The following is a 143,647-nucleotide window of genomic DNA, read 5'->3' on the forward strand; positions in this document are numbered from 1 at the left end:
AAGAATCTGGAACAACTACTATGAATATTATAGTTTTTCACATGGGCCATTTATCTGTCTAGGTTCTTATCACTGTGCTGATCACTGTCATATCTAGGCTACCATTCTCTCCTCCCTAACTTTGTGCTGGTTATTCTCTAAGTTATTGACTACGTATCATAAAGTGTCTTGCATTTATGGACCAAAGTCTCAGCAGCTATAAATGAATGAAGCTACCTTGATCTCCACCAGTTGAGGATCTGGCCCTATGTTTTTTAAGGATGTTTATATTTTAGAGGAGTTGCAAGCTGAACAAGCCAAAGTAACTATATCAAGTGTTTCTTATGTTTACAGACTGGATGGGTCAGGCAGTGTTTGTAATGAGATACAGATGCTTTCATGTGGAGGCTGCGGGTACAAAAGTAGGTACTATGTGGTGGCTATTTTGTGGGTCTGAGTTGATGAGCTTCAGCCTAGTCTCAGGCAGACAAGTGTCTATGCCACAAAATCCACCTCTGCTACTGGCATTGATTAGTGCCCTTGTTAGCACTCTTAGGGGAAAGGCCAATGAGTGAATGTGCTGTGAAGACTGAACGAAGCTCTTACCTTTAGATGTGATACTTCTATAGTTAGGCTAAGGCACAAAGGCAGGACAGGGAAGACTTGCATTACTGCTGTATCTGTTCCCTGGGTAAGCATTCTCCAAGACTTTCAGCCAGCACCATTAGGAGCATTAAAATTCACATGGAAAAAAATGTTTAATAATCTATTTCAGTCTCCAGCAAAATCCTTAAGTTGGAAAACCAACACCACTGGTTTCTCCATAATATTACGCACATCTGTATGTTCATCAACCTGAATAAACATGTCATGTCCATAAACTGGCTCTTGATTCTCCTTCTCTAAATGCATAAGTTTCCAGAGATGTGCAGAGAATTCATCCCATGCAACCAGGCTGCTTAGCTGTCCCCTGGGGGCAAGTTGATAGTTGTAATACATCAATTAGTCACTAATACCTGGTAGAGTACTGTCAAGGGGAAGCTTGCAGATGGATTCCCTCGCAGCCTTAAAAGCTACAGGACTTAAAGTCTCTTCAAAATATCAGGCAGGCAGTTATAAAGATGGATGCTTTCCTGGTACTATTGGAAATGACATTTTTACGGTTCAAAGTGGAATTCAATTCTATTTTAATAGTACTTTTTCATTAGGTCACTTAGGTTGTTTCAAGTCATCTGTCCTGGATAAAGCTTGCACAGAAGAGAAGGCTGGTCACCTTGTTTGTTTGTAAAGTGTTACCCAACTGTGCTTGTCCTGCATATTCAAAGCAGGCTGTCTGATAGGTATGTGCAGCCCTACATCCCATTTGCCATCTCCTACAGGGACCTGTCCGCAAGAAGAAACCCACTGATGAGATGCAGAAGTCACTGCTCCCCCAGAGGGAAGCAGGACCACAGGTGTGACGTGTCTAGGCGCAATCAGCTGCCCATGGCGAGCAAGACTCCATCTCTAAAGGGCAGAAGCAGGAATTGCCACGTTCTGACCCTGACTCTCCCATTCACTTGCTGTGCGGCCTTGGACAAGTCTCCCAGGCCCAGACTTCCAAGCGTGGCCTGCGGTTCTGACGGCCGCCGCTGAGGTGCGCCCAGCTTCAAAGGGCAGCGCAGGGCGCCATGGGATTGGATGGCCGTGGGTTTCCCCCGTACCTGTGGGGGCCTCTCCCTGGTTGGTCTGGGAGTTCCAGGGTCACCCCCTCCAACAGGGGACGGCTCTTCCAGCCACTATGAACGCAATGGGAGGGATTCTCCCCGGCCCCCCTGTCCCTAGGCTCTTTCCTGCTCTGCCCCCTCCCCTTCTGTGTGCGTTGTCCTCCCTTCCCACCCCATCCCTGGCTTCAGTGCCTGCCCTTCTAGCCCCTGCCCCTGCTTCCTCCTGGCTGCAGAGGGCGCTCTGACCGCGGACAGGGGGCTCTAGAGTCTCACGCAGCCCTCGGCCGGGGCGTCAACGTCACTTCCTCCGTCGGCCGGATGCGACTTGAGAAAGCCGGAAGTCAAGCAGGGGCTGGCCGCTTGTATTGCCTACGTAGAGCGGATGGCGGCGGAGGGGGCTGGAGTCCCGCGCGGAGGGGTGAGGGGCCGGACAGCGCTTCCTAGGGGCGAGAGATCGAGAAGGCCGCTGGCGGGGGGGCAGAGGGGAGGGCTGGGCAGATAGGGGAGGGGAGGCGTCGCGCCTGGAGAGGGCGGATATCGCTGGGGATGGAGGCTGCTGTGGGTCAGGGGCTGTGTCAGGGGAATGAGTGGGATGGTGAGGGGGTAGGGTAGATATGGGGTAGAGTATGGGGGTAGGTTGGAGGGCATGGGTCGGGGGGTGTGGAGGGAGACGGTGGAACTGTCTCTCTAATACCCTGGTTCAAGACATTGTGCCCTCCAGCCATGGAGTCAAACCTCCCTTTTTAAAATAAAATCAAATTATTGACGTTTGACGTTCTAGGCCTCTTCTTCCAGCTCCGACGAAGAATCGGCGCCCACTGCAGCTGAGGAGCTGGCTGCCCAGAAGAGGGAGGAGAGGTTGAGGAAGTTCAGAGAGCTCCATATGAAAAGGGTAATACAGCCTGGGCTGCCAAATGGCCATGACGGTAGACCAGTCGTGCTCATAGCCGGGTTTTGTTTGCAGTTTAGGGTACATGAGCCACAGGCTTCTTTTTGCAGCAATTATCTGAAGGTACCTTTAAAACCAAAAATGTAACAGGTCCTTAAAGTTCTAAATTAAAACCGGGGGTGGGATCCTAATCATCCCCATGCAAAATTCCACAAACAAGAATAAATTCTAACATTTAATTCCTCTGAATTCTCACCTGGAAAATCATATACTGGGGGAGACAATAAGGTTTTTCTCAGGGTAGACAAAAATGCTTTTATCGGAGAACCTAAAACAGTTTTACAAAATGTTCTGAACGTTCCTTTTCTGTGTGCCAAGAAGGTCAATGGGACACTTATCTTGTCACTCTCTGTTACACAAAATTCATGGGGGGGGGGGGATGAAAGTAATGTCAAACTCCTCTAAAGTAACTGCATTAATTTAAATATCTTTAAATACCTTGTTTCAGAGTAGCAGCCATGTTAGTCTGTATTCGCAAAAAGAAAAGGAGTACTTGTGGCACCTTAGAGACTAACAAATTTATTTGAGCATAAACTTTTGTGAGCTACAGCTCACTTCAACGGATGCATCTGATGAAGTGAGCTGTAGCTCACGAAAGCTTATGCTCAAATAAATTTGTTAGTCTCTAAGGTGCCACAAGTACTCCTTTTCTTTTTAAATACCTTGTAACTGATACTTGCAATGCCTCATAACCCAAGCCTGACCCCAGATGTACAGTACCTTCCCTCTTAACTTGTGTAAATTTGATTTTAAACATTAACTTTATTTAAAAAAATTAATCTGTTTTTAATAACTGATGCATTTGTGGGGGGCAGGGGAATATGAGAACCTGCTGCTGCAAGTGGGTGGACTCAATTATTTAATCGGCTTCTTCTGCTTTCTAACTTTTATGATTGTATATTGCCATTTTCTGTGAGTTCAGTGACAAACTTTTTTTCCTAGAATGAAGCTCGCAAGCTAAATCACCAGGAAGTTGTGGAAGAAGATAAAAGACTTAAGTTGCCGGCAAACTGGGAAGCAAAAAAGGCTCGACTGGAATGGGAACTGAAGGTTGAGGAAAAGAAGAAGGTATAACACGTGTAAACGTTGATTGCAATCATAACCTTCCATTTTAGGACACTATCCTGCAAAGATTTTAACACTATGTGCTGTGAATAGTCGCATTGACTTCAGTACAACTACAAGTAGTGCATTACGTTAAGCATGAGCATAAATCTCTGCAGGATCCGGAGTTTAGTACCTCTGGGTAGGGACTGTGTCGTCTTGGATGTGTGTACAGTGCCTACCACAACAGGACTCTGATCTGAAATCAGGGCTTTTGAGAGCTACTGATATTGATATAGGTGTGTATAAAAAATTTTTTAAATCATCAAGGATCAGATTGGGATCCTTGGTGAGATTGTCTGATATCAAATTTACAGTGTAAATAAAATTAGAAAAATATCTGTAATCTACTAAACTTGTTTAATTGTCTCCTGCTTTTTTGTTATGTTTTAAAATCTTAAGAATTGCTTGTATTTATATAGGAATGTGCTGCTAAAGGAGAAGATTATGACCGGGTGAAGTTGTTAGAAATCAGTGCTGAGGATGCAGAAAGATGGGAAAGGAAAAAGAAGAGAAAAAATCCGGATCTAGGATTTTCAGGTAAGCAGTTTAATTTTATTTATTTTTTTCAGGGCTTGGATAGCGGGATACAAATTTTTAATCTTTTTCTTTTTCATATGTTTTCACTAAAACTTGAGCCACACAGAAAAGGTCTTCTGTTAATTGCAGTCCATTTTATTCTAAAGATTATGCAGCTGCTCAGTTGCGCCAGTATCAGAGGTTAACCAAGCAGATCAAACCTGACATGGAAAAATATGAAAAGCTAAGAGAAGAAAAGTAAGTTTCTCTTTTTGGCAGACCCATGTTCTTTTTTTTTTTTTTTTTTAATGACATTACCTGTAAATATGAATTGTTTTGATGAACTAGTGTCTAAAATGGCTGAAAATTCTTTTCAATTCATGTAATTCAAACATATTTCATCTTATCTGTTCTTTTATGTGCATTGCAATACAAATGATCTTCTGTCAAGGTCCCATAACAGTCATATCCTGGGTGATGCTGTAGATGTGTAACTTGTACTATGCTAGTTCATGTTCTCTATCATGTCCCAGTTCTATTTTGATAAAACAGTTGTTACGTACAAAAAATTAGTAATTTGACAAATCAAAGTTTGTTTTTCTACTGTTTACCTCTTTCTCATTCAGCGGAGAAGAATTGTATCCAACAGCAAACAGTCTTCTTCATGGAACTCATGTACCATGTAAAGAAGGGGTTGATAGAATGGTTACAGATCTTGAAAAACAGTAAGTAATAAAATGGTCCTAATTATCTCAAACCATTGCATTCATAACACGTGGTGCTTTTACTATTTTGTTTGCTGTTGTGTGAGCATAACTTGTGGTGTCTGGTAACTTCTGCATAAAGACGTGTATTTAAGTATACAGTCAGTATAGCCTGCTCTATTTATGAATCTGTACACTAGTCTCTCTCTCCAGGATTTTTATGCAATTCTGTATGTATTGGGCATCTATTGTGCAGCAACACATTCTTCCATGCCTATTTTATTTTACGTGTTGATTTTCATTAGGCACAAAAGAAAGTATTTTGAAGCAAAATCCTGGCACCAGTCCGTAGCGATTTAGAAAATATCCGTGATGTCCAACGATCATGTTTTAGAAGACTAAAAAGATAATGGAATGCCTTGGTGTATTTATCCTAACGTACATTTGTTCAATCATAATTAGTAGTCTTGCTTTAACTGTTCATGATGAATATAATGGGCATGGTCACTGGACATCAGATTCCAATAAAATGTAATGAAAATGTGTTTTCTCATCATAATGGGAACAAAAAATAGTGCTATTCCCCATCAACTTTTCTTCTCCTGTCATCTCTTAAGCATAGAAAAAAGCAGTATCCCCACTTATTTCCTTTAAAACTAGAGCAACTTTAATATTTTCTGACCAAGTACCTAAAAGTCATCTGAAGATACCCTCTAAAATAGGAAAAATGTTTTTTCACTTAATTATCCATTTTCTTGTGAGATTGACTGAAGTGTAGGCACTCTCCTCTTCATTTCACTTTAAGAACTACAATTTAAGCCTTAAATTTTTTCTGAGTACTTATGCTTTGATTTCACATTTTGTGTGGGTATATAGCTTTCCAAGTGTAAAAATTCAAGGATAGGATATTCATGGCCCAATTCTGTTAGGTGCTTTAATGCCATCAACAATAGGAGTTGAGGGTGTTCAACATCCTGCAGGATTAAGACCCAAAGGGGAAAAATTACATTTACAGGCGTAAGCAACATCTAACCCCTGTTCTGCTATTAACCGGCAGTTTCCAGTGGGAGCAAAACAGGCAAGTAATACAAATACCAATCATTTTCACAGAGGAAATACATCCAGCGGTGTATGTAATTTCCACTTAGTTTTAATAGCGATGACTTTTAATGTAGATATAGGAGTTATTCATTCTAAGAACTAAAAGTTGTTTATATATCAGGGGTCTGAAAATGTTAATGTAATTCTCTTACAGAATTGAAAAACGTGAAAAATACAGTCGGCGACGTGCTTATAATGATGATGCGGATATTGATTACATTAATGAGAGAAATGCCAAATTCAATAAGAAGGCAGAAAGGTTCTATGGGAAATATACAGCAGAAATTAAACAGAACTTGGAGAGAGGAACAGCTGTCTAAACTTTCACATCCCAAGAGAGGCACAGTTCTACAAAGAAATTGTTCAGTATAAGCTTAGCATATTTTGCAGAAAGGCCTAAGAACTGTATCAACATGCTAATTGTGCAAGTATAAACTTTGCTAGAGACTTTTAATATTAAAATGACAACTTGTGGAAGAGACTTTTTTTTAAAATCCAATAGTGGCTATTGCATAAATGCTTGAATGATAGCAGCTATCATAGCTGTACATAGCTTGCCCTTCCAGAGGTGGCTGGTTTGTGTCAATTTAGCAAACCTCAAAGGGGTTGTTACTCAGATCATACCCTGCAGTTCCAGAAATGCAGTTTTTGTTTTGATTGATTTTGTAAGTGGTTGTGACCATTAAAAAAAGGTGAACTAAACAGAACTCCATGCCTGACATTTTTGGTGTTTCTTCCATGCTAGTGTGTGGGATCCTTCAAGGTCAAACTTAGCCCACAGTTTCTTTTTTTTTTTTTTTTTTTGGGGGGGGGGGGGGAGAAGGGCAGGAGAGAGTAAAAAATCAGATTGAGATATCCTTAGTATGTAGCAAATATGTAACCTTGGATTTTGCTAGTCTTTTATGCAATAATTAAAATTGAGATGTTCCCAGTTTTCTTATGTCACATTGGGCAAGTTTCTTTTGCAAATTTCCCTTTGTATAAGGGCAAAAATAATACTGCCTCCCTTAAGCTTATTAGAATTGTATCTCCTCCCCTACCATGCTAGGATTAAAATGAGCAGGTGCTGTGTATATAAAAAAAGCTCTTCAGCTAGACATAAACCTATACCAGCTCTGCAGGCTGCCAAAGCAGCAAGACTTCACATCCTCATGGGGGAGGTGGCTGTTTCTTTTGACTTGTTGGCTCAACAGAAGCAGAACTTGTCTAATTCCCCTTGGAAAGGGTTTGATGACAGGAGGGGAGGGTGGCTCTGGAGGTAAGACCATGTGTGCTCTGCAACAAGATTTTGGAAATGTATGCTACTTGACATAGTGGCTGTTTCAGGCAGAAAACTCATTTTTAAGTTTGTATTGTATGAAAGCAATTGTACAGTAATACTTTTGTTTCAACCATACTGCAGGTTTAACCATTAGTTCAGGCCTGTCTCAGATGGTCTAAACTGAGATACTGCTGATTTACACTCACTGTTGTGTGGAACTGGACTTTGTTTCCACAAGCTGCATCATTGCTCCACTGTGGCTGTATAGTAGCATGTTTATAACAATCAGCCCACCCTGAAAACCCTTTTTTCCGCCTTTTGTTTCTTTTCACCATTCTAGAGTGGTTGTCAAAAGCTGCTGACCAGTAAGTTTCCACATGAGAAGGAAGAACCCTTAAAACTTGATGGTGATAGAATGTACACCTAGACACCAGGAGCCTCTGTTTAAGTGTTGCTCTTGAGGTCTCATCGCTTCTTTCGGCAGCGAGAGCAGGCCCTGGGTACATCTACACCATGCTGCAGCATGGCCATGAGCCAAATTCAGACAGCCAGTTGCTTTTGATTGCACTCCAAAAGGTTTACTTATTGCTGGATTTTTTTGTTTCTCTCATGTTTGGACCTTGACAAAAAACAGACTACCCCTGGTCTAAGGGGTGTGACTAGCAGTGTTCCCCAAACTGCTGCACTAAATCACTCTGCACGAACAATGGAGGTATGAATTTAAAGGTCCCTTTAAGTTCACATCTTGAGTGCTCACAGGGGGAATTACAGTTCAGCACTTTAGTGAGCAGAGTGTGGCTTAACAGCTGTATGAAGAACACTGCTCACCAGTACTATGCTGAAATCCCCCTGTGGACACTAAAGATGTGAACTTTAAAAGTTGCCCCTGTGCAAACAATACAGAAATGGTTACAGTGCAGCACTTTGGGGAGCACTACTATTCACACCCCTTTAGCTAGTGCTACAGTGTGGCCTAAACATGCTTTTTTTTTATTATTATTATTATTATTATTAAATGAAATGACTAGTTTTGCCTTCAGAGCAGTAGGTAGGCTGAACACCAAATGAACCTGCTTTTTGCCATTCACCTTACTACTTCACTTGTTTTAAAAAGCCAGACTGGAGGCCAAAAGGAATCATCACCTAGTCTAACCTAGAAAATATTACAGCCTATATTAAGTTGCAATACTTTAAAGCAATGACTGATTTTGCCATTGTTCTACATTATGAATTGTTTTTATTTCTGTGGCTTCCACTGGTGGGAGGTACAATAGAGCTGCTCCTCCTACACCATATGCAGAAGTTAAGTGTTCTTTCTTCTGGCTACTCATTGTAGAATGTGAGTGAAGGCATCTTGTTTTGTTCCAAGATATTTCTTCCCCCAACCAAGACAACAGCAGTGGGATATTTCTCCTTGTAGACCACTAGTCTTTCCATAGCCTAAGCATTGGTCAGCCAAGGGAAAAGCAACAGACTACAGCTTGTTTGCACTGCCTAGATAAAGCAACAGCTACTATTAGGGTAGGAAAAGATTACATGTTAAACTTTAAAAAAAATAAAATTCTACACTGCAGTTATTCAGTACAAGTTTTATTGTGCAAACCATTTACATGAATTCCAGTTTAGTAAGTCTCCCCCACCAAAACAATCCCAGTAAATGTTATGAAATACCCATAAGCTCTAGGAAACATTACTTAATCACGCACTTATCTTCAAGCAGTGGAAACTGAGAACTGCTGAGGGCATAAGGTGAAGTTACTGTACGCTTTATACATCAATGCTTCAAGTGTCAAGCTGGCATGTGTAGATCACTGGTATAGGACCAGGACTGGAAACAAATTAGGATAATGTAAACTTCCTCTCAACTATCCTCACTGCTTTGAAGTCCAGGGGATCTGAGCAAGTTTTATGATTACCATTTTAGATTTTAGTGGTGGTGATTTAGTTCAAGGCTTGTTTTAAATACATCACCAACAAGAAGAACTGCGCTGAATTTAAGTGTCAGAATTTAAGAAGACCAAATAGAAAGCAACATATAGTAGAACTCTGTTTCCTTAAGATTAGCATGCATGACTGAGCCATAATTGAGCAAGGATTCCTGCATGGCAATCATACAATCCTAATGCAAACATCTGCACATAGGTTTAAGAAAGCCTATTTCAGAGAATCTCTCAGATTAGGAAAGGCATTTAACATTTTCAACTTGAAATCAAGTTGCTCCAACATCTGAAGTCTATTGTTAGCATCTGATTGTTTCATATTTGCTCTTTAGTACTTCACCATTCACTTACAGCTAAATGTGCCAATTTACACCTACAGGCTCAGACTAGAAGCCAAGAGGACAACTTCACAGTTCAACTGAATTATTACATAGGGCCTTAAAGAACTTGCTACCATAGTTCAACCATTTGAAACAAGTACAAAACAGGTTTTAAACAAATCAATGCATTACAAATGTTCAGACCAGGGGCTGTTAAAGTAACACTGAGAAAAAGTTACCCACCTGTAATTTCTACTCCATTATAGTGACACACAAAAGTATTTACAAATATATACCTAAGATTCCCACTTGTAGTTTCTGGGCCATTGTGCTGTGTTTTCATATCTGGAAAAGAAATCTAACAGGTCAGAATTAACATCTTTAAATACTTATTTACAAAAATACTCAACCTGATAAGTAAGTAATGCATAATGCCAATAGTTCACAGAACAGTAAGTGAAAGGTGCTAGCATGCTCAGAAGGATGTACTTTTAGGAGAAAAGTTAAAAAATAAGCTGTTTTCCTCCTTCATAGGAGCCCATTGCCCAAAAGGATTTCTCTTTGTATCTTCTTTTCCCCAAGGATACTGCTGTCTCTTTAACAGAGACTTGCTGGTTTCTGGAGTACTGGCTTTGCCATTGTGTCCTGGAAAAAGAATTTACTTTTTTTAAAGAATGAAATATGAGAAGTGTCCACAATTTTTACCTACAGCTTTAAAAAAAAAAAACCACCACACTATCTGTAGTTTATGAAAGCCAGATTTTTTAGAATGAATCCAGGAATACTGGAATCAGTACACACAGGTAAAGAAATTAGAAATAAAAAGCTTCACTGAAAGCTTGCATTTTTAATTTTAAATTGCCATAGCACAACTTTGTATTTATGAAGATGAGAATGATCCTTGCTACATAATCCAGATTTAAAGAAGCCAAACTTGCTTTTCATTAACTTCTGATTACTTGAGTGACCAGCTGCTACACATTGGAAGATCCACAACACTACAGCTCACAAATCTATTGCTTATTTCTAAGTGCTCTTGCCTCCAGAGAGCCTAAACTCAGTAACTATATATCCCTACACTGCACATTTCTCTTGAATCAATTAACTATATTATACATGGAGGGCTATTAAAGAGAGCAGTAAATTGAACCCAATTTAATTCCAAAGTTAGGAAGAATATACTACAAATGTGAAAGAATAAGTTGGAAATCAATATTTCCTATCTTAGAAATGTACACTTACATTAGGGCTGAAAGATAAGCCTTTCACTGCAGGAGATCTCTCAGTTCCACTTTTGGTTAAGTCTTCTGTTAGTCTTCTGGATTGCTACAGGAGAAGGTGCACAGTTTAAACAGGTTCTCACATTCTATGTGAATTAAGGAAACTCACTAGAGTATGTGAATATTCTAGTGTAAGTTTTGTCTCAACTATTTAGATCAATAGTGGCTTTAAACTGTAAAGCATAGAATGAGTTTAATACTGATCTGTATGTGCAAACTGACAATTATATTGACAGAAATACTAAACATTTCCCAACGTACAACCTTATATCCATGCCCATGTTTTAGCTTTAACTAGGGAATTTATTGTAAGCATGGACTTCATAAAGTGAAATGGAACGTTACAGCAAGTTGTATATAAACTCTGCATATCCACCCTGCAGAGCTTTGGAGAAGGACAATAAACTTATCTGCAAATGATGCAGGCCTCTTCTTCTGTAATCTCTCAACATCTGGAATATATTACATATATTATGAAAGGGACACCTGTGCCATTTATTTAGTTGTCCAAGAAACCCTTACTAAGTTTACTTTCTTTAATTTTGAAATACAAGTTTGGTATAAGCTATTGCTACGTAGTTACTATTGTCGGTGTCCATCTGACCAGATGTAACAAACATTAAACAGCTTTCTAGTGCAAAACTAATTTGATAACCTGATTAAGTTCTCTCTTTTCCCTCCCCTAATTCACAGAAGCTAGAGCCCACAAGTTCCTTAATTACCACCAGATTTTCTTCATCAATGTCTGGAGACCATATTCATGATTTCTATAAGACAGAAATACAGCATGTAAAATGCATTTGGGGTCCGGGCATGGAATTTCTGGGAACAATTTGATGCATATGAAAAGACTATATGACAGTTATCAAGCACAGAGTTTAATCTTTACAAAAGCCTATTAAATAGGCTATGGCAAATAAGAGCCTAATTGTTTTCGGGCAAAAAACACATCAGCCAACGTAACTGGCACTTCCCTATCAGGCTTGGAAATTCTCTCTCCTTCCTAACATACCACTAGTGAAAAGTCTGTAGGCAAACCAGGAGAGCAACCAACTAAGATTCCAAGGTACTCTTCCAGCTTTAGCAGATCGACAAAGGTTTTTGGCATTTTGATAAGTTTAAAAACTTGGATGTTTTGTTTCATAGTAAAATTAGTATACAAAAATTTAAAGATACTTCGCAATGAGAAATTAAGGCTAGCACAGCTTTTCATGCATCAGTAGTGTAGTTCTGAAAAAAGTTTACCTTTAAAATCAAGATTACTCCCGTTCATAATTACCTCAGTGGACTCAGCAGAATCTTCACTTCTGCATTTTCCACCATTTGTCTCTTTGGATAGGCTGCAAACTCTCAAGCTAGCTGGCAAGACTATGTTATCTGTTCCCAGGGCTTTTGCAGCATTAGCCTTTGCGATTTCTAAGAGTTCCCTCTTCTCTACATAAAAAAGAAGAAACATCTTCTGTATGGGTAATCATGGCATACTGACTAATCCAAAAATATAAACACTGAGTCCAGTGCAAAGTGAGTATACCTTGGAAAAACTATGTTCCCAAACTAGTTTAAATTTATGGAGATACCACCCACTTTAAATTGTAGTTTATAAAAATGGCAATTCCAAAATGAACATAAAACAGGGGTAAGCAATCCAAATCAGATTTCAGTTGAAGTTCTAGGACAGAACTACACCCCCAAGTTTTAAAATTCTCTATAAATCTAGCAATAGGAAAAGTCTACAAATAAGTCAGTCTTGAGTTCTGTTCCTTCCCACCCATGTTCCAAAGCAGATATGCTGCTACTCGCAGAATGCAAATACCTTTTTCACTTAAGCGCAGAGGTGTTCCGCTTCGAGATCTTGTTCGTGATCTGCTTCTCCAACTTCTGTAAGCCTCAGGATATATGGTTCTCCCAAATCCATAGTATCTTCGTCCTCTTGATCGTGATCTGCTTCTTGAAAAAGCTCTTCTATAATATGGTCTTCCATGAGACCGGGACCTGCTGCGTGATCTATACCTTGGAGGAGAACGGTAGTATCTCCTGTAGGTTCTAGGATGGTACCTTCCTCTGTATTGAAGGCTGCGTGATCTTGACCGACTTCTGGAATACGATCTTGAGTATCTTCTACACCTTCTGGAAACATTTCTTCTAGCTCGTGATCTTGATCTGCTTCGAGACCTGCTCCAACTCCTTGAGGAAGCTGAAGTACTTGAACTGCGTGAACTAGATTGTGAACTACAAGATGATCTGCCCTGACTAGTTTTGGACTTGGAGCGAGAATCTCTCTCTTTTGGTGAGCTTAGAGTTAAATCATCCATGTAATTTGTCATATCCTCTGTCTTTTTGTTTGCCTGCCATTTTTCTGTGAGTGTGCCTTTGGAGATTGTATCTGTTTTGACTGATGTTCTAGAACATCCAGTCTCGGTTCCTGTTCAGAAAAAAAACTGATTTAAGATTTATTCTTTGCCAACACAAACCAAGGCCAACTTGAAACTTGTGTCCACTATATTCACAAAACTTAGAATAACTACAAGTGAAAAGTTCAAGGCTATTTTGCAGTTTTACCTTCTGCCCTAGACAGTTTAATCTACTGCTTCAGCTTTCTCCCTTTAGTTAATTTCTTCCTGGCTTTATCACACATACTTCTCATAAATTAATAGTTTCAGAATGCGGCCAAAGTCTCTCTCAAAAGCATACTGCTAATATGCAGATATATTTGCACATGCAGACAGTTACATGGCATTAAGGTTAATGAAGTGCAGATTTTCATTGTATGACTTGTACAGATGTTCCAACAAACTATTTTCAGTTTACAGGGGACCATTTTAAATTAAAGAAAAGCATTTCTGTTGCAAAATAGCCATTTCCTCTGAAAGAAAGTAGACTACAGTGAATTGTACTGCCATGAATGTAATGCCCGTGAACAGATCAATTTGTATGCAAATACCAGAAATTTTATAGTATTTGTAATTTTAAAATACTAAATATGAATGGCTAAGATGGCTGCCATTATATACCAGCAGCCATTTTAGTTCTACAGGTTTCAGAGTAGCAGCTGTGTTAGTGTGTATCCGCAAAAAGGAAAGGAGTACTTGTGGCACCTTAGAGACTAACAAATTTATTTGAGCATAAGCTTTCGTGAGCTACAGCTCACTTCATCGGATGCATGTAGTGGAAAATACAGTGGGGAGATTTATATACACAGAGAATGTGAAACAATGGGTGTTATCATACACACTGTAAGGAGAGTGATCACTTAAGATGAGCTAATACCAGCAAGGGGGGGAACCTTTTGTAGTGATAATCAAGGTGGGCCATTTCCAGCAGTTGACAAGAACTTGGGGGTGGGGGGGATAAACATGGGGAAATAGATTTACTTTGTGTAATGACCCATCCACTCCCAGTCTCTATTCATCTCTAGAGTTATTAAAATGGTACTGCATTCTAGGGAATAAATACTTCTCTATCTCCACCTTTCACATCCCCTCTTGGCTTTGCTATGACTGTGCCACCGTCTTCCGATTAAAGGAACTCCATTCAAGCCTGGCATTTGTATATAGTGTTCACTGAATACATAAATTATCCAACAAATCTTCAGATTTTCTCAAACACACTACTGATAAGCATGAAACCTTTAATGTCAATTACATTTATTTCCTTTACTATTAATATAGAGATGAAAAATTCAGTTGCCATATCCCACCTTATCTTTAAATAAATGCCAAGCTCACAAGTCCCAGAACAGCGCACACCTAAAACAGGAAGCCGAGCAATGACAGCTAAGCTCACTGTGCTGTCTACAGAGAACAGCATATCTTCAAGTACCAACAAATCTTCAGCATTGTGCAAAACACAGGCTCAGTCCACCTGCCAGGAAAGCTGACCTACTCCACTGCCAGACTTGGGTGCATCCATTGGCAGGGAGCAAGGTACCAGCGCTGTCCCTAACTGGGCACAGTCACTGTCGGTGAAACGACGGACGCTGGGGCGCAGAGAACAAAGGCATTAGGGACCCAGAAACAAGCCTAGCTAACTGCGAGATGAAAGGAGAGGATTTCCTGAAGACGTGGTCCATAGGCACTTACCGTTGGGGGCCGCGGGACTCCCCTGCTGCTCCTGGCTCCCGTGGGACACCACCTGGGGGCTCCTGCAAGAGACGCGAGCGTCAGCCAACACACGAACAACCGCCGCCCCCCCCCGCGACCCGGCGCGAGCCGACCCCTCCTTCCCCCGCCACACCCCCCCCCCGACCCGGCGCGAGCCGACCCCTCCTTCCCCCGCCACCCCCCCCCCCCGACCCGGCGCGAGCCGACCCCTCCTTCCCCCGCCACCCCCCCCCCCCCGACCCGGCGCGAGCCGACCCCTCCTTCCCCCGCCACACCCCCTCCCCCCCCGACCCGGCGCGAGCCGACCCCTCCTTCCCCCGCCACACCCCCTCCCCCCCCGACCCGGCCCGAGCCGACCCCTCCTTCCCCCGCCACACCCCCTCCCCCCCCGACCCGGCCCGAGCCGACCCCTCCTTCCCCCGCCACACCCCCTCCCCCCCCGACCCGGCCCGAGCCGACCCCTCCTTCCCCCGCCACACCCCCTCCCCCCCCCGACCCGGCCCGAGCCGACCCCTCCTTCCCCCGCCACACCCCCTCCCCCCCCCCCGACCCGGCCCGAGCCGACCCCTCCTTCCCCCGCCACACCCCCCCCCCCCCCGACCCGGCCCGAGCCGACCCCTCCTTCCCCCGCCACACCCCCTCCCACCCCGACCAGGCCCGAGCCGACCCCTCCTTCCCCCGCCACACCCCCTCCCCCCCCCCCCCACCCGGCCCGAGCCGACCCCTCCTTCCCCCGCCACACCCCCTCCCCCCCCCCCCGACCCGGCCCGAGCCGACCCCTCCTTCCCCCGCCACACCCCCCCCCCCCCCCGACCCGGCCCGAGCCGACCCCTCCTTCCCCCGTCACCACCCCCCCCCCCCGACCCGAGCCGACCCCTCCTTCCCCCGCCACCCCCCGCCCCGACCCGGCGCGAGCCGACCCCTCCTTCCCCCGCCACACCCCCCCCCCCGACCCGGCGCGAGCCGACCCCTCCTTCCCCCGCCCCACCCCCCCCCCCCCACCCGGCGCGAGCCGACCCCTCCTTCCCCCGCCACAACCCCCCCCCCCCCGACCAGGCGCGAGCCGACCCCTCCTTCCCCCGTCACCCATCCCCGAACCGACCCCCCGGGGCGAGCCGACCCCCCCCCCCCCCCGGGGCGAGCCGACCCCTCCTTCCCCCGCCACCACCACACCCGCCGTCCCCCATCACCACACCCCGGCACGAAAATCCCTTAGAGCCCCCTCCCCACAACATCCCGAGCCGCCCCCCCCCCCGACAACGCACCGGCTCCAGTTGGCCGGGTCTCCCGCACACGGACCCTGGGCCTGTGGCGGCGCCTGGGGGGACAGCCCTGTTCCATGGGTCACCGCCATAGTGGGGGGCAGAGAGGTCGCCGGACCGGCACAGCAGCCACCGAGCCGCCTCCCCCACACCGAGAGCTGGGCACCCGAACTGCTGTTAGCGCCGCGGCCTCCCCTCGCGGGGGGGGGGGGGCAGGAGCACAAGCCCGATCCGCTTGCGGCCGCTTCTCAACTCGGACAGAGCGCGAGCGAGCCGCTCGGGACCACCCAGCGCGCACGCGCGCCAGCTCCAACCGCAACTACCAGACTAAGCCCCACCGACAACGTTCGAGAGCCGCCGCCACCCGGTTATGCAACCTGGAGAGTAGCGCGCACGCGCGGGCGGGACGAGACCTTTCTCCCCCACCCCGGCCAGAAGAACCTGAAGCGCATGCGCCAACTAGAAACGCCCGCGCATTGGAAGGGCGGCCCCCCCGACCCTTCTACCATACCCTGGGGGCGCATGCGCAAGAAACATCTTCCCTTCTCGTTGCTAGTTTTTACAGCGCATGCGCGGGGTGGAGGGCGACGCAGCGTCTGTAGTTCCCGTTCCTCCTGCCGCTGAGTTTGTGATGGTCACACGCCTGAGAAGGGCTGGCGGGTGCGCATGCGCGGTGTGATAGACGGCGATCCGTGAGCCGTGACGTCTTTCTAGGCTCTCCTCCATCCGGGTCCCTAGGCCTCAGGTTGTTTGTTCGCTGCGTTGCGGGGGGCGGCGGCGGGTCTCCGCCGAGGGAGGAAAGAGCGCGCGCGCTGCCCGCCGCTAAGCCAACGGCTGCACCTTCTTCCTGCCCGCGCGCTGGGGTAAGTGGGGCCCGCGGGCAGCCCCATAGACACCCCTGCCCCCGGGGCTGGGCTGCGGCCATGGCTGGGCGGGCAGCCAGGGTGCTGATTGGGGGGTGCCCACAGGCTGCTTCCTCTCCATTGGCTGCCGGCCATTGACCGCTTGGGGGGAGAAGCCACTGGCCATTGTCAGTAGCCATTGGCTGCCCCAGGGGCCACGCTGCTGGCCATTGGCTCCCTGGGGGTTGTGCGTCACTGGCCTTCTCATCCTATTGGCTACCAGAGGGGCGCTGGCCATTGGTCATCCCCATGCAGCTAATGGTTGGCACACCAAGGTGGGTGGGGGGCCATATTATGTCCCCAGGCCCTGGCCTAGTGTACTGTCATCCATTGGCTGCATCAGGAGCTAGGCTGAGGGACCCTGGGTCTGCCTGGGGCAGCTGTCTGACACTGGCATGATTCTCTGCATTAACTGGGGGAGGCGGGGGGAGGATTGCCATTGTGGCTCACGGCTTTGAGGCCGTGAGGGCCGAGGCCCTGCCACCTCTCCCCAGCTGTGCAGGGGAAGGTGAGGAGAGCCAGCAGGCCCTACCACAGCTGCAGAAGGATGGTGAGAGCATTGTCTACGCACAGCCCCGCCGCAGTTCCTAAAGCGATGGGTATCCACAGGATGCAGAAAGCTCCATGCTGCAGCCCATGCTTGGGAGGCATGTGTTTCCTGGGCAGTGAACAAAGGAAGCTGAAGCCCACTCATCACTCGGAAAAACATCGCTTGTCACTGATAATCTAAAGTAATTGCTGATGATCTTCCCATCCAGTATCTAAGAATGTGTGGCAAGCCATGCTTCACTATCTGGGTGTGTCAGATCCCCTGTCTCCTATCAAGAAAAGGAGTACTTGTGGCACCTTAGAGACTAACCAATTTATTTGAGCATGAGCTTTGGTGAGCTCATGCTCAAATAAATTGGTTAGTTTCTAAGGTGCCACAAGTACTCCTTTTCTTTTTGCGAATACAGACTAACACGGCTGTTACTCTGAAACCTGTCTTCTATCAGTGCATGTGTGTATTAATAGATCTTCTGTCAATGGATAAGGACCAGGGATCCATGCTGTCAGCTGTCTCTGATACTGTTGATTGTTAGGTTTTGTTAACCTGACTGCAAACCCTTGAGGGAGTAGACTGGTCTGCCTGATAGTGGTTTCATTCTTATCCCTCAGAAAGACCCTAGAGAGCAATTTTGGGCAATTGCTCTTTTGCCCTGAAGAGTTGCATTTTGTCTCCTGCCTTGTTCAGCTGTGCATAGGCCCATTGCCGTGGTTAGTGAGAAGACAGTTTTTGACATGCTGATGATTTCTAGCTTTTTTAACAATCTTCATAATTTTTATAGCAACTCCATGTCACCTTGCACTTGTTTCATAGAAGTGTGAGAAGATGCTGTTTGTGGAGGGAAAAATAAAAATTGCTTCATCTTCTGGTTTTTCAGAGAGCTGAAAAATGTCTGGATTTCTTGAGACCATGAGATGCTCAGAGTGTGTTGACTGGGGAGAAAAGCGTAATACCATTGCATCAGTTGCTGCTGGTGTGCTGGTGTGTATAAATAACCATTTTTATATTTTATATGTGCTGTTGGCCTGTATGCAACAAGTCAGTACTGCACTGAAAATCACTGCTTAGGACACAAAAGGAACAACCTGCTAGGGCACATTGTGAATTTATTACACACTGGCAGCTCATATTGGATATTGTGTGGTTGTCTTCAAAGTAAGTTATCCTGAAGAGGATTCGTTTACTTAAGAAAATGGTCTGCAGGACCAAATAATGTTACAGTCCTGTGCGGATCAATGCTAAAATTCAGTTTGGTCTAATCTACATATGTAAGACCATTTTATATCACCATCAGACAATATAAAACACAATTTTTCGGTAGTTCTTGGTACTGTAGAAAGCTGATCAGTTAGCACATTTATGCCATATCACAATTTGCCTGGTCTTCAGTCACTCCCGTGTCACACTTCATCCTTTATTCTACCCCATGCAAGGAACTTCTGGTGCACCACAAAGCTAGTTTACAGCAGGGCTTTAAGTGAATTACAATGACATTCTTTAAAAGTATAGACTAGCTGATATATCAGATTACTCCACGTTTTTAAGAGGTTGTTGTAAAATGATCTTTCTATTGAAATTGTAAGCATGTGCTACTTCAGTTTTTTTAGTTTCTTCCAGTTTAGTGCTGCATGTATAACAAGACGATCCCCACTGACTTTAATGAAAACTAAATTGGCCCCATATCGTTTTCATATAGGGTACTAATGTTAATTTTTGCTAGACAACGTTGTAATGATATTGCACTTAATCATGTCTGTATTTTAAGTTGTTGTATTTTAAATAGTTTTTTACAGGCTGGTGGATTATCATAGATGCAGCTGTTAAATATCCTCAGATGGAAGACTTCAACCATTCATACCATGCTTGTGGAGTTATAGCCACTATTGCATTCCTAATGTAGGTGTGATTTCTTTACCAGTACAACCAACATACTTTATAGAACTTAGAATCACAGAATATCAGGGTTGGAAGGGACCTCAAGAGGTCATCTAGTCCAACCTCCTGCTCAAAGCAGGACCAATCCCCAATTTTTTCCCCAGATCCCTAAATAGCCCCCTCAGAGATTGAACTCACAACCCTGGGTTTAGCAGGCCAATGCTCAAACCACTGAGCTATCCCTTCCCCCCCCGAAAGGAAAGTTAATTTTTTTTTTTTAAGTGCAGACTTTTATTCTAAACTGCCACAGTCCTATTTTATAGTCATAGGCCTATGTTCAGCCGTTAAATGAACATTATTTCTGCTGTGTTGAAGGGTGAGAGGTTGTTATGGACTACAGTGGGGTATTTTATAGCCATTTCAAGAGAGTTAAGTCACAAATCAGCATTGAGAACTACACAGATATAAATTTACACATAGGAAGACCCCCATATTCACATGGGACCCTGTTGACCTCTTTTTAAATTGTATGGCTGTTTTTAATTGTGTAGATTTAATTATTCGTCATATTTTGAAAAATGCTTTAATTTTTTTTTTTCAAATTTGAGCTGCTAAATTAATTATCCCTCCTTTTCAGAGCAACAGTTGGAGAAAATATTTATAGAGTAATAAGATGTCACCATTTTTGTACATGAAAATAGAAGAAATTACTCGGAAGTGTGAATTTCCTGTATAGTTTCACCTGTATTTGTCAATTGGATTCTGTTTTATTCATGCAGGATCAATGCAGTATCCAATGGACAAGTCCGTGGTGACAGTTACAGTGAAGGCTGTCTTGGGCAAACAGGTAAAAATGTTATAAATGGTATTATAAATAGAGCTATAGCTGCATAGTCTGTCCTACAGTACAATGCATTGATGTAGTTTAATTTATAATGTGAATATAAAAGTGTGACATTTGTATGTTTCCTGTTGTGCTACTGCTAAGCATTTTTACCAGGTGTAAACTTCAGTGAACTTATTTTTTCAGATGTGTGAGAACAACTAGCCTTTTTACACGATCCTGTTAAATCAGACCTCTTGGTTTCCACAACTGGTTTTGCCTGTCACTCACATAATTGTATCTTTACCACACAATTTGCAAGAATGGTAATAGTGTTTGGTTTCATTCTTCTGCCAGCTGATACAATCCAATAATCATTTATAACCAAACAGTAATTATTTTGGTTCTTGTGTACAAGTTAATAATTGGCTATTCTCTTTTCCAAATGGTCACTGTCTAACTCTGACTCCTGCCACCTAGGACTTTAGTGCAAGTTTACGTGGCATCCAAATTAAAATACTCTCGATGCCATAAACAGCTCTTCTAATGTTCTGTATATAGATTGTGAGTGAATTTCACCCATTGTAGAGGATAAGCACAAGGCCCTGACACCACTGACCAAATATTTCCTGTGGAAGGGAGCACAGCACAGCACTCATATGGCCTCAGTGTGATTCCATTGCTAGTCTGCAGGGAGAATATCATTACATCGCCAATCCTGGGTAACTAGGATCTCTCTGTCACAAACCCTGTTCAGTCAGGTTGTACACTGGTGGGAGTATCTTGCTATTAGAGTTTAGTTTAGAGATGAGATTTTTATGGATAATGTTAATAGCTCTTTGAAATGTCATTGGTAATAATTTATGCTATCTCATGCATGAGAGCAGATTAAATTGTTGCCTGCGATCTCTCCTTTAATATGGATTTAAGATGTATATTGTACACAATACTAGTCCCAGTCTTGAAAGATGTGGTATATTGTATAAAGTGTTTTGAAACAAGAGCAGATTGAAAGTGACATAATATATATATGTGTATTTTTAAGGTGCCCGCATCTGGCTGTTCATTGGTTTTATGATGGCTTTTGGATCTCTGATTGCTTCCATGTGGATCCTCTTTGGAGGCTATGTTGTTAAAGGTAAGATACAATACAGATCTTATCATCATCCTGTTTTGATGGTTTACTGTAATAATGTTTTAAATGGATATTGAATGAATGAGTGAGTGACTACTTTCTGGATCAGCTCCAAGAAGGTCTATTTTTTAAATATTTTTGGTGCCCTAATCAGACTAATTGGAACAGGCCCCATCCCATACTATCTGTACTTTATCCTCTTTCTGGCTTCTCTTTTCCTGTCCTCCTCCTTACCATCCATTTTTCTTTCAGTATTTATCCTGTTCTGTTTTTTCTCTTTTCTAAATTCCTTTTTCCTCCAGCAACTCTATTTCTCTTCCTTTTTCACTCAGCTTTTTCCCAATGGTAATATTTTAGGAGATAACCTTTTCAAAGAGTCAGTTCCAATTTTTTTTTTAAAGTGTATGTTACTGTTAATCTGTCTTCTGTGTCATTAAGCCTTCAGTCAGCCTTTGTATAACTACAAAGGAAGTTATACTGGTGTATCATGCTGGTATAACTCCCTGTGTGGACTCTCTTATTTCGGTGTAAGACTTGCTTTTTCCAGTATAGCTTAAACCACTTCCAGAGTGACATAAATGAAACTAGAAAAAGGCACTCTTATGCCAGAATAGGTGTGTCCACACATGAAGTTATATCGGTATAACTGTGGTCGTTCTAAATTTACACTTTATTTGATATAACTTCTCATGTAGAGAAGCCTGGAGAAACCTGAGGGAACTGGAAAATCATACTGTTTGGGTCTTATATGGAAAAAAGATCATTATATAAAATATAAACAAATAAAACCATGAGCCAGTTCCAGGCAGGAATAGCAGAGGTGAGGGTAATTCCAAACTTCAGCATCACAGTAGTTATAGAGTAACAACAGGTGAGTGATATTCTGTTAAAAGTGAACCTTTACATTCTCTTCTCTGGTATTAGTCACCCATCTGTTCCATGAAGCATTTAGGCTGGGATTTCCGAAGGAGCCTAGGGGAGTTAGCTAATCAACTTCCTTAAGCATGTTTGAAAACTCAGCCTTAAGCTATAAGACCATTTCTAACTCTTTTGGTTCTGTTGTGTATTTCTGTATATTGTACTGACTTATTCCTCTAAGGTACTTGAGGCAGGGACAGTGTTATTTGTTCAGCACAGTGCCATTTTTGTATGCCACTGTATACATTTAAGGTGTTATATAGTCAGTTGATGATAGTCCCATGGGATCATTCCATTTGTGATACATGTTTTGGTCTAGAAAGTGAGGTACATCTGAGCTGGTAAACTAAATGTTTTTTCTGAACAAAAGGCTATTGTATATCTTGTGTGAAGTTTCCAGTGGGTTGGACCTTATGCTTTCTCTTCTGTTGCACGCAACTGACAGATGGTGGGTGGAGGTTCATCATGTTAGCAAAGACAGAAATGGATATACTGAGACAAACTTCCATCTAATGTCATGAGATAATAGCAAACCTGCCTAAATGAAACTGCAATGACAACAATGCCCTAAAGACCACACTGTGCACAGTTGGCTTGGATATGGAATCCTGTTCATCCTACTGCTATTAAAGTTATACAATATTTTCTACACCGTGTTTTTTTTCAACTATTTTGCCGGGTATTTGCAATGTTAACTGCAGCATTATAATTTTGCAGTCCTTATTAATTTTCCCCCAAGTAGATTTCTTTTCCTGTTAGTTTGCATCATCTAGTGTGTATTAGTGTTCAGTTCTGATTAGTGCTTTCCTATCAAACTCCACTGGTTCTTTAAAGTTATTTGACAAAACCTAATCCAAGTCTCTCCAAACATGCTTTTCCTACACTGAACTGATACTCTTTGTGAACATGATACTGGAGTTGAGTGTATCTGAAATATCAGAGGGAAACAGGATTTTTTTGAGAAAATAGAGTTCTGAAAACATAATGGAAATTCTCTTTTCCTTTGTCAGAAAAACCACTAGTGTATCCAGGAATAGCTGTTTTTTTCCAGAATGCATTTATCTTTTTTGGGTAAGCCTGTTTTCCTTTGTTTATCCTTCTAAACGAGTGGTTTTCAAACTGTGTGGTACGTGAGAACAATCCTGTAATGGTGGACAACACATTCTATTTAGCAACCTAATCGATTTATAATCTTTCAATTAAAACTGCAGCTACATTGGTATACATTTCCGTTCTGTTGTGTGACTCAGAATCAGAGGTTTTCAAACCAGGGTGCATAGGAACGTTTGGGAGGGTGAGCGCTGATGCCATCCCCATGCAGTGGGAGTGGAGGTGGCACTCCCTTCCCGAGCCTGCCGCCACTCTCCCCCCTGAAAGTTCCTCTGCATCCCGCAGTTTGAAAATCTAGAAGCTGTTGCTAAATGGAGGGCAGAAATCGGGGGCGGGGAGGAGAGAGTGACGTGACCCCATATGCACCCCATCCCTCACATGCCGCCTATCTCACATGGAGGTATTCAGTAAACTACATTATTTGGAAAGGGGCATGCAGCCTAAAAAGTTTGAAAACCACTGCTCTAAACTAAATCTAGTTAGTTTTAATGGCTGACATTGAACATTAGATGTAAAATTCATCTATTCATGATTCCCTGTTACTGTTATTTCTAAGACAACCTCCACCCTCAAATCTTTTAATGATACACATGTGGACAAACCTCCAGTGAAGTCAGGGATCTGCCCATATGGATCTGCTTGGAGGATCAGAATCAAAATTTACTGACGATAGAAGTCTTTTATCTGACATTTTATCTCCCAAAACCGGGAAATCTGAGCCTGCTTCCTTTGAAGTTGATGGCCCTTGTATTCTTTACAATAAGCTTATGTGTTTATTCCTGTTTGTTTTATTTTTAAACAGAGGGCTGGTCTTTAAATTTGGCCGAACTGAAGACTTGTGGCAGTGAATGTGTCTGCAGAAGTGAGTCAAGCTCTGATTTTTTTACTGCACACACCTGTGTTTTGAGTTTTTTTTGTAATAATTTTGTAAATTCTAGCTCTTGAATTATTTCTGAGGATAAAAACTAAAATCATGAGTCAATAAAATTTCCATTTTCTGTTCTGTTTAAAATAACTTTTTTTAGTCTTCTTAGATGTGGATTTTGTGTTCTATTGTATTTGACTGAAATGTAAAACTAATAGGAAAAGTGTAACAATGGAAGACACTCTTGTGGTATGTTTGCTACAAATAAATAATATAGAGGAATAATGGGTGTATTTAACCAAGTGTTCTGCACTGTATCTGAGGTCTAAAACTGCAATTAAAAGTACTCTTAAACAATTTTAATACTTATTTATTACAATATGGTATACCTGTATCTGATACTGAACAATATAAACATATCCTGGATTTCAGAACCTGTGTGGCACTTTTTCACAATGTATATTACACTGCCTTGTTGTTTTTATATGAAAATACTGGACTAGTCATACTGAGACTGTTCAAAAATTTACAATAAAAATAGTTATTGCTGTTAAGAGTTCATAGAGATGCACATTATTCTAGCAGCAGTACTTTCTGTGCTGTTATAGTTAATATTGATACTTGCTTTTTAAGTCCTCGTGTTAAACAGAAGCTGGACCAATAAGTGTGGGTGGGTCAAGGTCACTTCTGAAAAATCAGAATGTCTTTGGGATAGGGAAAGAAGAGTGAGTGAGTGACTCCATATCCAGGTGGTTAGGACAGGCACCTTGGACTGGAGAGACCTAAGTTTAAGTCCCTGTTCCTATGACTGTTTATTTATAAAAAGTGCAACAGTTCCAACAGGAGAGACTTGCCCCAGGATATCGCTATCCAGGGGCTTGGCCAGGGCATTCTCCTTATAAGTGGGAGAGACGAGTTCAAATCCCTGCTCCACCTAAGGGGGAAATGAACCTGCATCTCTGACATTCCAGGTTAGTCTCCTAATACTTGGGCAAGTTATAGGGGAGGCAGCTACCACCTCCTCAAATTTTCTTTTGGCCAAAACTATTTATTTGGCAAATTTGTGCCAAATTCACAAATAGTTGCAGGGCTACAAACTGCATTTTTTTGGCAAATAAACTATTTGTCTGAAATTTTGCCTAGCACTATTAAATGATGCATAACTAGTCCATGAAACACAATATAAGATGCAATTTACAATGCAAGGAAGTAGAGTAAAATGCCTAATAGTACTCTCAAACACAATAGCTCTTCAAACAGCCCAAGCACATCCTTCAGGGGGAGGTTTGTCAAGCAGCAGGGAACCCATTATGTGACCCAATTCTTGCTTTATGGTCCCCTTAGGTTGTGGAGGTGTTTCTGAATCCTTCTGGTGCCCTCATATGTTGTTTAAGGCTCCACCATCCCTGTCTACCCTCAGCTACTTTTTGGGTTTTTTTTCTGTTAGGTAGCATAAATTCTCCCTTTTAAGTATTGTTTGATCAAGGGATTCTAGTGGTTGGTCCTATGACATGATCCTCCAGCTGCCCAGGGGCAGGCCTGCAGTGGCAAATGCTGTGGCTTGATTTTTACCACCTATACCAGATACTTCCATCTTTCTTTCTGTATAATTCTGGGATAACAGGTTGTTGAACTTTGTGATGAATCTCGGCATTTGTTATAAATTCATTCTATTTAATACCTAGTATTTCCTGAGTCACAAAGGCATTTAGACACCTGCCTATAGCTCTGGTGGTTTTCTAGCTTTCACATATATATGTGAAGTTGAAAATAACATTTCAGTTGAATATTCACATTGTTGGATCTTTAATCATAAATTTTTTTGATGACAATCTTGTTTAAATTGGTAAATGTACATGCTGCCTTGCCAGTTTGAGTCTTCGTTCCTTCTGGATATATGCATGATACTGTCAAGGTATGTGAACTGACTCACCTCTTGTATTCCTTTGCCTTCTAATGTAATGCCTGAGTTCGGAGTCTTTTGCAGCTCAACTGACATGCAGTATCATCAGCAAAATCGAATTCTTCTAGTGTACTGCTATAGACAGGCATCACGTGGTATAATACTTTTTCCTCATAATTACAATGCCAAACAGAGGGGAGAGAATGCATTCTTGTTTAACATGAGTGTTTGTTAAACCATTCACTCAAGTCTGCATTTACTTCAACTGGCCAGACCGTACCTTGACATAAAGCCTTGATGATGTTATTTTTGTTGGCATACCATTACACTTCACAATGTTCCAGGGTCAATCAGGATGGAGGCCGTCAAATGCTTTGGGCTATTAGTATTCATGTATTCTTAATCCACTATCCTTAAACCAAACAGAATCAATGCCCTAAGGAATAACTGAGAAATATTGATCTAGTGCAGTATGAGGTTGAAGAGGAGGGAGGCTGGAAGAAACAGGCAACACTAACAGGCTTTCAAGGAAAGAAACTGCCACGTTTTTCTGTATGGTGCAAAAGGAAGCCTTAACAGTTCTCCATCCACTAACAAAGTTGTGCTCAGTTAAGTTACTCCATGTAGGGCATGTTGAATAAGTGTATATAGTTCTCTCCCCTAACTCTACTGTACAAAGACTGTTAATTTGTCACTAAGCTAACTTCTCATGGCAGTTCCTCAATACCTTCTATGGCTCCTAATATCTATTAGAAGCACTGATAGAATTAAGTGCCCTGTCTGTAGAGGACAAAGTCTGTTAACCTTAATTCCCTCAGAGATGAGAAACACCTATAAAGGGATTTAGTTTATAATCCAAATGTAATCAAGAATAAAGATTATCATTGAAATGGTGAACTAATATATTTATCTTGTAAAAAAATAACTGCTCAATCTTATACTCTAAGGGCTCTTTAAAAGCTTTGGTTATTGAACAATTAAAGACAACAGGCCAAGTTTTAAAGTTCATGTAGCTGCAGTAAGGATGAATTTGGCCACTTTGTATTTTCCACAGTTCCTAAATTCTCCTCTTCAGTTGTGTGAGCTCTGTTTTCTCTCCTGTCCACCAGAAGCATATACATATGGGGGAACTAGCTGAGCCCTCTGCATAAATCAGGACAGGGCAGTCTGAAGTAGTTTTGGCTTGAATGTGCCTTTAGCTGGGGTTGTGCAAAATACTTTGAGGGCTAGGCTGCAAATTTTGCCTATTTGCCCCCACTTACTGCTGTGGCTCCTGTGCAGTACAGAACTAGCTTAAGTGATTCCTCCCAGGACTTACTGCATAGCAGAAGCCACTTAAGAAACGGCTCCTCTTTCTTTCAAGCGTCCCCTGCAGATTCCCTGGGAAGGAGCTGGAGAATTCTGCCTCCAACTGATGAACCATTTCTGTGGTCCTGGGACAGTCAATACTGACTGGGGCATAGCTGTAAGTAGAATGCAGCCCGTAGCTCTCTGGCTATGCTTTCTCTACTCCTGGAACAGTGGACCACATGTAGAACTTTTATTCCATAACTACTCAGGGCTCAAGTGATAATGCATGTGGATATACGAGCAGCCCTTTTCCTTTCAGTGTTTAAAGTTAGGACTATTGATTGAGCAATGGTGAAAGACATCTGAAAAATCTGGGTTAGGGTAAGATGTGAAGTAACGTTTTAAAAAGTGTCCCTTTAAAAAAAAAAATTAATACTGACTGCACTAGGTACAACACACTGCTGGAAAATTAAAAACAGATTGCACTTAAACTGGACTCTTGCAATGCTGTTAGTAGGAGGGAAATAAGTAGAAGTATAACTGAGATGAGGCAACTATAGTGGTTATAATCTATACATACTCTATGTTGTTCTCATACTAAGCTTCCTGGACTCAAGTAATTGCATAGACTCAGCTACTATCTGTTTTGATGGGAGTTCTGTGAACATTTGATAGAATAAGGAGAGCCCTGCAAATCTACATGCAGAGATGTGGTTGTATTGTTTACCATCTTTGCAGATTGTGGCTCGGATACAGATCCAAATTTTTGTAGCCGTGCCGGGCTCTAGAAATAAGCAGGTCAGTGATCATCTCATGACTCAGAAACAGAACAATAGCACTTCCTGTACCAGAAACTCTTTCATTACTGCCAATGAAGTCATGAGAAGAGTTAGCCACTAAATAACACTCCATTTCCCTTTAGACCTAATGGATCAAGGACAGTATAGGTTTCTTGTTGTATCAAAGAATATCATCTGTTATGGCAGATTATTGCCAGTTTGCTTTATTTTCAAGCAAGTGTACTGGTTAAAGACAACCAATACTTACAATTTCTTAATGTAGGCAATTGAAAAGCTGGGAGTGAGACAAACAGTCCGAAATGAAGGAGAAACTCTGACCCAGATGCTCAAAAGGTATCTAGTTGCGTAACTCATTGAAATCCAGGGTGGGCACATGCCTAAACACCTTTTGAGGATCTGGAACTCCATGATTAAGGCCTCAATCCTACAAGGAGCTCCATGTGGGTACAGGAATCTTCTTTCTCAGAGTCCATTACAGCATTAGGGCTAACTATATACTAAGACCCTGATCCTGAGTTCCATGCAGGCAGGCCCTTGTGGTGACCTTTTGAAGTCTATGCAGAATTGGGGCTTTAAATGCCATCAGATGGCAATACTGATAAGCATTACTTTTAACTGTTGTATATACAACAACATTTTCAGACCAACTGATTTTTTCATATTGACTGTGTCCCTTTAAAATACAAAATAAAGTTTGTTCATTAATATTCACTCCCACAGCACCAGGTTTTTTACATTGTTTCTTTAAACAAGTGTTTAAAGGTGAAACACTATTTCAATATTAAGATTTAAATAACATTAAACCAGGATAAAGCCATTTAGAAACTGGTTTATAATTAATTAACCCTGTGACCAATACTGTCTGTGTTACACATTATGGGCCCTATGCTTCAAGCCCCTTAGTCACATAATTAGCCCCATTCAGGTCAATAGGATTACTTGTGTGAGTACCACTAACATGAGCAAGAGGCACTTCAGTCAATTCAGTACAGTAAAGAGTGCTGCTCAGATATCCAGTGTGGACCTGACCCTTTGAAGAGCTGAATACTTAACTCCCAGGTACTCCCCACTTCTCAGGATTGAGAACTCTGGGTCAGCTACTGCAACGCTTGCACAAGTAATGCCATTGACTTCAGGGGGACTGCTCACATGAGTAAGAGTTGCAGGCTTAAGCCTTTTATTTTCAATTCCACTTCACACTTTAGTTTCTTACCCTTTGAACTTTCAGAGCAGCTGGCCTAAACCAAAACAGCTACAGATTTCCTTTAACCAACTAATTTAGGGTTTGATCCTACAAGGTGCTGAGCACACTGGCCCCAATCCAGCAAAGCACTCAAGCATCTCCTTAACAGGAGCCTCAGTGGGATTACTTATGCTTAAAAATATACACATGCTGAAGTGTTTTGCTGGATCAGAACCAGCATGCTCAGCACCTCAGAATCAAGCCCTTAATGTTCATGATTATTTTTTGACTTTCAAAATAGGAGTTTCAAATATTTTCCTTCATTAAAATCTGAAAGCATCTTAAAAGGATAAGCTATCAAAGCTGGATGGATCTATTGTATGTAATTCACGAAAGAAGATGTTGAAGGCAAGACTTTATCAAGGCAGAAAAGCTGAATGAACTATTTTATCTGTGACTTTACATACTGTATCATTTAAGAAGAATTGAAAGCAGCCTATTGCAATGATGTTTCTTCATTTCGAAATTCAGGAGTCATATTTAACCTTTTCTTCTCCCTCCCAATTAATTTTCTATAGCAGAGGATAGGAAATGTTTTCCTCATCTTGGTCTAATCTTCTGTAATTTGGGTCCGGTCCCTCTGTTCAAAATCCATAAGCCAAATGGGGAAACTGTGAATGCAGAAATATTTCTGTAACATATCATCTTACTCAAAAAAAAAAAAAAATCAAAAGCTATATAAAACAATGTTAAACCGTATTCTAGCCGGCTGTCTTTAGCATCCAGATTCAGGAAAGCAGTTTTATTCCAGACAGCATTTAAGCACATGCTTAAAGTTGGTCATATGTTTAGGTGCTGTCCTGAATAGGGATTCATTTAAGCATATGCTTAAGAGCTTTTCTTATTTAATGCCAAACGCATATAAGAGCTGATCCTGCTCTCACTGAACTCTGTGGGAGTTCTGCACATAAGCAAAGGTTAGGATTTTCAAAGCCACCTAGGCTATTTGGACACCCAGTTTCCTTAGGAACTTCAAAATTCTATCCAAAGTTGGTATATATTTATACTGTCCAGTCTCAAAATGGTTAATCTATTTAGACCAGGACATTCGAGAACTATCATGAAATATGGTTAATCTTTGTATTATTTTAGCACCTAGAAATCCATACCAAGATCAGGGCTTCATGGTGGCATGGGTTGTGTACACACACACACACACACACACACACAAAATTAAATTGAAACTTACCTCCCAATAAGCTTGGTCATCAAAGTACTTTGATGCAGGCAGTGTCTTCCATAGTTTGAAAGTTAAAATGAAACCTGTGTTTAAAAATGAGATGTGGATGGAAGGAGCTGTTTGTAAATATTATATTTATTAGCCACATACCACAATATAATGCAGAGCTAAATATGAAATCAGAATCACAGCCATGCCCCCCACAAATCTTTCCTGTGTGGAAATCTTTCTGCAGGGGTGAATGTCAAATAAAAATAATACCACTTGTCTTATTTTTAAACGCTTTTGAACCCTTTTATGGTGCTAATTACTAGACTCTAAAATATACTGGCAAAATAGAATGATCTGGATTGTCCTCCAGCCTTGCTGCTGTCTCTAATATGGATAATGGGCCTAACCAAAACCTTGGGTTGAAAACCAACCCACAAACTTTGGAGATACTCAGGTCTGGATTTGAATATGGGGTTCATGTGCATCTCTATACATGACATACCTGGTTTAGAATAATTTGATACACAATTCCAAACAATCTAGAAAAGATTTCCTAATCCTGTAAAAATTATTGTAAAACGTTCCCCAAATATTTTTCGCTCTTTAGCACATGGAGGTGAGGCAATGTACCTCACAAGCAATATATTTGATTCTAAATCCATCATGCAGCATTGTGGTTCAGCCAGCAGATGCTTTAGAATTGACATAATTTGGGGAGAAAACCATGTTTCCAGAAAAGCCAGCTATTATTTTCTCTCTGGACTTCCAGAATTACCTGGACCCTTCCCCAGCCTTCAGTCATCTTCAAACAGTGAACACATGCGATCCAAAGCAAAGCATGTAAAAAATGTCTTAGGTCCCGATCCTGCATGCTGATTAGTCTGGGCCAACCCTATAAATGGTGAGCCCCTTTGAATTTCAGGCGTCCTCCATGGGGGCAAAAGATTCTGCCTGCAGGAGTGAGGCCTTAATTATTAAAAATTAACACTTATGTTTTAAAGCCAAGTGAACAGCCTGCCAGATTTTCCGGATAAACTAAATGATCATTAACTTTTCATACGAAAAAGCTACCCAGACACATTAAGCAAACAGGCTTATGAGCACTGTTAACTTGAGATTTCAGATGTAAACACCCAGCTCATTAAATGATTGGATCAACGCAGAATGTTTGTTTATTTTTGCTGTTTATTTTTTTCTGTATCTTTCAGTCAGATGAAGTAGATACTTAAAAGTCTGCTTGATGAGCCCAAACTCTTAATTACATTTGAGCAAGCACAGGGGTTACATATTCATTATAGGCTGAAACATTCATTTTAGAGAACAGTATTGCAGTTTCTTTCACTGAACTGAAGCAGGAGCAAATAGCGGTATAAAATATTGCAACTGCCATAATCCCACCAGAGAGAGAGAATCCAAGATCTAGAACCAGATGACTAGATCCTCAACTGGTGTAAAATCTACCATTGTCTTCAGGGGAGCTATGCTGATTTACAGCAGCTGAGGATCTTACCCAGTGAGTGGAAAACAGTCTCAATATATTTTTACTGTCACTAAAAAGATGTCCATCCTGTCCTTTCTCCTATTGGAAACCTGGAGGCTGCTGGTGAAGCATCAGTTAAAAATAACTTTGTCAAGCACAGGAATGATGCTATTGTTTTGGCCCTGCTGAACATACCCTTTTCTCCAGTTCTGCAACTGAAAGAAGTCTCATCACTCAGTATTACCTACAGCTTTTCCAACAGTAGCAAGTCATCTACCTACAGGTATATTTTTAGTGCATGAATCACCAGAGTATCTAGGTGCCAAGAGATGCAATAAGCCAGTGAACACTGATGTGACACCTGATGTAATATAATCGCATACCCACCTACTCTTAAAGATCAGAACGAATCTATTGCAAAGAGCTTTCCCATACTGACCTGTAATGAAACCTGTTCCCAAACCTATACCAGTGGTCAACATGAAAGAGCCAACTTCAATCAAGGCTAGATAACCCAGTCTGAAAATGAAAAATGCGTACATTAGAGTGCAGAATTTGACCCATGTACAGCCCCAATCCTATAATCTGATCTACCCACACAGCGTCCTAATGAAGTCAGTGGACTCTGAAGGAATAAAGGTCTGTCTGACTGGATCAATTGTGGATCTGATATAAAAAAGAGCTACTGGGACATTTAGTCCTTCCCTCACTCCCCCTGCTAGTGCAAAATGGTCCATCAAGTACATTCTCCAGGACTCTGTCCTGTCTAGTTTTACCCATGAATTGGTACACTCTCCTCTGATGTGGGTCTACTACGCTGCAGTCAGAGCCTGATCCTGAGAGGTGTTGAGCACCCACATATATGTATTACCTCTTTAAAAAATAGTTTGCCTGTTACTGCCAGTTTTAATATGTAAGATTCCCTGACACATGCAGTGTCAATCAAAAGTCACCATTTGGAAGGATCCACATCACCTGAACCCTCAGACCTCTTCAGTGGCTTCCTGTCTTTGTCATCAATTCAAAGCTGCTCATGGCTCACCTTCAGATCCCGGTTCAGTTTCACTCCCACTTAATCTCTGCTCTCATTTCCGCCATCTCACATGGCTGCTCCCGCAATGCTGTCTACGTCACCCCCCTAGCAATCCAGCACTAAAAATTAATTTTTGAGGGCCTGATCCAAAGCCCACTGAAGTCAATGAGAGCCTTTCCATTGACTTTAAAGGGCTTTGGATCTGATTCTTGATTGTTATTAAGGGGATTAATCTGCAGTGGCCATGCAAAGCTATCTGCGTGCTAGAACTCAGTTTTAGAACACACGTGCAGTACAATATATTAATGATTAGCTGACCACGATACTTATTTAAAAGGATCAACCTACGTTGATAAACTGGCCCGCTTGATTATTATGAAGAGAATGACATTGACTATCGCTCCAAGCAATCCAGGCAACCCAAACGTGTAATGGACGCCACAGGTGTCATGAATCTTGAGCACCGAATTCAAATATGTCTGGGGAGGGAAACATTTAATAAATACAGAGATGAACATATTTACTGAGCAGAAGAGTTCTTCAGGCATGCATCCCAAAATAGAATGCAAGTCTCCTCACCCTCAGTCCCACATACCAGGCAACAGAACCCAGAAGTCTTGGCTGTAAACTCTCTACATGTGCTATTTCTTAGTATTTAAAACCTCTCACAGATATGTATGACAGGGTTTTGGACATTACCTGTAAACAGTGAGATCCCAGTACAGCGACCATGCTGGCAAGCAGACCCAAAATCATGGCAATCCAAGGATGTGGAATAACGGGAGCAGAGAAACCAAGAGCAACCCCTCCTGCTAGTGCTGCATGGTGGATGTGGATCTGTGGATTAACGTCACCGAAGTCAATTCACACACGCAGTGATTGGGCACCCATTGGATTAAATTCACCCTGCTGCAGCACCACACCTACGTACCACTTAAGCCTATTTTGAGGGCTTAAGTGGGATCTAATTGGAGCATAACTGGACCTCTACATAGGGGGTGAATTTCACCCTTGCAGCACTATAGCCAGTTAACATCTTCAAAACTATTTGCTCGGGGACAAGAGATCATCATCCCGTTGAGGTGCGAGTGTCGTTTTAGCTTATTAGCCATTTTACTTTCAATGTATTGCTAAAGAGATTAACGAAAATCTAGGTCTCTCTTCAAAGCGACCTTTGCTCTCCTCTTACCATCCTGATTTTTCCATTCCTGCTGCTCAAGGATGACAGGGCAAAAGCAGCCACAGCACTCACTGTGATGGCATAGTAAGTGTTGCAGATGGCGTTCCTCTTTTCCATCACATCCACGATTAGCACAGAGTTGAAGCTTGGCCAGAACATCCACAGAAAGAGCGTGCCTTGTAGACAAAGAGAAGCAGTCATCATTAGAATGCTTGCAAATCCAGTGGGTCCATCCCGTGCTGTTTCTGCTGGCAGGTTCTAAATCACCCAGAGTGCATCCATTGCAATGCCCACATTGTGAACAAGCTGATGGGACTGCATCATTCTGACAGCCCCTAACGGTCACTACATTTGGAGCCTCCTCAGCAGTCCTGCACTGCACATCTCAACAGTAACCATGGTATAAACATGCACCCAGAAGGGTGACTTAGCTGGGAAGGGCCTGATCCTTCAAAGAGCCAAGAGCCTCCTGAGAAGAGCTGAGGGCCCTCAATGCAGGAGATGCTCATCATCTTTCATGGTCAGGTCCTTAAGCATCAGCTTTGCAATACCTGTGCTCCCTGGAAACACAGATTAAAATCTCAATGGGCACAATTCTGCCTTTCATCCCTAAGAAATATTTTTGTGCAGCAGGCAATTTACTGTGCGTGGTCCTTTCAGATGAGACCTTTAAAACCAACACCCTGTCTGCTTTGCCTGGGCATTAGGGGCCTGGTTTCTGAAGTACACAGTAACCACAACTACAGTGGGAGCATTCAGCACCTCTGAACATGAGGCCCGAAAGGGTCCAGGGCCTTTGCTGAAACAGCAGGGATTTGCACTGATGTCCTTGGCCAAAATCTCCCACGTCCTCTTACTGTTGTATCGCGTGCTGGTCACACAGCTGATGTGGTACTGACCAAAATAAAAAACATGGCTATGTTCAGAATGTCTTCCATCTAGGGGTATCAAAACACCAGCACAACTGATACTAGCTGGCTCCTTTCCTGACAGATTCAGCAGAAATGCTGAGAACTACCTGAACCATGGAGCGTGAACTCCCCTCTCACCCCAGTGGTGGTTCTTCCAGGGTAGCACAGGGAAGCTTGCACTTCTGGTGTCATGCTTTGCCTGCTTGGTGGATAAATGGGGTTTCTGTCTTGTTTTAAATAAAAGGACTTTTTTTTTTTTTTTTTTAATATTCCACCACTCTAGTAAGTGGATCTAGTAGAACAATTAACATTCCTGTTAAACAGTTGGGCCATATCCTGTAAAAAGTCCAGGGCCACATAGACTTTTCAGTAAATAGTGAGGCTAGACGTTGGGTCCTTCTGCTCCAATAAACTACTCCTGCGAGAATTCTGTGCTGGTGCGCAATGCAGAATTTGCACAGAGTTAATGTTTCCCACAGAATTTTATTTTTTTCCCTGCAGAATTTTTGATTTCCCCCAGCACTCCTGCTGACGCCTGGCATGGGCAGCTGGGGCTCCCACTGTCAGCGGGAGCATGATTATATTGTGCCATTTTGACAAAATATGCTGAATGTTGCAGAATTTTCAAATATTGTGTGCAACATTTTTAAATTTTAGTGCAGAATTCCCCCAGGAGTAAATAACACAGGCCCCAATCACCAGCAAATAGGGTTCTTACCCTCTTGGGCCAGCCACCAGAGGATAACACAACCTCTCTCATATACACATGCGGATCTGAATCCATCCAGCAGAGAGCAGCAGGTGCATTCACACTAGTTTATATACTGATCATTTCAGGGCACAGCTTTGCTCCCAGGAGTTTTGTATCTATGCTGGACTATTTAGGGATATAGGCTGTATTAAAGATAAGCTATGAGTTATCTTCTCTTCCCCCACCTCTGCTGCAGAGGGGACACCGAGGCAGACTCGATAATTAATGTTCTACTGTGTGCTTGAATTGCATAGACTTAATTCCACATGCTATTCACCTCATAGCAAAACTTCAAGTGCTCTCATTAAAATGAATAACTAAAACACGCAGGTTTCCAGGGTGCAGTATGTCACTATAAAAACACACTGGTTAGTCTCTGCTCCCAGCAACACTGACAGCGGTCACCTTTGCATGAGCTTGGGTCTCCAGTGCTTAGGCTCTTTCAAGTCCCTAGATGCTTCTGCTGCTCACTTTAGGCCCTACTGCCTGTTGAATGTCTGGTGCACACAGAGGATTTCAGGCACAGTGACCTTGATATGCTCTGAAAAACTAACAGGCTTCCCAACAAAGTGATGATATCTGGGCAGATCATGTTCCAAGCTGATTCTTTTCCATAAGCGCTGTATAATTTCCATTTGGCATATCCCTGCGGAAACTGACATAAGCTGCACTTATCACTGAGTTCATCCCTACTGAGACCTCCTTGTCTATTCTACTCTGTATAGTCAGGACATATTTCTTTCATTTTCTTTAGCACGGCTGTCAGTTGCAGGATGACTTTTTGCCCTTAATCTTGAGCCCTGGAACCTTCCCCTTGTACAAGCAGCAAGGCAGATGATGGTTGCAGTTTGTTAGTCTGTGCTTTGAGCACATCCCTAAAAACACATCTGGGACGCTGTCAATCACCCACTGGTAACTAACATTTGGAGTCAAGTGGATGCCTTATTTTATCTCACATCCCAGTACTCTATTTCTCTGAGACGACAGGTGCTGGGGCACTTACAATCTGCTGCAGCCTGCATGCAGAAGACTGGCAAGATTATCTCTGAAGTGAAGTCAGCAGAGACTAGGCAACAGTATCACCCTTATGCCCACGAAATAACTAGAGTCTTGCTCAAAGGTTGCTGTTGGATATTCTGCGTCCAAAAGGTGCCAAGTTCCCCCGTCCCAACTATTTATCCCCTCTCCTCCTCCTCTCATTCCCTCCCTCCTCCCATTTGTATCTTTCCCCCTTTTCTGTTCTCCAGGCAACAGTAAATATTGTAAATGTTTAAAGGGATCTTACGCGCTCAAGGCTACCCTCTCTGTTCTCCCCATGCCACCCTAGGTGGCAATACTCATAATTTACCTGTGGAACTCACAACTGCAGGAGATTGGTTAATATTTCTACAGTGCTTTGAAAACAAAGTGCTGTATTATTACAGAAGCAAACCACATGTGTGTGAAATTCACCCTGGTGCAGCATACAACCTACAATGTTTATGTCCCAGTTAAGCTCTATTTTGAAATCTTAAGTGAAACTTATGTGGTGTACAGGTCTTGTGCAGGGTTGAATTTCATTCATATATGAATAAGAATCATATCTGCAGATACACTGACAAGGATAAAGATTATCAGTCTTCAAGCTTCAGGGTAAAAATTAACCACCAGCTGGGGCTCAGGAAGAAACAAACATCCTTTTCCAGCACGGCACAATGTTGTACAATAGGAAGTTTTACATCTTCCTCAGAAGGATCTAGCACTGGTCACTGTCATAGCCAAGACACAGGACTAGAGGTCCCACTAGTATTCCCCACTATGGCACTTCATGGTCTATGGCAGAAGTGGGGCTGGAAAGAAGGATCCAGATTGCGAATCCCTTATTCCCACTGGCAAAGTAGTTACTTGCGAGAGTAATCCCAGTAACTGCAATGAGGCTATTCTTATGAATTAAAGTGTTCATAATCTGGCCCTGAATTTCTGAGGGGACCCAGGCACTGGGTAGGTTTGGACACATTATGAAATTGCTGGTTTGGTTATTCATTTGTGAGCGTCTGCACTGCCTCTGTGTTGCTTTCAGGAATTATTCATGAAGACATAATTACTTTAGATAGCGAGCACTTGGGGGTAGCGAGCTGGCACTAAAATTATAATGAAGACTTAACAGTGTCTTGATGAGTTAGATTAAAATACCAATTGCTTTGAATTATACAGCAGAGCAAGAGCTCTGGGAACTCAGCAAGATGAGCATTTAATTTTTCCTTTTTTACATTGGGTGAAGGCTGCCAGGTTTCATTAGACATGTGCCAGTGAGCCCTGGTGAGGTTCCAGCAAACACCCAGAATCAGCCCCTCCCACTGACAGCAGATCTTGGGACGTACAGCCAAAAGTAGCAAGGCGAGCGAGCGCTATAACCAACGCCATCTACTAGGATGAGAGAGGACATTCGGCATAGATCATTCACTCCATTCGGGCCGAACATAGCTCCTCATAAAGGACTCGAGCGCTCACATGCCACAGTGATAGGTTAGATAAGTATTCACTTGATTTTAGCCACAGAAATCCATGCCTCTATTTCGATGTCATTTCTTTTAAATATTACATTAATTCAGTGCTGGCACAAAGTGCCAAATTGACAGACCTGGGAACTTACATTATCTCTGGAGACAAGGGCCTAGCACAGATCATGGCAGTACCAGTTTTGTAATATAAATCAAAATAATATGGAAACAAATATCATTTCTTTAAAAAAAGAAAAAAAGACTTGGAATGTCCATGCCACAGCCTATCCTTACCCTGAGTGTTTTGCATGTGATATGTATCTTTTTCCCCCACCCTTTATCTGCTTGTTCTCTTTTGATTCTTGTCTTTGTAAGCGTTTATACAGCACCTAGGACAATGCGGCCTTGATCCTGCTTGGGGCCTCTGGGCCCTACAGCAATACAAATATTAATAATGACACTGCCCCTGCCAATATGGTTAAATCAGTGCAAAGGGGCCACCTGTAGCAGTGAGAGAACTGTTTACCTACCTTGGCCGTCCTGCTGCGTCTGTCAAGAAGGGACACTGCAGTGGTGGTTTACATGAGGAGCTGAGACTCACCCACTCATTACCATCGGACGGTAACAACTTTTAGTCACTGGGCTGTATTTGACCCTTCAGCTTTGCAGTAAAAGGTTCTATGCCCCATTCCCAGTCCCCAAAGTCATTCATCCCACTGCCCACCATAGACTGAGATGTTGAAGTAAATGCCTTACCCAGCATTGAAAACAAATCAGATATCAGATTCGATGTTTCCTTTTCAATCCTTTTACTCAGTGAAGGATGGTACAGCCACCAGGAGACTGCCAAGCCAAAGTAGGTTCCAAATATGTGAACGTGCATCAAGCTTGTGTGTTCCTCAATCTGCAGGCAACAAAGAGATTCCATTCCTGGATGTCATATCCATTCAGGATGTCATTGGGTCCCCTTGATGTATGCAGAGACTTGTAGCTCAGTTACTTATATAGTGTCCTTCTTAGGCACCCTCTCCTATATAATGTTCATGAGCACTCGGTGCACACGCTACTTTTTGCGGCTCAGAAAGAGACAGGGTCCCTGCTCCAAGGAACCTGCAGTCTAATTCAGACAAATAAAATACACTGGTACCAGTTCTAGTGCAAGGAGATGTGTAGATACCTTCAGGCTGGAGAAATGCTTCCCAGAAGAAGTTGGTTTGAAGGAAGAAGGGCCTGGTGGATGGAGTGTAGAAGGCTGCTCCAAGCATGGTGGGCAGCATGAATGAGGGAGCAAAGGGGACAATTCATTATTATGATTGCTATTATTTATTCAATGGGTGAAGGAACCAAAGGGAGGGCTAGGCAGGAACTTACAGTGGGAGTAAGAAGGGGCCACGTGTAAGTTGGGGCAGAGCCTTGAAGGTGAGGACAAGAAGAGGGGAGGGATAGCTCAGTGGTTTGAGCACTGGCCTGCTAAACCCAGGGTTGTGAGTTCAATCCTTGAGGGGGCCATTTAGGGATATGGGGCAAAAATTGGGGATTGGTCCTGCTTTGAGCAGGGGGTTGGACTAGATGACCTCCTGAGGTCCCTTCCAACCCTGATATTCTATGATTCTAAGTTTTAACTTAATGCAAAAGGAAAGAAGCCACTGAAGAGACTGGAAGAAGATGTGATCAGAGCAGCAGGAAAGGAAGCAGTAGCATATTGGCTGGGATAGAGAGGAGAAGAGGTGAGGTGCAGCAGGCCAGAGAGAAGGTGCTGTAAACAGAGTGACACAAGTAGAATCCCCAGCCACGTAGCCCTTCCATGTGCAAAACTCCCATTCATTTCAGTGGCAGCTACATGCATGCAATAAACTGCCGGATCAGGCCCAGAGCGAACCAGCTTAGATCTGACTATCAGTATATCGTCAATATCAGACCAGCAAACAGGGAACGTTTCCAAAGGAAAACAAAGGTTTGTTTAAAACCTCTAAAGCCTTTTCCCGCATATACGGAAATGTGGTTACCTACCTTCAGGAATCTGACATTGATCCATCTGTTCGTACTGAAAGCTGCCACCTCCACCATCGCCATCCAAATCAACTGAATAGGGTTAGCCTTGCCCAGAAGAGCTCCAGCTGAGATTAGAACAGCAGTTACACTTATAGTGGCCTTTAATACACTTCAAAAAAAAGGGGGGGGGGAAAAGGTTAATTGTGAAACTAATTGAATCTAAAAATAAAAGAGTCATTAGTAGTCAGCACTGGTCCAGACATTCATTATGGAATTTTCATGCTTGTGAGGTAGATATCCATTTCACAGTTGGGTGAACCAAGACACAGAGATTTAAGGGCAACATTTTCAAAAGTGGCCTCCCATTTGGGGTGCCAACATGAGATACTTTGGGCCCCAATTTTCAAAAGTACAAAGCACACATAACTCTGAAGTCAACAGAAGTCGCAGGTGCTCAGCACTATTGACCACCAACCCCAAGGTGCCTCAAGCTGAGCTGAGATGCCCTAAATTAGAAGTCACTTTTGGAAAATGTGGCCTTAGTAGCTTGTTGAAAGCCACAGAGGGAGCTAATGTCAGAGCTAGGATTGGAGCTCTGGAATTTCTGGCTCCCCATCCTGAGACCCAACCACTAGATCAAACCGGTCTCGCTGCACAAGGCATTCTGAGGTTCCTACAGTCCTCACACAGAATGATTCCTTTCCCTTTCTCCACTTCTCAAAAGGCTGTCCACCATTTTTTCCTCCTTGCAGTTTTTAATCGAGGAAACAAGGGATGTTAATGACTCAGACACACTGTAATTTATAGATGTGTTCTGGGCTGTTCTTGACCTTTACAATATTCTGGAATTTCAATTAGCTGCTTCTCCTGCCTATTGATGAGAAAGAACATGCTGAAAATCCTAAAAATTGTCCCTGCGAAGGTAAAGATTTTGTCTTACTTCTGATAGGAAATAGATCTAAGAGCATATTACTCTGCAGCTGCAGACAGTTTTCTTGTGTGTGCAGCATGCACAGCTGGGACAGGAGAATTTTATTTAAGGAAACATAGTGCTTCTGAAAGGTTCTGGCCTGAGAGCTGTGGAGATCAGACTCTGTCTATCAATCCAGTTGCTCTCACATCGCCCTGCCAATGTATCTTAACCCTGACCAGAAGAGGTCACCTGTAGGGGCAAAGCGGAGTTCTGTCTCTGTGGCCTTGGTCTCTCTTTTCTTCACCCTAATTAGCTTGAATTTCTAAATGAAAAAAAAAGTAATTTCAGACCAAAAACCTGGAATTTTAAAATGTTGATGATTTAGGAAAAAAAAAATCCAACATTTTTTAAGTCAGAAAATTCATCCAACTTAAAGCTCTTTGCAAAATAGGGCTGTTTTTGACAAATCGGCATTTTTCACACACAAAAACCCCCAAAATTGTTGAAAAATTCCCCACCAGCCTAGCGCTTCAGGGTTCCTTATCTTGTGAGCCAATCCCCTGAGCCCATCCACATGAGTCTTGTGATGACACCTTTTGGCCAACTTTCTGCAAGATCTTCCAGCCGGTCATAGCCCGCAAAATCCCACTTTAGTTAGCATCTGTCAGAAACTCTTGCTGTACTGCCACACAGTAAAAAGAAAAGGAGGACTTGTGGCACCTTAGAGACTAACCAATTTATTTGAGCATAAGCATAAGCTGTAGCTCACGAAAGCTTATGCTCAAATAAATTGGTTAGTCTCTAAGGTGCCATAAGTACTCCTTTTCTTTTTGCGAATACAGACTAACACGGCTGTTACTCTGAAACCTGCCACACAGTAGTTATTGCTACATATCTAATGATGGGGCAGTAATTTACTCAGCAAAGCCGAAAATCAAGAGGAAGGCATTGAGCAAATGAGAACAGTTAGGAAAGGTCTCAGCTGTTTGTTGCGCTGCTCCCAAGGCCTTCACATTTTTAGAGACACATAACAAAATCATTAGGGCCATAAATGATAGAACAAGAAATTAATATATGACAAGAACGCCTAAAGGCATTTAAAAAGCAGAATGAAGGTGGTGATTTACCTCTGATGTCCTAACAACTGCAGCAGCAGCAGAAGGAAAACATTTATGCTTGCCTCTTCTACAGCACATTCCATCCTAAGACCTCAAAGCATTTTACAAACATTCATGAATTAAACCCCCCAACTGAGTAGATGGGGAAACTGAGGCGCAGGGGGGTAAATGACTTGCTCGGGATCACACAGAACGGTTGGGGCAGAAATGGGGATGAACCACAAATCTCCTGACTCCCAATTGGGTGACTCAGGCACGAAACCTTTCCTTTCCCGTCTAGGAAAGAGGGAAGGAGGAAGAGAGGGAGCTACCTGTAGTTCCATGGTTATACTACCCAATCAGTACCCGTTAGTAACTGATATTTTGCTTGTATCCTGGCCATGTGTTGTGACTGCCAATGGAGTCTTCTTACACTTAAAAGTAGATGAGATGTTGGAACTGTAAATGCCTTTGTGTAAACAGCAGTAGTATTCTGTCACGGAGCAGTGCTCTGGAATATTCCCTATGAAGCCAGCCAGGACTCTGGGGGAGCCTCCTCTCTCTGAGTATATGGTCTCCAGGGCAAGAAGCTTACATAGCTCCGACCTTCCTGGGTCGGACCTCAGAGCATTCAGCATCCCCTGCCCCACCACGTGCTTCCCGCAGTGAGTCCGCCTGGGCGAGGCTCCTAGGGAAGCCAGAGGGCCCTGCCCCCCAACTCCAGTCAGATGTGACTCTCAGTCAGCCGGTAAGATAGAAAGTTTATTAGTTAACAGGAAGACAGCGTAGGGCAGAACTTGTTAGCACAGAAGTCAGTGACTTTCAGCCAAGTCCATCTTGGGGGGAGGGGAGACCAGAGCCAGGGCTCTGGTCCTCCCCCTGAGCCCCAAGCCAGCAGAGACTGACTCGCTTCCAGCTGCCTGGCCTCTGCCCGGCCCATTGCTCCTTCTCCAGCCTTTGTCTCACTTCCCGGGCCAAGAGTCACCCGGTCACATCCCCCTCCTGGGTCTCAGGTTACAAAGGGGCGACCATAGCATCCATGGAGGCAGCTGGAGCAGCCCCCACAAAAGTCACACATGCTTATTCCCACTACCTAGACATTGGTGCAATACACAGGGAAACTGAGGCACACACAGCATTCATTGAAAACAGTAAGACTCAAATACAACATAACAAGAAAAAATCCCCGCTTCGTCACATATCCCATAATTCAATCAATGTTTGATAACTAGCTAATGGATGAAGGGTTTTCTTTTGTTTGGGGGAGGGTGAGGAAAAGGTAGAGGATATCCATCAAGAAAAGAGCAGAGGTCATGAATTCTATGACCATTAACAACATATGTAGCTACAAGTTACAACAGTGATATACAGTTAGTAAACACCATGTCTCATGATATAAGCTGATCTCCTCAAGGAACTGGAAGGATTATTTCCCTTGAATGAACAATGTGCAGTATGATGATATTGGCCACTGCTAGAGGTATGACAGTGGAGTATAGGACAAGCTGTGTGATTGCTTATGGGTGGGACAGGAAGTAGGATATCAGGCCAGATGGACCAGTGGATTTGATGCAATCACTCTGTGCTTCAGTTCCCCATACATAAAATGGGGATACGGCCACACCTCTCTACCTCACAGGGGTGTGTGAGGGTAAAGACTCTGAGGCACTCACGTACTATGGTAATGGGGCCATAGAAGGAAAGTAATTAGATCAATAGATGGCAAAATTCAGTTAAAATTACAAAGCCAACAATGCAATAACAAAAAGTCCTGCCAGTGCAACTGCGCTGCTGGGTAAATATACCAAAAAACAGGAAAAGTTACCTTAGCCCTAGCATTCAGAAATGCTACATTAAGAGTAAATGATCCATTCTAGGATGTATGAATTACCTGTGCAAGCTGATTTTCACTTTTCCTGCCGAGGAAGCAAACAAAAATCCTTCCACGAGCACAGCCCACTGAACTCCAAGTGTGGCAATTAGCAGGTTGAATCCAGTGCTGCTAAATCCATATCTTTTGAAGGAGGCCAGGAGGAAGCCAAATCCAAAAATCACCAGGACGTTGACATCTTGAAATGCTGCATGGCAAAGGAACCAAGAAATCAGTCAAGTTATCAGTGCAGACCAGACTCCAGGTTAACATCACAGCAGTGATCAATAAACCTGCTGAAAATTAATAACTGTCTCAGAGTAATCCTCATACATTCTGGTGGAAAAGGAGGGTGGTGCAAGACCATGCTGGACTGAAGGGTGGAGGAGAGACCATAAAGTTGGGACAGGAAAGGAGATATAACAACAGTGCATTTCAAGAGCACTATTTATCAGGGGGCAAAGCCTTTTATATTAATCCATACTGCCCCCCACCCTCTGTGAGGGAGGACTTATTATCCTAATTTCCAAGATGAGGTGAGGCACAAGAAGGTTTAGTGTCTAGCCCAAGATCAGAAGAGCTGGGAACAGAGGTTGGGCAGTAGTACAGTCTAGACAATGAGGCACTGGACTGGGACTCTGGAGTTCTGGGTTTTACTCCTGACTCTGTCTTTGACCTGCTGTGTGACCTTAGGCTTCCACTTCCCCACTCTGTGCCCCTGTTTCCCCTCCCATCTTCTCTCTGTCTTCTCTATTTAGATTGCAAACTAAGTGTTACAAAAATGTGAAGATGTTTATAAGCACAATGAAAGACAGAGGCAGTAATATGTTTATGAGAGCACTGGCGATTGCTTTAAAATGATCCCTTGCAGTCAGTCAGTAAAAACAAAAGACCCCATTCTGTTCTCCGTTACACCAAACCAAAATCAGCAGGATTGGCACAGAAGTAACGGAGAACCAATTTGGGCCGAGATCTGTAGAGAGTCTTGTCTTGCTTCATTTTGAAAACACTGACACCCTCCTTTTCAAAGTGGGCCACTAGCCCTATTTTCACCGTTACAGGAGGAGTGCTGTATTTGAGATAATATTCAGCTAAGCAGAACTGCTCTCTACGGCAACTCTGTCTGCTAAGAAATGTTTCTTTGGAACAGAGTCCCCTTATCAAGGCACAGGCGGTGTCTCTGCTCCTTGTTGATTTTAAGCCCCACCTTATACATTCACACACCAACTACGCACACCCAGCCTCCTACGTCTTGCCTGAAACATCTCAAGCCTGTTTTATGATGTACAAATTCAAAGCGACTATTAAAAGGGGCCAAACGTATTATGCCATAGAGTTTGTAATATACTGGTGAAATGTCCTCACAAAAAGATCTGAAACCCTTGATTCTGCGGACACTTACACACAAGTAGTTTCATCAAAGCCCCTGGGACTACTCCCAATGCATCGAGTTACTCAGACACATAAATGTTTGCTGCATCAGGCCTTAAATTGCTCTTTCCCAAGGCCGGTAGCCCCAGCATGTGTGTTAATAGGTATATTCTTATGTCAATGTGCAGGTTTCTACGCTTCATAGCAAGGATTAAAGCAAATGATTGTGCGGGGGCAGGGAGGGGAATGCAAGTTTGTGGCTTTTGAGTAATTCACATACAAAATATTAAATGAACCCAACTCAGTGCATGACCATGTGCAAGTCACATCCCCTTTCTGCACTTCAGTTTTTCCCCCATCTGTAAAATGGGAGTAAGAGACTTACCTACCTACCTTACAAGGAAGTCATGAGGATTAATTGGTTAATATTTGCATAGCACTTTAGACAGGTTACACGCGGTATATGTTTTATCATAAGTGCTAATATATATCTTCAGTAAATGTAGAAAACACATTTCTCAGATGCAGGATTGTGTACAAAAGATTCAGTACTTACAACATAGAAGCAAAGTTTGGTACCATAAGACAATCACCAGCATATTATTAAATAAGAAAAAAGGCTACTTTTGCCCGCCAGTACACATTTGATGATAAATATAAGGCCTAATACAGAGCCCCCTATTTAATAGTTTCACCTAGGAAGGGGCTAGGGTGGCCAGATAGCAAGTGTAAAAAATTGGGATGGGGGTGGGGGGTAATAGGTGCCTATATAAGAAAAAGCCCCCAAAATCAGGATTGTCCCTATAAAATCGGGACATCTGGTCACCCTAGAAGGGGCAGAAACCAAGACCCAGCTCAGAACAGCTCAAGATCCTTGGGGAAGGTTGGATCCAGGTTCTGAACTTCACGGCTCAGACTCGCCCTAATGTTATCCATTCCCACTAGCTGTCACACTCTTTCAGTCCTTAAGCTTGATTCTTTGTGGCCCTGCACATTGTGCATTCACTTGCACCAGGCTTTCATCCATCCTGATTATTTTGTATTATCACAGTTCCAAGATCCCCAGTCTTGGACCTGAACCCATTGTGCTAGGCACTGTACTAACACAGAACAAGATGGTCTTTCCCCCACAAAGAGCTTACAATGTACATATAAAATGAGAGACAACAGGTGGATACAGACCAGTGAGGGAGCACAAGAACACAATTTAGTAGTATTTGACACCTCCTTTGGCCTGGTGCAAATGACTGCAGAAGGTGCAAGGCAACAGAGTATGTAAAGGGAAGTATTTGCAGTTACAGCTGTCAGAAGTACAGCCCTGTTCAAAACAAGCTCAAATGTAACCCAATAAAAGCACACACTGAACCCTACCTTTAACAACAGGCTTGCAAACTTACCAGGATAGATTTCAAGGTCTTCTGATGTGCTTTGACTTTCCTTTGAAAAGCAAAACCAAAATATGGGGATAAACGCAATTTCCAAAAAGAGTATGAGCCCAGGGAGACCACGTCGGAGACTGGGAGGATAGTCAGAACCCATTGTACGTTAGCTCTAGCGTTAAAAACACACATGAATATTTTTCTTCTATAAAAACGTTCCACCAACCTCAAACCAACAGAAGGTGGGAGGTGAGGAGGGAATAAAAGCTTTGATGTGATAAGAAAGCCCAAGAGGCGTTAGCAAGGAATAGCTCCTTATCTAAGGCAGGTCAGGAGTGCAAGCCCGCAGCAACGAACATCGGTTGACTCAAGTAGATCTGTGACGTGCAAGAGTATGTACATTTAAATGGTAAAATTCTGATGTGTCAGAGCCATCTTCACCAGCTACCCCGACTGCTGGTGGGCCTTATCGGTTAGCTGGGTTATAATTAAAGACAGGCATGAACTGGAACATGGGAGTTTTGCCATTGATTTCAATGGCGCCAGGATGTCACCGTGAATCTGAACCCCTCCCCATATTGAGGAAGGAAGTATTCTGATCCAGGGGCCTAATTCGTGAGTCAGTTAGGGTTGCTTTGTGCCAATATCCCAGCAAACAGCCTCCTTAAAAGCTGGTGGATCTAGCCAGCGTATGGGAATCTCTGGAGGTGTAGAGCTCTTATACCATCCCCCTCTCCTGGCCTGTACAGAGTGTGGCTGTGGAAATGGGGACATGCCTGGAGCATCTCTAAGCCCTGGTGATCCCCAGTTGCTGGGAGCCCTTTGGCAGAGCTAGCATCATTACAGAGACACATGGCTGCCCTAAATCTATGCCAGGAACTGGGCCAGCCCCAAACTACCCCTGACACGGCCTAGGGCTCCTTGGGTGCAGCTGAGAATCTGACCTCGGATCTAGATCCAAACCGCAGATGCAAACACTATGGATCTTTTGGAAATTCAGATTCAGTCTGGATCCATCTCTAGTTGTGGATTAGCTTAAATATGACTGGAGGCAGGAGTGTTTAATGCCCTGCAGGATTGGGCCTGTTGTAGTCTCAGAAAAAAGAGGCCTCTAGCTCCCTTTTTGTCCCTAGAAGCAGAGAGTGGTCATTAAAGGCATATTGGCAGGGCAGTGTGTGGGAAGATTCCCCTGATGTTGTTTATGAAGTACCCTCTCTGGGGATAGATACATTAAGGACTTCAGGGCTCGACTGCTAAATTCACACATACAAAGGTTTAAATGAAACTTTACAAAAATTAGACCATTAAAAAATACAGTTAGGAAAGGATGAAATGCACCCTGCATTCACAGGGGATATAAAGTCCTATCCTGGGAAAAACATGGCCTAATACAGAAGTTCTCAGTCTTTGTTATGATTATTATTTTATTACCATTGTGCCTAGGCGCCCCTGTCACGGACCAGGACCTCACTGGGCAAGGCACAGTACAAACAGAACAAAAAGAGGGTTGCTTCCCCCAAATGCTTACAACCCGAGTAATATTTTTCATAATGCAACTGCTTTTCCATAGTGGGACCACCTCAGAGCCCCTGCATTCCCATCTAACTGGGACCCCCTTCACTTTCAGCAATATATCAAGGAAAAGTGGCCCCAGGTGGAGAACACCAGGGTTAGCAGACAGCACTTAATGCAATCTAGAGCATTCCAAAAGCAACATACTATTGTGCTCTCTCTCTGCCCGCTACAGTTTAGCTCAGATAAGCAGAATGATGAAGATTGCCAGACTCCAGATGTCGATGTTCAGTCTCTGCTCCCGAAACACCACTCCTGATTGATGCGTTTCCCAGCTGGCTGAAAGGCAGGACATTTCACGACCAGCTGGCTAACTGTAAAATAAATGCTTATGCTTTGTGATCTGATTCCATCCAGGGACTTGCTTACTGCCTTCCCTGGACCAACAAGCCACTGTTAGTATTGGAAAGAGGAATACTTTAGAAATGAGGGTCATTACTGCCGATTTTAGAAATAAAATTTCTATATGCTCTTGACGGACTTTAAATATCTTCCTTTTCACAAAGGAGCACTGTACCTTGCTTGCTTAAAGACTGTTTGGGTGTGATGGAAGGACAAATTGATTAGTCTGTAATCGGAACATGCTTTTCTCATCTTTCAGTAACCTGCACCTTATTATGCACAACTAGTCCAAGAGCCAATAGTAATAATGCACCGTGAAATAACGACTTCCGAAGATGCGTCCACTGACTGTCATCCATCCTAAACGATCCCACCACTGGTTTACAAACTGCTTAACAATCTAGTGGCATACATACGCAAATCAGTTCTCCCACCACTAAAATGCAGCCACTTCTAGGGAGAAACATGGCAACTGTTGAACAGAGCACAGCAATGTTACACAAGAGCTTAGGGTGGGAAGCAAAGAACAATACTAGTAGTCAATGGTGCTACAGGGGAATGTAAGGAGACTTAAGATGATAATTATCCAAGCTGGAGTTTGGCTGAGCTAACACCCATTATGCTGGGGGTTGGGTGAAACCATGTTGAAGCTGGTGAGCAGCAACAATTAATTAATTAAGCTCCCATGTGGAATAGTTGAAACAATAGGATGACCTGCAAGGCCAGTGAGGAACGTGAATGATCTGAGTGGAAGTTTTTCCACTGGGGACTGGACATTGTTTGCTAGAGAGGTTTGAGAGTGAGAGTGGCAGAGGCACCACAGAAAGCAGCAGGGACGCACTTGTAGCAGACCCTGAGATAAAGCTAAGAGAGATCTTTGAGGTTAAGTGCTTGCTGAAAAGGGGCTTGGAACTGTGAGCAAAGAAATGGTCCCCTGTTGTTTGATTCTTACCAGGATCAGGAAAATAAGATTTAGTGTACAGTCTTTGCAAATAATCAGGAAGTGCATCAAAAAATAGCTAACTCTGTCATCAATTTCTTCTCCCAACAGAAACAACCTGCAAGACCCCTAACATTGGCTAACTGCTCAGGTCAAACAGGGTAGCACCATTATGTACTGAGTGCCACCAGCGCGCTCAGTACCGTACAAGGAGGTGGACGAGATGGACCCTGCCTCAAGGAGTTTACAATCAAAGTTAAACAGACAATGCATCTTAGCCACATAATTAAGATGATCAGACTAGGACCTTATTGTACAAATCCAGAACAAAAAACATGGTCCCTGCCACAAAGACCTTACAATTTAATTAATAATTGACCCAATTCATTGAGACGTAGCTATCAGAGAAACGAGACTTTAACAGGAACTGAGAGCACTCAGAACCTTGCAAGATCAGACTCGATGCTACACATGATGTGCTGAAAGAGCCTGAAAAGCAGCACAAAAATGGCATCTGCAAAGTTTCTGAGAAGATCACCTTTGAATAGCATCTCCAAAGGGCAGTGGTAGTGTGCAACTTGAGGCTATTTCGGAGGTGTGTAAAGTCCTTCTTTGGTGAAATTGGGGCAGGTGATGCATACCTATGCCCAAGAGACAGAAGCAGTGTATATGAATGGCGAGAAAGCCACCTACTGGCAAAGAAAAAAAAATACCAGGCAGGCACGTGTACCTTATAAATTCTAGGAAATAGCAGGGTAGAGCACCGCCTGACCCACAAAGGAATTCAGACAAATTCACTGACATCCACAAATCCTCCCAAAGCGCTCCCCTCGGCCACCTTTAGCAGGACAGAGGATCCATGCTCACTCTAGACCCACCAAAACAGAACGGGAGCAGAAGTGGCAGCAGGGAGAGACAAGAGAAGAAAGGACGAAGAAGACACTCACAAAAACAAACAGTGAAGAGAAAAAGATGGGGGGGGGGGGGAGGTCAAATCAGGAAAGAAAAGCATCTAGAATGTAAAAGCGAGGAACAGGAAGGGAGAGATGGGCCGGGGGGAGGGAGGGCAACACTCTGAATGTGGGATTTAAGACGGATCTGGCTATCCCGAGACAATGTTCCCAGCTCAGAGGGGAAGGAGGTTACAGTCTCTCTGCAGACCGAGCTCACGCTGCCTGCTGCGGATCGCGGTCACGGAGTTTGGGACAGGCTGCCGGGGAAGGTGAAGCTCTGCGCGTCCCTCTCTTGCGAGGAGGTGAAAGTCAGCCTGCCCGGGCGCTCCGGGACCCGTCTCCCTCAGCCCCAGGTCGGCGGCGGAGAGGCGGCATTTCAGAGCGTCGCCCCAAAGGCGCTCCCGATTGGTGTCCCCCCCTTCTCCTCCATCCATCCGCCCGCAGCGGACTGGCCCGCCCCCGGCCGGCTGCAGCGCCAGGCTGCCGCCCCCCCAGGCCCTGGGGAAGGGGTCCTGCAGGGCGGGCGAGCTGACGGCGGTGACCGCCCTCCCCTCAGCAGGCTCCCCGGAGCGACGCTAACGCCCGGCTGGCGGGGCCCCCTAGGGGCGCAGGCGCAGCTCGCACCGAGCTCCGCAGCCCTCTACCTAGCGGCGGGCCGGGCTCCTCCTGCCGACCTCCCATTGGCCAGCCAATTGCCTCCCTTTCACGGCTCGTCCTATAGGCCAACAAGCCAAGGGAGGTAACCTCTGATTGGCCAGGCCCTGGTCCCCGTCCCTTTTTGATTGGCCTATTATAGGCCACGGTCTTCTCTCTGGTCGGACTCTTGGACAGGGCGGGATGCGCCCCCTTCCCTGTTCAGGGATTGGGCGGCTCAGCTGCCATTCTCCAGTGATTTCTCTTCTCGCTGATTGGTCAAGCTGTCCGTCAGTCACTGTAGAGGCAGGGCTATGCGGCGTCCTGGGCTGCTGCGTTATGAGAGAGACGGAGCGGGACAAAGGACCTTGTGTCCTCTTACTTTTGGACACTGGGATTGCGCTCTCGCGTTCCTGATAGCCTATTGGTCAGTGAGGCTGTCAATCAAAACGTGGGGGGTGGGACTCTGTCAGTCAAAGATAGAATAAGCCCTCTTTTTGTCCGTTTCTGAATGGTAAAGTCCCGCCCACTCTTGTTTGTCTCTCTGATTGGTCAACCTTGCTATCACTCATAATGTGGGGCGCGTGCCTGGTGCGAACGCCCGGGTGGGTGGGGTGAGAACAAAATCCCTTCAAGTAATTGGAGGCTGTGCTGTCAATTCACCTTTCTTTCCCTCTTCGAGACGTCACTCAGAGTGTGGGGCGGGCCTGTGACCTGAACGTCGTGGAAGGGGCGGGACAAACCTTTTGATTGGCTTTGTGGCCCGTCCGTCCGACCCTCACTGTCGTTGATTGGTTTGACCTCCCGTCGATCTCATTCTGTCAGCCTCGGATTGGGTGTCGTCCGCCGAGGCGGGGCGGGGGCGCGGCGTCTGCGCGCGGGGACGCGGCGGGGAGGGACGGACCTGAAATTATTTTTATTTCTTTGTTTCCAAGGGGAGGGGGGAAGAGAAAAGCGGAAAAAAAAAAAAATCTGCCCGGCCTCGACTGGTGGCGCCGTGAGCCGGGCGGGTGCGAGCCAGCGCGGGGCCGGGAGGATGAAGCGGCGGAGCGCGGACTGCAGCAAACTCCGGCGGCCGCTAAAGCGGAACCGCATCACCGAGGGCATCTACGGCAGGTACCGGCCGGGCCCCCGCCGCCCTGCCTCGGCCGGCCCCTCGTCCCCTCCCCCTGCCGCGGGTCCTCCTACCCCGCCGTCCCTCCCCGCCCCCTCCCGCCGGGCGCCGGCTCCGCTCCGGCTGGCCCCTGCGCTGGCCCCGGCAGGACCCTTCCCCGGCCCGGCTGCCTCCGGCCCCAGCGCCGCTCGCTCGCTCCCCCTCCCCCGCCTCGGGCTCCCCATTCCCGGCCTGTCAGTGGCCGCCCCTCCCCCCGGCAGCTCGCTCCCCACCCGCCCACCCAGCGAGGGACGCGGCCTGTCAGGGCGCAGCACCCCCCCCCCCCCCCGCAGCCCGGCTCGCGGCGCCTCGCGCCCCCCTCCCCGGCCTCACCGCGGGCAGCGGGGTCCCGGCCGGCTCGGCAACCGCCGCTAGGCCGCACGCTGGGCCCGGGCGGGTCGGCTTCCCGGGGCCGAGCCCGAACGGCGCCGCCTCGCGCCCCAGCGCTGAGCCCTCCTGCCCCGTGTTTCCTGCGAGCCCCCCATCGCCTCCCTTCAGCCTCCCCACAGCCCACCATCGCCTCCCTTCAGCCTCCTCCCAGCCCTCCCCCACCACCTTCTCCTAGCCCCCGCTACTGCCTTCAGCCTCCCAGCCCCCCATCGCCGCCCTTCAGCCTCCTCCCAGTCCCCCTCCACTACCTTCCTTCAACCCCCTCCCCCCCCCACTGCCTCCTCCCTTCAGCCTCCTCCCAGTCCCCCATCCCCTCCCTTCAGCCTCTTCCCATCCCCTCCCTTCAGCCTCTTCCCATCCCCTCCCTTCAGCCTCCTCCCAGCCCCCCCACTGCCTCCTCCCAGCCATCCCCTCCCTTCAGCCTCCTCCCAGTCCCCCTCCCCTACCTTCCTTCAGCCCCCCACTGCCTCCTCCCAGCCATCGCCTCCCTTCAGCCCCCGTCTCCTCCCAGCCCTCCTCCATCGCCTCCCTTCAGCCCCCCCACCACCTCCTCCCAGCCATCATCTCCTCCCTTCAGCCTCCTCCGCCATCACCTCCCTTCAGCCTCCTCCCAGCCCTTTCCCATCACCTCCCTTCAGCCCCCAGTCTTCTCCCAGCCCTCCCCCATCGCCTCCCTTCAGCCCCCCCACTCCCCCAACTGCCTCCTCCCCCATCGCCTCTCTTCAGCCTCCTCCCACTCCTCCCCCATCACCTCCCTTCAGCCCCGCCACTGCCTCCTCCCAGCCCTCCCCCATCACCTCCCTTTAGGCCCACCCCCAGGTCTTCTCCCAGCCCTCCCCTATCACCTCCCTTTAGGCCCTCCCTGCCTCCTTTCAGGTGCAACCATCCTTCCCCCCCCCCCCGCCTTCTCCCAGCCCTCCCCTATCACCTCCCTTTAGGCCCTCCCCGCCTCCTTTCAGGTGCAACCATGCTTCCCCCCCCCCCCTCCCAGCCCTCCCCCATCGTCTCCCTCCAGCCCCCCCCCCCAGCCCTCCCCCATCGTCTCCCTCCAGGCCACCCTCACCTCCTTTCAGGAGCTCCCATACTTCCTCTCCCCCCTACTGCCTCCTCCCAGCCCTCCCCCATCGTCTCCCTTTAGCCCCGCCCCGCCTCCTTTCAGGGGCTCCCATACTTCTTCTCTCCCCCCATCTTCTCCCAGCCCTCCCCCATTGCCTCTCTTCAGGGCTGCGCCCCCACCCCTTCTCCCAGCCCTCCCCCATCACCTCCCTGCAGGGGTTCCCATACTTAGCCTCCTCCCAGCTCCCACACATGCACATTGTCTCCTCATGCCCATCTCCTTCACACATTGTCTCCTCTCAGAGCCACACTCCTCCCTTCAGGACCCCACTCTCTACTCAATTGTCCCCTTGCCTCTCATAACTCCCCCCCCACCCCCACACATAGACCCTTCTTAGAGCACCCCCAGTGCCTCCTCTCAGACATTCCCTTCCCCTCGCATTGCCTCGTCTTCCTGCTCAGGGCCTGACCCCCTTTCCCTTCCTCAACAACTGCCCGAGACCTTTACCCTCCCCTGCCCTTATTACAGACTTAGTTGGGATGCTGTTTTGTTTCTATGTAGTGGTTTTCCCCCACCCTATCCTTTTTGTATAAACCGGGGTGAGGGTGATTGGGGTGGGTGGGAGCTGCTGGCTAGGGTCCTGTTGGTGCTAATTGAAGGAAGCAACTGGGGGAAGGGGATTTGTTCAGAGTTTTTGCACTCCTTTCCCCCATATTTATCCTTCTGGACCATTACATCTGTGGTTCTCAAACTTTTGTACTGGTGAACCCTTTCACATAGCAAGCCTCTGAGTGTGACTCCCCCTTATAAATTAAACACATTTTTATATATTTAACACCATTATAAATGCTGGAGGCAAAGCGGGGTTTGGAGTGGAGGCTGACAGTTCGCAACCCCCCATGTAATAACCTCATGACCCCCTGAGGGGTCCTGCCCCCCAGTTTGAGAACACCTGCATTACATGGTGTAGTGAGGGGTTTAGTATAATGTGCATATTTCGGGGGGCTGTCCGGGTCAAAACTAACAATTGGGTAGAGTTGTCCACGTACCTCAAACAGAGCAGAATAATGTGACTTCAAGAGGTGTAATGTTGTAGATAACTTTCCATAGTGGTTTGACAGCATGAATTTGCATGAGTGGCATTGTGGATGCAAGTTTTGGCGGACGGCAGCATCTAACACGTTAGCAAGGTTAAGGAGTTATTGTTTTTCTGTAGGGTATAAAACCTCGGCTAGACAGAAGTGAAATTGACATATCACTTACTATGATGATCTTAGACTCAGAGAAGTTTATAGGACTTAGAAAGAAGCATTTTGAAGAGTAAATTGGCTTACTTTAATCTGAATTAGTGCAAATTGTTTTCTTTAAAGGGACTGTCAATTTAAAAACATAATTCTATATAAAATCTTATAAGAAACACCTAAGTTTAGTGTACCTGAAAAAGGTGAGAGGAATACTTGTTTCTTTTTCAGTTTATTTATTTTGTGCTTTTGACAAGCTTTTATAGTCAGTTTCACTGTTTCTCCTGTTTGTGTGGGGATTTTTTAACAACAGAGGAGATGGACATTTTTAAAATATAAGAAGGTATGATTGGGTAAATAAAAAAAAAAATGGTAGCAGCCTCAGGTGCAGTCCATGAAACTGACTTAACTCATTTTAAAAATTTTTTACTAGATTACAAGTTCATGTGTCCCTTTTAAACTCGTAGAGTTTTTTGGTGATAAACATGAGTCATACATTAAAACTAGAGTAAGAAAATCTCAGATCGAGAGACCTGTTGACGGTGCTTTACTGTAAACAGTAACATATTTTGGCTTGTGTTCATTAGTGTGTGTGTGTGCTAGAAATATGATTTTTACAGAGAGAAAGGTGAATAGGTAGAATGGGTTTCCCCTTGAGGTAGAGTCAAGTACTACCAATATATTTGGGCAAAAACTGAATGACCATAGAATTTGGTTAGAGTATTAGATATTTTGGTGCTTGGGAGTAACTGATGGACACTCTCTCTTTTGAGGGTGAGGGGATTGTCAGGAGGTATTTTTTGCACATGATACTTCCCCCTTCCTCCCTGGTAAGGGTGTATTTGCCCTCCTTTGTCATAACCCTAATATACTAAAGAGCTGTGTCTGCACAGAACTTTTTTATTAACATTTTTATTAAAATTGTGGAGCTGCACCACTAGTAGAAAAGATTGGAACGTTTTTCATATGAAGTCATGTGTCATTACTGCTCAGAGTAAATCTAGATGACTTGGTGGTAAAAAAATGCCAGCAGCTGCCAGCACCTTGTCCACGTTAGAACTTCTGGCTGTGGAGCTGAAACAGTGAGAAACTCTAAGAAACAAGACTTGCTAGACAAATAAAGGTAGATAATTTGGTCAAGAACAGTTCTGAATATGCTTGCATTCCGTATAATGGCATGAGTCTTAACTTGTTAAACAAATAGCACTAGTTTTATTTTAAACTTTAACTTTAAATAATAATTCATTTGTAAAGATGGAAATTACAAGAATATCTGTACTACTTAGATGGCAAAAGGCACCTGACTTTTATGTGGTGTGAAATAACTGCATGGAACTGAGGTGTTCCATATATGATACACATCAAAAAACCATAGAACGTCTTTTTGAACAGCTGTTTTGTAAAAACATGTTTTAATCTTAAGAGTATTTTAAAGAGCACAGTTAATTTAAGTTATACTTTATTTGCATATTAAACTTGGTAGCTTCCTTAAGTGGACAAGACACTGTCAACTAAAGCCCTAAACAATTAGGAGAAAACAACATTTTTGAGCTAGTGAGAGAGGGATGTCAAATTCAGGTACACAGCAATTATACAGTTCTTGACTAAGAGAGAAAATGATCGTCTTGAAACACTTATTGTTGAAAATCATGAGCTGTGATAATATCTCATTTCTATTTATAGTTCAGTTGCAGTCTGTATGTGCAGTAGGTTGAAGATCTGAGCAAATGTGCATAATATCAACATTAGCTTTACAAAAGGGAACCAATTCAAAGTGAACTCTGATATCATGAAATTCCCACAGAGTTTTGCTTCACTTCAATATGCAAATTGTGATTATTCTGGTTATAGTGACCCTCTGCTTAAAAGAAAGTTGTTCTGTGAGAAATAGCGTCACTATAAAAAGGTTCCTTTGTATTTCTATATTTGGCTGATATCTGAAATCCCTTATCTATAAATCTTATGTACAAATAATATACTGGCACTTGTTTGCTAGTTTAAGAATTTCTTAAACAAATTTTTCAGAAAAATATAGATTTGTCACTGCTTACTTCATTGGATTCTTTTGATCCATTCTCTGTTTAGTCTCTTGTTCATGTCAAATTGACTGAAAATCTAAGGACAATGTTAAATGTAGTAGAATAACAAAATACTTTATTAATTGTTTCAGAGTGTCTATTCTTGAGCAAAATACCATTTGGAAGTTACAAAGTAATTTCATCTTCTGTTTATAGATAATATTTAGGGAGCACCGTCTATTGGAAAATAGTTTATATATAGGCAGACCCTTCTAGAATCCTACGATCAGTTGCTTTTAAACAGAGAATCAACATTATATACCTTCTCTTACATCGGAACAGATTTGGGGGGCAGGGAGGTGGGATGGAATATTGGGTGGGTGGTTGCTTTTTTAAAAGAATCATACACAACTATGCTAGCTGTAGGTGTATCTCCAATACAGAGGATCACATTTCTTGTAATAATTGTTTCTCGTGGAATTCTTTGTTTTACACTTAGTGGTTTCATTTCATATTTCAGACAGCTTCAAAGTACTATTCCAGGAAGAATAGTAGGCTAAGCTAGTGTGGAGGATTTGCTGCTTTGGTAACCTAATCAGCAAGAAGTGCTTTATATGGAATGTTCTTTCCTTTTTCCTCATCCCTTCTCTTGTCTCCCTTCCCTCTTACCATTTTCACTCATAGTTCAGTATATCCTGATATTATGTAAGTAGTCTCTGATGTGACTTGACAGAGTTCTTAAACTTTCAAGATTGGTAAGCAATATCTGTGACCCGCCTAAAAAATGGCAATAATCATTTTATAATATCCGGATGATAACTTAATAGGTTTTAGAGTAGCAGCCGTGTTAGTCTGTATCCGCAAGAAGAAAAGGAGGACTTGTGGCACCTTAGAGACTAACAAATTTATTTGAGCGTAAGCTTTCGTGAGCTACAGCTCACTTCATCGGATGCATGCATGCATTTGTTAGTCTCTAAGGTGCCACAAGTACCCCTTTTCTTAATAGGTTTTGTGTTTGGTGAAATGGAGCCCCCAAAGCTGATAGGTGAAACAAACAGACCATTGAATACATCCTGACTCTATTGAAAACAAAAAACCTCCATAACGCAATGTTGTCTCCTCGATTTTGTACAGCAACCAAGTGTCATTTATAAGACTCCTGCTCACCTAAGTGCTCAAAGCAGCGATTTTGGTAACGTGAAGTTTACCCTTGTATGCAAAGAGAACATACTCACACAAAGGAAGAAGAGGGGCCATTCTTGTTCAAAAGGCAAATTGTTGCTTTTAATCTATGTATGACTATGTCTACACCATTTCAGCAACCCAAGATTTTGCAAAATTAATGAATTTAGTAATTGTTGCATACTACGAATATTTCTCCATTTGGCTCCTGTTCATGGTTTAACCTCTCTGAGCTCATTGGCAAGACCCCTTACTGTGTTCACACTTAAGTTCCCCTTAAAGACACACTTCTGCCCTGCTGCCTATGCAGAATCTAATTGACTTTTATTAAGAATCTCTATTTGTTTCTCCCCTTCCACTAACCACTGTCTGTATCTGGTAGACTGAGTTCTTTGAGACAGGACTCTGTCTTCTTGGTGGTTTGGAATGTGCCTTACACTATTATTAATATTTTAATTTGTTATACCAGTGGCATCTGAAGGCTCCCAACCAGGGTCAGGATCCCTTGGTGCTAGACATTACCAAAAACAAACAATGATAGCCTATGGTTATTCTTGGATTTGGCGGCTGAACACTAATAATAATATCTAATTGTTAAATATCTGGGATGAAATTGGAGAAGAGAAAACTAAAATTAAGTAATGGTCAAATGGAAAGGACTGTAAGCTAGTTTTGAGGAGATGGGTACAATGGTCCCTATGTTTGTTTTTATAAAGATATTCAGATAAACCCAACCTTTATTATAACACTCAGACAGGTATTAGATTTCAATATGAAATTTAATCTGGAATGCATTTGAATTTTTGTTAAAAATTTAACATGAAATTATACTATTTATCCTTCCAAATTTCTGAAGAGGACATGGTGGTTAGTACTTAAACTTCCTGAAATTTAGGCACGTATAAGGTACTCATTGGAAGCTGTATAGTTTAGTGAGTACATGCTAGACAGTTGGAACAATTAAAATTTGGTGATTCTCTCATCTCTCTGCAGTGACTGTTTCTCAGTTTTACAGATGTTGTGGAGCCCCACGATCAATATATTTTCGGCAACAGAAAAGGAATTTATTTCTGCATAAATACCTTGTAGAACAGACCCTCAGAATTGTCTAATCGTAATTTACATGTGAAAATGTGAACTTCCTGTCTCATTGACTGAATACTATGTTTGCACACTAACACTTGTGCAATATTCTTTTACTTAACTAATTAGTTTAAATGTTTAAGGCCTTTAAAATATGGAATTAGTGATGTGTAACTGTACTGCATACAGTGCTTTTTCTATTGTTCATTCCATACATTAAATCAGCTATTTGTGCCTCAGGCCTTCAAGAAAGGGCCATTAAACTCTCAGTCTTTGAGCTGGTCTCCTCTTGTTTTTTTCCCTCTCTGCAATTTTCAGCAGTTGCTCTCCTGCTTCTTCCTTTCTACTGTCCTTTCTTTTCCTTTTTTTCCCCATTTACTCTGGTTCTTCATGTCCGATTTGAAGCTACTTCGGGCCATGATTAAGTGCTGTGTAGCATGGTATGCTGGCACAGTTGCTGGCAGCTTTGTGCTTGTGTACTGCAACGGAAGCTTCAGATGCCAATGGTGCAATCTCACAGTTTAAAATGATCATTGCTTCTGAAGTATTGTGATAATCTGGACAGGCTAAAACTCTATCAGTACTATGTGCAAATGTGATAGTTCTGTGCTGTATTGCAGGATTTACTGTACATTTGAAAAGAACTTCACTACAATTTAAGCATACTGTGTTCCCCTAAATCTTCTGGTCAACTTTCTAGAGAAGCACTTGCTCTTTTATTTTTCTATGAAATACAGTCAAAAGTCTGCATTTCCATTTTTTAATTACCTATTCCCTATTTCACAATCTTTCTTGAATGGATCAGGTCTTTTACCCTTTGTACCGCACATATATTAAAATCTTCTTTATTAATCAAAGTACTCATTGCAATTTGACACTAACTCTTTTTACCTCTCAAGTTTTTTTTCCTGTTAGCTTGCTGTTTCTTGGTTTTTAGTAGTCCTCCCAAGCCTCATTCTTTCTTGATCTGTTTAAAATCTTTCAGCTTTATTGCTGATACTGCTCATTATATCCCTACTTAATCATGTTGATGCTTGATGCCAGTTTTATAGCTGGTTAAGATTTGAGATGAATTCCAAATGTACTCTACAACTGGTTTAACTTCCTCTTCAGCTGACTTTCCTTATATATCGTGGAATTCCAAACAACTTTCCCTAAAGCATTTTGTATACATTCAGTGTTGGCTTTTTTTAATACCATATATTGCCCTCAATCACAGGCTTTTCCCTGGGCTGCCAGCCACAAGAATGTTTAGGAGGATGTGTATATGTCTGAAATCTTCAAGTGGGTAGTGAGAGCGCCACATGTGAAGAGGGGACAATATGTGCCTCTGATTGTCCAATACTTTTGTGCTGCTTTTCTTGGTGGTATGATCACTTTTTGATAAAATATTCACTATATTCTGTGTTCTGCCTAACTTCTAATTTGGCTTATATCCAAGTGTTAAGCCTTTGACTATGCTGGCAGCTCAATAAACTGTAAGGAAAAATGGTACGTTCTAACTCAAGGAATATGGTCTCATTTTAGGCTTTTTTTAATACATAAAGATTCTTCCCAATGATGATTTAATCTGGCACTTTTTAATAATCATCCTTTAACAGGAAAAACATTTCCTGCTCACCCTTCTCAAACTGCCCTGGAGGTCTGTAACAAGCCAACAGGACTACCTTTTTTGACCTTAACTTAAATCCAGATCTCAAATACAATTGGGCTTAAATTTAAATGTTCTACTATGTCATCCCCAATATTACAGGTAATATTGTTTCCCTCTGCATATGTGTCTCATTCTGCACACATTACAGTTCCTCTACCTGCTTTACTTTTACCTGTTCTGTACTTTGATATTTTCAGCTAAGTTATTTTGTGGGTCTGAGTGTGTCTATTTTTCCAATAATATCATACTCATTGCTGAATGCGTGCCTCCAGTTCAGCCATCGTATAACATTTGCTTCCAGAATTTCTGTAAAAGAGATGTAATTTTCCATTTCATCTTCCCTTACTCTCATTCTTCTTATACACAGATTTTCTCCATCTGATGCACTGATTTAGTACCAGAGCAGATCCCTCTCTGGATTCTTCAAATATCTCTTCCGTATTGTAAAACATTTTCCTTACAGATTGCCATATTAGCCTCATTCTGTTTACTTCATGCCATTTATATGTATTCTGTCCTGTATTCTTGTTTACCTGCTGTTCTCCTTATACGCATCTTGTCCCTCCCCATTCTGTATCCCTTCTCTCACCAAATCACCTTTGCACATATAAAGCGTCTTTTTCATCTGAGAATCTCCATTCATATTTTCTAACTATGCAAAGTATTTTGGCTAGACTCGGCTAGACAGGCTTGAGATCTTGCTGACTGACTCTGTGATCTCTGTAGTAATTCTGCATAGGTGCTGCACTTCACCTCTCTGAAGCCTACCTCTGCATTTGGCACTTTGCCAGTTTCAAGATGCCTTCCAGTCCATTGTGATGTGTGAGTCAGACTGCAAAATGAAACATGCCATCAATTCTGGTAAGATTCACTTTGCCGCCTTGGGGACTCACAGATCATGAAGGAATAGAGTGGACCAGTGTAGCTTGCTATTGCTTTGGATTTTGTGTGCACTGCAGATTGTAATATAGTTCTCACCAATTATTTTGGACATTTTTTTACCTTGCAGCACCCACACAATGCAGTGGTGTAGAATAGTCAGGAGAAAATGAAGAATGAGCAAATAAGGGAGCAGCTCTGGCACTTAGGTTAATTCTTCTGAATTTTTTCCTTTCGAAAATCTAAAGGGAGAGAGACAATTAATGTGGGGTTTGGAGTAAAACTGCATGTTCATTGTATGAGTATACTAGTAATCAACCTTTTTATTGGGTTTGCTATACTGGATCAAGTCACTGGTCCTTTATGGTCAACACTTCCATCTTTTGTCTTTACCCCCTCCGGCCTTCCATTGTATAATTAGACCGTATGTCACTTTTATAGGGAAAGCCCTGCTCTTGTCAGTTCGTGGGCAGATCGCTGATTTCAGCTTTTTGTACGATGTAACAGACCAGAAAATTGAATATCTAAAATGCAGGGTAATTATCGACAACCAATTTGAGCATGAGAGTTCTTAATATAGAAGAGAAAAACCAACTTGGGGAATTAAAATGGGTGCAGGGTGATGCATTTGAGTCTAAGGTTAGAGAGCATTTTTCTGTGTGATAAATATCTGTAAGCGAGGATACTGACACAGCAGCTATCAAATTGGAGAGACGTGTGGATGTGCTTAGAAAGATCAATGAATATGAGAGGGTCATAGATAATAAATGGCTGATGCTAGACACCAAAGGAATACCAGCTGTTTGACTTGCAGGATGTGCATATTGGAGGTGAGGCACAGTAGGGATAGTGACTAAAACAGTGAGAAAATGTAAAGAAGAATAGTGTCCAGAAAATATCAGAGCTTGAAGAGTACAAACGTTAAGGCAGTAGAGGGAAATAGTACAAAGCCAAGGAAAGGAAAAGAGCAATTGAGAAATATTGTTAATAACACCATAATGGAATAGTATTTTTGCATTTTTGTCATAAAGCTAACAGAATTGTGATTCGCCTACCAGAACAAGAGGTCATAGCATATTTTTTTCTAATATAGCTTAATTTTACATGTACATCCATGGCTATTTGAGACATTTAAAGTATACGGGCACACCAGCATAGGGGAGAGCACTGTTTGTCTACTTAGCCCCTCTGATTTGGGTGATAAAAACTGTTAAGTAGACAATACAATTTGTCAGGAATAGCAAACATAGGTACACCATATCTGGGTGGAACAAGGGCATGCAAGGGTTCAGGTACTCTCTTTTTACTCCTAAGGATCACTACCATCTGGCCTACTAACTGGAAGAAATCACCAGTGTCAAAAACAGGATTAATTTTCTGTCACTCTTTAAAACCCCCAGGTAGGATCATCAGAATGTGCATGTATGCCTCTAATGTATATTGTGTGTGTGTCATGCATATTTAGAATATATTGTACAATGATACTTCTGCTTTCAAAGGCAGGTATTTCTTGAGGCCCATACAAGTGTATAGCATCCCCTTTTTAAAAGAATAACCCTTTTGCATTCCAGTCTTATTTGATGAAGCTCTTAATTATCTTGAGTCCCTTGGAACAACAATATACATCTGAAAAAACAGACTTTTTAATATTGGTGTGAGCAACCTTATTGTATATGTTACATTGTTAAGAGATCCTCTTAAAAAGATGGGGAAAGTCAGCATGACTTTCAAGAGTTAAATGAGTTTTAATGGCTGTAGTCCAAAGCTCTGCATCAGAAAGAGTTTTAACTCAGAGACACTAAATAATTAGTAGATTTGCATTACATTTGGCAAAACTAATTTGTTAGAGAACATGTCCATTATTATGGACTTCAGCTGCTGAAAAGTGCGCACTGTTTCAAATGTCTTTTGTTTCCCAAACAGTGCTATGATGGGGCAGTCAGGTACATTTGGATTGGCAATGGATATTTTTGTATGTCATTCTCTTTCTTGACTGAAAAATTAAAGTATCTAGGAATGGAATTCTCAAATAACACACCTAACCTGAGCAATTACGCTTGTGTCCACCCTGCACGTTCAGGTCACCCCCCACCCCCCCTTAGCCTAACCCCAAGTGCAGTGCATGCCTTCCACAGCTGTTTTTTCCAGCCTAGTAGCTATAATAGCATCTGCATGAGGGTTCCTGGCTGTTGGATCTGCTTAAGTGCAAATCCAGTGATGTATTCAGAACTGCCATGGATGGTATCTGCTTCCCTGGCACATAAAGTTTAGAGGTTCTACTACAAAACCACAACACCTGTCTCCCCTCATACCTGAGTATTGCAGAGGTTCTGTGTCATGGAGGGTCTTTGTACAGGTCCTGTGTCAAAGGCTGAATTTAACCCCAAAAGAATACAACATAGTGTACAGCCAAAACCCACCTTACCAGATACTTTTTTAAAAGAAAAAAGTTGAAGTTATGAGATTTTTTACAGTCATGCTGCTGCTCTGCTATCCTCTGAGGGTATTATTTGAGTGCAATGCTATTAGCAATGCTGCAGTCACCTAAGAAATGTTAATCTCCTAGGTTAATGCCCTAGCATTTCTGATTACTTTATTAGGATCATTTTATAGTTGTATTTAAAATGTATGGAAATATTTTCATTCTGTTGTGTAAACACTTCAACCATAGATACAGGAAAATGTTTTTGAAATTGCTTTTAAAATATTGTTTTTACAGTAAAAAGTTGCATTGCAAATTGACTTAGTCCAGGGATAGACAATGTTTCGGGTCATGAAGCTTCTTACCTCATTGCCTATTAGATTTCTTATATATCTTGTTTATAAATCTCTTGTTAATTCATTTGAATGGGACTAGTCGCAGTGAGTAAGAGTTGCAGAACTGGGCCTTTAGTAGGTAATCCAATAACATATTAGGTGAGAAGGGAATATCCACAGTTCCTCTGCTCTCCAAGGACAGTGGAGTGAAACAGAAAAGACCATGAGGATTCAAAAATGTCACTTTCGCATCCCACATAGTAATTTGATTTAACCATATGAACCCAACCATTACAAGAAATTAAGGTGGAGGAAGTATGGTGTTTTCCTAGTCTTAAATCTTGGAATCTGACCTAATTGTAGAGGTAAATTGTATGATGCATCACAGGAATGCACAATGTACCTATCCATGCCTGACACCTTTCACTTTAGCTCAGAAGTGGGCAAACTTTTGGGCCTGAGGGCCACATCTGGACATGGAAATTGTATGGCAGGCCATACATGCTCACAAAATTAACAATTCAGAGATATTCAAATAAAACATATGTAATAAAGATACATTTTAGTGGAAATAAACATAAAACCTTACTTACTATTATAAATATACCTTCATAACAATGTATTACAATAATTAAACCAAATTAGCCCCCTTTCCACACTTGGATGTTTCAGAGTGTGAGGTCCGTTTGGGTTACGCAGCTGGAGTAACATGCATGCCCTCACGCCCATCACGCAGGTCCTGAACACGCGGGAGTGCCAGGTGGAGCGGGGCAAGCCCCCAACCCTGCTTCCCGGCGAGAGCGCCGGAGCAGGGCAATGGAGCTCGAGGGCCAGATTAAAAGGTCTGATGGGTTGGATGTGGCCCACGGGCTGCAGTTTGCCCACCCCTGCTTTAACTCAGATGGACCCCATGGTGTACAAAGGGAATATTCCTCTTTTAACTTGCACTAACTTACTACTGGAGTATCTTCACGCTCATTCATAGTGCAGAGAATCCATCTCTTCATTCATATAAAAGGGGATGAATTACGTAATGTATTTCTTTGTATAGTACCAGCTGACTACTAGGCACTTTACAGACAAGTGTGCGTGTATGGGTGTGGGAATCTGATTACTGCATACCTGTGTGCAAGCTTGCATTTCCTACTGACACCACTATAATCACTTCCAAAATACTTTAGCATTTTTGTTGTGGTTAGTAGATTAAAAAGAAAGTGCCACTCTTCCTCCACACCACAGTCATTCCATGGCTGCATACATCTGAAACTTCAGCGTTGCTATTTAAAGAATTACTGAAATGGTTACAGGTTGTAGGTTTCTGAGATGCACAGAGGGTTGTCTTGTTTAAAATCGTTGCTAATAGAGGCTCTCCAGGGCATCATCATCTTTGATGTACATAGCAAAAAGATGGGCAATGGCTCAGTAATTAGCCCAGTAAAAACTGTAGGTGGTGCACTTGTGGCACCTTAGAGACTAACAAATTTATTTGAGCATAAACTTTCGTGAGCTACAGCTCACTTCATCGGACACATGCATCCGATGAAGTGAGCTGTAGCGCTCAAAAGCTTATGCTCAAATAAATTTGTTAGTCTCTAAGGTGCCACAAGTATTCCTTTTTTTTTTTTTTTTGGCGGATACAGACTAACATGGCTGCTACTCTGAAACCTGTAGATGGTGCCTTGCTCTAGAAAAGAATAGTTCTCAGAGACTTGGTAAGCAATAATGGCTTCTCTTTCTGTGATGATTTGCTTCATCACCCTGAGATAAGAACATTGTTGAATTTTAATGAAATGGAATGAAGTGATCTACCTGATAAGCAACAAGCTCAGTAATTTCCACCACTAGCTCTTCAGGGCTAACCGGTATTCAGTTGCTTGTAACCCACTGCTTATGTGTAAATTTGTTCTTCACAGAAGCGTTCTTCTCTATCTTTTATCAAGACTTATGTAACTTCCCAGATAATATGAATGACTATGCACAGTACAGAAACTTGAGACAGACAGTCCTACACAACATCGCACGTGTGTTAATTCTTGGCTGTTTCTCAGTAGACATCCCAGGGCAAAGTCCCATTGAGCTTGCTGACAGTGTGATACAGAGAAAGTGACTGCTTGAGGATATCATGGTAGAGCAGCTCTCTGTTTGTATAAATATACATAAAATAAATAATTTTTTTAAACAACTTATTATACAAGTTAACATAATGCAGTAAGAGGTCATATTTTGAGGTAATGAAGCAAGATAATGGAGCTCTGATTTTCATTGCCTCTGGTACTCTTCACCTTTCCTTCTGCCAGCTTCATTGATGTAGCAGAACATATTAATTAATGTGGTAACACTTGTAAGAATGACCTAAATAAGCACTTGAGAGACCACTCAGTGTTTGTCTCAATATTTTGAGACCTGTATTGTCCAGTGGTTAAAGTGTTGGACTGAGAGTCAGGAAATATGGTTTCTTTTTCTGGCTCTTTCAAAGCCTGTGTGATTGTGCCTCCATATTCCCATTTTTTAAATGGACATCTTTACTGTAAAGAGTATTATGAAAAACAATACTTTGGCAGTTTGAAATTGCAACAGAATTCCTTATTGGTTGCCTGTCTTTAATTTGTATGATGCCATGTGAGTTCTAAGTTGTTAACATTGTAACCGTGTGTGCACACATGAGAGAAAGAGAGGACCAAACTTCTGCAGCACTTTCTTGGGGAAAACACAGAAAACTACATGTCCTTTGCAAGCAAATATGAGAGAGAGAAATAGAAAAAATGTGGAGCCTTTCAGCCATGACAACATTCATTTGAATGATAACCAGCTGCGTACAGAACTTCACTTTTATTAAAAAAAAAAATGATAGAGTGGTAAAGAGAGAGGTTGGCCTAAAGCATTTTGTAACAGCAATAAAAGTTTCCTTTTCCATCACTTTGTAAAAACAAAAATTCAAAAGCATTTTTTGTAATTTTAAAGATTCCATTAGCCCAGGCCAGCTTGTGTTTGAACAAACCTCTATTTTGTGTTATAGGTGATCAGTCTCATTACAGGAAAACCATTATAAGAAAAAAGCATATGGTACATTTCTTTTGATCAGAACAAAATGTTCTCTTGTTGGCATCCCACTCTTCACCAGAAGTGTTGAAATTAATATCAGTTGTCTTTTTTCTTTACAGTACGTTTCTGTACCTGAAATTCCTGGTGGTGTGGGCACTAGTATTGCTGGCAGACTTTGTCCTGGAGTTCAGATTTGAATATCTGTGGCCCTTTTGGCTTTTCATCCGGAGCGTTTACGATTCGTTCAGATACCAGGGTTTGGTAAGTATAAAAGAAACTGATTTTTCTGGTTCTGATAGCAAATACCCTGTAACAGTGGAGGAGTTCTAGGTCTCATAGCAATGGAAAAGTTCCATGAACCCTCATACAACCAACTCAGCATGTGTTTACTGATCATTGCTCTTGAGAGAAACAGTGGTCTAGCAGGGAGGGCACTAGCATAAGACTTCAGAGACCTGGGTTCAAGTTCCTTCTTTGCCACAGACTTTGTATTTTGCCTTGGGCAAATCATTTAGCCTCTCTGTGCCTCAGTTTCCCATCGGTACAATGGGAATAATAGTGCTTTCCTACCACACAGGGGTGTTGCGAGTATAAATGCATTATAAAGATGGTGAGGCCCTCCGGTACCATGGCAATGGGGCCATGTAAGTACCAAAAAAATAAACTGTTGTTATCCTCTTGTCTTTTAAGAAGCTCAGTCTATTGGGAATAGCTTTTAGGTCCTGGTAGTAGATTGAAAGTTAGCTTTGTGTTAAAATGATATTTAGATTGAATGTGTGGCTAGTCTTTTGTTTTGTACTTTCTGTGTGTGTCTGTCTGTCTGTCTCTCTCCTCCCTATCCACTACTTGAAAAGTCGCAGGCCTTGTAATTGTGCTGCAATGCCTCAAGTTGATTCCTTTGTTATAGGAAACTGGCAGCCCTTTAAAAATTGAAAATAAATAGTGAAATCTAAATTCTGTGTTTAAATAATCTGTGATGTTCCTTACATGTGTAAGGAACGTGGTGTTTAAAAATATGGGCTAGGGTTTTACAAGATGCCTTAGGGAGTTAAGTGCCCAGCTCTAATGAATTCCAATGAAATTTGGGCTCTAACTCCCTGGGAAATCCCAGTCATGGCTCCTAACTTGACACTGTCCCTTTAAGTTAAATTGGCTCAAAATCCACATTTTACTTTACTTGACCTTCCCTAACAGGAAAAGGATAACAATATGTAGGATTTTAATCACAATTATTAAAAATAAGTAATAGCCATCCACTAATATTAACTCATAGTTGAAAGTAAGGGAAATAATTATAAAGTATAATTTGTTTTTATGTGAACAAAAGTTATAAAGGTTGGTGGGTTTTTTTACTGAGGATTATATATTTTAAAAGTAGCTGAAAACTATTCTTTTAATGCAAATTGTTACTCAACACTGGTTAATCTTTATCTCAAAAACCTTAGGAGTATATTTCACCTTTTTAAATGCCCACAGCACCTGTTAAAGGGGCAGTTATGCCCATGGGAAGAGAATATATTCCTTTAAATTATAATTTGGTATTTATAAATCACTTAATGGCTTTAACATTTTTATTTCCCAAAGTGCTAACAAGGGTTTTTGCTGGTTCATGTGAGAAACAAAATCTTGCTGGCCTTTCAGTTGTAGTCAAATAACTGCACACCTCAACTATAATGAGGCATGAAGTCAAAAGCCAAGTGTCTCCAGCACCTCAGAATAGGAATGATCTCTCAATTCTGAGCTCCAGAACCTGGGAAGCATCATACCATATTAGACTAGTGGTCCATCTAGGCCAGTGTCCTATCTAGCAGTGGAAACAAGGAAAGTTTTTTCAGAATTGCTGTCAGTGATTTAGCTTATATGCTGAAGCATCAAGATTTATATCCTTATATATTTTTATCCCATTAATATAATCTGGATGTTCTCATCCGTTTACATACCTAATCCTTTTTTGTAAGTGTGGTATCACAAAATGGCACTGTTGACATCAAGAGGATAATATAGTAAAGCCAAGGCCTGTCAACAGCACAGTTGAAGTCCTACTTGCAGCTGTGTTCACACACACTGATTTTGTTTGAAGACCTGCTGGCAGAGTGGATCGGACGTACACAGTTCTGAGTTGTGTGCTGTTTGTCACATAAATTTATCAGTTAGAACCTTCATTAGCCAATCAGATTGCTCTGTCCCACGTTATAAATAGTAGTAACCTTTTAATGTTGAAATAACCCGGATGTCATCTACGCTGTACTTCATATTTAGCATATAAAGCAGTAGTTTTCTCTGGATTATAATTGAACCATTAAGATGCTTTCTTTTTTCCCTTTTCTCAGGCCTTTTCAGTATTTTTTGTTTGTGTAGCATTCACATCAAATATAATATGTCTGCTCTTCATACCAATACAATGGCTATTTTTTGCTGCCAGCACGTATGTATGGGTACAGTATGTCTGGCACACAGGTAGGTCAACATTCTTTTAGTTACAACTTATTAGTTAAATATAAATCTTACCATTGCATTGCAAAATTCAGAAATATAGTTTCTGTGATTTATTAAACTTATTTTTTCAGCTAGAGTTGTGCCTTCCATTTATTTCACAGATCTGTTTTGTGTCCCTTTTTTATGGGAATGAATTAATTTAGTTTCAAAATAACCTTAACCCAGTGACTTGTGTTTGAGATTTCTTTGTATGCACTTTTTTTTGTAAATAGTAAGACACCTTAACTAGTGGCATGAAAAGTGTATCTAGAGGAGTCCCCAGAACAGCAAAAGCTAGCTCTGAATGCCTGACCTTGCTGCATAACTGTTTTAACTCAAGAAATTTGGAGCACTAATAAAAAACAAACAAACTGGAGTTTAGTGAAACAATACTAGCACTGTTCTTGCTATTTGGATTAGAGCTGTTTAACTGAGAGATTAATGATGAAGCAAATGTTGGTTGTTTCCCCCCCTTCACTGGTAAAAATAAAATGCTTACCAGAACATGCTGTGTACCTTTTTATTTAAAAGATTACTTTAGCTAGCATCATGGATATTTGCAGGTTAAAGCACTTGTCACAATAACTATTTTTATTGCAAGGGCAGTGTTGCTGACTCCAAGCGATTAAAAAAGAGTCAGACTGCAAAAAATCATGATTGGTTTAAAAATCCTCTGAATATTTTAAAAATACATTTTGGGGGGATTTATTTGGCTTCTAAGCCTTTAGGGTGCACTCTAAAGTTTTCAAAATTTTCTCTACAACCATGAGGGCTAGAAACTTTTTTTAATGAAAGAGGAGATTCTCACCTAATTACATACAGTACCTCAAAAAGCTGGGGCTTTAAGAAAAACACCAAATAGCACAAGATGTCAGAAAATCACAAGAGTTAGCAACACTGCAGTGATCATTTCTCAGCCCACCGGTGGAGGCAGCATCTTGCCAACAATTTTAATCATTTGTAATAATAGCATGTGGGAGCCCAGTGGAAGAAACTGAGAACCAGTTGCTGCCCATTTTTAATTATGTTTTAAACAATCCTAAAATAACTCTAGGATTTAAAAAATATTTAAAATGATTGCCCAAAGTTTTTCTCGTTAAATGATGTCCCTTTTCAGGAAGATGGTTGCCTCTGCCAGTAGACTTGGGAACCCTAAAGCAGTAACTTAAAGGATAGCGTGAGCTTTCCCTATTGAGATCATTTAAAATGTTCCAAGAGTTGCATGGAATTAATTCATAAAACACTTGCAAAGTCAATAGCGGTTCTGTGGTTAAATCCAAATTCTTACTGGTGATTGCTGAGTCAGACTGTCCATCAAATATTGCTGTATTCAGCATGTCTGGATAACCCTAAAGTAGTGGCTCTTCCCTGTGGAAATCTAGCTGGAACTCTCTTCCCATTTAGCAGTTGTGGGCAGGGGGGATGGTGACAACTCCCCTGGAAGTTCATGACCTCCAGGTTGAGAATCCATGCTCTAAAGTTGCATCCATGTAGATGGAAAGCTGTGTAGTAAACTACTGCTGGATAATATGGATGGTTGACAAAGAACAAAGCGTATTTAAGGTAACAGATTACAATTTAAATTGGCCTATAGTATAATCGCTATATATCAGATTAATAACATTTACAAGTGGCAAATTCTGTTTTCTTCTGGCCAAGGAAAGTTATCTCCCTCACTTTGTATGACTCCTAATTGCACTAATGAAAGAGTAAAATGTGAGAGTAGTGCAGAAAAAAGTCATCATGGGCTCCCAAATGCTCAGCCAGTCTAAAATGTGAGTCAAGGAAACTGCTGCCTGCATTTGGGGAAGCAGCTTGGTCTATTGGGTAACCAGTGTTCTGCTTACCCACTCATGTCTTCTCAGCGACCAAATTTGCTCACATGTATTATTTTAGCCATATTTACATCAGGTACTAAGAGGTACCTAAATGGGTATTCAGTCTAATTTAATAACCTTGATACGAAGATCATAAAGTATAACATGGCCCCAAAGTTCTGCAGTGTTTCTCATTTGGGCTCACTCATATTGTAGGGGTTTGGGCAAAGGTATCTCATCAGATATGTCTTTCTGTTTTATTTTTCTGAGATACCTAACATTTGAGTCTAGATGATAAAGCAGAGCTTTAGAGCTAAAATCTTAATTAAAACATCTTTTTAGTTTTTTGTTTTGCAAGAGCTAGTCTTTATTTAATTCCATATTTACATCTGGCTTGACTAACTTCCTTTTGTTTGAATCTTCTAAAAGAAAAACTTAAAAGTACTGGCTGTCTTTAATGTATTGCTGATGCTTGCATTCCTCTTTTCTCCATAGAGAGGGGTGTGTGTTTGCCAACAGTATCGCTGTGGATACTTTTTGTTTATATTGAAGCAGCAATTAGATTTAAAGATCTCAAAAACTTTCATGTAGACCTTTGTCGTCCTTTTGCTGCACACTGGTAAGTGTTCCTTCCCTTCTCTTATTTGTAATGAATTTTTATATAACTGCACAATATTAATAAAACTAGCTAAATGTTACAGCCAAAATTACCATCAAGAGGAAAAAACTATCAAGCACATTAACGACACAGAGATGAAGTACAGATGACATAAAAGGCAATAAAAATAGAGAATAAGCAGATGCAGGAAATAAACAGAGGACTGGATTCACTCTAGGACTTAGACACCTAACTGTCACTTTCGGCACCTGAATCTCAGAATCAGGTCCCACTGGGATTCACAAAGACCCTGCTCAGCTGCCACTCAACCTTGTAGGCACCTAAACTTGCTCAGCACCTAATTTTTTTCCAGTGAAAGCTCCCTAGGCAACTGACGGTTTCCTTCTCTCAGTATGTGCACTGCAGCCCCTCTCCAAGCATCAGGATGCCTAAGCCGCAGTGTAGTGCCTGAACCAGGGCAAGGTAGGCATTTGGCTGTCTAACTTGTCGATGTGGCCCAATCCAGTAGGTGTGCTCAGGTGAGAGAAGAAAGGGAGGGGAGACAGCAGAAGAAGATCCTTCTCTTAGTAGTAAACTTGGTGCCATCGTACAAATTCATGGTAAAATTTATCACCATTAACTGTCATTAAATATTTTAGACATAAAGTGAGATGAAACTTTATCCAGATGCAACAAACACATTTGGAGACAGTTTGCTTGTGAGATGGAGAGAATTACAATATTACAAAGAGATCTATACCATTTCTTGAAACTTTTTCATAAACATACTGTTAAGGTTCCTTCCCCACTCTGAACTCTAGGGTACAGATGTGGGGACCTACATGAAAGACCCCCTAAGCTTATTCTTACCAGCTTAGGTTAAAAACTTCCCCAATGTACAAACTTTGCCTTGTCCTTGAACCGTAAGCTGTCACCACCAAGCGTTTTAAACAAAGACCTGGGAAAGAGCCCACTTGGAGATGTCTTCCCTGAAAATATCCCCCGAAGCCCTACACCCCCTTTCCTGGGGAAGGCTTGATACGAATCCTCACCAATTTGTACAGGTGAGCACAGACCCAAACCCTTGGATCTTAAGAACAATGACAAATCAATCAGGTTCTTAAAAGAAGAATTTTAATTAAAGAAAAGGTAAAAGAATCACCTCTGTAAAATCAGGATGGTAAATACCTTACAGGGTAATCCGATTCAAAACATAGTGAATCCCTCTAGGCAAAACCTTAAGTTACAAAAAGACACAAAAACAGGAATATACATTCCATCCCACACATCTTATTTTACCAGCCATTAAACAAAAGGAAATCTAACGCATTTCTAGCTAGATTACTTACTAACTTAACAGGAGTTGTAAGGCTGCATTCCTGATCTGTTCCTGGCAAAAGCATCACACAGACAGACAAACCCTTTGTTCCCTCCCCCGCTTCAGATTTGAAAGTATCTTGTCCCCTCATTCGTCATTTTGGGTCAGGTGCCAGCAAGGTTATCTTAGCTTCTTAACCCTTTACAGGTGAAAGGGTTTTGCTTCTGGCCAGGAGGGATTTTATAGCACTGTATACAGAAAGGTGGTTACCCTTCCCTTTATATTTGACACATACAATATACATATTTACAGAAAGAGCATATTGGAAAAATTTGTACAGAAATTTTAGCTTGATGTGGGCAAAAGTTTATTGGTGTTACTTGGTTAATTAATACATTTTTCCCTTTGTGAATATCCTGAAGTATCTTTGTGCACAAATAAGGTCTTCAGCTTCTTCCAGGAACAAGGAAGTAAATTTAAATTAAACCAAATTAAGGCCCCTTTAATTCAGAATGAGTTTCCACACACAGATTTAATGCAGTTTAATCTACTTTAAATTCACACCTTTAGTTAATTTGGATTAATTTTCCTGAGTGTCCCCATGAAGACAAGCCCTAACTATATATTGTCCACACTCTGCAATAAATTTCAGGGATGCTGGAACAAGGGGCCCATGGTCCCATCACTTTTTGCCAGCCATAAGGGCGAGCAACAGGTGTTAGGGGGCAGAGAGGAGCGAGCAGGGGGCAGGGCCTCGGGAGGAAGGGGCAGCATGGGGGTGGGGGCCATGATTCAGGTGCTGGTGGCCCCCCCTCTCCCCATGCGCACACACTTTTAGGGAGCTTCCACCACTCCTGGGTTACAGAAGCTCTTGAGAGGTTTTTTTGCCTTGTAAATTGGATTAAAACATTCCAGCATGTCATCAGAGTTTTAGAACTGTAGCTACAGGTAGCTTTACAGTGTCACAAAAGAAACATTAGCAAAGATAACATCAGATATTTATGCAAATAATCTTTGCATCTGGCAGTATGTTTGCAACTCAAATTTATTTACATAGTGTGTCATTACTAAACAGAAAATAAAAATATTGTATAATGGTTAACAGTTACCTGCTGCAACTGAATTTGTTTCTGATCTAGGACACCTGAAGCATGTAAAAAGCTGAGTTCCTAGTGAATGTATGTTTAATCCTAGAAAGTCATCAGTGCCATATCATTGCTGGTAGCTGTATTTTAGGGTCTGTTAAGTACTTATATTGGGATAAATAAACTGATCGGAAGCCTAAAACAAATATTGTAAATCCTATAAATATAAAAACTTGCATGAATCTAGTTTATCAGCCTTGATCAGCAGAGTTATACTTTCTGGAAGCAGAGCTATAGATACGGGCATGCCTCTACGCGTTCTTCAAGACCTCTGTTTGGCAGATTATTAGCCTAAATCAATTTAATATGGTTTTATTTGCTAGCAGGTTTCTTTTTTTGCTAGTGGATGAGACTTCTTTCCATTCTCAAATTAAAATAAACACATTTGACATACTCTTATCAAGGGACAGTTTCCCACAGGTTAAGTGTGCTTGTTAGCACAATTAATGGCATGATCTGCTAGCATTCTGTATTGCTCAAATTCCTGTTAGCTAATAACAATATTTAGGTCTTACAGGCTTTACCCCCAAGGATATGTAAGTAGTAGTATCCCCATTTTACTGATGTGTGCACTGAAGCGTGAAATAATTTGCCAAAGCCCATATATAAAGTAAGTGGAGAGCTAGGTTTAGAAATCTGAAGTTCCTGGCTCATAGCCCCAGGCTCAATTCTATAGACCATGTTGTCTCTGTTATCTCCTTAAGTGATGTATGTTGCCCAGTCTGACAGTTAAAAGCTGCCTTTGCTTACCAAAATAAATAAGTCGCTACATCTTTAATGATGAATATCAGTATGACAAAAGACCTTTTACCACTGTAGACCATGTCTTTTATAACCAGATATATTTATAGCATGCTGTCCATCTTATTAACTTGGTAATATGGTCTTCTTTCTAGTATTGGCTATCCTGTTGTGACTTTGGGCTTTGGCTTCAAAAGTTATGTCAGCTACAAAATGCGATTAAGAAAACAAAAAGAAGTGCAGAAAGAGAATGAATTTTACATGCAGCTTCTCCAGCAAGCTCTCCCCCCAGAGCAACAGATGCTACAAAGGCAAGAGAGAGAGGCAGAGGAAGGTAGGTTATACTGACTACATAGTATTTTGCTGCCACCATCAGTAATTAAAAGAAATACTGTGTGTTGTCAGTTGTTGGCTGCGCGTGTGTGCTCTCTGTATGTTGCACTGGCTCAGCCAGATAGCTGGTACAGCAGACTTCGATCAAACTTCCCAAGAAGACCACAGACTCAGTTTAGTGGGGAAGGCACTTGGCCAGGTTTATTGCCAACAAAGCACAGTATTAGTCCCCTGTGTGTGCTACAGGTACACTTGATACAGGTATGCCTGTGACAATGGATCAGCTCAGTGAGTGGTGGGACTTTCTGTTCCTTCCCTCCGCCCCCCACCCCAGGGCCAGAAAAGGACACTTGTCCTGCTTATTCCTCTTTTATACACTGATACAAACAAGTTATGTATTACCCCTCTGACGTGGTTAGTTACCACCCTATAGCTTGCACCTGCTTGTTCGATCAAAACATCTCCATCCATTACCCTGTTTTCCTGATCTTATCTTTAGGAGGGATCAGTGTGTCCCTGTATCATCTTTGGGGAGTGTGTTTATACCATAACTTTGTATCAGCGTGTTCTGGTATTACCCTTCTGGATCTGCTTACATGAATACATAATGCCTAGTACCTGTTATGAGTATCTGTGTTTTTGCAACACCAGCATGTTCTTGCCAAGTTTATATACCAGACAGTGAACCTGCAAGCCGGCATTTGTTTTGTAACAGGGCCTGACTTTTGCTCATAGCCTGATTCTTGCTGACTCTGCTTTGTTTGAGCAGGGCCTGATTTTAGTTTGGGCCTTAAGCCTTATACCAGGCTCCTCATGTCTAAGGCTTTCTTTCTATTCCATTGTGCATGCTAAAGCAGACCTTCACTAATCCACATCGTTTCTATAATTAACACCAAAAATCCCAGACTCTTCCCACTTCAGATTTAATAACAATATGCTGTAGTGAGTGTATTACTCAGATTTCATTATTTTTACCAAAGAGACTATAATACAAATACTAGTACAATATGAAGAACTATTAATTACAATTGAAAAAAGGTGAAATAAAGTACATTTTGTGACAATTATCCTTGTTTTTTTAATTTACTTGCTATTTCCCCAAAGAGACTTGGTTTTTTTTTAAACAGGTCTCTCAGACATTAATAAGAACTAGCAAAGTCTTTCTGTGTTTATTGAAAACACTTGCATCATTGCCTTGTAGAGGAAAAAGGGGGTCTCAGTTTTAGAAATAGTTAAATAATATTTCTCATATATCTGGTCTTTTCTGTTCTGATAAATGTAGAAGTTTAAAACTTGGCCTTTCCTCTCTGATTAGCTTGCTTAGAATAACTTTACAATGGCAACAGTTAGTTACTTTTTTATTATGTTTTTAAACATAAATGTTCATGACAAAACAGCAGGTGAAATGTACCAAATTCATGGTCCATTTTGGTCAATTTCATGGTCATAGGATTTTAAAAATCATAAATTTTTATGATTTCAGCTATTTAAATCTGAAATTTCACAGTGTTGTAATTGTAAGGGTCTTGACCCAAAAAGAAGTTGTGGAGGGGTCAGAAGGTTATTGTAGGGGGGGTTGCGGTACCTCTACCCTTACTTCTGCACTGCTGCTGACGGTGGTGCTGCCTTCAGAGCTGGACAACTGGAGAGTGACGGCTGCTGGCCGGGATCCCAGCTCTGAAGGCAAAGCTGCGGCCAGCAGCAGCGCAGAAGTAAGGATGGCATGGTATGGTATTGCCACCCTTACTTCCGCACTGCTGCTAGCGGGGCGCTGCCTTCAGAGCTGGGAGCACTCTCCAGCCACCCAGCTCTGAAGGCAGTGCAGAAGTAAGGGTGGCAATATTGTGACCCCCCCCAATATATCCTTGCAACCCCCCTGCAATTCCCTTTTGGGTCAGAACCCCCAGTTTTAAGAAACACTGGTGTCCCCCTGTAAATCTGTATAGTATAGTGTAAAAGTACACAGAAGGTCAGATTTCACGGTCCCTGATGTGCTTTTCATGGCCATGAATTTGGTAGGGCCCTAACCTTTACCAAAAACAGTGTGAAACTAATTTTACAAAATGGAAAAACCAATTTTATAACACATCTTTTTTTTAGAAAAGCCTCCATATGAAGTTTCACCTTTTTGTTTTGTATATTGGTCTAAAAGCTTCATGTACAAAAGGTGTATTACATTAGTGAGTATCCATTGCCTGACTCTGTTGATAGTATTGGGTATGAAGCAGAACAGAGTTTCTAACCACCGGGAATAACTATCATGCTGAAATACACTTCCTGGGCTGTCTAACTGCTGTAATAAAATGGAGATCAATTAGACCAGTATACTTACTGGGAATGTTAGACTTGGATGTGAACATTCATCTTAAACCTCTGGAGATCTGTAGTCATTTCATATTCTTAATTAAGATATGTTGGTAAAATCCCCCTTTTCTCCAGATAAAGATAAAATCTTGTCCTCTTTTTAAAAAAACAAGTCTATGAACTTTCAGACTCCTGTCTGACTTTTTTTACCTGGCATCATTACTAGTAACAAGTAAAATTGCGGGGGTGGATCTTTCTGCCTTTGACAGCACTTTGTGTGTAGCCAGTTTCACAGTTTCCCCTGTTGAGGTCTTGCACTCAGTAACAAAGGAGAGAAATACTTTAAAAATGTTGTAAAACCACACAAAATGGCAGGGGTTAGAGGGGACTTGAGGCAGAGGAATTAAAAGTAGTTTTAGATAGCACAGGTCTTTTAAAATTGATTAGATTTTAAGTTAATTGTCTCTAAATTTTCATCAATTTAGTAGCAATTTTTGTAATTTGGTCAGTTAGTAGTATTTATTCTTTACCCTTTAGAGTAAGTATCTACAACTGAACTTGCTCTTATAGAATTATGTCTGTACCCAAAAATTAACGAGTTTGTTAAAATTAGTTTTTTAAATATCTACGTGTATTTGATATGTTTTTTCCTAAATATAACCTTGATGGTGGTTGTCACTAAAAAGGATTGCCATTTACTTAATGATTTATTTATTTAAAAAATAGATACACAGTTTATTAAAGCCACAGAACAGATTGATTTAATAATCTCAGTTTCTTGCTATTGCAGCAGCCAAAGGATTATCTGATATGGATTCCTCAGTACTTTTGCAACACAATGGAGGCATTCCAGCCAATAAAAAATTATCCACAACATTGCCAGAGCTAGAATATAGAGAAAAGGGGAAAGAAAAGGACAAGGATGCCAAGAAACACAACCTTGGAATAAATAACAATATTTTACAACCAGTAGACTCTAAAATACAAGAAATTGAATATATGGAAAACCATATCAATAGTAAAAGATTAAATAATGATCTTGTTGGAAGTACAGAAAATCTCTTAAAAGAGGACTCATGCACTGCCTCATCCAAAAATTACAAAAATGCCAGTGGAGTTGTGAACTCCTCACCTCGCAGTCACAGTGCAACTAATGGGAGCATCCCTTCCTCATCTACTAAAAATGAGAAAAAACAGAAATGCACTAGCAAGAGCCCAAGCACACACAAGGACTTAATGGAAAACTGTATTCCTAATAACCAGCTAAGCAAACCAGATGCACTGGTAAGGTAAGTTTGATATGTTCATTGCCTAACAACCTCTTTCTTTCATCATGCTTCTTTTTCAGTAGATTAGAAATCCCTTTTTAGGAAACCATTAACAAATCAATTTATGGCTTTGTTAGAAAGGCCGCATGGCCTAGTGATTAGACAAATGGACTGGGAGGTGGGTATCTTGTTTCTGTTGCTTACTCTGCTATTGATTTCCTATGTGAGCGTAAGCAAATCACTTTACCGTGCCATGCCTCAGTTTATCCATCTGTAAAATGGGTATACTCACCTACCTCACAGGGTTGTTGTGAGGCATAATAAAGTGTTTTACCAATCCTTTGATTAAAGGCACTATAGAAGTACAAAGTCACATTACAAATTCATTGAACGCTTTTAATCAAGTTCTGCCCTATATGTCTTTTACTTCTCCAGTGCAGAAAGGGTGGCATGGTACTTGAAAGTCTAATGTTGGAAATGCTTGCTATAAAAAATCTTCAGTTCACAGGACTGAATGCAAGTCATGAGCTGCTACATTATCAAAGGAATATATTCATGAGCAGCTACGTTATCAAAGGAATATATTCACACTCCACCTGCAAGTCTGTTTTACCTTGTCGGTCTGGATATAGTACACAGAAATTTAATTTCACTGTCTTATGGACTATAATGATTTGAAAAGTCACATGTCTTTATGGTTGCTAATCTGAGAGTTAAATAAAGATGGAAAGCTGTTGGGTACGTACAGTGCTGTTAGTTGGGGTAGAAATGGGAAGTTGCAAACTTCTCATAAAAAATGAACGTGAACCTCTCAAATTCCTGCCCCAAAGGGGAAAAACAGCTCTTCAGCAGTGAACATTGTGCAGCCTGGTGGTGGTATTTTCTACTGGAGTACCTCTGTGTACCTTTCAAGAATGTGCATGGTAAATGGCATAATGCTGTCTTTGATCAAAGATTCTATTTTACTACACAGTGATACAAGCTAATAACAGAACTGAAGTTGTATTTTGCCTGTATGTATGTTTTCACTGATGTGTCTTTTTTCCACCCCCTGACTAACAGTCTGGGGAAATAACTAAGTCTAACCATACTGCAGGGGTTCTCCAACTTTCATAGCATGAAGTATATTTTAATACAGTAATTGTGTCATGGATAGTCTGTTCATTTGTGTTTCTTACCTCCGATTTGCAGTCAGATAACATCTCTCTGGCAGGTGTCAACATGGAAAAGTAATATTAGGAGAGCATTTTAATGTATTTTTAATTTTTAATGCTATTTAACAGCTGGAACAAGGAAAGACCACAAGTGTCTTGCAAACCACTGGTAATCCATGGAGCGCAGTTCAGGAATCGCTGCTGTAAAATATAATGGAAAAAGTAAATGTTAAAAAATGTGAACTGCTGCAGTTGGGTCCCATTGCTACACACACTGCCTATTTGATATCAACCATAGCTGAGTCATGTTGTTGCTATATTTGCAGACATATCAATTACTTCTGTTGCACTGTTTATCAGAACACTTCTAGGGAAAAAAACAGCAAGAAGGCCATGTTTGCTGTTGATCTGTAAAAAGTGATATCCTGGTATTGAACAACAAAGACCTTCTTCCCCTTAAAAAAATAATCAAAAAAGACCAAAACCTAATGTAAAGATAACACCTGCTGCAAGCCCTTTACATATTATGTGTAAGCACTGAGGCCTAGAATAACTGTCAGTTGTAATTAAGCCAAAACAAGCAGAGAGCAGCAAATTTGGTAGCATGTAGTAGGCAAAAGAGTAGTAAGTGACTCCTCTTCAGACACTGAATGCTCTGTGGTAAAGGATTAGTACCAGAAGACCCTCTGTGTAGCTTCTGTGGAAAATCCATCTAAATATCTTATTGTTGCTGCCTTGTTAGCAAATAGAAAATCAAAGTTCTTTGTGTGAACTCTGTGTGCCACTGCAGATCCATCTGAAGAAAAGAAAACAGCATGTAATTGGGATGGAACAGGGATAGGGACCTGTTAGAATAAGTCTGTAGCACCTTTATGCCTTCTCCCTTGCCTCTCTCTTCCTCCCCCCACCCCATCTCACTGTTAGCATCTCCTTTTTCTTTTCTGTAGTGTTGCATGCTCATTGGTCTAACTTCAGCAAGTCCTTGTTGGGTAATTTAATTGGCAAGTCAGGCTCACACTTTCCCTGCAGGAACCTTTAGGTAATTGGAATTTTGACTCTAGTTTGTCTCTGAAGATTCACAGTATGTGGATACAATTACTTCTATGAAAATACCCTTTTCACTTTTGATAATGATTATATCCACTAATTGGCATACCTTCTGCCGATTCATATGGCTTCTTCTCATTTCTCTACTTGAAATATTCAGATCAATTCTCACTTATAGCATCTGCAGAATAACTGCATGAATTAGCTAGCTTCTGGCTTGCTTAAACTTACTTGGGAACCAAATTCAGCCCTGTGTTAATGGGATGCAGATGGCAATGCCATCAGTAGAAGTTGTGCCTATATAGTCCAGACAAAGATCAGATAACTCTTCTGCTCGCTGAGGAAAAGAAGAGAGCTGGTCAGTGTCCCTAATGTCACAATTAAAGCTGAGTGAATAATTTTCTTTATCTTTTTTTTTTTTCTGAAACAAAAACACTGAAAAAAATTTGCTAGGGTCAAATGAAACATTTCAAATGTTGATTTGAACTCTTTTGAAACATTTCACTTTGACGCTTCTGAAATTGTTGTTTGCTGGGAGAGAGAGGTTGGCAAAAATTCAACCCAAATTTGAAATAATTTCAGTGCCACAAAAATGCCCCCCTTTTTTGGGGGGAGGGGGGTAAATTTATTATTTGCTGAAAAAATGTTGCCTGGCTCTAGTCACAATTCCACTATTTACCAATGAGCTGATCATAGGGACCAAGAAAAGAGAAGAGCGGTACCAATTCTCCACATTATAGTATGGCCTGCCAGCCTGTGTATGAAAATATTTTTATTCTGTATGTGTCCATGAGGGACCAGATTTAAGATACAAAATATTTTAATGTGTTTAAATATATGTTGAGATTCTTATATACTGGGCCACAGATGTTAGTTTGCGTCAAGTTGTCATTGTGATTACATTGAGATTTTAAAATACTAATTTTCTGTTTGCTGCTGCTAGATATTATTATTACCAATGTAAATAACTGGAACAATGCATCAGTTATTGCTTCTGTTTAGACTATCAGTGTAACTCCTAGTTTACATTGGGTCTCTGACTAATGTGTGTCTTTAGATACATACAAAAAAAATTTGTTTTTTGAAAAAATTTTCCATGTGGAGGGATAGAGTTTAATTTAAATTAAACTCAAGCTGTTTATTTTCACTTGTCACTGCCCTTGTTCCTATGTTGTTAAGCATTTATTCATTGTTTTCTCCACTTTAAGTGGCATTAATTACTGAACTTCTAACTTGTGTGGTTAAATTGTGACTCTAGTCTAAAAAGCAACTATAAAAAAACGCAGTGTGAGGTTCCATGTTTGTCTCGGTGATTGCTGATCAAATCTGTTCTGTTTTCAAATAAAAAGATGCTTTTCATAACATTCAAACTCACTCTAGGATCTCCAAGCCAAGTTGTGTTCTTTTTTTGTTCACAAATATGACCCTAAACTAAATGAGCCGTCTTAGATGTAGTTAAAGTTCCCCTTATGGTGGCTGTTGAAACAAGATTATTGCTGGTTCTTCAGATACAATAAATATGAATCCCTAAAATGCCATTTTTAGATTTACTTTTCAGAGTAAAACCACATGCTCTATAATATTTTTTCTAAGTTGATATTGCATGGTATGCTACAATATTTAAAAGGGCAATATCAAGTAATTTTTTTTAGTAGCTTAATTTTTTTATGCATATTGTTATCCCTCTCTGAAGGCAGGACATTTTTTTTGTTCTGTGGTGTATTAAGTTAATAAAAAGAAGCAGGGAAAGCAGTTAATAAATTTGGAAGATTTTATCTAGTTAAAATAATGTTTAAGTAGGTCAAATGTTGACATGGAACTGAAAGTGTCACATTAAGAGAAGTGAAACTTTCCTTGTTTATGTGAAGACAGTTTGCCCTAACTTCTCTGAAAACTGACAAAAAATAACTAACTAATTTGTTAACGCTTCAGTTCTTGTTCCCAAAGAAACCACTTGATTTCAAATAGTTCACTTTAGTACATAAGCGAACCAAAGCTCAAATACGATACTGAAATGTAGAACCTAATCGCCATCTTTCAAAAATGGGGGTTGTATTTTATTCTTATAAAGAAGGTTTTCAATTTTAATTTATGTATGTGAAACTTATTGTATGAAACTACAGAGATGGTCTTCACTGTTAACTATTTTAGTACTTGTACTTTTCTGATAAGGAGTTATAGTTCCCTTTTCTTAAAAATGTGTCATTAGGTGTTGCAATTAACATTTCTTTGGCTAATGAAAGGGAATGGTTGTGGTTCAGCTAGCTACAGCAGAGGGATTCTGGGGGTTTAATCCTGGCAGTGGCATCTGTCAGGTCTGCGACACCGACTTCTCTCTGCCTCCATCAGTAAAATGGAGATATTCCCAATCTCTTGTGGATGTTGAGACCTGTTTTATGTTTGTAAAAACACTTGAAATCTTTGTATTTCTGTAGCAACTTTCATCCAAACTGTTCATTTTACATCGTTCTATTAATCAGGCCAATGGAGAGACAGAATCTGGTACCTCTTTACACATCATAGACTCAGATAATTTCCTAATGGCTACCAGAGCAAGCTAGTTTAGCATCCTGTATCCTCTCACTATCCATTCTAGGGGACAGGCAAGTTTTCCCTCCATTTTATGGATTTGGACTGTGTTACAAGTACAAATCATGATCATAGCTAAAGCTTTCGTTCTTCTGTAGTGCAAAAAGGACCAGAAAAGCTGGGGTTTGCCACAGCAAGATGCCTCTTTGTAATGATCACAACTTGCTGCTGGCTATTTGCATGCAAAAAGAGAGCCTCTAAAAGTGCAGCTTGACAAAAGTGTTGACATCCACTGAAGTGCTGTCTCCTGGCTTATGAAGTATTGAACCCAGAGAAGCAGCTTACTCTTGCATTAGTTATCCTTGTGGGTATCTTTGAATTCTTCAGGTAATTGGGCTACATTTGTACATAGGGGAATATTTGTGGAGCAGGGCATGCCTCATGCCCTTTCTTCCTCCCTGCTCTCACAAGACTTGGGGTTACCCTCAGAGCAAAACTTGAAGGTGTTAAGGTAAATATATTTTCCTGTATTTTAGCTCTAGATTTTTTTCCCCATTTTCTATAGCACACTAATGTCCCCAGAGCCTCTGAGCTTATTTTTTCCACACTGCTGCCTGTCTGTCTGAAGTAGCTTTAACATACCCCAGAAGGCTTTTATCCCGTCAGTTACAGTAGGGGACATCCTCAAAGCCTACTGAGGTATAATAGGACTAAGGCAGGCAAGAAAAATAAACCGGCTCAGGAGCTCTGGGAACATACATTGGAAATCAGGGAATGGAAGGAGGTAATTCGATCTGGAATAAAGTGAAGAGTTCATAGCTGGGAGTAGAGTTGGGGTCAACATAAAGAAGGGGGTCTAAGTGTTAGGTAGCAGCATTTGTGGAGCCAGGTGCCGGCTGACACGCAAGTTGTTTACAGCTGTGTCACCCTTTCCTTTCAACTACCATATGTTCAAATGTTGTAGCCAGAGGGATGGTTTGGATCCTGTGATTGGCCTAAAACTGTGTTTATCCACCTAACATTGCCTTCCTGCCTTTCCATTTTTACAAGCTACTGCAATATGCACAGTTTCTCCCCCCAAAATGGGATTTGACCCACTTGGGTCCTGTAGTCTTTTTATATTTGGGAGTGGACTGTCCTAACATGTAAATAAAATAGGTCAAAAACGTCTAACAATGCTATAGGTCCGCAGTTCTCAAACTTCATTGCACCGTGGCCCACTTCCGACAACAAAATTTATAACACAATCCCAGTAGGGATTGAAGACTAAACCCGACCACCCCGGGCGGGGGCCAAAGCTGAAGCCCAAGGGCTTCTGCCCTGGGCAGGGGCACGGAACCTTAGCCCTGGGTGGTGGGACTCAGGTTTTGGCTTCAGCCCCGGGAGCTTGGGCTTCAGACTTGCTGGGGCCCAGGGCCAACACCAGCCTTGGCGATCGCATTAAAATGGGGTCCTGGGCCACTTTGGGGTCCTGACCCACAGTTTGAGAACTCCTGCCATAGGTAAAGGAAGAGGGCTATCTTTGCCTCTTGCTCTTTTTTTTTTTTTTATGACCTCCTTTACTCCAACTAGTGTTGCAGTGGCGCTTTTACTGATAATACAGATTCTCAGTTGTGACAAATCCTGAAGAAGATTCCGTTGCAGACTAGGAACCTGAATTTAACAAATAGATTTACAAAAAGACTTTAGGTTTTGTAGGTTTGGGGAAAAGATGGGTTCAGTGGTAGTGGGATGGTCTGTGTTAGATCAGAAATAGAGTTCTTCCACATTTTGAGAAGACAAATGTGGGAATGGGAGACAGCTGTGTGAGTTCATACAGAGGCAGAAAAGAGTAGGGGTGGGAGGGAGTAGGTAGATGGGAAGGCATGAGGGAACTTCTTTCCACATCTTCTTATATTAAATACAAAGTTTAGTGCTGAAGTGTTGTCATTCTTGCCTGACATTTTGAATACTTGATCATTTGCACTTACTCCGGATTTGTCAGTCTCAGAGATTTAGGCAGGGAATAAGCCATAATGAAGTTTAAGATTTTCTTTCTGATATTTCTCCCAGGTACAATATTTGTACTTTTTGGGCGGGGGGGTGTTAGCATGTACCACTTGGGAAAGGAAGACGAATTCTAGTAGACTGTTCCACATCAAGAAACCTGACAGATTCTTGACAGTAATTTCAACCTTTTGGATAACATACAACACAGTTAAAAATGTGTTTGTATCTGTTCATAAATATTACATTCAAATATTTAATTAAAAAATCCATTGAACAGTCCAAAGATGGTTTGGTAACAAATTTCAGTTTTGGGTTACATTTTATGCATAATACCTTAGCCTGGCTCACGAGCTGAGATGTGTTGTTTTTTTTTTAATTAAAGGTATTCCTAGGATCCTTTTATATAACTTCCTTGACACTCCTTCTGCCAAACCATGGACTATTCAAAAACAGCACCACAACCTTTTGAATTGCTGACCACTTAGAACAATTCTGACTCTACCTTTTGTTCTAAACAGAACTAAGGTTTCTGTCTCAATTCTGTCTGTAACTGTTTGGTATATAGAAAATGCTCAAGGAAACCACTTATGACAGCATATTACTTGTAGTGGGGAAACTTCAACTTAGTGCAATCATACTGATTGTTTTAAAGTGATAGCATTACTGCAGGGAATATTTATGACGGCAGGTTAGGCAAGAAAAGGAACATAATAAAAAGTCTCATAACACTAGGTAGAAGAGCATTTCAGAGTTTGTCACTGAGTCTTTTTTATTTTTTTATTTTTGTTTTTTGTTTTTTGTTTTTTGGGGGGACTTTATTTTTACATCGTGTTAATGAGTGTAAGATGCCCAGGTGCTTAGAGATTTTGATAATGTGTAAAGTGAGTAAATAAACTAAGCAACAAGGGATTTTATGCACTAAATGGGTGTAAATATCCAGGAGCCTTTGTCTGAAACAGAGTTATTTTTCAGATCATCCTCTTTTATTTGAAATAAGTATGGAAAGACATCCAATCTTGGCGTGATGGGCTGATGAACTTTTTAGTATCTGGGATCAAGAAATTGTATCTTGCAGGATCAGGCCTCAGACAAGGAACCCAGAGTGGTAACCAATCTGCAGTTAAGCCCTTATTTTAAAAGTAATTATGTTTCAAGATGATTTGCTGCTTGTACAGCAAAAAAAGGAATTGTGCTCTATAAGTCTTTTTTTTTTTCCTTGTTGGTTTCTTGGTTTACTGGGAAAACACAGTAGGGAAAAAACGTGCAGGGGACCTAAGCAGAAACTAGTGTAGTGGAAAAAATAATGCTGTCTGATTGGGTCATTCATCATTGCAACAATTGTACAAAGTACTGTGGGGCATAGAGACAGAGCACAAGCCTGTCTCTAACTTCTAACAGCAAAAATACCTCTCTGCTATTGCCCTGGTTTACCTTGATAATGTGTTTTTGTTTTGGGGAGAGGGAGAATTTTAAAAATCTTGTATTCCCCTTGAAAATCATTTATTCCCCCTGTACATAGGGAAGAACTTTATATACTGGCTCTCTACATGAGAAAATGTCTAAGCTAGAAATGTTTGTTTGATTAGACTTTGTAAGATGGATGGGCCCTCAGTTGATGCTAGGGAAAACAAGACATGGGGGCGGGGGGAGGGTTTGAAATGAAACCGTTTTTCTTTTGTGCTGATGTTGGGTTTAATATTTCAGGAAATGTGGTATCCAGGTTTCTTAGTATGTTGGTTTTCTCACATTGTGACAAGACATTAACTTTCCATTATAATGAGATTTTTAATTGTACATTTTAGATGCTATTGTGACTGCTATAGCAAGTTTTTATTTTCTCTGTAAATTGCATTAATAGTGCTTAAACCTAGAGCTGAGGTTACAATAAAATACAGTATAATGAAAGGGGATAGTTGTAATCTGGTTTTTAAAATGTTGCCCAGATTATTTTTTAAAATAGTTTTTCAGTCAATTCTTTTGTAATTGATGCATTCCCCTGGGATTTTATCAGCCATTGACTTTAAAGAAGCTTGCGTTCCTCTTTATACTGTTTTGTTCTAACCATTCCAGGTTCCTGCACTACTGATTTTTATCTACCATCTTTCAAGTCTGTGGCCATGACCTTTGGACGCTTTGGTCATAGTAGTGTTTTCAATACTAATAATTCTGTCTCATGCATGAATACTCTCCATAACTTTCTGGAATTCCTAATTTGTGCTTGGAGGTTTCCATTACATGGCAATCCATTACATTAAAAACACATAATGATGAAGTTTTTCAGAAGCATTTTAAGTCTCTCAGTTAGAGCAGGAACTGAGAGTTAAGGACTCCCAGATTCTATTCCTGACAATACCATAGGCTCAATGTGCTGTGTCTGGCAAGTCACTGAACCATTTGTGCTTCAACTTTCCAACTGTAAAATGGGTTTAATAATCTAATTGGCTTACATGGAATTTACAGGACTTAGTTGTTAAAATGTTTGAATCTCAGATGGTGGGCACTCAAGACAATATAAAAATATTTTAATTTGAGTCCATGAGAGTGGGGGAGGTCAGTCATCTAATCTAATTATTTGGGCACCCTTCTGGTGAAAGATTTAATCCCATCCATTGACACATCACTAATGGTTTGAGTGTTCATATGGAAAGGTTTCATGGTCAAAAGTTCTTGGCTCCTTCAGATTCTCAGTGGCTTAATAGTAAGGTTTCCAAGCAGGCTGCGTTTTGTGATTGCTGAGAGAGGAAACAATTTTGCAGAGTAAGAAACTCAGTGTTTTAAGTATAGTGAATCCAAGAAGCACCATCTGCTTTTAAACGCTAATATTCTGCTGGAACATAGTTCATTGGACTATGTTTCACCTCAGTGGGCCTTACAGACCTTTCTTAGGCAATAGGGACTCCCAGAGTTGGATCAAAATTTTGTTTCTCTGAAGCTTAATCTCACCAGCTTGTTGGCTGGTAATGAATAACTTAATGAAGGGCAGACTTCTGTCAGATCTCAAGAAGAATTACCCCAAGCCCTTTAAGCTCCTTTAGTATAAAAGGAACTGTGTTTGAGCCTTTGGAGCCCACTTGTAAACTTAACTGCCAAGTCCCTGGCTCCAAAAAGCTTATGCTACAAACACCCTCCACATGAAACACAAAGTAGTGATGAGAGCTTTATGGGTATGTCCTTGTGTCCAGTTTTAAGTGAGAGCTTGACTCGGGTATGTAAAGGTGGTACTCTGGTTCATACTCTCAGTTTAAAAAAAATACATTCCCACAAGAGTCCGTGAATGTGGTTCCATCTGTGGATGGACACTCCAGCCTCCTTCAATAATAGGTTCCAGTTAATAGCTTTAGATATTAATGGTCATGGGGCTTGAAAAACTGACACACTCACCATCTCCTGAGCAGGAAGTCCTCAGATCTGTTTACATTCCTTCCCTTCCTTCTTTTTGGCCCACTTTGTATATGTTCTGTACTGGTCTTGCAGCCTACTGCTTTCTTTTCAGCTCTGTTTGGACCCAGCCCTGCAACTCTCCAAATGTGGAACTTCCATTGCAGCCAGGTGGCTTTCCATATACAGGCAGCTTTAGGAATTGGGCCTAATGTCAATGTCAATACTTCTGTTGCTGTAAAACTACTGGTACTGTGACCTCTTGTTCATTCACACGTAACCAGACCAGTCCTATCTACCTGGGAATCAAGGTTAAAGACACTCCTTGGGAATTTGGAACAGTTGATGGATGAAGTACCCCCACCCCACCCCCCCAGAAAAGCATACAAAAACCAAGAACTCCACAGTTAAGGAGGCATTCCAGATTTAAGACATGGTCTGAGCACCAAACAGGAAGTTAAAAACTCCAAGTTCTAATCCCAGTTGTGACATTGATTCCATTTGTGTCATTGGAGGAGTCAGTTAACCTTTCACAACAAAGCTGTCTGTAAAATGGTGTGTATTAATGCTTCACCTGACGAGGGCATTGTGAACCTTAATGGTAGTGCTTTGAATAGGTAATTAAAGTGCTAGATCATCAGTTCTTGGGGAGAGCTGGTATACCCTATTACTAGCCCAAGAGGTGTTAAAGATGGGATTTCAGTATTTGCTATGAATTTCTCGATTTTTATACAGTTGTGGTTAAGATGAACTCGTTGTTCTGGTATAATGAACAAATTTGCTTACAAATGTATACAAAGTAAAGAGTGAGATTCTTTCAGGGTTCATAATTGCTGCTTTTAGAGGCTGGTGTATTGCATACCATTCTGTTCCTCTAATAACTTCAAAGCAGTAAAAGAGGAAGGTAGCTGATCAGAATTTTTACTGATTTTTTTTCTGCTCAAATAATTCTTCAGTCGTTAAGGTGTTTTCCAAATGGGATTTACCAAATTTACCCAACCATCAATTTGTCTGCATCATTCATTTCACATCTTCTGTTAAAAATTCTGAATATACTGTATTTAGATATCTAGTTTAGTATAGGCATCAAAACATCAGCTGAGAAAATAGGATGGAAGTCTTGAAATGTCTTTTCACTTCTAATTTACTCTTTTCATTGGTTAAAACTAACTTGTTTGCATTTTGTAGTTTAACAAATTACAGGAGAGTGACCGAAGGGACTTTGTAATACGGTTTTATCAAGTAATCAGTGCAGCACATTTATTTTTGGATGTTTTCACCTTCTAAGCAACTATAGTAAACACAGTAAAACTTAAAACATGCATTCTAAATGCATATGGTTTTAGGAAACTAACAGGAATGACATAATGTCTCTAAAGTTACCATATTTGGAATAGTGGCACCTTAGAGACTAAGAAATTTATTTGAGCATAAGCTTTAGTGAGCTACAGCTCACTTCATCGGATGGGTTTGTTAGTGTCTAAGGTGCCACAAGTCCTCCTTTTCTTTTTGCGGATACGGACTAACACGGCTGCTACTCTGAAACCTGTCATATTTGGAATGGCTATTTGGGGTTCTTATTCAGGATTTATGTGCTCTATTTTCACTTTCTCTCTTCTTGGATATTTACAAAAAGAATTGTCCACTTATTACAAACTCCTAAAAGAGGAGTCAGTACAGTCTATCTTGTTGGAACAAGTTAGGCAGAGGAGTTTCATTTATGGAAAAAATCTTTCTGAAAATACTTGTATGCAGATTAAAGCTGTCCCTGACCAAGTATTGTTTTCATGAGTATTGCTTGCTTTGGAGAGCTCTAATGGAATTACTTTGGATACTTATCAATGTAAAGTCTGTGAATTTGATTCATTATATATACAATCTCTTCCTATACCTTACTCCATCAACCTCTGTTCAGGTTAAAATAAAACTGTTGGTATACAATAGGCTGTTAATCTCTGTTGTCTCCTGCTTGTCACATTGTTCATCTCTGATAGTTAAATCCACAGCTCACCAAAGAGCTGATCCTAGGACAGCAGAGGAGGAGGGTGAAATTCCAGTGCTGCAGTTCAGGTCTACTGGCTAATATTATATTAGACATAATGAAAATGCACATGTAACGATGCCATTTTGTAGTGTTTTGTCCTGTCTGACTTTAAATGTGCTTTAAATAACAATCCTGCAATGAATAAGCCATTAATTGGCCAATCTTTCAGTTTCTATGTTTGGGGTTGTTTGTTTGTTTTTTGTTTTGTTTTGTTTTTTAAACCAGTACAGGATGCTGAAATAATTTGTGGTCTCCAATGCGAACGTCCTATCCATTGAATACTGTGTGGGTGTGTGATAGGCTGGTCGTAAGCAGGCAGGTCAAGGGAGTGTGTGCGCATGTGTTTATCTGCAGGTGGGGTTTGGGGGCGAAGGGGTGTTTTTTTGGTGGTTAAACTATGATTGGCTTGGTTTAGTCAAGTAAGTTCGTCTTAGTACAATACCAAATGCAGCCAGGAGTTTAGCTCAGTACCTCTTTCTATTTAAAAAAAAAAAAAAAAAAAAAAAAAAAGTGGGTGTTTGAGTCTTTGAATGGATTATATCTGAAATTAGTACATGTGTATGATAGATCTCACACTTTCTGGTAGCATGAGATTTGCTATTAATTTACCAGCAGACCACTTGGGCTCAGTTTCAGCCTTTGTTAACATTTTTTATAACATTCCATGAATGCATTTCAGGATTCCACATTAGCCTCCTAACACCTTGAATCAATCTTTCCTTATGCCTCTCACCAGTAAATTTTGCAGGGGCACTTAAGTCTGGATTTTCTGAACACTTATGGCCCAAAGGCTTAAGTATGTCAGTATGAAAACAAATGGCTATTATTACCTTTAGTCTGTATAGTGGGGTCAGTTTGCTTCAGTTTCCGTTTTCCAGTTACTGATTTTTCTACCTCTAAATACTTGAACTTCCATTAATTCTGCACACAGCTTTTACTGAAACCACCTATAATACACTGTTTTGATTGGCCTTGTTTAAAGTTTTTTTTTTTTTAAACTAGCCATGGACTGTCACTGAGCACATGGGAATTACATGTGTGTAACTAAAAATCATATTTGGCTCCATCTTAACTGGTATGTAATGCTTATACTTGTAAGAGATGATCTTTTATTTACCTGTGCAATATGCTGCTATTGTCTTATGCACAAAGGATTTTTTTAAAATCTGAATAAATTTAAATCATAATCTGATGCTTCATTCATATTAACCTAATGTGTGTGATTATTAGACCATTTTTATTTTGTTTCAAATGCTTTAATTACAGTTTGGGCAATTCCTTATCAAATATTATTTATAAACATAAAACATATAGCAGAAGATCTCTGGTCAGGAAGGATTAAAATTAAATTTCCGATTTTCTCAACCCTTGTATATCTCTCTGTGTGTGTATTTTCCGTGATTACATGCACAGAAAAATATAAAGCCGAATTACTTTTTTATCTGGAATACAGATTAGTATTTTTATCCTTTACCAGATTTTGAGTAGATATTCCAGGCACGCTTTTTAATGGAACAGTTGGGATGTGAAACTATTCTTTGTATAAGCTTTCGTGAAGTGAGCTGTAGCTCACGAAAGCTTATGCTCAAATAAATTGGTTAGTTTCTAAGGTGCCACAAGTACTCCTTTTCTTTTTGCGAATACAGACTAACACGGCTGCTACTCTGAAACCTATTCTTTGTATAAAGCCTTTACTAAATACATCTTCTATTTTGGTTCTACAGATTACGTGATTTAAGGAGAAATTAACTGTTAGATGAAAAGTACTAATATGCCCTAGTTTGAGCCATTGGTCACTTCAAAGCAAACTCTTACCTTGGTAAAAACGTTAAACATAGATTTATTTGTACAGCTCAGTGTTTACACTTTTCAAACTTGTAGGTTTCAGTTCTGCTGTGAGAAATCATAATTCCATAGGATTTGTGTTACAGCGTCACAATACTTTGTGTGAGGAAACTAGAATACACATGCTACTTTTTGTCAGGATAAATATAAAATTGAAAAAGTTATGAATGTTTATACTGTTTGAGAAGGGAAAAGGAGATTTATCTGTTTGTTGAAAAAAATAGGGATCTTTATTACCGTGCATTTTAAAGATGTAATTCCTGAGCATGGTCCTCTGTATCTGTCAATGTAAAAATGTCATACAGTACCCCTGTAATGTTGTATGTGGGCTGTACTTAATAAGGATACTTATGTTTTTGTTCGGTATCATAGGTGTGCAATGGTGGTTTATAGGAAAACAAAATTGACAGATTTTTGCTTGCAACCTAAATTGCACATAAAATAGCAAGGGATGACAAAGGATAGGGAAGAGAGGGTATGGCGGGACAAGGGTTACACACAATGGAATATCAGGAGGGATGTTTACTGTGTTTGTTTGTTTTTATTTTATTTTATTTTTTAAATTGTAAACTTAATATAAAAAATTGGGCCTTGGGAAGGTTGGGGAGTTACAGCTGAAATTTTTTTTTTTTTTTTTTTTTAATGCTTTTCCTTGTCTTAGGTTGGAACAAGATATTAAAAAGTTAAAGGCTGACCTGCAGGCAAGCAGGCAAACTGAACAGGAGCTGCGGAGTCAGATCAGTTCTCTGACTAGCACGGAGCGGGGAATTCGATCTGAAATCGGACAGCTCCGACAAGAAAATGAGCTGCTTCAGAACAAGTATGTTTTGCTACAGAACTGCGTACAGACTATGAACCAAGCAAATGCAGCATGTTCTGCTTTGTTAAAGGCTGGCAGCATACTAACCTGGATACCGGGGCAAATCCTATTTACCTTACTTTCTCACTGGTGGTCCCAGGGTTCATATATGAGTCAGCAGAACCTTATCAGAATAAGGCAAGCAGGATTGTCCCTTTTATCTTCAAGGCGTCTGATTTATTTAATCATAGGGCAATTTTATTAGAAAGTGGAAATGTGGCTTTCCAAATGTAGCGTAATCATTTTCCATTCTAGTTGAAGATGACACATTTCTAAAACTCCTATAAACTCTCTATCAAAACTTTTTCCTCAGTGAAATTGGTAACCTGTCTTCCCTGCTGTGCCCTCTCATGTTAGAATAGTCTTTCAGCATAAAGTAAGTTTAAAAAAACAAACACGCTCAACCAAGAAGTTAAGTTTTATACTGTTCAAAATTGGCCATCATATAAACATTTCTTGCCCTCACCTTAAAGGTATTTCAAGCTCTTTGCAAGCAACATAGGTTACATGAGTTTTCCAAAGAATTAAAGAGCTTTATTTTGCCTTCACCATTTACGCTTTTGAAGTGACGTTGAAAATATATGTACAGAAATGTCTTAAGAGATTGCTTTAAAGGTCATACAACTCATTTTACTTCCTCTTTTGTAGTAGCCTCGTAGAAGTCTGAAAGCTTTTCCATACAGATATTATCTTTATTTGTCAAATAAGAATTCTCCTCTTTTTTCCAGTGGTGATGAAATCAAACACAGTACCTTTTCGTACTGGTATCATTGGGGCCAATCATGCATCTATTCAAGCCAATGGGAATTTTGTCATTGACAAGAATGGTGGCAGCACCCCTTTTATTGAAGTAGTAATAACAACCAAGTACATGGTTTCCGCTTTCAGCACACCCACTATTAAAATTATTCCAGCACTCCTGCCAATAGGAGTTTAGGATGCGCAGGATTGCCAATAGACACACAGCACCTCCTAAGATAGGGCCCAATGTATACTGCTGCGGAGACCATGGAGACAGTTCTCAGCATTGTGCTGTTGCCTTGTGAATTTTCAGTATCAGAAGCTATTAACAAAGCATATACCTATTACTCCTCAGATTACATAATGCCGTACAAATGAAACAAAAAGACAAGCAAACCATCAGCCAGTTGGAGAAAAAACTGAAAGCAGAGCAAGAGGCACGAGCCTTTGTAGAAAAACAGTTGATGGAGGAAAAGAAAAGAAAGAAGTTGGAAGAAGCAACTGCTGCACGTGCTGTTGCATTTGCTGCTGCTACCAGGTACTTACCTCTATTTTATTCTCTGGGCTTGTCTCCGCTTACTGTGGATCGACGCTGCAGCGATTGATCCATCGGGGGTCAATTTTAGTGGGTCTAGTGAAGACCCGCTGAATCGACTGCAGATTGCTCTCCCGTCGACTCCGACACTCCACCGGAACGAGAAGCATAGGTAAATCAATGGGTAGGGTGACCAGATGTCCCGATTTTTGGGTCTTTTTCTCACATAGGCACCTACTACCCTCCACCTCCTGTCCCGATTTTTGACACTTGCTATCTGGTCAGCCTATCAATGGGAGAGTTTCTCCCGTCAATCCAGCACGGTGTAGACACCACAATAGTTCAACCTAAGGTACGTCAAATCCAACTACGTTATTCACGTAGCTGGAGTTGTGTAACTTAGGTTGACTTAGCCTCGTAGTGTAGACCTGCCCTACCTTTTGCTTTAATAGGCTTTTCTTTGGGATTGAAGAAACTGAAAAGGCTTTAGATTATTCCACTCACAAAAGCAAGATGTCCTTTGATAGAGAGAGAGAGTCAGATATTAAAGGGACACCATCAACTTAAAGATCTCACTTTGTGTGCTTTTTTTTCAGCAGTGGCTAAAATTAAAAGTAATGTCTAAGGCCCCAATCCTGCAACTGGTTTGCACAGCAGATCCCTGCAAATACATGGAGCATAAAATCAGTGAGGCTCTATGTAGGCACAGGGGTCCACCCATGTAGAGCAACTTGCAAGATTGGGGCCAAAGATTCCTACAGTTGCAAGATGAAAGGGCAAAATATTTTCCCTGATTTATTCATTTTGTTTATATGTGCATTAAACAGCACTTCCGTGTGAGCATTTTTACAGTTTCCTCTGAATATACAGTTTGCCCTGTCAGTTGTGGGCCCTTTCACAAAGCAAAAGGGAAGAGAAATACATGATTAAAAATAGGAAAATGTGATGTGAGAGAAAATGGCCAAGGGACTTGGCATGGGGTGTGTGATGATGGATGTAAAAACTGACTTTTTTAGCTATTATTAAATAGACCAGATTTCTTGTTGGTGGTGCCCCTTTAAGTTGCAAACCAAAACAAACTTGCTAGCTTATCACTATATTTTCTTTGTTTGAAGAGAACTTCTTTTGTTTTAGGATTTATATAGTTTATGAAAGGAAGAATATTTGTTTTTGTAAATTGATTCTGAAAATAATTAAAATATTTTACGTAAACCCCACTATGTTTTCACTTATTTTGATCTTAGTTTGTGTTAGGTGTGCAGAGTACTATCTTACTATAACTCTTACATAAGCTTGGTTTGTATGCAAAAAGTAATTTACATATTGACCTTGGGCATATGTTAATAGAGTATTTAATTGGGAAATTGCTTTTTTTCTGAAGGTAAAAAAACCACAAAGGGAATCGTTGCACACATTCAAGAAAGCACCGTTGGTCAGAGGTTCAGTGGTGCTCTACTTGTGCTCTCATTCGTTTTTTGAAGAACTATCTTGCTAAATTGAAGCTGGCCTCTAGCTTGCTAAATGTCCAAGAAAAGTTTGGTGTGAATAGGGTAATTGCCAAAGCAATTGACTGTAATTGCATGGCCTACTCCATCTTCACTTAAAATATAGAAAACGTGTTGTTGTAATCTATCATGTAGGGATGGATGAGGGGGAGGAAAGAAGTGGTAGTATATTGGCAGATTCTTTGAGATGAGCTAAAAGTAAATCTTTGATCACTTGGGACTTCTGGTCTCTGGGTTGGAGACAATTGAGTGAGTCACTGAGATATCACACTTAGTCTCTAAGGGCCCGATCCTGTAGGGCCCACTGAAGATTTATGTGCTCAGCACTGGATTATGTTGTCAAGGGAGATGCTGACAGTATCATATAACCATTTGCTGCCATGAAATGGTATTGATAGCATCTCTGAGAGCAGCCACCTGGTCTACCAGACTACCTGCAAGGAGAATCTTGAAGTTAATGAAGTGCTTCAGGGCAACTGGGTATACCTGAAAGATCATTGATACAAGAGACTTTTTAGAGGCAAAAGGCAAATCTGGGGAACTCCACAAGGGGAGTTTTGCTTTAATTTAAATTTCTGGTACTGACATGAGCCATTAGCACAAAATTATTAGTTTGTACCATAAAACAGAATCATAAATTTCAGCAACTGTGTTTTTTATCATTCCGGTAACTATCCAGTAGACATGTCTTAGTGAATTCAAGTGTCTAGAAATAAATTACTTTGTGTGCTGAATAAGCATATGAAAATGGGTACAATAAAAATCTTTCTCACAGTAACTTAGACTTTCATCCCTAACACAAAGCTAACGTTTTAATGGGTGAAATAAAATTTGAAGACAAAGCAGTTATATTAGCATCCTCTGTGTAATTTTTCTTCACCCATACTAGGAAACAACTTTTAAAGTCTACATTTTTCATGATTCTAGAGAATTAATCCAAAATATCTAAGGCTTGAAAACGAGCCCTGTTAATGATATTTTAGAATATAGCTGAGTTATAGCTATTGCCACTGACGTGCCTTTCTTCTTTTCTACATAAAGGGGGAATTTCCAGGGAGCTGACTTTGGTTTTTTGGTGGGAGGGAATCAAATATCTGTCACGGTATCGAATCTTAGTTTATGTAATTTTTTTGCATAAAAGCAGTGGGAGGAAGTAGGAAATGTTTCCTCATGTAGTTCTGGGTGTTGAGTCTTAGCACCCAACTATAGTAAATTCACGAGATGGTGAATCCTGGTAATGTATATGCTTTACACTGATCAGGTTCATGCAGAGTCATTTTACTATTTGCGTTATGTGCATACCTAAAAAACAAAGGCCCTACCTGTTGTTCTGCGTGGATATTAAAGACACTAAAGTTCTTTTTATATGAATCAAGGTTTGATCCAGCAACCTTGACAAAAATTTCTTCTCTATCTCAGACCTCCACTGTTGTACCCAAGGTGCCATGCTCTGGCTGGTTACCACTCTCCATTCCAGAGGTGGCTGCATTTTGGTGATGCTATAGATAAATAGTTGGAAAGCATTTTGGGATTCTTCAAAATGAAAGGCACTGCATAAACATAGGATGGCTTTAATACATTGAGCCCCCAAATATCTGAAATACTAATTCCTGCTTTTTCATTTCTACATGGCTCACAAATGTCTCAAACTTCCTAATGTTTAAGGCATAACCTTGGGTCATGTTTTTTGCATCCTTTTGTCTTAACTTCACAAGGGAAATTCTCTCATTTAAAAAAAATATTATTCTCCTTTCTCATTTTATTCAGGAATATTCATAGTAACTTGGCTGATCTGAACCTTTCAGGGACAATAATAGAAGTCATTTTTGTTTCACTCTCTTTTCTGATAACACTTTCTTCACAGAGGAGAATGCACTGAAACTTTACGGAATCGTATCAGAGAGCTGGAGACAGAATGCAAGAAGCTAACAATTGATATAAAGCTGAAAGAAGACCAGATACGAGAACTAGAAATGAAAGTTCAGGTAATAAGAAGGCACTCAGGGCTCAGACCTGCAATCTGTTGAGTGCTTCAACCCTCAGTTAAATTGGTGGACCTTCCTAGGAGACTTTCGGCATCTTGCACAATTGAACCCTTCAGATGTGTTGTGCACGTCTAACATTAGGGTTTTGGGGTGAGGAAGATTAATAGTTTCTTACCTCCTCACCACATTGTTGTTTACTTGTAGGTTTTTTTTCCCCTAAACCAGCTGATCCAGATAAGTTAACTCAAAATTCTAACCCTGCATGCCCCTATCTAGGAACACGTTGCCAGCCCAGAAGCCCTTGTGAGATTCCTCTTCCCTGATAAGGAATAAGGTTCTTACTACGATTAAATAATGTTTGGTAAAAGTGGAAAAGTTGAAAGGAACAGATTGAAATCAACTCAGTTTTAAAAAAACTTTGAAAGCAGAGTCTGAGGCTACATCTCTCCCTGAACCTACCTGGTATTTCTGTTGTTTTGCAGTCAATGGTTTCCCATTATTTAATGTTTTCCTCTCCCCTGTTGCTGCTTGAAAGTCCCACACAAACAGAAACTGATTATAGAGGGGAAGCACTGAAACTGCACTGATTAGACACAGTACAGCCGAAGTAAAACTGAAATAATATCGTTTTCTTTAATTTTTGTTACACACACTTATCTTGCTTGTAACAAAAGTGGGTAAAAAAGTTCAAATGAGTGAGATTTTTTTTTTTCCCCTTTAAAACACATGCTTCTAAGGGCACAGTCAGATATTGAACTGAGAATTTGTTTGTGAGATCCTTAACTTTGAGATGGGGATATTTTTTTACTGTGTACTGTCTTCTGACATGTTTTTTAATCTTCATGATCTGACTGTGAGCTTTTTACAAATAGCACATACATCCCAGCTTTCCATCGGATTGCCAAAATAGGTATTCTGAAAACCAAGCACAGTCTGTTTTACAAGAATGTTTGTTTTGGAAAAATAAGCAGTCATTACCAATCATGACTGGGGTTTTTTTTTTTTGCGTTTTTCAAACTGTTACTTTTATGTAAGTTTTGTTGCATTAATACCTTTTCTGCAGAGCCTTTCTCCATATTTTGTTTTACACATTTCTCTGTTTAAAAATACTAATTTTTAATATTTTTTTAATTGTGAAATATTTATATTTGTATTTCCAGCCTTATTGGTTGATTGTCTCTGTGCAAAGTAATTATTTTTTTCTTTTAATTGAGTTCTGGATTTGTGAAATAGTTAGAAAGCCCAGAACAGTCCCCAGGTGAATTTAGAAGTGTGGTTACCTCTTGGTTCTTCCTGAGCAACTGTAATAGCTCAGTGTGTCACATTTACTCCTTGTCACTTTAAACCATAGGTTTCAACCTTTTCAGACTACTATACCCCTTTCAGGAGTCTGATTTGTCTTATACCCCAAAATTTCACCTCGCTTAAAAACAACCTGCTTACAAAATCAGACATAAAAATACAAAAGTGTCACAGCACGCTGTTATGGAAAAATTGCTTACCTTCTTATTTTTACCATATAATTATAAAATAAACCAGTTGGAATATAAATATTGTACTTACATTTCAGTGTATAGTATACAGAGCAGTATAAACAAGTTATTGTCTGTATACAATTTTAGTTTGTACTGACTTTGCTAGTCAGTTTTAAAACTAGGCAAATAGCTAGTTGATGTACCCCCTGGAAGACCTCTGTGTGCCCCCAGGGGTACATGTATCCCTGGTTGAGAACCACTGTTTTAAACGGTATACAGTGGGAGCAGATCTTTTGTTGTCCATTTATCTACATCAGTTCAGCTAGCAATCTTAAGTTCTTTATATAAAATTCAATTTGGGGGGTTCTGTTTCCTCATCCCAAACCTCAGTAGTTCATGTTCCACAGTGAGCAACTCCTACTTCCCCAGCTGGCACTCCTAGGCTGGTGATGAGCTCCAGGGAGAGCAAAGGTTGCAGCAACATAGAGCTGAGGGGTTGGGTGGGGAGAGTAAATGGGTTTTTCTCACACCATTGCATTATGTTTGTACAGTATTCTTATTCACTTGTACAAAGCCACGTGTAATTAAGGGTACTATAATATCAAATGCAATAATTAACTACCATTTGACAGCATATTAGGCCCAGTGGTGTGCTAAGGGAAAAAAGAAAGATCTGTCTATACATCTCATGCTTAAAGTCCGCATGACTTACATTTTTGTCTTAATTACTTCTTCAGGAACTGCGGAAATACAAGGAAAATGAGAAGGATACTGAGGTGTTAATGTCAGCACTTTCAGCCATGCAAGATAAAACACAGCACTTAGAGAACAGCCTGAGTGCAGAGACAAGAATTAAGTTGGATCTGTTCTCTGCATTAGGAGATGCAAAACGGCAGCTTGAGATAGCCCAAGGTAAAGTACAGTAGTTTTATTCACCTACTACTATTAACTGAAACAGTAGAAAATATACCGTAGGGATTACCCTGTCCTATCTGTAGGGATGAATTAGATGTCCTAGAGGATTCACCTCATTTCCCCCTACTGTTGAATCAAAGACAATAAAGTCCTCTGTTGGTGTGTGTTAGTTATATCTGAATGCATACGTTCCTCATACTGCAGAAATCTCTCTCTAACCAGAGCAACAAAAAGCTTCAAAAAATGTTATTTGCAGTGTAGTTGTAGTCATAGTCGTCGTGTCAGTCCCAGGATACTAGAGAGACAAGGTGGGTGAGCTCATATCTTTTATTGGAGCAACTTCCATTGGGGAGAGAGACGAGCTTTCGAGCCACACAGAGCTCTTCTTCAAGTCTGGGAAAGAAGTCATTACCCAAACCTGATGATGAGCTCATTGTGGCTCGAAAGCGTCTCTCTCAAGAACGGAAGATGGTCCAATAAAAGATAGCTCACCCACCTTGTCTCTCATAAAAAAGTTAGAAAGTGTAAAAGGAATTTTGTCAAATACTTTAATACCCACTTCTCACATCTTAATTACCATAATATTTTAATAACTGTGTGGCAAATATTCTCTAGTTATTTAAAAAGAAGAAAAAAACCCACCATGATATCTTCGAGGAGTGGGAAAGAACAGAGACTGTTTTTAGGATGCGTGCACTGTTGTAGTCTGCCACTGCAGCCAGAAGAGGGAGCAAAACATTAACTAACCAGCCCATTCCCAGACCTGTGCTAATAGCTACTTGTCTCTGCTGTGCAAACAAGGAAGAAAAATGAATTGGATTTTCCATTTATTCATCAGAGCAGCCTTGTGGAAGTTTACTTGCCTGCATTATTTTTTTATTTTTTATATTTTAATACTAGTAAGGTAGATACTTGTTAGGTTTCAGTCATTGTGGGTTATTTTTTGCCTGGGCTTATAAATAGTCAGAATGGTCTTGCAAGGATGCATAAACATATTCTACACTTAAAATAGAAAAACCAGTCCCTTCACGTTTCTTGCTCCGTCTGGGTGCTAGTGAAGGGCAAACTGAGGAAGTGTGGACATCCAGATGATAACGTTGTGCTGAAAGATTGTTTCTGCTACTGAATTCTAATAGTTTAAACTCTGACCGTCGTTATGGAGGAGTACAAATCGACATTAACTTTTGTTCAATTTTAATAAACCAGTCTTTGTGTGGATTGCCAAGATGGTGTTAGAACCCTGAATTTCCTTTGGCTGTTTTGCTTGGTCAGTTTCTCTCTCCGCTTTTCTCAAACTATCGTCTGCGGGCTGCCAGTGGTGGATGAAAATGTGCTGCTTGTTCTAAGTGACACTCTTTGCTGTTCCAGGGCAAATCATTCAAAAAGACCAGGAAATCAAGGACCTAAAACAGAGGATAGCAGAAGTTATGGCAGTGATGCCCAGCATAACATACAATGCAGCCACCAGCACCCTGAGTCCTGTTTCCCCACATTACTCTTCCAAATTTGTGGAGACCAGCCCTTCTGGACTTGATCCCAATGCCTCCGTTTATCAACCCTTGAAAAAATGAATGCCAACTTTCTTTTTGCCCAACAATTTTGTCAAACCGAAGGCATCGCACAGGAGTATCTCTTGCAGTCAAGATGAAATTGTATTGTGTGAGACTGTATTTGTCATTTAAAACAGAAAGGGGGAAAAAAGAACATCAATATTTGACTAGAACTGCCCATTGTTTTTTCTTGTAAATTTTTAGAAAACCTCACAGAACTTTGCAATTTATTTTTCTTGGCCAATGCATTAAAAACAACTCTTGGTTTTCAAGTAGCCGATTTTGCCTTTTTATGTACTCTTGCATGGTTTCCTCTTGAAAAACACAGGGCTTTGCTTGATTCTGAACCCTTTCTTTTTTTTTAATAATCAAGCTAAAATTGCAAATCGGAGTCATAAGGGATAATGAAGAAAATTCTTTAGTTTTTAGAGTGAAAGGGTTAAATAATCTAACAAAGCTTTGATTTATAGATGTATTAAATAAAGGTATGTCATGTTGCAGAAAATAATTTGATTATCCCTCAAAGGACCAAACACATTTAAGGGGCATCATTTAAGGGAAAGAATAAGTAATGAGAATAGATGATGTGACGGTGGTTGTTGTGTGAAATATAAATATTCCCATTGGTGTTTTTAGTCATTGAGAATTGCTAACAGTCTTGTTCACAGTGCCTTGGGAGAAGACATTTCAAGAGGAAACTTGATAGTTAAACTATTTTTTCCCCCTTCACTGTCATCTAGCATATATATATCAAGCTCATTACAGAGTCTACTGCAAATTGTTCATGGTAATTTGGATGTTCATTAAAAACCATGGTTACATCTTCTGTTTATTTTGATACAAAATCAGCAGTGTTCTGTAACTTGCCTTGATTATAATACATCTGAGAAGGCACAGTATTAATACAGGAAGCGTTATTGTGAAGGCAGAATTGTGCAATGTATTGTATACAAGAGACTGCAAAGCTGGCTAATAAATCTGCAGTTCTGGGGTTTTTTTTAATTTTATTCAGCTGTGATTTATATTTACAACATCTTGTATTTGACAATTTAAATGGAGTTGAATATTTCTCAGCTGTTGTGCCAAGGAGTTTTAAAGAGTTTTTAAAAGCAACTCATAAATTGCACAAAGATTTCAGTAAAAATGTATATTATACATTGGTAGAAAGTGCTTGCACTGGCAACTTCTGAAGGGTTTAAGATTGGGGTGGGGAGGGGGGGAAGCAAAATTGTATTGGAAACTAGCAAAATTACAAACCAAACATTATGATTTTGCAAACCTGCAGTGGACTCTGGAAGGACAAAGTTCTTCTTTTAAAAAAAAAAAATTAAAGGTTTCATGTTAATTGGCATGTATGCCTCATTTAAAAAATGAAGTAGGACAAGAAAATCAATCAAATAGAAGTATTAAAGATTCATCATTTTAATCACAGTTATTCTTTTGGGATAAAACTTCTAGCTTTAGCCAGGTGTGCATGTTGCTGTCATTTGCATTTTTGAATCATCTTGTGTAATTGTCACCATGAAAGTGTTACTCAGAAATGTCATAGGTTTTTCATCTTTGTGCAAAACATGAAATATTGTCACTGACTTTTTGTGTTGAGGTTCCCCCATTTTGCTGCCTTTCTGGCACTACTTTCGTTAAATACTTGGTCTTGGCTGCATTATTTTTTCTGTGGGGTTTACAAAGAATAAACATTTTCTTGCAGATAAAAAAAACAAACAAACTTTGCCTTTTTAACTGACCTGATTAGCCGGATATGACAGGTTCATTTTGTTTAAAGAGTTATCTAAAATTGGTAATAATCTTTTTGCACGTTATTTCTCTGCTACTCCAGGTAAGAATTCATCTGTGCAGTATGACTTCACTGTTATAAAGCAGAAAGAAGAGCATAAGTTTCTTATATCCTGATAGGCCATATAAACCCAGCATATCGTTTCTGTGTGTGGAGGCTTTTTTACCATTATCTCTTTAGAATCAAAACAGCATGTTCTGTGAGGTTGGGTGGCAGATCCAACCCATTGCTGTTATAGTCCTTTTCCTTCTCTGACATCAGACACATGGAGAAAACTTTGAAGTATAATCATCGTCCTTGTCTAGGACAAGATATGAAAGAGAACCAACCCCCCAGCTTCTGGCTGTATCTGCTTGAGGGGAGTCCTTTGCTATTGGATCTTCAGTTGCTTTCACCCATAGGCTCGCTTCTTCTATATTGAGACCTCTTCATCTGCCTTTGTTAGTTTCTTTTAGGAAAGCCAGCTGTCTGTCTAGTACATCTTCTCGTTTTGGCTGCTGTGGTAAGTGATCCTAGTTTGGACATTCTTTTTAGGCCCCTCAAACTTTGAGCTCCCGCTCTTGGTCCCATTTTGATTCTCAGCAGTTAGGTCTCCTCAGAGAGACTTGCCTTGGTCCTTTACATTCTGCAATGCCAAAATACCCTCATTATTCCTGGGGGAGATTCTGATCCATTTTCCTTTTCATATGACAGGGGATGTCTCATTCCTTTAGGGCTTTTTCTGCGAAAGTGTGCAAAGAAAAGAAGTTTATAAATATACTTTAGGTAAACTTGTGGTGATAAAAATCACATTGCGCTGCAGTGGAAGATGGATTCTCCACTATCTCCCTCTGGATGATTGGGAAGGATAATTTGCGTTGTTCCAATTAAAATAATTACTTAAAGGTGAAATTGTTTGCGGAAGTCTGCCAGCTATATCATTTAATGAAGATAAGTGGTATGAGTGGAATGAGATCATTTAAACCGTCAAAACTTACATTGACCAAACTTTGAGCTGTAAATATTTAACTGCTTGAAATGGAGAATATCTTAATGGTTGATCATAAATGGTATTTGTAAGACTAATGTGCAGTGGATTTAAGAAACTAAGACTAGAGAAGGGGCTTAGATTCTAACAAATCAGTCGGAAATAGCACTTGGTAAATAAATCTAAAGAGATCTGCTAAAGTAAAATGTAATATTTCTCCCGAAACCACTAACCACTTCCAAACAAAACTTTACCTGTACTTGGAAACCAAATCATGTGAAGAAAGAATCACTATCAACCTTATTTGTAACATTTAATTAAGTACTTCAGGACTGGATGAGCACCTCATTGATTGAATTTTTAAATGAAATCTGAACAAAATACATAATTTTATACTGCATATTGAAAGAAATTATCCTCCTTGATTCATAGATGCCATTGCACTAATTTTATTAGGATAAATTATAGCTCCCTTTTTAAAACTTTTTCTGGAGCCAGACATAATGAATTCCGGCGTACTGCCTTAAACCGCTAACCTTGAGGAGTTTGAGGAATAAAATCTGTTGATTCAGCTGAGCCACCATTTATGGGCCGCTGAAAATGGGACTTAATTTGTGAACCCAGCAGTGCGGAACCTCCGTGTGTGGCTGTAAGCAAACTTCTACCCAACTTAATGTTGGTGCCTCGTGAAAATATTTAATGTTAAAAAACTGATGTTTCTTCTGATGGTCAGAGCAGGTTGGAAAGTTGCTTAGTCTCTGACACTTGATCTGGGCAATTCTAAGGGGCCAATCACATTAATATCTAGGTATAAGACAGTTTTTAAAGCCAAAAGGACCATACTTTCCAACCATTCCTCATTAAACTGCTTTCTTCAATGGGATTGTAGTTGGCCATCTCTGGCAGCTGGCTGTCCTATATTTGCCACTGTTGGTGAAAGGTGTTTGCAGAGATGGGGCTTTTCGCTTCAAGGTGACGAGAGTTGGGCTCATTCAGATCTCAGTTAGTAAGGAGTTCCACAGAAGGCCTTCCACTGGCCTCAGAGTTTAATCCAAGGTTCCTGTACCCAATACTGTAGCGTCTTTTATTATTTATTTTGATTGCCATGGAGAATGAGACTTTCCAAGATGAGGACTAGGACCCTTAAACTTTATAGGGAGCCACTATGGGGTGGAAGAGGTTCTTACACCCAAAAAACCCACCTCATTTGACATCGCCCATAGGGGCTTGCATACTGCCAGCATTCCAGTGGCATAGTCTGGCAGCACGTAGCTTCATACCGTCAGCAGTAGGTTCATACCTGCTAGTCATAATCATGAAGTTCACTATCAAAACGGTGTCAGAGTTTATCACATAGAAGTGCTTCTTGCCTAGTGCGTGGGAGAGAAAGCGGCTCTTTTCCTTTGACCGCACTTGCTTTTTATTCGTCTTTCTAGAATCAAAGCCAAAAAAAAAAGAGAGAGAACTTAAGCAAATTGCAATACTAATTAATGTATAATAGATTACGAAAAGGGAATCTGAGATGTCTTATATCTTAATTGAATCAGAGCTGCTATAATATGCTGTAGCACTACCACAGAAGCATTCAAGCGAATCATTTCTAATAAAGGAGGGGGGAAAGGAGGGAACTCTATCCAATCACATTGGAAGTTAAGTGGCTCATTTATATATAATTTTCCGTGTGTGTGGCACTTGGACTCAGTTATAGGGGCATGTTGTCATGTTCAGTAAATCCTCATTACTGCTTACAGAAAATTCCTTTTCTCTTTAAATTGGGTCTACGATCCTTGTATAATTAAAATGCAGTTGTTTCCCTTAGAATTTATGTGGGTTTGGATAATGATGGCTCTGTTACACAAAATAAAAGCTTCAGGGAGATAGATGCTTTCTTTTCCCTTTAGGTATCTGGAAATGCTCCAAGAATATTAATTTTTTTTTACCATGAATTCAGGTTTTCATGTAGTACCCCTGAAGTATAAACCTAAGCCTCTTTTGTCTAATAAACATATCTTTCTTACCCAACAAACCAACTTTGACATGATCAACTGCCTTGGTCTCACAGAAAGATCCAGATTAATTCTCTTGTGCTTTCTCCTGAGTATCTGTCTATTGGGACAAAGTCCAGTTCTGGTGGTTCCTATGGAAAATGTCTGGCAGGCCATTGGGACAAAATCCAGTTACTATGTTTCCTATGGCAAATGTCTGGGAAGTCTTTCAAATTCACCAGATCATCTCCTTCGACACCATAACGAAGCAAAGGGATTCTTACAAGTACATTAATTAGCACTTTCAAAACCTCCCATTCTTTTTATAATTGCTGGCTTAAACTGGACTCTATTTTCTGCCATATTTGCTACTGTGTCCTAATTTTCAATAATCTTAATTAAACAATCGATCTCTTTACGCTCTTTTCAGGCAGCCTTTCTAATTTTTTTTAGACTCTTCAGGTGCATCTTAATTTTCCAAGCATTTGCTGATCTATAATTCCTTCTAAATAGCTTTGTTTCTGCTTAGATTCTCCTCCAAAAGAATTAATGCAATCTAGAATGGTTGCACGCAATTTTAGCATTAAAAGACTTTTAAAGTCTGCTTGTAATTGCAGATATCAAAGAGCTTACCAAATTGACTAGGTAGGACACCTTACAGAGACTTATTCCCATTAGTAAAGAAAGATTTCTGCTTTCAAAAAATGTTGATACATCCAGTGAACATTTAACATTTAGAGCATACAGCTACAGTATGGAACTCTAATACTTATACTCAAACTGTTTCTTCCATGGGAATTGGTAGATTATTTCAGTGGGAAGGAAGAGTATTCTACTTGGACTTAATCCCAACCAATATCTAATTCCTTATCCAATTTTGAAGGGTCAAGACTAAGCAGAAGTAAGAGCAGGATAAATTTACCTGTAGATTTCGCTTCAGTGAGCTCTCCTGTCCAGTTGGACCCACACACGTTTTCGAAGACGGAAGGAGGTAAAGGAGATGTCTTTATAATGTTTGGTTTTGTACTCTGTGTTTTAGAGAGTCACTGCTTTTGGGAAAAGTTGAAACTGATCTTGATACTAAAGGACTGTTTGCCTAGTGGTTATAGCCAACTGTGGGGATTCAGGACTCCTGTGTTCCCTTCTGACTCCCTGTGAGTCCTAGGTCAGGTCACTTAAACTCTCTGCTTCAGTTTCCCTATCTGTAAAATGAGTCTAACGCTGCTCTATCATAGAATCATAGAATATCAGGGTTGGAAGGGACCCCAGAAGGTCATCTAGTCCAACCCCCTGCTCGAAGCAGGACCAAGTCCCAGTTAAATCATCCCAGCCAGGGCTTTGTCAAGCCTGACCTTAAAAACCTCTAAGGAAGGAGATTCTACCACCTCCCTAGGTAATGCATTCCAGTGTTTCACCACCCTCTTAGTGAAAAAGTTTTTCCTAATATCCAATCTAAACCTCCCCCATTGCAACTTGAGACCATTACTCCTCGTTCTGTCATCTGCTACCATTGAGAACAGTCTAGAGCCATCCTCTTTGGAACCCCCTTTCAGGTAGTTGAAAGCAGCTATCAAATCCCCCCTCATTCTTCTCTTCTGCAGACTAAACAATCCCAGCTCCCTCAGCCTCTCCTCATAAGTCATGTGCTCTAGACCCCTAATCCTTTTTGGTTCCCCTTCGCTGGACTCTCTCCAATTTATCCACATCCTTCTTGTAGTGTGGGGCCCAAAACTGGACACAGTACTCCAGATGAGGCCTCACCAGTGTCGAATAGAGGGGAACGATCACGTCCCTCGATCTGCTCGCTATGCCCCTACTTATACATCCCAAAATGCCATTGGCCTTCTTGGCAACAAGGGCACACTGCTGACTCATATCCAGCTTCTCGTCCACTGTCACCCCTAGGTCCTTTTCCGCAGAACTGCTGCCTAGCCATTCGGTCCCTAGTCTGTAGCGGTGCATTGGATTCTTCCATCCTAAGTGCAGGACCCTGCACTTATCCTTATTGAACCTCATCAGATTTCTTTTGGCCCAAACCTCCAATTTGTCTAGGTCCTTCTGTATCCTATCCCTCCCCTCCAGCGTATCTACCACTCCTCCCAGTTTAGTATCATCCGCAAATTTGCTGAGAGTGCAATCCACACCATCCTCCAGATCATTTATGAAGATATTGAACAAAACCGGCCCCAGGACCGACCCCTGGGGCACTCCACTTGACACCGGCTGCCAACTAGACATGGAGCCATTGATCACTACCCGTTGAGCCCGACAATCTAGCCAGCTTTCTACCCACCTTATAGTGCATTCATCCAGCCCATACTTCCTTAACTTGCTGACAAGAATACTGTGTCAAAAGCTTTGCCTTATCGGGATATTGTGAGGCTTAGTTGTCTGTAAAACACTGAGTTTTTCCGATGAAAAATGTTAGAGAAGCGCTCAGTAGTAGTAGTTGGCTATCCGAGATTAGCGCAAACCAAAACCCCAGATCTGAACATCTCTGAACTTGGAGTAAATTTGGATCTGGAATCTAAATCTAGCAGTTCGTATCTATCTCTGATTATCATGATCCTGAAAACAACCTGGGATTTTACTGGAAATTTAAAGTTGCAGAAAGGAAATGTACTTTTTGCAGAAATAACCACAAGAGGGCCCATGACACCTATGGTAGACGAGACAGTCTGATTAAAATGTGAAACATGAACATTTATTCAATAGCTAAAATATTTTTAAAACTCCCTTCTTTTTTAAACAGGCATCTCAATTTTATTTCTCGGAAACTTTTGATGTGATGGAGTGTCAAATTCAGTACAGGCATGCACACGTGCCTTGATTTGTGTATGGATTATATTTTTGTTAGAAGTACATTTTCCTTTATGAATGCGGCTATATACTGATTTAAAAACTGCTTCCCATGGTGTATTCAGAAGCTTTCTTTTAAAGCAATGGAAGCAAATGTAAACTCTTGTTTGAAGCTTACTATCAATGCAGGTAACTATATTGCTGCATATGTGTATGACGAATTTCAAACGTGTCTCCCATATATAGTATAGTAGTATCCATATGATAAATTACATTTATTTTGCACCTCTGCCCTTTTCAGCTGCATTCTGCCCATTATCTATCGCCCTCAGGACAACTTGTAGCATTACAAACCCCTAATCATAGGCAGCTTTCAAGGAGCTGCTGCTATTTTGAAACCCGCCAGCCTTAATGCTGTTTCCATAAAAATGTGGCCCCCTCCCCAGAAGGAAGTTACTGTTCAGAAGTGCAAATGGACAATATTTAATCCAGCATCAGTGACTAGTTTAAAGGCCTAATAGCTCATGCATCATGAGGGTTAGAAACAGGAGGAAAGGAGCTGGGAATCTCCTCCATTTGCAATGGGATACAGCACTTTCTCTAGCTTTGAGGGATAATTGAGTTTAATCGTATTTACTTATACAGAAAAGCTATTTTAGACCCATTTCAAACATTTGTCATGGTTAATTAATTTTCTTCCTTCAAGATCTGTACAGTTGGACTCATGCTAATGAAGATAATCAGCTTTCAAGGTGGAGCAGACAAAAAGTACAGATTTTTTTTAAAAACAATTCAAAAATAGTCTCCAACCAAAGCATTAAAAATACACACAGTTCTTGTATGATGGTTTTATTGGCATTTGTGGGAGTGATCTACATCTGCTCACTCCTGGCTTCTCTACTGCAATCGTGCACAACTCATGCCTTTAAAACCTTTTCAGTGCAACACCAACACAGCCGTGCATATCTGATTAGGACTTAACCAAAATTGGGGCTCTTTTGTGCTAAGTGTTGTCTGTGTACACAGAGAGAGAAAGTGCATTGAAAAGTAAAGCAGTCTGAAAAGACACACAAAAGAAGCAATAGTTATTCCCATTTGACAGATTGGGAATTGAGGTGCTGAGACACTGCCAGATCTTTCTAAAGAGCTCCGCACAAAATTGCTACCATGGTGGTCTGATTGTCAGAAGAGCTTCAGCATCTATTTGGGTGCTTGGATGTTCTTCTGAAAATCTGGCCTTAAGTGGCTTGCTCAGATTCACACAGGAAGTCCGTGGCAGAGCTGGGAATTAAATTCACAGCCGAGTTTAGTAGCATGTTTCACCATTCGTCTGTGTGTCCTGCTGTGAAGTGTTCTGTGTAGCAGTGTGTGTGCATATGTAAAAAACTGACTGACTTACATTTGCAAAAATCTCTGAGCCCCACCCTTGTGTTGTATGGAACCAGCAAGGTGAGGCCTTAAAGTTCATTCTATTTGAGTAAAGCTGGTGTGATAAATACAAGCAGCTCTGTTAGTTTTCAGGGATAACATTTTTCAAGTGCATGGCGTTCAGCTATGCAGAATGCAGTCAAGGGCCATTAGTCTGTGTATATATAAACCTATATATTTCTAGAGCACCAGTCACCATGGTATCCAGATGCACTACAAATACATAAATAAAGGAGATCTGCCTGCATTGTGCATATCTGCATAACACAGGTGTTTGAAATAGGGCCTTGTTTTTAAATATATATTAAAAGAATCCTTTGTAATTGTTGAAATGAGTGGTTCAGCTAACCAGAATCTCGTCCTTAGCATTATATCATCTCATCCGATAGACTTATAATTAAAAATCCATTTTTATGATGTCCAATCTGTTCTGGATTTGTTATAATTCCTTGGTTACATATTGGGCTGCAGAGCGTTGAATTCAACATTTAATAAGATCTAGGAGCCAGGAACTTCTGAAGTCTAATTCCAGCTCCCTCGCTGACTACTGGGTGACCTCAGGGAAATCACTTAACCTTTCTATATCAGTTTCCCCATCTGTAAAAAGGGAATCTTATTTACTTTCCTGCCTTTGGGGGGGGGGGGGGGCAGGGAGGGAAGAGGTGATGCTGGGGATGTTAGGAAGATCAGTTAATGTTTTTGTCCAGCACTTTAAAAGTTCAGAACCCTGGGTAAGTGCTAAGCATTCATGAGGTGGTATTCTACTAAACCAGGCACGGGGGATTGTATACTGGTCTACATGAGGGAATTTATCTCCCTTGAAGATGAAGACTACTTGGCTTTCCCATGTGATGTGACTTGACTTGCCCGGCAGCAGCAAAAAATTTACTGAGAAGAAAAAAAAACTAAATTTATATATTAGCAAAAGAGTTTGATGCCTTCTGGTGCCTCTATTTTAATTTGTTTTTGATTTACGATAGCTCAAAAGAAGGAGGGAAGGAAATGCTGCAATGTGATGGAGAACAGCGGGAGTCCCACTTAGGTACTGACAGGGGAGAAGCTGGAGAAATTGAAACCAGGAGGTTGACTCTGGTTTTATGACTTGAAGTAATGCATTACCAATCCTGATTCTCATGCTACGATTCTAACTGGCAACAATACTTAGAAAGACAAAAAGTTTCTCAACACAAAGGCAAAGGTTAGTCGCTGCTCAATAATTATCGGACATGTTCCCAATCAACTTTCATACTAAAAACGCAGAATTATCTAGGGGCTAAAGTATAGGTCTGCAAAGTCCTGCGATGTAGGTACCATTCCTACTTCTGGCACCTTAGAGACTAACAAATGTATTGGAGCATAAGCTTTCATGAGCTACAGCTCACTTCATCGGATGCATTCAGTGGAAAATACAGTGGGGAGATTTATATACACAGAGGACATGAAACAATGGGTGTTACCATACACACTGTAACCAGAGTGATCACTTAAGGTGAGTTATTACCAGCAGGAGGGAGGGGGAGGGGAACCTTTGTAGTGATAATCAAGGTGGGCCATTTCCAGCAGTTGACAAGAACGTCTGAGAAACAGTGGGGGGTGGGGGGGTATAAACATGGGGAAATAGTTTTACTTTGTGTAATGACCCATCCACTCCCAGTCTCTATTCAAGCCTAAGTTAATTGTATCCACTTTGCAAATTAATTCCAATTCAGTAGTCTCGTTGGAGTCTGTTTTTTGAAGTTTTTTTTGTTGAAGTATTGCAACTTTTAGGTCTGTAATCGACTGACCAGAGAGACTGAAGTGTTCTCCAACTGGTTTTTGAATGTTATAATTCTTGACGTCTGATTTGTGTCCATTTATTCTTTTATGTAGAGACTGTCCAGTTTGCCCAATGGACATGGCAGAGGGGCATTGCTGGCACATGATGGCATATATCACATTGGTAGATGTGAAGGTGAACGAGCCTCTGATAGTGTGGCTGATGTGATTAGGCCCTATGATGGTGTCCCCTGAATAGATATGTGGACACATTTGGCAACGGGCTTTGTTGCAAGGAAAGGTTCCTGGGTTAGTGGTTCTGTTGTGTGATGTGTGGTTGCTGGTGAGTATTTGCTTCAGGTTGGGGGGCTGTCTGTAAGCAAGGACTGGCCTGTCTCCCAAGGTCTGTGAGAGTGATGGGTCGTCCTTCAGGATAGGTTGTAGATCCTTGATGCATTGGAGGGGTTTTAGTTGGGGACTGAAGGTGACAGCTAGTGGCGTTCTGTTGTTTTCTTTGTTGGGCCTGTCCTGTAGTAGGTGACTTCTGGGTACTCTTCTGGCTCTTTCAATCTGTTTCTTCACTTCAGCAGGTGGGTATTGTAGTTGTAAGAATGCTTGATAGAGATCTTGTAGGTGTTTGTCTCTGTCTGAGGGGTTGGAGCAAATGCGGTTGTATCATAGAGCTTGGCTGTAGACAATGGATCGTGTGGTGTGGTCTGGATGAAAGCTGGAGGCACGTAGGTAGGAATAGCGGTCAGTAGGTTTCCAGTATAGGGTGGTGTTTATGTGACCATCGCTTATTAGCACCATAGTGTCCAGGAAGTGGATCTCTTGTGTGGACTGATCCAGGCTGAGGTTGATGGTGGGATGGAAACTGTTGAAATCATGGTGGAGTTCCTCAAGGGCTTTTTTTCCATGGGTCCAGATGATGAAGATGTCATCAATGTAGCACAAGTAGAGTAGGGGCATTAGGGGACGAGAGCTGAGGAAGCGTTGTTCTAAGTCAGCCATAAAAATGTTGGCATACTGTGGGGCCATACGGGTACCCATAGCAGTGCCGCTGATTTGAAGGTATACATTGTCCCCAAATGTGAAATAGTTATGGGTGAGGACAAAGTTCAGCCACCAGGTTTGCCGTGACATTATCGGGGATACTGTTCCTGACGGCTTGTAGTCCATCTTTGTGTGGAATGTTGGTGTAGAGGGCTTCTACATCCATAGTGGCCAGGATGGTGTTTTCAGGAAGATCACCGATTGACTGTAGGTTTCAGAGTAGCAGCCGTGTTAGTCTGTATTCGCAAAAAGAAAAGGAGTACTTGTGGCACCTTAGAGACTAACAAATTTATTTGAGCATAAGCTTTCTGAGCTACAGCTCACTTCATCGGCTATGTAGACTCCCTCCTCAGGCCCTACACTACCAGCACTCCCAGCTATCTTCGAGACACCATGGATTGTAGTTTCCTCAGGAAGTCAGTGGTGTCTCGAAGATAGCTGGGAGTGCTGGTAGCGTAGGGCCTGAGGAGGGAGTCTACATAGCCAATGAAGTGAGCTGTAGCTCAGAAAGCTTATGCTCAAATAAATTTGTTAGTCTCTAAGGTGCCACAAGTACTCCTTTTCTTTTTGCGAATACAGACTAACACGGCTGCTACTCTGAAACCTTTGATCTAGCTGGCTCTGTTAACAATAGCAGTGAAGCCATGGCAGCGAGGGCTGCAGAAGACCTTTGGGTATCCACTGGAGGGGCTAGCCCGGGCTGTCCCTGCTATGGTTATTTGATTAGCCAATCTAGCTCTGAGCTTGCTGTGTCTACAGGTGCTGCAGTCAGACCTCTGGTTGACTGCTGTGTTGACATATCTTTAGGTGACAAGGTGGGGAAAGTGGATACATTGAATAGTGCCCGGTTTTTATAGTCACCATTTATTTATTTTTTTTTATTTGTTGTTAAACACACCTCAGCTCTGCCTGACAGCAGCAGGAAATGAGAGGGAGAATTTTCAGCAGATGGCTTCCCCACTCCACGGGTTTCCACTTCAAAGAACAAGGCCCCTCCACCTACTCCCCAATTTTTTGTGGGCATCGTGGAAAAGGTGAGCCGGGGGCGAGCGGCCTCACAGGTCGGTTCAAGCAGCATGTTCCACATGCAGGGGGCAACATAGAAGAGTCAAGTGGAAGTGGGTGATGGGGCAGCCAAGCTCCTTGGGCAGGAAGAGGGGGTGATAAAAGACAAGGGTAGACAAGTAGGGAGGGACAGAATTTTGAAGTTCCCGGGGGTGTGGGGGGAGTCAAGGACGTTGGGCCTGATGCAGTAGAGAACAGGGAGCCAGTGGAGGGGTTCAAGAAGAGCAGGGTGGTGCAGTGAGGTCAGAACCGTAGGCAGGGGGAAGATGAGCATCGCTGCGTTCTGCCTGGTCCTTGCTTGTCTTGCCTGCTCCCAAGCCCACTGCGAAAGGTGCAGCAGCTGTTCAGAGAAGGCAGGTTCTGCGGACGTCACCGGGGTGGGCCGCAGCCAGCTGTGTCTCCCTTCACCTCGGTTATTCGCCACCCCCTGGCAACTACTGTTGTGCACCCGACTGTGATCCTGGAGGGGCTGCTATTGGCCCTGTTGCCATGGGCCGGGGGAAGGTGACTTGTCCCTGCTGCTGGTCTGTCTTAGTGGGAGAAGAAGGGGCCTTTTATGGGCTACCCTAGGGAGGTGAAGAAGGGGTCTAGCGCAGGGATGACTGGTGGAGACTTGTTGCCCAATCTCAGCTCCAAGAAGGGAGGGCTACGTGATTCCCTCTCTACAAGCTCACTAAACTGCTTTTACATTTGTATTGCAGCTGCCCTTAGAACCCCTCGTCACGGACCAGGAACCCGTCGTGCCAGGCGCTGCACGAACACAGAACAAAAAAGTCCCTGCTTGGAAACACTTGCAATCTAAGTAGTGAAATCCTTTTCTTGCTTAGTTCAGGCTACCTGCCACCCTGCAGGTAGGAATTACCTGTGCCACACGTGAACAGAATACATTTGGGTTTTTCTCTCTCCACTCTGTTTGCTCTGTAAAAAAAGACTCTACCCTTCTTCCTAGAGGAGCTCATTAGTCCCCCAGGTGCTGATGTCCCCCTCTGTCTCCCTTTCTTTTGCTGATAATAAGCGACTGATGAAGCTTCGGATCTCTGAAAGTTTGTGGCCTGTCTTGATCTGGATTTTGGCTGGCGGGGCTACCAGTGCTCCTTTCTCTGAGTTTCTGCTTCAGAAATCCCTGCCCTTATGTTTGGCGGCTCAGTTAATGAGCTACACAATTACAGTTCTAGGAGCGAATCCAGTCCCTTTAGGAAACGCAGTGGGCTGTCGCTGCCCCCCCCCCCTTCCCTTCTCCATCTTGAAATGGCTTCTCCCCGACGGAGCAGAAATGGCAATGAAATTAATTTGAGAGACTTGTGATTGGAAATGGAGCTTGTGGATTAATAAAAGCGTCAATTATTAAAGGCTGCAAATGCTCCCTCAGGATTGTGTTGCTGCAAAGTTAATGTTTGGTTGGAGAAGGTCCATTTGCAAGCTTGAGTAGAAAACCTGTTTCTGTGACAGCAGGTGAGAGCACAGTCGTCGTCTTCTTCTCCTGCCGACTGCTGGCTCCTCTCACAGGGTTCCCCGGTCTCCTGAATATCGTCCACCTTCCGAAACAATGATCTCTCCGAAAGAGAGCTGTTTTGCCACAAGCCAGCGGCAACTAGAAAGGTCACCCTTTTAATTAGGTGGGAGCAATTACATCCGCTTATGTACCTCCTGCAGCAGTGGCAGCCTCATTCTGCACTCCTACCTGGACATGAACTGCAAGCTCAGGGCGGCTGCAGACGTGTCCCCGAATGGCTGCGAAGCAGGCGACTTCCAAAGACCTCGGTTTAACACGCTGCAGAAGTGAAGAAGACACAAGCAGATGTCGCGTTTCGCAGCCAGGATCTGTGCGGAAACAGCCAAAGCTCCGAAATGCCTTGCAATTTTCTCTAGATGTTGTAACAAATCCAGGCCCTCCTCTGCTATGGTGATGCTTATGGTATAAAAACCTACGCCGACATCTGCCCACCTAGGAATTTGATGTTTGTCACCATGCTGCATGCTCTGGCCACTCAGAACATCTTGGCAACAGCAGGAGTCCTCCTCCAAAAGTCCAGGTGCCTGTCACTTCAGCTAAAGGAGAATCTCCTCTGTTAACATTATGGGGCTGATAACATGTAGTTAAGCTGGTCTGATTCCATCTGTGAAGGGCAGGTTGCAAATACAGACTAGCCGTCAGTTCATGATAGTACTTCAATATCTTAAACTCTTCTTTGACTGTTTTCTTTTATTGAAGGTGAATTGAAAGGGCCTTTAGACCTAGCAAGAAGCTAGCTCAAGGTTTTGATTTTCTTGAGACAAAACCTGGTGCCCCTAGCAGACAGAGCATGGTGGATGGTCACCTGGGTTCTATTCCTGCCTCCGCCACTCACTCACTGCCTGGCTTCCGGCAAGTCACTTAACTTCCCCTGCTTTAACAGTCTGCTGTGTAAACGGTGGGTGGTAATATGGGACTGCGGGGAAAGCATTCTGAGGTCCTTTCAGGAAAGGCTTTATTCTAAAGCTTCCAAGTTCTGGTGGTGGCCCCCTGCTCCCAACAACAGCTGTTTAACTCCCTGATTCATCACAGTAGAGCAGAGAGTTGCATTTAACTGCTTGGTTTTAGGTGTTAATGATGTTACAAACTCTTGCAAGCCCAAATTATGTTGATTTTAGCTGAGGGATGAAGCCAGTGTGTTTTGCGAGAGGAAGTCTAATAATAGAATGGACTTCAAGAGGTGAGTGTGTGCTGGCAATGAGCTGTCAGTAAGGGGAGGGGAGAAGCTGCTTCTGAAAGGAAAAGGACATGTACCAGCCCAGATGCTGATCCTTGCCACAGCTCTGGGTAAAAGGGGACCTGAAAATGGGGTTCCAGCTCCAGGAGGGGACCAGCTGGGCATCACCAGATTCTGCTCATCTCCCCAGCCGCAAAGGCACCAGGATCAGCAGCCTAAATTTAAGGCAGATCAACCAATTCCCTCTCCATCGTCCAAAAAACCCGTCACCTGACCCTAGAGAGTTGTGATCAGGGAAGCCACAGGTTGCTCAGCTCTTAGAGGAGCTATGTTGTCTAGGAGTGGTATGGCAAGGGCCCTCCGAATTGAGGCCTGGATATCTGGGTTATGGGGGAGGTGGGGAAGGCTTAACCACTTCCATAAAGGACAAACTTTGCTCCCACTGGAAGAATTCAAAGGAGAGGGTCTAAATTTCAGCAACTGAAGTTTCCATTTTCCTGGGCAAGAATGACCCACGCTGCGGAGAATGACTGCCTACAGTGGAAAGGTTGGTCTTGCGGTTTAACGCGCTAGCCCGGGAGGCTAGTGAGATCTGGCCTCGAGAGCACTGACGTCATCGCTGGTCACTGCCAGCCGGCACCTTTTGAGTTATGTTGCCTCCTGCACATCGAGCTGTGAAGCCGGGTGAGGACGCTGCTCGGTCAAGTACTGGCGGAAGTCACCCATGATTCACCTGGCTGCACCAACTCAGTAATAAATCCAAGGCGCTCTGATGCCCAGAATAAAGCCGTACAGTGTGGTCACGGCGCTATGGACCTCTGCTTTCTACCGTGTTGCTGGTGCTGTTGTCCTGGGAGCCAGAAGTCTCCACATGCGCACAGATTTTCTGTTACTTTGGGCAGTTCCCTTCGCCTCTCTCTGCCTCAATATCCCCGGATGTAAAATGTGAGAGACACAGGTGGTTTGAGGTTTAACCCACCAACGCTTGTAACACACATTGAGAGCGTAGGAGGAGAGGTGCCGGAGGAATGCAAATAATCATTATGAAATAAGATTGGAAGCTCTTTGGGGGAGGAGCTGTCTGTCTTTGTACAGCGCCTTGCACAACGGGTCTCCTAGGCACTATTGCAATATGAATAATCATCATGGAGGAACTCAGTGCTTTGATCCTTTTCTCGCCCTAAGCAGGATAATCTGTGTATAAGCCTGAATCAGAAAGGGGCACAAGGGACAGCTTTGCTGACAACGAGGGAAGTCTTCCACTAAAAGCACGGTGATGCTGTTATCCCACCAATCAAAACCAATAAGGTTCTCCCAAGCTCTCAGTATGGAAACAGTGCACCCCAGGAGACAGCAGATGAAGCTGCCTGATGCATCTCCTTTGACATGTGACATTAGAAGAAGCTGCATCAATCCGGGAGAGATCATTCAGCAGGGAAAGAATGAAAACTCCTTTCAGCCGAGGAACGCTTCTGCCCTTGATGGATTGCCAGTGAAATTGTTGGAAAACCTTTGGGGATTCATTTAACCTTTTGGCTGTTCATAAGAAGGCTCTACCAGGCAGCTCTAACCCCTTCTGACTTGGCCTCCTCATTCCATGACTTTAACCTAGCCAGCAGAGAATAATCACATAGAATCCAAGGTGCACAGGCCCCTGTCTTAGTTAAATAGAAACTTCCAGATGGATTCTGGCAGCTAGAATGGATGTAGGCCACTCGTCTGGTTTTAAGCCAGACAGTCCTGTTTTTCTATGGCTTGTCCCCTGTCCAGTACTGAGACAAAATCACGTGTGGCATTGCCCGGTATTACACAAGGACCACACTGTTTTGAAGTGCGCCCTGCCTCCTCCCCCATAGTGTGACCCTTGCACACACTGCGTGTGCAAGGTCATGGCAGTGGGGTGGAGTAGTTCAAAAGGCATCCTCCCTGTGGCGAGATCTTGCGCACACCATAAATGGAAGTCGTGGCAGTTTTTAATTAAAAATACACACAGTTAAAGCAGCCCGGTTGAGATTTATCTGCACTCTTCTTGCTATAATTCATAGGCATGTGGGAATGGTTCCATTGCAATGGCATTATCCAGGCACTGGAAAATCAGTTGCCTCCATGAGCTGGAGGGGAGTAGGTTTCTTTTTCATAGCTGTAAATACCATGAGCTTGGGAGCAAGTATAACGCCCGGCCCTTCCATTCCTTAGGTTTGATTTTAGCCTCTATCAGCCCTCTTTAAATTACTACCGAGGCACAGCTCCAGGTTCTTCTCTTTCTCCCCCTCTCTCTGATCTAATTTACGTTGGCCATTGATCATGCAGCAGCCTGAACTCAACCATTTCACTCGGCGTGAGGCAGCAAGGTCAGGAAGGGGAGGCAGAGCTCTTGGCCTGCACATCAGTAATTCTTTGCGCTGCAGAGAGGCCTGTCCTTTGTGGATCTCAATGGACTTTACAACACTCCGTGCAGCAGGTCAATATTTTGGATGATACGCTCTTTACCATTTGTAATGGGTTCATACAGCGCCTAGCACAACGGGGGCCAGCCTGGAGATGCTAAAGGCAATATAAAATAAACACACAATCCTTCACACATGGGGAAATGAGTCACAAAGAGCCACAGTGGCTTGCCCAAGGTGACTCAGTCTGGGATAGAGCTCAAAACAGAACCCAGAACTCCTGCCTCCCGTTGGAGTGCTTCAGCCGCAAGACTACGCTTCCTCCCGCTGGAGTTTATTTCTGAAGGGTTCCTTTTTCTGGGGCCTTTCAGCCTTATCCTGAGCCATTCTTCATAGCCAGCTTTCTTTTCTAAGTTTAGTCAGCAGGGGAAAAAAGGCCAGAAAAATGTCTAGGCAGAGAATTGCCTCTGAAGGCCGTATCCAATTGACACAGCAGGGGAATCAAGGTTGGCAGAACATAATTACCCACATTGGAATTTGGCCAGGGGACCGCGGCTCGCACTTCTCTTGTGAGAAGTGCCATGGGATTGTCAATAACTGGAATGGGTTTAATCCTTGGGTTTTGTCTCCTCTGAAAGGCCAGTGCCCCTTGCCCTACTCTGGGGCCATGGCTCAGAAGGCAAAGCACCACCTCCACGTTCTCTTAACACCGCAACCTGCAGCATCCGGGTTTTCCTCTGTGGTCTCCCATCCAGGTATTGACTAAGCCTGCTCCTGTATAGCATATAGAAAAGGAGTCCTTGTGGCACCTTAGAGACTAACCAGAAGTGAGCTGTAGCTCACGAAAGCTTATGCTCAAATAAATCGGTTAGTCTCTAAGGTGCCACAAGTACTCCTTTTCTTTTTTTTGCGAATACAGATGAACACGGCTGCTACTCTGAAACCTGTTTAGCATATGAAAGTTGAGTGGATCACAGCCCGAGGTGATATGGCTGCAGGCTCTTATTATAGCTTTGCCTTTATCATTGCAATTGCAGCTAGAAGGCAGCTGGTACTTTGATCCACTTCGCCCAGGAGAAGTTGAACATTGGGCCCTGACGGACTCTGGTGGTGGGGAAGGGACTGTGGGTGGTTGGATTTGCAGGTTACTCTCTGTGTCCTGCCTTAGACCAAAACAAAGCAATGGATATAGAATAAATCTGTTGTCCCTAGACAACAGTTTTGGAATCTGTTCCTGAGGGTGATGGTTATGCTCTCATATCCCCATTTGGAGACTAACATGACAGCTTCTTTCTGGCCGATGTTACAAACAATTACTGTAGGGCCCAATCCTGTGAATGACAAACATCCTCTACTCCTAGCGAAGTTCAAATTTTGCTGACCTCTGAGTAGGAGTTCCTGGCTGAAAGTCAAATGGCCCATTTTAAGATAAGGGGGCTAGTACTGACAAGAAGTTTGTCATCTCTCTGATGCTTCTTCCTAATCATTATAGACCAAATTCCAGCCTGAATAGGAATATATGAAGACAGAGTTTGTCCATAAGGATAGTTTTTTCATATAATGCAGCATCAGTCCAGAGGCACATTGGGTACAGTTCCTGAGTAGCTGAATATTCACACAGATCATTGATATTTGAATTTGCAATCGGGACACCTGCTTCTAAGAGTTACTCATCCAGTCAGGAACCAGGCACATACCATCTGCCACTGAAAAAATGGGGGTTTGTTTTTGTGATTTTTTTTTTGGGGGGGGGGGGAGGTTGTTTTATAAATCTGTTCCATATTATTCTCCCACCTCTAGAAACGGTCACGTTCCTAGCCTGTTCCCACTGACATCCGTACCTATTGCATGCTCGTTGGCCCCTTTGCAGGCAGTCCAAGCTGAGAGGCGCGGTAATGAATGGGTTGTGGAGACACCAGTTTCTTCTCACGCTTCAATGCTCACCAGCAAAACGCAGCATTTCCATCTCCTGGGCTGCGCGTCCCTTGTTTCAACCCTGTGACCTGCACCCCCATCTCTGTTTCCGCATCTTTTGTTCCCCTGTAATTGGTTGATTTCTGGGTTCTGCGGCCCCCCTCCCTCACCTGCGTGGGTGGGGCTTTTGTTGCTTTGCCGGGTTCCACCTGCCAATCCCGGTTATAAAATAGGGTCACACCCACGCACCCAGTTTGCGTCAATGGCTATGTGACGAACCCTGGGGACAGCTGGGCTGCTAGGATGGGCCTGTCCCATGCTGTGTCCCCGCCATGTCACAGCTGCCAGAACCCACCCAAAAAGTTCTTGCTCGCTAATTCATTAGCGTGACTATTTCATGTGACCCAGGTAAATCCCCGGCGTGGCTGCTCCACGCACGCCCAACGTGGGTCGTGTGAATGGACGTGCTGTATTAATTATTATGAAACAGCCCTGAGAAACGCATCCCAAAGGGGGTTGCTATGGAAGCCCAGGCAGTGACACTGTTTCCTTGTCTTTAAGAGGCATTAAATGTTCCACATGCAAATTACCGCTTTAAAGTCAATCAAACGATCCCTGCCCTCGGGGGCTGCATTCCGCAGCCACCTGGGTGAGACCCACACCAAGGGCCCAGGCAGGGGGTGGGAGACCTGTGAGGTGGGGATGAAACTGACACGTGAAACTGGGGAAAGGGACCAGAGCTACCATGCAGCCTTCCCTCCAGCCTATCAACTGCTGTGCCTCTGGGCAGGGTATTACAACTGCTGGATCTGAGGGGCAGCAGATCCCAAATCCCATAACCCAGCTCCTGATCCCTGGGGGCTCCGGGTGTGCTAGGAGGGCAGGTCCCACCCCGAAAAGGGTTAGAGTAGGAAGAGAGGAAGCAACAGCTCAGGTTGGCTAGAGGGATGAATATAATAAATAAGGCTCAGGTGAGAGAGAGGAAATGAGGTAAGTGGTAGTTTTAAGAATAGACAGTGCTGACCTAGTGAATGCAAATATGAAAAAGCTTGTTGTCATGGAGTTACCGGGCTCTGGAATGACTCCCTACGAAGCCAGGCAGGACTCTGCTCAGAGAGAGGAGGCTCCCCCAGACTGTCTCCAGGGCAAGAAGCTTACACAGCTTCCACCTTCCTGGGTCTGATCTCAGAGCATTTAGCATCCCCTTCCACAGGGTGTGCTTCCTGCAGTGAGTCTGCCCAGGTGGGGCTCCTGGGAAAGCCAGAGGGCCCTGCACCCCATCTCCTGCACTCAGCAGTGACTCAGGCAGCATGTAGAACAAAGGTTTATTAGTTGACAGGAACACAGTGTAGAACAGAGCTTGCTATCACACAAATCAGTGACTTTCAGCCAAGTCCATCTTGGGGAGTCCTGGGCCAGACACATTAACTAACATTCAAACAGGCAACTCGTCATTTTAACACATTAGCTGGTCCGAGCAAATCCCAGGGGGAACCCACTGCAACTGCAACTTGCCCTGTCTACACCAGGATTTAACATCCTTTAGTTAAACACCCCTTTTTTTCCCTTGTGAAGACAAGCCCTTATGCCTGGTTCTGCAGTGAGCAGGGTGTGGTGGAAATGGAGCGCTGGACTTACTCTTTTCAATGCAAATTGAAGAGCTCCTTTCCTGAGACCTGAGGCCCTGTCCATCCAATCTCTTCCACTGATTTGAGTGGGCTTTGGATGGAACCTTAAGGAATAATAGACAACCCAACTAGGTTTACATATGTTGGCGGGGTCATGGTCTAGGAGCTAGAGGCTGGAGATGCTTTCAGATAGTCAGCCTGCTATGCAGAGACTGTCTTTCTCTGTTAAACATTTATATTATGGTAGCAACTAATCAGGATTAGGGCCCCATTGTGTTGGGTGCTGTACGGACAATCAGCTTGATTCTATTCTGCCCTGCACAAGCTGGGTGAACTTGAAAAAGTTACATCATCTCTCTATACCGCAGTTTCCCCATCTGTCAAAACGGCTATAAATTTGATATACAGATTTTTACAAGACTAGGAACATACCAACCCAGGAATAAGATTTTGCATTTGCAAAATTCACCTTCTCTCTATTCGAGCTGTTTTAAAATGCCATGTGAGCCATTAAAAGTGTTTTTTTTTGTTTTTTTTTGTTTTTTTACTGAGGTCACCAATAGCATAACTAATATACTCTGTTTTTAGCAGGCCCATCGTGTCTGAGCTGGCTGTTGTTTCACCAGGTTTAAACCCTTGGCAGTTAACTGACTCGTAATGGGAGCAACCACCAAGCAGTGCTGTAACAGTCCAGCTGTTAAATCAAGTGATTCTTCCCGTTAGGGTGATACGGCTATGCGTTAATAGTGTGATCAGAGCGAGGGGGCGGCAGGCAGGCATAGATGGGAGGTAAGTGTTCTCACTGCTTCATTTTAACTCCTTTTCTATCTTATTCTCACCACTACCTCATCAGCACCAAGAATAGCATTTGCAGTTATTAAAAGCATCCGTCTGTCCATTTTGCCACTGCAGCTGGTGCTAGCCTCCATCTGTCTCTTGCTCCTGATGTGTTGAATCTGCACCTCCCGAGTGATCAACAGGGGGTGCTAATTTAAACTGGAGAGGCGCCGATTGACATTGGCTATAGCAGAGAAGACCTACAGAGAGATTAAAATTCTACCTAAAAAGGGGATGAGAACAGAGAACTGATTGGCTGGCCTGCTCCTCCTACAGAGCTGCAGCCCCATCCGAAAAGCAGAAAGCTCTGACGTAGCACGCTGGCCTCTCATTGTGAATGTATTTCATTTCCAGCAGTGACTGGTGGGCAGGATGTTGAAACTGCATTGCCTGTGTCTAGCAGTTCAGTAACCCCTGATTTGTCCGATCTGTGCCAGGCTAACACACTCATCTAGGACACTGGTGAGGAGAGTGAGCACGAGGCGGGAGATATTGATGGAATCGTTCTTCTATGACTCTGGGACAATAGCCAGAGGTCTCAGAGTTTAAAAGGGTCGCCTCCCTCTGGAAAGAGCTGTCTGAACTCTGGCATGGCTCCCTTCCACCAGTCCTTTCCCATTCCAGAAGGATCTGCCTTCGTTCCCCCTGCAGCTCGGCTCTCTTTTCATCCCCTCGAGACCTCAAAATCACCTTGACCCGCTACCCTCCTCAAAGCTTCGTAGGGTCATGCTCTGTATCCAATTAACAGCTATACTTGGCACCCAGCATCCAGCCAATTCCCTCCCTCCAGGGGAGAGATCCCTCCTCCCCGCACAGCTGCCAGGTGGGCTTCTGGCAGTGAACAAAAAACAATCAAACCGAATCAGGCTGTCACTCTGGGTACATCTACAATGCAGCTGGCAGGTGGGATTCCCAGGTCGGGTAGACAGACTCACACTAACGAGCATGCTAAAAATAGCAGCATGGAAGTTGTGATCCTGGCAGCTGCTCCAACTAGCCACCCAAGCTCAGAACCGGGGGGGGTGAGGGGGGCTTGGACTGGGCTGGCTAGCCCAAGCCATCACCCGGGCCATAGCAGCAGCCACACTGCTCTTTGCAGTGCCCTGACTCCAGCTGAGCTAGGGTGAAACTGTCTACCTGTGCCGGGAATCACACCACCCAGCTGCAGTGTATATACCCTCTGGGCCTCCTCCTGGGAGGTGTCAAAACCCTCAGCGCCCGTTGACTTCAAGATCCCATTGACTCGGCGCCTTTGCAGGAAGGTAGGGCCCAGAGAACCACGTTTCTCCCTGGCCTTGCTGCCAAAGGTAGCTCAGACCGTGGTTGCAACTGCAAAGCTGGGGCCTGAGGCTCCAAACTGGTGAAGCACAGCTGGGATCTCAGAACCCAACTTCTCCCATTCGGGGGCTGAAGGCTGCAACCTCACGATTGTCTTCGAGAAAGGGCTGCCGGAAATATTAATGCTCGGGGGCGGGGGGAGGGCACAGATGGCCACCCGCTGACGAAGCTCCCGGCTGTCTGGCTGAGAGCCCAGGGGCATTCAGAGGAAAGCACTTCTTCTACAGCTGCAAAATTTTTCTGATAAAACAACTAATGCCAAGATGGGAACCTTTTAACTGAGCAGCAGGAGGAACGCAGTGCCTGCTACGGCTTTTGATGGAATTTTAAAATAATGAGGTTTGTAAAAACTCCAAGAGTTTTGAGTGTTAAAAAAAAAAAAAAAAGCTCCCTGCCCCTTCCATCATCTCCTCCCGTCACACGGCAACAACTGGTGAGACCCAACTTCCGCTGAGCGGCCAGGTGATGGGAAAGCTTGCAGAGCTGGCCGTGAGCGGGTGCAAGGCCCCGACTGGGCGATAAACTCGGCAGTTATTGTTGCCGGCAGTACGGCTGAGGCTGCGCTCAAGTCAGCTCTCGCAAGGCGAGGCTGGGTCTGTACTTGGAAGGGAGACTCCCAAAGGAGCCGCCTTCCCCCCTCAAGGCACTAGCCGCACATTTTGCCTTTGAGTTGGTTCCAAACCGATGTCCCGGCATGGTGCTGTGCAACTGGAGGTAATGTAAAGTCTTCTGGGGGAGATGCGTTAATCGGTGTTATGTATGATGACTCACTAATACCGAGCCCTTACAGAAAGCTTTTCATCGGTAGACCTCAGAGTGCGCTGCAAAATAGCATTATCTGCATTTTACAGACGGGGAAACTGAGACACACAGCTGTGAAATGACATGCCCAAGGTCATCCAGCAGGCCAGAGGCACAGCCAGAAAAGTAACCCGGGTCTCCTGAGTCCCAGGCCAAAGCTCTTTCTGTACGAGCTGGCTGTTAAAGGTGTCCAGGCCCCAATTTGGGTAACTGTATTTTGTCTCCCTTAATTCCTCCTGCCGTTTCAAATTGCTCCGGTCAGCTTCTTCCCCTCCCGTCCTAAACAGCTACCAGAGTCGTTGGATTTCTGTGGCAGGGAGAAGCCATTTCTCTACGGCTCATCCGCCTGACTGTAAATCACTTTGGGATGATCGCCATTTGGAGACGGGCGCTGTATGCCATTAGCGTTATTACAGTTTCTACAAATGATTACCCAACACATTTCAAAACTTTGCACGGGTCTCTTCTACACTCTGCATCTTCCCTGGTAGAAGTCACTGAACGTGCCCCGTCATAAAGAGCACGACGCCAGCTGAACTGGGATAATTACCAGTGCAAGGAATTTTGATGACTCTATGCAAGAGATTGGCACTGATGTAACCAATGGCTCCGAATGGCTGGGTTCTGGTTTGTTTTGGGCTCAGGTGTGTGTAGGGGGAGGTGTTTCTGCCTAGACTGTAAACCCCCTTCCCTGCCCACCCTCAATTCTCCAGGGGCAGTTCCAAGGTTGAGGTCCCCGTGTGTGGGAGGCGAGAAGCTTCCACTGCTGACTCTTCTATGTTATAAATGTCTGTGGTCACCCTGACAAGCTGGGTGAGGTAACATTTTTTTATTGGACCAACTTCTGTTGGTGAGAGAATCAAGCTCTTGAGCTTACACTGAGCTCTTCTCCAATTCCCCATGATAAAGCTCAACTTGCTGATTTCTGTCCCAGCTGCTGCAAGGATTTCACCATAGGTTGACATTGGGGTGGAATGAAAAAGGTCATTGTCCTCTCTGATGCCCCAAGCACTATCTGAAGGACAAGTCTCCTGTGTTGGTGCCCCTCCGCCAAACCTGTTGGAAACAGAACCCCGAGACGCTTTCCAGAAACGATCAGGACATATCAAGAGCCTGAGAACTCGGCAGTACAATCCCCTATTAAACTGCTTGGTGAGAACTAATAATGACAAAAGTGCACTTAAGGCTATTTGCTTCCCGAAGGAGAGCAGTTAAGGGCTTTGTGCAGATTGCTGATGTTATTAAAGGGATGTGGGGGGAACAGGGGGAGGGACGCTTGTCAGCCTTAAGTGAAATTCATAAAAGATGGTTTATGCAGCAGGCCGTATTTAAATCCAAGGGACAATTTGAGCTGTTTTATGGGTAATGTCATCTCTCCGGTCAGGAAGCCACATTTTACAAACTGAATGTGTTAGTGACTAAGTTTGCAGGGAAGTAGACGCTGAAGGTATTGCAATGAGCAAAGTGCACGGGGTGTGACATGGCAGAACAAACTTTAACCCTTCGTTTCTTTTCACTGTGGACCACTGGTCCCATGGTTCTTTATGACCATGGAGGAGATCCAGGTTTGATTCTTGATCCCAGCACAGTGTCCGTTAGAGTACCTGTACGGCTGAAAATGCCGCATGCTGGATGAAAGGTCAACCAGTCGCCGTCTTAAAGATTCCATGGCGCAGTGGTGTTAATCCCAGAACTGTGACTAAATTCCAGCCCCAGCTAATTACATTCTGCTTGCCCAAATTCCCCCTGCCGTTTCAAATGGAATAGAGCAGTCTCTTTCACGCCCTTCCCGAGTTGTCATCTACCGTTGCTGTTCATTCTCAAATGACTGCCATGTTCCACCCTAGAGGCAGCTGCATTTCAGTGCTGGGGTAAAGTGATTTCCTGAAGTGCTGTGGGATCTTTCTGGGTGAAACGTGCGATTTGCCTCACCCTTTCCCCACCAAAATCCCTTCCTTACAACTCACTTCTGCCTCGTTGCTCATTAGAATTGAGTCAATACTAACAGTACAGGATAACTGAACCATCAGCACATGCACTTGCCTAAGCAAAGCAAGCATGCAGACTTGTTATCACCTCATTCATCTTCACCTGTACCTTCCTTTACAGTTTGCTAACCACACGCATCATATCAACTCTAAAATTAGGTTGGGAGATTCTTGGGGCAGAGTTCGCATCCCACTGTTTGCTCTGTGAATTGCCTGGCATGGTCTGGGGCTCTGTAAAGTAATACAAATAATAATATAAATGGTTCCAGATTGATAGGCCACCAAGGGTTCACAGCCTCCTGCCTACTGAGGATAATTCAGTGAGCCCCGAAGATGGTTTATGTACCCTCTGGGCCTCCTCCTGGGAGGTGTCAAAACCCTCAACGCCCATTGACTTCAAGGTCCCATTGACTCGGCGCCTTTGCAGGAAGGTAGGGCCCAGAGAACCACGTTTCTCCCTGGCTTTGCTGCCGAAGGTAGCTCAGACTGTGGTTGCAACTGCAAAGCTGGGGCCTGAGGCTCCAAACTGATGAAGAACAGCTGGGATCTCAAAACCCAACTTCTCCCATTCGGGGGCTGAAGGCTGCAACCTCACAATCATCTTTGAGAAAGGGCTGCCAGAAATATTAATTAAAATTAATTAAGAGGGAGATTTTCTGAGGCATAGATAGGAGTTTAAGGGACTTCTCAATGGGAGACTGGCACCTGGCAGATATCAACACCCCTTACCCCATTTCCTCCACGAAGCTCAGAAATGTGTGTCTTCCAAAGTGGGGAGGAAACCTTGACAGCCCAGCGCAGCCCTCGTCTGCAGTTGGACATGGAGCATGCTCTCACACACAGTCAATTTCCTCTTGGCCATGGATTCTGGGTTTCCATTTTTTGGCTCAAATAAATTGGTTAGTCTCTAAGGTGCCACACGTCCTCCTTTTCTTTTTGCGAATACAGACTAACACGGCTGCTATTCTGAAACCCATTTTTTGGCAGTGATCTCAGAAGATTTGCAGATGAAAAGTTGCACAGCAGAGAAGTGGAGCCGGACTGATGGGAAGCAGCAAGTGGTAGATGTGTCAGTGCACCACTGTATAACCTCTCCTCTTGTCTCAGTGCCAGTTCTTCTGAGATTAATGCCGAGAGCGCATAGCAAATGCCTCAGTGGGAAAAAAAAAATCTTCTCCCCAGTTGGGATTTCCATCAACTGCTGCCATACTTTTGTTTGTAGCGAAAGTCACAAGCTGTCATGTTTCCAAATAAAGGAGGATTGCTTAGGCCTGCAGGCACCACAGGCCATTCTTAGGCTATCTGAGCTGCATTACTTAGAAGATGAAAAGGGAGTTAACTCATGGTGCAATCTCTTATTTTCAGACCCTTCGAACATCTCCTTTTTCTGAGATTGCTTTGTAACCTCACCCTCATTCCCCTGGATTTTTGTTTTTCCTCCTTGCAAGTCTAGAAATTCTTTAGATTCTCCTCGATTTTTTTGGCGGTGTGGAATAACTTGTGTCTTTCCTCTGGAACCATGGATTCCTCTTCTGACTTTACTGAGCCAGTGTCCCTCCCAACGCGGCTGTGGGTCTTCTAAGAAGACTAGAATGACAACCTAGTGGACCGGCGCTATAGCTGACGGAGGCTGTTTGTGAGAGATTCTTGTGGTGCTGATAGAGAGCACGACATTTCTCTACACAGACGTTTGCACCAGGGTGGATCCTACACAAGTGCAAAGGCCCACAGACGGGAAGGAACAGATGGCCAGTGACTAGAGAAGGAGAACAGTGGTCTGGAGACCTCTGTCCTGCTCCCCAATCTGCTGCTGACATGTTGCATGACCTTGGACAAGCCACTTGGGTTTAGATGGGGTGGTTGGCGCCCATTTCTGCTGATGAAAGGAGCCCGCCAAGTGCATTGTCGCTATTAACGCATCTTGAAAGGAAAGCCTGAAAATCCGTCTAGACAAGAAACTGGTCTGAAATTGCTAAGCAGGGTGAACACCCCCAAGTCCCCATTGACGCTGGGGCAGAGAGGCACTCAGCACCACTCAGGATCAGATCCCAACATCTTCAGCCTGGTCCAGGTCTGGCAGGAACAACAGGTGAACGCAAACCACACACACAGTCAGAAATAAACCATTTGGGGAAAGAAGCCGCGTGTTCTCTTGCGTCTGGGGCTAGGTCTGAGCCATCACCCCCTGGAGAGCACAGGGCACCATGTTGCACATAGCCTGGGTTACATGCAAAGCAGCAATTAGGGAATTGATGCCAGCGATCTCACTGACTGTAAAGAGCTTGTAGACTGGGGCTAATCCGTCTGGGCCTGCTTGGAAAGCAGCAGGGCGCTCTGCAACTTTGTCATGCCTTGGTCCCTCCTTGGTTTTCCGGGGCCTCTTCCCAGCTGCTGGATTTCCTTGCCCATTAAATTAAAACACCCAGGCCGATGTATTTCAAAGCTTTTGCTTTACTCACCTCGATTAATCGACCCTTCTCCAGGCCTACGCTCTCCCCAGAAGATGGATTTGCCCAGGAGCAAAGGAAGGCAGGTAGGCTGGGGGTGGGGGTGGACGACACGCAGAGGTCTCGCTATTGCTGAGCTGCCTAATTTCCCACCCCCGTCCAGCCAAAGAGGCACCTTCGGAAATGACAGAGGGTTTGGGCCTGCAGTGACGGTTAGCGCTGCCGTTCTCTGCTGTCCCGATGCAGGACGTTGGGCCCCCACTCTGTGCTGGGCCAGCGTGTTGGGCCACGGGCAAAGGAAGTGTCACTCAGTTGCGGGGACGAGGAGGGAGCCTGGTTTTGTTTTAACTCAGTGCTGGGGGAAGGTGCCTGACTGGCAGCTCTGGAGACCGGAGCACTCTGTGCACAGAAAAGGCACCGTAGCGGCCCACAGGTGTTTTCCCTCCAGGCCTTTGCTGGAAACCTCCCAGTGCAGCGCTATCACTGGGGCAGCTCCACCGGTTGGTAGCACTGCAGGGAGAGGAGATGGGGGCACAGGCATATTTACCACTGTGATATCTGGTCCTATTCTGAGCAAATGCCTGAGCCTTATCTGTGCTATGCCACCCACGGCTGCTATCACTGACAGAACTGCCACAGGGAAAGAGCTCCCCTCCGGTGGTTAATGTAGACAAGGCCCAACGTCCTTCCGCCCTGCCCTGGAGGGAGAGGGGAGGCTGGCCTTCATGGCCCATTCAGGCCTTGGCCTCTCTGATGGGACTGTCAACAAGAGCGACAGGCAGGCCCCATTACGGAGGTGATTTCTGGGCTGTGGTGTGAGACCCACCACGCTCACTTGACCCAAGGCCTCAAACAACCGTCACTTTTGGACCCAGGCCAGATTTGCTTTTTTGCAATGGATGTATTGTTTCTTGACTTTAGCAAAGCTTTTGACACGGTCTCCCACAGTATTCTTGTCAGCAAGTTAAAGAAGTATGGGCTGGATGAATGCACTATAAGGTGGGTAGAAAGTTGGCTAGATTGTCGGGCTCAACGGGTAGTGATCAATGGCTCCATGTCTAGTTGGCAACCAGTATCAAGTGGAGTGCCCCAAGGGTCGGTCCTGGGGCCGGTTTTGCTCAATATCTTCATAAATGATCTGGAGGATGGTGTGGATTGCACTCTCAGCAAATTTGCGGATGATAGTAAACTAGGAGGAGTGGTAGATACGGTGGCAGGTAGGGTTAGGATACAGAGGGACCTACACAAATTGGAGGATTGGGCCAAAAGAAATCTGATGAGGTTCAACAAGGATAAGTGCAGGGTCCTGCACTTAGGACGGAAGAATCCAATGCACCGTTACAGACTAGGGACTGAATGGCTAGGCAGCAGTTCTGCAGAAAAGGACCTAGGGGTGACAGTGGACGAGAAGCTGGATATGAGTCAACAGTGTGCCCTTGTTGCCAAGAAGGCCAATGGCATTTTGGGATGTATAAGTAGGGGCATAGCGAGCAGATCGAGGGACGTGATCGTTCCCCTCTATTCGACATTGGTGAGGCCTCATCTGGAGTACTGTCCAGTTTTGGGCCCCACACTACAAGAAGGATGTGGAAAAATTGGAGAGAGTCCAGTGAAGGGCAACACAAATGATTAGGGGTCTGGAACACATGACTTATGAGGAGAGGCTGAGGGAACTGGGATTGTTTAGTCTGCAGAAGAGAAGAATGAGGGGGGATTTGATAGCTGCTTTCAACTACCTGAGAGGTGGTTCCAAAGAGAATGGTTCTAGACTATTCTCAGTGGTAGAAGATGACAGGACAAGGAGCAATGGTCTCAAGTTGCAGTGCGGGAGATTTAGGTTGGATATTAGGAAAAACTTTTTCACTAGGAGGGTGGTGAAACACTGGAATGCGTTACCTAGGGAGGTGGTAGAATCTCCTTCCTTAGAAGTTTTTAAGGTCAGGCTTGACAAAGCCCTGGCTGGGATGATTTAATTGGGGATTGGTCCTGCTTTGAGCAGGGGGTTGGACTAGATGACCTCCTGAGGTCTCTTCCAACCCTGATATTCTATGATTCTATGATTTGAACTGGTGACAGACAGAGAGTGTAGCAAAGTACTGGAAAGATGCAGGATCTGGAAGAGCTTCTGAAATGAAACTGTTTCCTCACAGCAGGGCCCTCTTCAGAACCATTTTGCTGTAAGATATGAAGCAAACCACCCACAAGGTAGCATACACCTCTGCTCCGGGCTCTGCCGCAGATCTTATAGCAAAGCTCCGGTGATTAGCTCAGTTAACAATGGAACGCAATAGCCAAATGCTGCCTTCTCTTTCACAGTGAATGGCCTCCCAGTGAGAGTTGTATTGATGATTCCCAGCATGAGCCCTCAATTTAACGCTGCAGAGTAGGACACCAGAAACTCCGCCCCCGTCTGAATGCAGGAGAAACAAGGACGTCCCAGTTGGTTACAAGGCAAGTTGTTGTTTTGTAGCATTTTCCCCAAGCTTGACTGTAAATTCTTGGGGGCAGGGGCTGTCTTTTTTGTTCTGTCTTTGTACAGCACCAAGCGCAGTGCGGTCCTGGTCCATGACAAGGGGTGTTAGGGGCTACGGTAATAAAAATAATCATTAATAGGGCCCTACCGAATTCATGGTCCATTTTGGTCAATTTCATGGTCAAAGGATTTTTAAAAAATCATACATTTCATGATTTCAGATATTTACTTCTGAAATTTCATGGTGGTGTAACTGTAGGAGTCCTGACCCAGCTCTGAAGGCAGCGCACAAGTAAGGGTGGCAATGCCGCGAGACCCCTTCGATAATCTTCCGACCCATCCGCCCACAACCTTCTTTTGAGGCAGGACCCCCCTTTTGAGGAATGCTGGTTTCTCCTGTGAAATCTGTAAAATCAGTGAGGGTAAAAGTAGAGGGTAAAAGACCAGATTTCACGGTCTGTGACGCATTTTTGACAGCCGTGAATTTGGTAGGGACCTAATCATAGATCAGCCACTGTAAAAAGAGCCGAACTTACCTCGCAGAAACCATGAAAGCCACATTCTCAAGGAGACTTCACCCAGCCTGTCAAACTGAAGGCGTAAATTTGCAGACTGTTTTTTTTTTTTTTTTTTTTTTTGAGCATTTAATTCCTCCCTGCCAGACTGTCCCTGGACAAGCATTTGGTTTTGTGCATGCATCGTATGTGAGCACCCCTGAGCCAGGTGCTTAGGGGTTTAACTGCTGCCTTTTCAGACGCAAATGATATTTTGCACAGGGCAATCATCCTGGTGCTGAAATGGTGTGAAATTTGTACCTGTCGATTTCAGATTTGGCTCTGGGCATTGCCTGGTTTCTTGAGCATTTAAATAGTCACCTGATTTCCTGAGTCATAATCCACTGGATCGTCATCAGGCTCTCAAAGTGACTAACAATCTGATTGCTGTGAAACTGCAGCCAATTCGCACAACTTTAGCAAGAGTTGCATTAGATTTGTGTTCTCGCAGACCTCCCCGTTGCTGGGGACCCGTGATCCCGTGAGAATCGCAGCTTTCGTTTCAAAGTTTCCAGCCCTTCTGGTTGTTCAGAAAAGACTGAAAATGTGGCCTGAGCGTGGCTTTAAAGGCTCAGAAACCAGCAGGCAAATCAAATGTATTATTTAAAAAACAATCACTTTGGGAGGCTCGGGGACGGACACAGGATTCCTGAAATGCCTGAGATTGCCACTTCTGCTGAGTGGTCTGATTTGTGGGGTCTCAGGGTATGTCCACACTGGTGCTGGACGTGAAATTCGCAGCTCGGGTAGATGTCCCCGCACTCCCTCTGATTGAGCTACCGTGTTCAAAATAACAGCGTAACCAGGGTGGTAGGTAAAGTTGCCAACTTTGACTGAAACTTTTCGGGGAGATTTTTTTCCCCCCCAACATGACGTAATGTCATTTTCTTAAAATATCCTATTAAAAATCTCCTGGATGGTTTTCAAGATCGATGCCGATTCCAGGAGACTCCAGGCCAATCCTGGAGACTTAGCAACCCTAGTGGCAGGATGGGCTAGCTGCCCCAAGTCAGATCCCATCGGAGATCCTAAGTACGTACTCGGGGCGGCTAGCGTATCCCAGCTCCTATGCAGCCATAGCGACATGCTATTTTTAGCACGCTAGCTCAGTCAGGCGTAGGGCAGGCATGTCTACCCTAGCTGGAAATCACACCTCCAGCAGACATACCCTACGCAACTTACAGTTCAGTTCTTCACTCTGCATTATAATCAAACGTAAGGATGACAGCAGTGTATTCTATTAGTAAGCCGTTTTCCTTTAAAGGCAAGGTGGCTCATGGCCTGTTTACCCCACCAAAGAGAGTAGGATCATCGCAGGAGAGAGAAGTCACAAATCACTGGCTTGTTCCCTGTAAGAAATGTGAATCAGCCCTCTGATATGCCACTGCTGCGAGTAGTTCTTACATTAAGACGTGTCCCAATTTACATCTGATTAATTAAAACCTCCCATTGCTGTAAGATTGCCCTTTTCTTGAGCTGCTTTTGTTGTTGCTGTTGTCTTTTTCAATAACGTCCCTTTGTTCTCTTATTTTTACGTACAAACGTGGCAGAGGGGAGACTGGAAATACCCTATAACAGAAATAATGGAGTTTATAAATACTCAGCCAGCTCCCGCAGACCGCTCAGCAGCAATAATCTGTTTTCAGCAGCTTAGGAACCATGCAGCCGACGCAGCTGGAACGACGTTTCCACGCTGTAGTTCCTATAAGAGATTCCCTTAGAGGTTTGGGCTCGGGGCTGGGGTGGGGAGAGGCATGGATGGGGCCCGGAGGGGTGTATCAATCTCTCTCAGCACTCGCACACAGTACTCTGAACCAGCCAAGGCAGACGGCAGAGAGTCTTATGGACCAGAATGTAAATTGGCTGGCTCTAAGCACAGGCTATCTCAAATTAAAGTTGCAAATCAAAAACACATTGGCTGCTAGGGTGACCACGCGCTTGCTGGATTATATGATTACTATTCATCACCGTAAATGTCAGTTGTACATAATGCCGACATCTGCTGCCCCAAAGAGCTTACAATGGTCCAGATCATCCCCCATCCACCTTCAGTATGGCTCACGGCAGGGAGGGCTCCAGGGAAGGGGATGTCCCTGAGGAATGATCCTCTCCCATGATCCCATTAGGATGTGGAAGGTTGAGACTCCTGTGCCATGAAAAACCCCACGAGGCCTGCCCCCAGTTCTGGCAGATCCCAGGGATCCACGGGAAACCCTAGGCCTGTGGGAACCGGGGTTTTTATAGCAATGGGAATTTGCAGAAATAGCAGTAAGATGAATTATTGGTGTCTCAGGTTTGTGACAGATATAAAGGGGCAGAAAAGACCCATTGCTCCCAGAGGCCCAGTCCTGTTCCCACTGAAGTCCGTGGCAAAGCTCCTATGACTGGAGGATCAGGCCCAAAGTTTGGAGGTTGTTTTTATTTATTTGTACAAGCAGAGCCCACAAAGGCCTCAGTCGGAACCAAGAGCCCATTTTGCCAAGTGCTGTCCACACACAAAGCAAGAGACCGTTCCTGAGAGATCACCGGTCTTACATCGTAACGGTTTGCTCAAGGACAGTGATCTTTACTCCTACAGTTATTAACCCTGAACTGTTGACAACCCCTCAGTCTGGCTTGTTACTTCTCCTGGCAGGGTTCAAAGTAAATAGATTTCCAAAGAAATTCCCCTGATTCTGCATAACTGCGGGCAGGATGATGTACGACGTGAAGTCAGAAACTAGATAAACGCCGTCCGTGGCCGGGTGGGGTGAGGGTCTGAAAGGTATTGTAGCCTGTGGAGGAGTTATTCAGAGACACAGATGAATGCTGGGCACTGCCATGTGGCCAGGTGACTGGGAACCTGGATTAAAAAAAGGAAGACTCGGAGCAAACATGTTTATTAGACACACCAAGGATGGCTCAATGTGGGACCCAACAAGGGGCTAGTGCAGCAATCCTGATGCAGAGAAAATTCCTAGTGATTTCCTTAAGAGTAGAGTTTGTTCTCTGTTACAACCCTGACACCCCCCTGAAATCGCTGGGTTGCATGAGTGGGAGGGAGAGGGGAATTTGGCTCATTATCAGTGATGAGAATTCGTCCTAGAACATCTCTCATCCAAGGATCTCAAAGCACCTTAAAACCACGAATTAATTTGGCCTCACAACAACCCGGAAAGGGTCTGGATTATTTTCCATGTGGGGGATGCATAGAAGGCCTGATTAGGGCCTGCAGCTCCCGTTGTCTTCATCTGGAGAAGTGAGTGCTCCGCACTTTGGAAAATCAAGTCCCAAAGAGGAATAACAGCCAGATTCTCAAAAGCACTGAGCATCCAGCAGCTCCTGGCCCTCAGTCACTTGACCAAATTCCAGGATTACTAACACCAAGCGATCCAATATCATGACTCAGCCCCGCCCCCCCCCCCGATCCCAAATCATGAGATTTTTAAAAATAACAAAATTGGGGGGGAGGGGGCTTTGTACTGGTCTGCTGGTTTTGTAAGCCTTTAGAGGCCACATTTTCAAGCATTTATCTTCAACAATGAGAGCTAGAAACTTGATTTTGTAGGGGGGTTCCATTGAAAGCTCACATAATAACATGACTCTGGGAGCAGGGGCTTTATGTAGAACACCACAAACCATGCACGATTTGCAAACCAAATCCATTGCAGAGCTGGGGCCTGAATCAGAGACTCCTGCTTCCCATTCTCCTGTTGTAACCCCAGCTAATGCTTCCATCCTGAGGTTTTTTTTTTAAACCTGTCATCATCCCTCTAAATCAGCAGTCCTCAAACGGTGGGTCCAGACCCCAAAGTGGGTCGCGACCCTATTTTAATGGGTTGGCAGAGCTGGCGTTAGACTTGCCGAGGCCCAGGGCCAAAGTCAACGCCGGAGCCCTACCACCCTCAGCCAAAGCTCAAGATCCACTGTCCAAGGCGGTGGGGCTCAGGTTACAGGTCTCCCAACTGGGGCTGAAGCCCTTGGGCTTCGGCTTTGCCTCCACCTCCCGAGGCAGCAGGGTTGGGTGGGCTCAGGCTTCGGTCCCCCCTCCTGGGGTCATGTAGTAATTTTTGTGGGTCAGAAGGGGGTCACCGTGCAATGAAGTTGGAGAACCCCTGGTCTAAATCTTCCCTCAGAACCCAGCCCAGCCTCTCGTTAGTTGAGGGGGGTGGAATTAGTCTGGTTATAAAGCTCTAATAACAAAATTTGGCGTTGGATGGCCCCTTTGCAAAGGGAAAAGCGCATCGCCTGGCTGGGCGGAGTGATCCCAGCCCACAAAGAAAACAATAATCTGAATGCAGCGTAAAGAGATTACCAGGATTAAAACGAGATGAAAAGGGATGGTTACAATTATTATTAGCTTCAAAGTCTCAGCAACTAGAGCAGCAAGTCACTGCCCATCTGTTCTGTTACATCCACACAGCCTCTGAGGTTTTGTTCCTGACTGCACGTTGCATTTGAAGTTCTGGTACAATCTGAACTTTATAACAAACAACAACAGCAGCAGTGAAATCTGATAGCCCGGCAACGTGTTACTGACTGCCATGAATCAGGCTGTGGTGCTGGTGTGGAAATAGCATCCAAGAAGTGTATCAGTTGGACACGTGACAGGACAGAGACAGTTTTGCTGGGCAGACAAAAAGGGAGAGAGTTTGCTTAAGGAAGCAATGAAAAATGGTTCTAATTAAGAACGGATTGAATTGGCCTCGGAGCTATTATTAGAATGAGCAACTGGGGCTTTTTACACTATTTGAATGAACTCCATCCGCATTTGCGCCATAAATTCCATTTTTCAGAGGGTCCCTAACTTGGCAATGAAATTTTGCTGTGGCTGACTTGTGGTAAAGGATGTGAGGTGAGCGGGAGATAGGGTCTCTTTGGGTCTTGATTTCAGTAAATCAGAAGAGGATAAAAACTTTTTTTTTTTTAAATAAGGGTTTGATTCTGCAAATCCTTCCATGAGAAATCCTTACCCATGCAAGCAATGAATAAAATCAATTGGGCTATTTGCTTGTGTGAGTAAGGGCTGTAGGAAAAGGCTCTGTCTTTTTGTTTTGTTGTTGTTATTTTGCACCTAGAACATGAATTAATTGTTTGCTTTTATCTCATTTATTTATTACTTAAAGTATAATCAAACTGTATTAATATTACAGTAAAACCTAGAGGCCTCTGTAAACCCTGTATGGGATGGAAACCACTTCAAGCCAGGGGGTGTGGCAGCCCCCCCAGCATCCCTACTTCCAGCCCCTGTGGATAAGACGGACAAATGGTGGGAGGAAAGCAGAGGCACAAACAGGTGAAGAGGCTGGTCCAAAGTCATCCAGGAGGCTATTGTCAGAGCCCCGAATAGCATCTTGGTCTCCTGTTCTCTATCCACTGGACCACACCATCTCTCACTCTATGGGGGCTGATTCGGCCAGGTGCTGAGCACCTCTCCCTCCTATTGAGCCCTGAAAGTTTTGACCTCAACCCAGTGAGGTCAAAGGAAGAGTTTCACCAGTGATTAATTTGTCCCACTGTTTCCACGCTCCAGAACAGCAGGGTGCACTGGAGTGGAGCACTTCTTGCCGAACCTGTCTCCTAGCATCCCCAGAGCAACAGAACCCATCCCAGCACACAGCCGCTGCCCTGATGTGTGAAGGGGGAATGGCAGAAGACATGCTTGCCGAACAGCAGTGCTAGGCTCTGGGGTCTGTGACCAGCACACACTCTGGAGAGCTGAGATGGGCCGGGGGGGGCCCACCTGGTACATGGTTAAGCCATCGCTGAAATTCACACAGCACTGCGACAGTTTCCCGAGTTGCACGTGGGGATGATGTTGACGCTTTGCATCTTTGGAAGTAAGTGCTCTGCCTGCTTGATGCCAGATAAGATTTTTCCGGCACGTGTCAACATTTGCAGCTGTCCGTTGGGATGCTGGAAATGTGAGCTGTATTTTTAGGTATAGCAATCACTAAAACCAACTCTAAAGACGGCGTGCGTGTGGACGGCTGGGGATGTGTGTGTGTCATTGTGTCGGTGGCTGTTGAGTGTTGCTCAGTGTTTAGGGAGGTGGGGCCATCACCACGTATTTGTTGTTAGTGGCTGTGAGATTGCACACGTGTGCTGAATGTTTGCGTGGGTGTGTTTCTGTGTCGGTGCGGGGAATACAGGTGTCTTTGTTTCGCAAAAAGAAAAGGAGGACTTGTGGCACCTTAGAGACTAACCAATTTATTTGAGCATGAGCTTTCGTGAGCTACAGCTCACTTCATCGGATGCTGTAGCTCACGAAAGCTCATGCTCAAATAAATTGGTTAGTCTCTAAGGTGCCACAAGTACTCCTTTTCTTTTTGCGAATACAGACTAACACGGCTGTTACTCTGAAACCTTTGTTTCGAATGTTGCTCAGGGCATGTGCATCTGGTGAATGTGTCTAGGGGGAAGGGAGGAATGTGTGTGGTGTTGTGGCAATATGAGTGTGGGTTTGTGAGGGCACACCCCTGCCCCCGGGAAATGACGCATGGCATTTATCTTCCTTTATCTGTGCTCCCTCCAGAAGCCATGCCACTTTGGTGTCTTGGCCAGATTCCACCCGGAGCACAGTAATTGCATTGAACCCAATCCTGCAGCCCTCTGCTCAGGCAAACACTTATTTTCTTCAGGGGGAATTTTGCTCGAGTTCCATTCCATTTCTACAATTGCTGCTGATGCAGTGTCTCCGGCCGATGGAAAACAAGACAGCCCAGACCACAGGAGGCCATTCCATTGTAAATTGTACAGTGCGGGAGCAGCTGCGATCTAGCAGACAGAGGGCAGGGATGGGAGACAGGAGAGCTGATTTATACACGCTTGCTGGGTGACCGTGGGCGTGTCACTCCACCTTTCTATGGCTCGGTTTCCCGCTCTGTAAAATTGGGATATTGTTACTGACTTTTTGTGGAGCCCCTTGAGAGTTATAGATACAGAAAAGCAGATTATTATTATGAGAGTCATTAGGTTGCAGAATGGTTTTGTTTTCTTAGTAACCTTGCTGGGGAATGGTGCCGAGTGTTTGGATTAGGGTTATGGGGATGTCAGTGGTTTTGGCAGACCCACACTTGTCTCTGCTGCAGATTTAAAATAGGGAAAGAGAATTGAGTATGAAGAGGAGCAAACCACAATCACTCATGATTCAAACCAGCTTCTCTTCCAGTTTCTTCCCTTCCCCTGGATGATTATGACACTGATTTGGGTTTTCTATCCATCATGTATTGCTGTTCCCCACCAAGCCTGGAGTTTTTCATCTCTCTCACTTGCCTTTCCCTTTGTTTACTTGTATCCTTTTCCTTTTAACAGTGACGAATGGGAACGCGGTTCAGAGGCAGGGCAGGCAAGAGATCTCCTGTGGGAGCTCTGGGCCCAGGGGAGGTTGTTGTTTTAATGTGATTTGCCTCATGTACAGTGATTTGGCTGGCAGGGCAGGGCTCAGTGCCATTTTGTAATGGTTTCAGGAGTCAAAGCACCCCCAAACTGGGATAGCACGTTTTTAAACCATGGAACTCAAGCTCTGGTCCTCTCTAACAAGGCATCGAACTCTCCATGATTTCAGTGGCAATTAGGCACCTTAACACCTTTGAGGATGGATGTCACTGAGGCCAGAAACTGAGAGCAGTATTCAAACCGGGGTTGGGCATTTTTAAGGATAACAAGAATACTTGGAGCTAGAGTAGTTAATGCTGACACAAATTGTGGAAGGGATATTAGACCTTATGCTTTAAGCCAATTTCTAATTAGGAGATAAGGAGATTTCCTTCACCCACTGTCAGAGACAGGCTGCTGGAGAGGATGGACCACAGTTCTGATCTAACCTGGCGATCCCTATGTTCCTGGCATGCACAGCACCAGGGTACGCCTCCTGGTACGGCCTCTCCAGCATTCTTCAACCCTGACCTGCAGGGACTGCCTGTAGGAGCAAAATGCAGGTTCGTTTTCGTTTTCCAGGGCTTGTGTCCATTAATCTGCTGCTGCTCAAGGCCAGCGGGCTTCCTTCTCAGCTGGGGAGCAGCAACCTTGTTTATTTTGTCTGTGACCCAGGC

General features: G+C 42.8%; 5 protein-coding genes across 9 annotated transcripts; 3 read left to right on the top strand and 2 right to left on the bottom strand.

Annotated features, from left to right (window-relative positions):
• Positions 1–1,664: 1,664 nt before the first annotated feature.
• Positions 1,665–6,769, top strand: SYF2 (SYF2 pre-mRNA splicing factor). Of its 2 annotated transcripts, none has more exons than XM_037881583.2 (7): positions 1,665–2,103; positions 2,467–2,577; positions 3,577–3,702; positions 4,161–4,278; positions 4,425–4,515; positions 4,884–4,982; positions 6,217–6,769. In XM_037881583.2, the coding sequence occupies exons 1-7, from the start codon at positions 2,068–2,070 to the stop codon at positions 6,380–6,382; spliced, it is 747 nt and encodes a 248-aa protein (XP_037737511.1). In that variant the 5' UTR covers positions 1,665–2,067; the 3' UTR covers positions 6,383–6,769. The 2 variants fall into 2 exon arrangements, with proteins under 2 accessions (XP_037737511.1, XP_037737512.1); XM_037881584.2 differs by having other exon boundaries at positions 2,049–2,103; positions 2,481–2,577.
• A 2,128-nt stretch (positions 6,770–8,897) lies between these two features.
• Positions 8,898–16,613, bottom strand: RSRP1 (arginine and serine rich protein 1). The gene is given in 8 exon segments (XM_037881582.2): positions 8,898–10,160; positions 10,162–10,189; positions 10,191–10,228; positions 10,826–10,909; positions 12,143–12,297; positions 12,677–13,285; positions 14,943–15,004; positions 16,229–16,613. Coding segments are annotated over 8 exon segments (1,167 nt in total). The 5' UTR covers positions 16,318–16,613; the 3' UTR covers positions 8,898–10,058.
• Positions 16,614–16,779: 166 nt separating this feature from the next.
• TMEM50A (transmembrane protein 50A) lies at positions 16,780–24,954 on the top strand. 4 transcript variants are annotated; one of them, XM_037881585.2, is made up of 7 exons: positions 16,780–17,088; positions 18,552–18,655; positions 19,458–19,570; positions 20,329–20,396; positions 21,418–21,510; positions 23,436–23,496; positions 24,338–24,954. In XM_037881585.2, the coding sequence occupies exons 2-7, from the start codon at positions 18,563–18,565 to the stop codon at positions 24,381–24,383; spliced, it is 474 nt and encodes a 157-aa protein (XP_037737513.1). In that variant the 5' UTR covers positions 16,780–17,088; positions 18,552–18,562; the 3' UTR covers positions 24,384–24,954. The 4 variants fall into 4 exon arrangements, with proteins under 4 accessions (XP_037737513.1, XP_037737515.1, XP_037737514.1 ...); XM_037881587.2 differs by having other exon boundaries at positions 16,780–16,970; XM_037881586.2 differs by having other exon boundaries at positions 16,784–17,088; positions 18,544–18,655.
• A 5,024-nt stretch (positions 24,955–29,978) lies between these two features.
• On the bottom strand, positions 29,979–51,677 carry LOC102933215 (RH-like protein). The gene is made up of 10 exons (XM_007068042.4): positions 47,283–51,677; positions 44,536–44,722; positions 40,653–40,803; positions 39,399–39,546; positions 34,510–34,676; positions 34,020–34,157; positions 33,669–33,799; positions 32,727–32,806; positions 30,826–30,899; positions 29,979–30,247 (listed from the first exon to the last, which is right to left on the bottom strand). The coding sequence occupies exons 1-10, from the start codon at positions 47,422–47,424 to the stop codon at positions 30,221–30,223; spliced, it is 1,245 nt and encodes a 414-aa protein (XP_007068104.2). The 5' UTR covers positions 47,425–51,677; the 3' UTR covers positions 29,979–30,220.
• An 858-nt stretch (positions 51,678–52,535) lies between these two features.
• MACO1 (macoilin 1) lies at positions 52,536–105,432 on the top strand. Its single transcript, XM_037881653.2, has 11 exons — positions 52,536–52,820; positions 68,280–68,421; positions 70,491–70,617; positions 72,948–73,071; positions 76,410–76,588; positions 79,682–80,180; positions 94,807–94,965; positions 96,101–96,283; positions 99,650–99,770; positions 101,983–102,157; positions 103,529–105,432. Exons 1-11 carry the CDS (start codon positions 52,741–52,743, stop codon positions 103,729–103,731), a joined length of 1,992 nt encoding a protein of 663 aa, XP_037737581.1. The 5' UTR covers positions 52,536–52,740; the 3' UTR covers positions 103,732–105,432.
• The last annotated feature ends 38,215 nt before the right edge of the window (positions 105,433–143,647 follow it).

This window comes from Chelonia mydas, chromosome 19, assembly GCF_015237465.2.
Source record: "Chelonia mydas isolate rCheMyd1 chromosome 19, rCheMyd1.pri.v2, whole genome shotgun sequence".
NCBI classification, from domain to species: domain Eukaryota; kingdom Metazoa; phylum Chordata; order Testudines; family Cheloniidae; genus Chelonia; species Chelonia mydas.

Bases quoted from the DNA above. Each gene is read 5' to 3' on its own strand.
- SYF2 (XM_037881583.2), top strand. From the start codon at position 2,068: ATGGCGGCGGAGGGGGCTGGAGTCCCGCGCGGAGGG. The intron at 2,578-3,576 runs GTAATACAGCCT...TTTTTTTCCTAG, and splicing joins GAGAGCTCCATATGAAAAGG to AATGAAGCTCGCAAGCTAAA. The intron at 4,516-4,883 runs GTAAGTTTCTCT...TTTCTCATTCAG, and splicing joins GAAAAGCTAAGAGAAGAAAA to CGGAGAAGAATTGTATCCAA.
- TMEM50A (XM_037881585.2), top strand. From the start codon at position 18,563: ATGTCTGGATTTCTTGAGACCATGAGATGCTCAGAGTGTGTTGACTGG. The intron at 19,571-20,328 runs GTAGGTGTGATT...TTATTCATGCAG, and splicing joins GCCACTATTGCATTCCTAAT to GATCAATGCAGTATCCAATG. The intron at 20,397-21,417 runs GTAAAAATGTTA...TGTATTTTTAAG, and splicing joins AGGCTGTCTTGGGCAAACAG to GTGCCCGCATCTGGCTGTTC.
- LOC102933215 (XM_007068042.4), bottom strand. From the start codon at position 47,424: ATGGGTTCTGACTATCCTCCCAGTCTCCGACGTGGTCTCCCTGGGCTC. The intron at 40,804-44,535 runs GTAATTCATACA...TTTTTTTTGAAG, and splicing joins GTGAAAATCAGCTTGCACAG to TGTATTAAAGGCCACTATAA. The intron at 34,677-39,398 runs GTAAGGCATTTA...TTTGTCTACAAG, and splicing joins TGATTTGTTTTCAATGCTGG to GCACGCTCTTTCTGTGGATG.
- MACO1 (XM_037881653.2), top strand. From the start codon at position 52,741: ATGAAGCGGCGGAGCGCGGACTGCAGCAAACTCCGGCGGCCGCTAAAG. The intron at 73,072-76,409 runs GTAAGTGTTCCT...TCTTCTTTCTAG, and splicing joins CGTCCTTTTGCTGCACACTG to TATTGGCTATCCTGTTGTGA. The intron at 94,966-96,100 runs GTATGTTTTGCT...ATTACTCCTCAG, and splicing joins AATGAGCTGCTTCAGAACAA to ATTACATAATGCCGTACAAA.